Raw genomic sequence first — 135433 nt, forward strand, 5'->3', positions numbered from 1 at the left:
CGCACTTCTTATCCTCTGTCCCTCTCTCTACACTAGGGATGAAAACGGTACAGATGTTTTCCGACCGTATTCGAGACCGAATTTGTTTAGAGGGGTTCAGATCTGTTTGTATCCGAGTCCGAATATTCAACATCCGTATCTGAATACTTAAATCGTATATTTATGATGTCGACATCTAATGGTATCTTATCCGACATAATTGATATTATTTGTATTTGAATCTAAATCTGATCAGAAATATAAAAACAAATATAATATTGGCCATGATATTACCACCCATTGGTAAGGCGAAGCGACGGTGATAGTTATCAACCTGAATATTCTTACGAATTGGCGATGATAGGGATGTTGGTGCTAGGTATGAATGTAGTAGTGGCTAGTCTCGCCCCCCTCCCAATAAATATTGTGTCTCTGCATATTGCATATTCGAGGACATGCCCATTGAGCCTGCTTACCTTCCCTTTTTTTATATATTTTATGCCCACCTAAGCTAGCGATTTCAATCTATGCTGTGGGCCTCGACGGTACTCTGCTCTCTCGCGGTCTCGCCTTCTTTCTTACTCTAGTATTACCATTGTGAACAACTCTTTTATTCCAATTGTTGTTTGTGGTCATTCCATCGTTCCTATCCCTAGTTGCACTTTTTTATGTTCGGTAAAAAAAAGTTGCACTTTTTTATATTATAAACAATGTGCTGGTGGCACCTTCCCTAATACAAAACTTACTTTCTGTTCCTCCAGTTCACACATGTAATTCTTGTTCTATTGATTTTGCAACGTTCATTAGTTTACTATGTCAACATGAATGCAGTCTACACTACATGACAAGCAACCCTATCCATCACCGTCACACAAAACATATCCAAATTGGCATTGGTCAGTTTGTACATGTGTCGTGACAGGATCCATGATGCATGCATGAGAGTTGGAAGGATTCGACATCGAACATCTGGTCCATCTCCCGGCCGATGCCGTGACGTGCAGAGGAAGTTGACGACTTGACTTCTGGACGACGATTCGTGAAAAAAAAATATTAACTTAGTAATTATTGTCCAATTAAGAACTAACTAAGTTTAGAAGATTCTTGTCATAAGTTATAATTAAATTGTGTAATTAGTTTTTCTTCTCTATATTTAATGCTCTATGTATACGTTTAAAGATTTGATGTGATGAAAAAACTTGCAAACAAGACCATAGAGTGCCAACCGCGAGTGATCGAGACCGGCCGGCTGCATCACGGCATCAGGCACCGGCCGGCTGCATCACGGCATCAGGCATCAGGACTTGGTCACGAGTCAGGGCTCAGGCGGCACGAACATGCCCTGAAATTGCCGCTAGTTGTTACTTGCGTGCAAAGGCAGTTTATATTCGTGAACGCGTAGCTGTCCACGTATTATTTTTCTGTTGTTTCTGTAAACGTCACCAGACAAGTGTGTGGCCGTGTAGGTGACTTGCGTGTGCCGTGTGCGTGTCGCTCGATATATATACGAGGCCAGAGAGACCCAGAGCGTGGGCAACGAGCTAGCTAGACGAAGGAGTCCCAAGTTCTCAGCAGTCAGTCAGCATGATGGTCTCCATTACCAGCCACCGCCAGCAGCTCCTGCTGTACCTGCACTTGCTCGTTCACTTGTTCCTTGGGATCCAACAGCTCTCGCACTCCCTCGCCACCTACACCAACCAAACTACCGTGCCACCACCAGCAGCAGCAGCTGTTCCATGCCGGCCGGACCAGTCCGCGACGCTGCTCCGGCTGCGGCGTTCCTTCTCCACCACCACCGACTCCGCATGCACCCTTGCGTCGTGGCGGGCTGGCACGGACTGCTGCCTCTGGGAGGGCGTCTCCTGCACCGCTGCCGATGGCCGCGTCACCACCCTCGACCTCGCCGAATGCTGGCTGCAGAGTGCCGGCCTCCATCCGGCGCTTTTCGACCTCACCTCCCTGAGGTACTTGGATCTCTCCTTCAACAGCTTCAATGAGTCAGAGCTCCCGGCCGTCGGGTTCGAGCGGTTCACCGAGCTCACCTACCTCAACCTCTCCTACACCGACTTTATAGGCAAGATACCGCACGGGATACGACAGCTCAGCAAACTGGTAACCCTGGACTTCACCAATTGGATTTATCTTATCGAAGGTGACAACGACTATTTCCTGCCACTCGGCGAAGGAAGGTGGCCTGTCGTAGAGCCAGACATTGGAGCATTCGTCGCTAACCTTAGCAACCTCAAGGAGCTTTATCTAGGCAATGTCGACTTATTTGACAACGGGGCAGCATGGTGCAGTGCCTTTGCCAATTCCACTCCACAACTTCAGGTTCTCAGCCTACCAAATACCCACATCGATGCTCCAATTTGTGAATCATTGTCCAGCATTCGCTCACTGACCAAGATCAACCTAAACTATAACAAAGTGTATGGCCAAATTCCAGAGTCCTTTGCTGACCTACCTTCCCTCACTTTTCTTAAGCTTGCTTATAATCGCCTCGAAGGACGGTTCCCGATGAGGATCTTCCAGAACAAAAACTTAACATCTATTGATGTTAGTTATAATTCCAAGATATGTGGTTTGCTTCCTAATTTCTCATCACATAGTATTATTAAGGAATTGCTTTTTAGCAACACTAACTTCTCTGGTCCCGTTCCGAGTTCAATAAGTAATCTCATATCCTTGAAGAAATTAGGTATTGCAGCAACTGACTTTCACCAAGAGCAACTTCCCACTTCAATTGGCGAGCTCAAATCATTAACATCATTACAAGTTTCTGGAGCTGGTATAGTAGGAGAAATACCATCTTGGGTTGCAAATTTGACTTATTTGGAAACTTTACAGTTCTCAAACTGTGGGTTATCTGGTCAAGTACCTTCCTTCATAGGTAACCTCAAGAACCTAATTACATTGAAATTGTATGCATGTAATTTTTCAGGTCAAGTTCCACCACATATATTTAATCTTACTCAATTAGGCATCATAAATTTTCATTCCAATAGTTTCATTGGTACCATCCAACTCAGCTCATTCTTCAAAATGCCCAACCTATTCAGATTGAATCTTTCAAACAACAAACTTTCTATAGTAGATGGAGAATACAATTCTTCATGGGCATCCATCCAAAACTTTGATACTCTATGTCTAGCATCCTGTAACATGTCCAAGCTCCCTAATTCCTTGAAGCACATGCATTACGTTGAAGTTCTTGACCTTTCAAACAATCACATCCATGGCCCTGTACCTCAGTGGGCATGGGATAATTGGATCAACTCACTCATCTTGATGAACATATCGCACAACCAATTTAGCAGTGGTATTGGATATGGCCCTACCATTTCTGCTAATATGTTTGTTATCGATATCAGTTATAACCTATTTGAAGGGCCCATACCTATACCAGGACCGCAGAACCAACTATTTGATTGCTCAAACAACCAATTTTCATCCATGCCATTCAATTTTGGTTCTTACTCAAGTAGTATTTCCCTACTCATGGCTCCTAGAAACAAGTTGTCTGGAGAAATTCCACGATCAATCTGTGAAGCAACAAGCCTTATGCTCCTTGATCTCTCCAATAATTATTTGATTGGCTCCATCCCTTCTTGTTTAATGGAGGATATGAGTCGCTTGAATGTATTAAATTTGAAAGGAAATCAACTTCAAGGAAGATTACCAAATAGCCCAAAGCAAGATTGTGCATTTGAGGCATTAGACTTTAGTGATAATCAGATTGAAGGACAATTACCTAGATCTCTAGCTGCTTGCAAAGACTTGGAGGTTTTTGATATCGGGAAGAATCTTATTAATGATACATTTCCATGTTGGATGAGTATGCTTCCTAAACTTCAAGTCCTTGTTCTAAAGTCCAACATGTTCATTGGAGATGTGGGGACATCTATTTTAGAAGATCGAAATAATTGTGAGTTTGGAAAACTTCGAATTATTGACTTGGCTTCAAATAATTTCTCTGGATTATTGCGGAACAAATGGTTTAAATCAATGGGATCCATGATGACTAAAGATGTCAATGAGACATTGGTCATGGAAAATCAATATGATCTACTTGGCCAAACATACCAGTTCACCACTGCCATCACATATAAAGGATCTGATATTAGTTTTTCTAAAATTTTGAGGACCATTGTCATCATTGATGTTTCTAATAATGCATTCTATGGCCCTATTCCTGAGTCAGTTGTGGACCTTCTTCTACTTGGTGGGCTGAATATGTCATGTAATTCCCTCATTGGACCGATACCATCTCAGCTTGGCATGCTACATCAACTTGAGTCACTAGACCTATCTTCAAATGAACTTTCTGGAGAGATCCCATGGGAGTTGGCATCATTAGATTTTCTTTCAATGTTGAATCTATCCTACAACCAGCTGCAGGGAAGAATACCTGAGTCTTCACACTTCTTGACATTCTCCGATCTCTCATTTTTAGGAAACATTGGCCTATGTGGGTTTCAAGTGTCCAAAGCCTGTAACAACATGACACCAGATATGGTTCAACATCAGTCCAAGAAGGTATCAATAGACATTATACTATTCCTTTTTGTTGGATTGGGATTTGGTGTTGGATTCGCAATTGCAATTATCTTGACATGGGGAATCTCAGCGAGCTCATCCTTACCTTTACAATCCACATTGTTGAGGATAATGTTCCATCTCCAATAATATGTCCAACTACTTCACCTAATCAACCATGTCATCTCAAGGAGGATGAAGGTCACCTTCCCATTGTTCAAGAAGAGTCAGCTTCATTGTACAAATTCCTCTTCAGAACATATTTTCTTCAATTAGGGGTATGCACATTTTGGCCCTCATTTTAAATATGAATTATGCTCACCTTGATGTCTCTCTACCTAATTAATATGGAGAATCTGATGTTGTTCCAGGTAATAACCTAGCTTGCCATCCAATGGGGTTTCTAGACTACTGATTGATGTTTGATGATAAGGGTTATGTTCCATCCATTACTATGCTTGAAAAGTGATCAAATCGATAAATCCTCGGCCATATTGGAAGAGGGATTCTAGCGATGACATTTGGATTTAAGGTAAAAAATGTGTTACTTTAAATTCTTGAGTCTGTTCTAGTTCGTACTGATAGTTTTTTTTCATTCTAACAATTATTTGAAATGCTATCCAGAGCATGAACTTTTCCACTTTGGATGCATGGTATGTTTTCAACGGTAATGGTATTGTCTCTGAAGGTGGAATCTCCATGTTTAATGAGTGTGACTAGCTTCCATCATACATTGCTATGTCTGGAGATACTCCATACCATTGTCCATACTTATCATAGCTTTAGTCTTTTTACTTTGTTGTTTATGACAATTTTAGTTGCCAATATGCCCGCCTTTATATAGTGCAAAGGTTGTTCAATAGAGGCTTGTATATGTACCAAACTTTTGTCTAACAAATGTGCCCCCCAATATTGTCTTTGCTGAACATTTAGACACAATTCAAGATTATGATTAGAGGCCATTCATCCCAAGAGTAAATGAGATATATGCATGTGTTTCATTTGGTCTGATGTTGGTTGAGCCCTGCCATATGCTTAAGGAAGGCAAACATTGTGCTACTTATGTGTTTTATTTATGGGCTCAAATGAAACTTATAATAAATTAATTTTTAACTACTTTCTAACATGTGCTCTTATATATGAATGGGACCTAATGAGATGCAAAACGAGTTGAAGGATCATTGGTGAATTTTTCTCTTATGCGCGTGTTAGAGATAGAGTTTGAGTATGACTTGTATTGTATTCTTCTTATGACACAAGTCGTAACTTGGTTATATATAATGAAAGATCGCCCAATCTTAGGGGTGCAAGGTTTTTTTTCCTATTTTCTACATGATAACACGAGCCTAGGCCTCTCTCTGACTCCTCACACTACCCTAACTCTAGTGTCGTTATCTTTCCTTTGCTCATGTGTGCTCCTTCCACACCATATATAGTTCCCATGGTCATGACATCCACTCGCACAAACCCCATTCTCCTATGCGATCCACCTCCACTTTCATCTATTTTTAGATCCAAGAGTAGAAATCCACCAATTATTGTGCTCATCTATGTGCATCCATGCTCCCACACAATGGCGGAGCCAGAAGTTATACATAAGGGAGCCTACCAAAAAGATCAAATATGTAAACAAAATTGGTTAGGTTCCTCGTGATGACCATATAGCTCAATTCATCAACTTGACGTGGATACTCATATTTTATTATATATATTCTAGGATCAAAGACTTTTTTTCCAATGGTAGATGACAACTTAACAAAAAAGTGTCGGGGTGATTTCGTAAACCTCAAGATTTATGTCTCAGTCTTGCTAAGGTGCTTCATAGTGTTATCTAGTTGTATTTTGCATGCCTTTATTATCTAGGGAATATTAATAGGTGTATATAACAAGAACTTTATTATATTCTATCCCTTAGTATAAACAAAAATACTAAATTTATACTTGTAAAAAAAATTCTCGTGATATGTTAGAGGGGGCATGGCCCTTGCCAACCCTCCTTGCCTCCGCCACTGCTCCCACGCACGCTACTATAGATGGCCCAATCCATCCCTATGATATGACACCCCTTCGATACCCTTTGCGCGTGCGTGATTCCTCAGTCTTGGCAGGATGTCTTCCTCATCCTCTACATCCAGTGCTACATCTTAGCTCAATAGCATTTCCATGGCCAGCGAGATTCACCTTGTTCACCAAACCACTTGTGTCCATCACTCTATAATCTAATAAATCACAATGTTGCCAAATGGTTCACTTTTCTTATGTCCATGTGTGCTAATGTTTGACTGTTCAAGCACATCAATGGCACCACAACACCATTGCCAACCAACCCCTTTTGGGAGATGAACAATCACAACGTGCAAAGTTAGCTCTATGGCTTTGTCACCCCCGACATCCATGATCCTACTATGGAGCCGAATGAGAACTACTTATCAGGTTATCATGGATCCTCTATTGTCCTGATCTGTTATGTTAGATGGTATGGCACAGAGCGCTTTGGGTAGGCATAAAGCTCTTACACGATCATGCTTTATGCCGGTAGATTACATGTTTGCTAATTTTAGGGGGTGTTTGGTTGGGAGTGTTAAAATTTATCAGGTATTATTTTTGTTTTATTTGACAATCAGTGTTCAATAATAGACTAATTAGGCTCAAAAGATCCGTCTCCCAAATTATTCTCTAGTTATGTTTTAGTTTCGTAAATAGTCTATATTACTACTTCATACATGTGTCCAAACATTTGATATGATGACTTGATGGGTGAAAAAAAAATCAGCCCCTAACCAAACAGGGCCTTACTCTCTTTCAAGTTTCTGCAGCCTAACCTCACCGTGATAAGCATCTGTGTTCCTGCTAGTTTCACTGCAGTTGATGACATGCCAGAATTTTCTTCCTTTGATGACATTCGGCGACATCGCTGCAATAGGTGCAGTGTAGTCGCGCGCGCGGATGTGAACCATAGTTACTATGGAACTTGTTGCAGAGATTGTAGTGTGTGTTATAATGTGCTTGCTTTGCTAATTGCTCCATATTAGTTGTCAGTTCTGCAAACATGAAAAAAGAAAGAAAGAGAAGAAGTCATTTCTGTTGCCATGAGCCAGCGCCCAGCGGTGCATACGTTTGAGGCCTTGTTTAGTTCCCAAAAAAGTTTGCAAAAATTTTCAGATTTTTCGTCATATCGAATCTTTAGACGTATACATAAAGTATTAAATATAAGCGAAAATAAAAAACTAATTGCACAGTTTGGTCGAATTTGACGAGACGAATCTTTTGAGACTAGTTAGTCATTGGACAATATTTGTCAAATACAAACGAAAGTGCTACAATATCGATTTCCTAAAAATTTTTTGGAACTAAACAAGGCCTGAAACATTGTTCTGCTAATGTATATGACCTTGCTTAGTTCTAAAAAAAATTGCAAATTTTTTCAGAATCCCCATTATATCGAGTCTTGCGGCACATATATGAAGCACTAAATATAGATAAAAGAAACAACTAAAAGAAACAACTTATTACACAGTTTACCTGTAATTTGCGAGACGAATAACTAAACAAGGCCCATGGTTGAATCTAGCTGCAGTTTTGGTCTGTTTCTGTATTGCATCCGATGATAAGGGTCTTTCCATCTTAAAAACTTTTCGTCCCAACACATCAAATGTTTAAACATATATAAGTATTAAATATATTTAAAAAATAACTAATTATATATTCTGTATATATTTTACAGGATCAATATTTTAAATCTAATTAGTCTATAATTAAACACTAATTATTATAGTTATAAATGTGCTATAATAACTAGAAACTTTTCTTTTTTTTGAACTAAACAAGGCTGAAATTGCTTAGGCAGCCAATATGTAGAAATCAGAATTTTGTCCTTGCCTATCCGTTCGAATGGATTTCCCAATAGTGGCCCAGTAGGATCATCATTGTACTAACCTATGAAAACCTGGGACGGGCCGGGGCTTTAGGTTTTAGATGAGTAGATCATGTATAACTATAGATTTATTAAAATTCAACAAGCATAAACGTAAATAAGTCTATAACTAAGTAATACATGATCCAATAAGTATGTACCTTTTACTATAACTCAAGTATAGAATAATTAGCCCACCATATAAATTTTATCATAATTGGACCATAGTAACTGTATTTATAATTAGTCTAATTAATTACAGAAAAGAATAGATCTAAAGCTGCATCAAAAAATTATACTAAAACATACTATATTATACATTCAATGTGTAGATCTACTCATCTTTTAAGTCCAACAAAATTGAGTTTTCTATTTTATGATTTTTATGTGATTTACTGTGTTTTTTTAAAAAAACTCAACGAAAATAAATAAAAATAAAAAGACAAAACTGCTTTTAAAACCAGATCAGAGATGTAATGTGTACAGTTTTAAAAATTGTGAGATATATTTTATCCGATTTTAGATTCTAGGGACGAAAAAATCAGACTTTTTAAAAGTTGAGGGACACTAAAATCAGAACTTTGTCCTTGCCTATCCGTTCGAATGGATCTCCCAATGGTGGCCCAGTAGGATCATCATTACTAAGGAACCTATGAAAACCTGGGCCGGGCCGGGCCGGGGCTTTAGGTGGGCTCTAGGTACGCCTCCTCCCCTGTCACTGCCACAAAGCCCCGAACAATTCCATCGACTCTCTCCCGACCCTGTCACCGCCGCCGCCAGAGTCTCCCGCCGCCGCGCAGGGTTTAGGGTTCAGCAGCGGCGGCACCAGCTTCTCTCCTCAAGAGAGTCGCGGCCACCGCCGAAGAGACGAGCTGTCGGCGATGTCGTCTATCGCATCGCAGCTAAAGGCCATCAAGTCGGCGCTCGGCGCCGCGCCGGAGCCGGCCCGGCGGCCCGTCACTCGGCCGTCTGTGCTCTTCGACGCCAAGGAGGCCGCCGACATCGACCTCCGTGCGATCCTTCCCATCGCGCTCTCTGGTGCGTACCGCTAGCCACCGACCTGATTGGTTCTAGCTTGCTGTTGCTTTGTTTTGTTCTGCTCTTCTAGAGTAGCCAGCATTTCATGAAGGACAGCTTTTGGTGGCATTTTCCGCTAATCCGAGCGTTCTAGAATTTTGTTTGGTTATTATATTTGAGCTCCCATAATACTCCAATCAGCTTTCTCTGAATTCCCTCTGGAGTTTAGCTGCTATTTGCAGGTACACCCCAGCCTATTACAGAGTACACCTAGATGTTTATGCTTTTGCAGTTATTCTTGTGATTTTCTGAGACTTTACTAATAACTCAAATCGAACGAAGTTTTGAAAAGCAAGACCAATTTAGTTTTGCATACGTGGTACTTCAATCAAAAGGCTTCTCTTCCTCTACAGTATCTGAATCAAATTGCTTTTCAGGGTTGGAGCACCTTACCAGCATCGACGAGAGATTTGCAAGATACAGCAACACTCTGTTCAGGGAGACTAGCCTTGAGGTGAACCGCGAACAGCTGACTCCCAAGGAGAACGACAACCTCAACAAGTCCATCTCCACCTACCTTCGCCTTCTAGCTGGCTATTTGCATCTTCCCTCTGCCCTCAAGACCCTTGAATATCTTATCCGCCGATACCTGTATGAACTTAGCTCAGCTACTTTTGACGATGCCTCCTATGAGCTCTACCTTATTGTCTTGTTTCTGGTGGAAACCTTCATGTAGGGTGCATGTATACAATTCAGATGAGTTGCTGCTGAGTGCACTGCCGTACCATGATACACATGCGTTTGTCCGGATCGTGCAGCTGGTCAACTTAGGGTGAGTGTGGCTCTCTGGTCTGGATTGATACTTATTTTCTCCATTTTGTCTTCACTATTAACTTGTGTTAATGACGTGTTTTCAGGAATAGTAAGTGGGCATTTCTTGGTGGCGTCAAGTCCTCAGGTGCGCCACCACCCAGGGGTGTCCTAGTGCAGCAGTGCATCCGTGATAAGGCTGTTCTGGAGACCCTCTGCAGCTATGTAAGGCTGAAACTAATAACCTTTTAACGGTAGGATTCTCATTGTCATGATTTTGGATCTTTTTTGTTGATAATTCATTTTTTACTTCCAGGTTACACCAACAAAGGAATTCAGTCACTCCAGGACGGTCGTCTGCTTTTGCACTGCTGTGATTGTTGAGTGCTTGGGTGCTGTCCCTAAGCTTGACACAGATGTAGTGCAGAGGGTGTTGGGATTTGTGTTTGACTCTCTTAATCCTGCATTGACGCGAGACCAGGAATACAAGGTTACCTCAAATGATTTGTTACTCTTTTTGCCCCTTTTCAATGATTGAATTTTTGACCTTATGTTTTCCTTTTCTTCCTCTTTTAATCTGCAACCCGCAACTGGATAGTGCGTGTACACTATTTCGTATCCCTCTCATGAACCTTTTATTGTGCTATCTGGATTTACTTACAGTTAACGAACTATTGACATCCTGCTTTCTGAGCATAGTTATAACTACAGTTATGTTGGATCTTTATGACCAGGCTGGCGCTCTTATGATTGTTGGAGTACTTGGAACCCGGGCGACTCTAGCGTCTAAACTTGTCCAAAATTTGATTTTCTTTGTTGCAAGGAGTGCACAACATGATGCATCCGAGTCAGTTGACTTGCCATGGCTTCGTGTCTCAGTGATGGCTCTTATAAGTCTTGTTCAGGTTTGGATTCAACTTCTTGTCATACATATCCTTAGGAAGTTCGCTATGTAAATATATTGAACTCAATATAGGTGATGCTGAGCTAGTAGTATTGATAAATGTCTGCTAATTTTACAGTCCCAATCTGTCCATGATTTCCCTAAGAAGCCATTGATGATTTTGAAAGAGATCAGGTTTACCGTTGTTTTCCCAGCATATACATTATATATTTGCTCCTTTTCTTTTTCTCTTTCTGGTGTTGAAGTATTCCTATGGTAAACTTTTTTTCAGGGATTTTTCTGGTATACTTTCTGTGTTATCCAGTGAATACAACATTGAGAGATTCATTAGGCTTTATGTTGAATCATTAATTGACTACAGGTGATTTTTTGCTTATCTGATGCGATTATATTTGCATATTTCTCCCTGGCTTTGTATGAATATTTATAACTCTTAACATGTGAACAGTATTTCCGATGGTTCCTGTCACACACACCTGATTGAGACTATTGAGACTCTGCCGGTGAAGAATTTTATTGAAAGTATCGTGTGCAAGGTTCTTAGAAACTGTATCAAGGTATCTCAGGCCACAGGAAACCCAGATATCAATCACACAGGTAGCTGGAACAGCTGCTTCAATTCCATTTTAAAGTTACCAAATAATTTTCCTTTCTTTTTTGTGCATACATTTTTTTAAGCATATCATGGTTTTCTGTACTGTATGTACTGTGTAGTATTTCATAGATATTGTTTCATCTATTTTCCAGAATTATGGGCCAAGAAAATTTTTAGCGCAATTGAAAGAAAATATCCCCTGGAGCTACGTGATGCTATTCGTAAATTTCTTGAGGTACAAGATGACACACATTCCACTTATGGAACTTGTCTGTTCTTATTGCTGCTGTTTGACCCTTCTTTCTCCCTGTTCTCAGAACTCTGAAATTAATTCATCGGGAGGGGATTCTATGTCTGAGGTTTTTGGCATAGTGTTTGATGAAAGCAAGAACTTGCCAACTGAAATATCCGACTCGAACATTTGGTTCAGTCTGGATCATCCAAAGGTACATATGATATGAAACTTGGTGTAGAATTTTAATCTCCGTGGAAACTCTGGTGAATTTTATCTTAATGCCTCTAGAATGATTTCTTGCCATTCAAATCATATTTTGGATCATGTGTTTTCTAGTCTTTGATGCAGTGCAATTTTATATATGATGCAGGCTGCGGTTCGTCAATCTGCTCTCTCAAAAGTTGCTACATCTGGCATCTTCAATAACAGTACTCTAAATCCACAGGTAACAAAATTTTCTCTCTCGAAATGTTTGCTTTTATATGTTCATTGTTGCATTGAAGCTTTCCTCAGATGATGATCTACTGGCTTATGTTTCTAATTCTGAGTTCGTGCAGAAGTTTATCAATATGCAAGATGCTATATTACGCAGTCTGTATGACGATGATCTAAGTGTTGTCCAAGCTGCTTTATCCATAGAAGGACTAGCTGCTGTGGCCAATCCTGATAGCCTGTTAAAAGCATATGATGGTATGCTCACCAAATGCATTAAAATCATTAACAAAGGTGGGTATTCTTCAATGTCTGCTTGTTTTTTGGCCCAATTGAGTGAGTTTTTTTTTTAATTTATTTCTAGGGAAGAGGTCTGCAGAGTTATTTATATTGCCTTCTACCTTTTTCTATCCATTTACATGAGAGCTAGTGTATAGTGCATTTTAAATATGAAGCACAGGTAAAAACTAATTTATTCATGAAGGCTTTTAAATAATAGAGATCAGCATTGACAGAAAGTGCATCCATTGATGTCTTCTAGCCTGGACCACCAAACCAGATGTTTTATGCCACTTCTTTTGCAGCATATTCGTTGTAGCTAAGGTTCATTAGGTTGTACGTTGGTTTAATATTTCTATGTTTGCCCTTGTTCTGAACCCTTATCTGTGATTTGATCTGAAATATCCTATGGTATGGACGTACGGTGATATACCACATTGGAAAGTATTTTTTTAATCACGGCGATATGAATTTTGTTTATGATTCTCCAGGTGGTTCAAAAGCATCAAAAGCTTCTGATGTTGCTGTTTCTTGCTTGGAAAAGCTGATAATGGAATACCAACCGCATCATTTGGAATATGCCAAGGATATAGCTACATTAGTGTTTCCTCTCCTTATTGTTCACCCAAAGGTTACCTAGTTATGTTCCATTACTCTATCTACCCTTTTGTACTGTCCTGTGGTTATTCTAACTTTCAGTTTGAAATGGAACACAGACCCTTAGAGTGAACTTAAAGGCCTTGGAGCTAGTTAAGAAAATACAGTGGGAGTTCTACACGAGTAGTTCTCTCATATATGATGGGGTCAATTTGGATAAAATGAAGGTGAGGTTTCTTACTGGCCAGACTAATTGTGCCTCTCTCTATGCTGTGTTGATCTTTAGTGTAAGCCTATTACATAATGCCCATATCTTGAACCCTTAGATGACAGGTCCACATATATGGTTAGATATGTGAGGCTGTGTTTTTTGTGATTGAAATGTCTATTTTCTTGATGTTTCGTTCTATATGATCATATCTTGTTCTGTTTATTTGTATGTAATTCTTCTACCCATTATGCTGTTACAGAACATGAGTGCAGACTCCATTGCTTCTATTAACATGAAGAACATCAAAGCTTTTGCTGAAACTTTCCTTGCTGACCCAAATAAGCATGTGAAGTGGTTGGCTAACTCTGGAAGTGGAAGTAGATTTTCTAAAACTTTGTTTCTACTCATAGTATTGCAAGCAATTGTTTCCACAGAAGGTATGCCCATCTTTGCTGTTCACTTTGCTATACCATTCTGGTATAACTTTTGATGGTTGCAATAACAATTCTGTTCTAATTATTATCTATTATTATGTGCTAGTGAGAATGCTGTATTTACTCCTTGAAATCCTTAACAATTGTCAATTCTTTCTCTTGTTATAACACCTGTCATCTAGTAGTTCTTACCTTCCTTGTGCTTGTATTCTAAAAAAACATCTCTTTAATGATATATAAATGCTATAACAGATTCCTGAGATCCTGATATGTTGCCTTCTGTGCTAAGACAACCGTATAGGCTGACTTTACTTGTTCCTTTTCAGTTTTGGACAAGCAGGTGAATCTTTGTCATGCTTGTTTACCATTCCTGAAGGATGAATGGCATAACATACAGCCCAAAGATAGTGGTGTTGGTGATGAGGTATTTATTCTTTACTTTACCATTCAATGTTGAATGATATGCCAAATTGTAAGGCCTTAAACTTTACTTTTTGTTTGCTTTGCAGATCAGCATTGACAACCTTGAGATGTGCAGTTTAGAATTGGTGAAGCATTTTTTCAACAGAGACACAGATGCATTGAATGTTAGAATCCTTGTTTGTATATTTTGGGGTATCCTAAGGGTGCAGTCCTCCTGTTTTAAGCAGAATCCTGTGGTATGTATTTGTCAAACAATAGCAGCTTCACCTATTGTTCTCATTTACCTTCCGAGAATATGTCATGATGTTTGCTATATTTCTGTTATATATATATCCAGGTTGGTGGTGGTGGAAACACAATACTGGATGATTTGTTTCTCTTCTTCATTGTATCACCTTCCAAACATATCTTCCAGAAGCACCTGCAGTATCTTGTTGTTAATTGCATTGGAGCACCTTTTCAATTTATTTCGAAGTACTTTCTGGATGAAGGTTTGCTACATTGTTCTCCCCCTTAAGCAAAGCTAACAACTCTACCAGACTAAGCATGTGGTAGATGAGTATTTTCATTCTTAGTGTTGTGCTTTTGTCTAAACATGATATTTTATACTTTGACTTTGTTTTTAGGGGCATAGTTTTCTATTCTTTTGCAGTCAACCAACCTATAATATGTTCTTAATAATTGTTCTATCAGGATGTGATTTCTCCTTTTTGGGCAATTATTAGTGACACCAATGGTTTCCAGTGTTCCACATCCCAACAGCAAATAGTGTGTGTTTAAGTTTTTCAAAAGATGACAATATTGCAATTATTGTATGGATTGTCAGTATCCTTAATGAACTAGACTCGGTTAACCCATAACCAGTTGAGGGATATCTTTTTCACACTATTCCTGTTTTGATGCTTCTATTTCCTAGATGATCTAGTGTTTCCAAAAATGATCATATGGCACCCAGTGTATAAAGGTAGCCTCACTAATCAATCAATAATATTTAGAAAGGGCTTTGCTCACCAATCCGGCATCAATCAGAACCTCAAGTTACAAGGGAGAACCCTGGCAACCTGAGGCTGATCAGGCCTTATCTTGCCCTCACTATTTCGTCTGCATACCACATGTCCACATTGCATGTACTGGTTCTTTTTGGTTTTATTTACTAGTAAAAATTAAGGATTGAACTTCTGCAAGTGCACACTGTTAGCACCTGCACACAGGCACCAGGTAAGCAGACCCTGCTCACCTTCCCTCTTCCTCTCCCCTGACCCAAGGTAGAAGATGAGCCGAGCTCAGGCACACACACACACACACGGTTTCAGTCTTGGCTGAAAACTGAACCCAGGAAATATGTGGCACTTGAACTGCCTTTGCTTCATTGCATACATGGTGTATATATACAAGCCTTGTACCAACTATAAGGTACACAAGGCATGGCTGGGTACAGCCCCAACTACTCCTAGTACACTGCATACATCATCCTCCTACTAAGCATGGCTGATGTATGGTTCTACCAACTACTGTACTAGAGTGGCCTATTGCCATACTCCTATGTGACCAAGAGCTGACCTATTGCCTGCCTATGATCATTAACAAAAACAGAAAGGTTTAGCTGCAGATTATGTCTTGCAGTTCTTCCCCTAATCCTGCTGCTAAGCCTTGACCTCATCCATGCCAATCATCTTCCTCAGCTCAACAAACCTGAGGCGTCCGAGGGACTTGGTGAGAATGTCAGCGAGTTGCCTGCCGGTGTCGACAAACTCGATGGTGATCTGTCCTCCATCAACGCAATCCCTGAGGAAATGGAACTTCACGTCGATGTGTTTGCTCAGGTCATGGAGCACCGGGTTCTTGGCAAGAGCAATGGCCGGCTGATTGTCCACCATCAAAGCCGGCGGCTGAGACTCCTTCCCAGTGAGCTCCTTCAGCAGCCGCCGCAACCAGACCGCCTGACATGCCGCCGTAGCAGCAGCCACATACTCTGCCTCGCAGGTTGACAGTGCCACTGTCTTCTGCTTCAGTGATTGCCAGGCCACCGGCGCTGCTCCGAGGAAGACGAACACCCCGGAGGTGCTTTTCCGCCCATCCACATCACCCGCCATGTCTGCATCACTGAACACGGTGAGCCCTGGCTCGCCGCCCTTTGCCCTGGGCGGCGCTTCGCTGAACACCTTCAGCCGAAGATCGCCGTGCTTGGGGAAGACGACACCGAGGTCCAAAGACCCCTGGATGTACCGCAGCAGTCGCTTGACCGCCGCCCAGTGGTCCTCCCTTGGATCCTCCATGAATCTGCTCACATACCCGACCGCGAACGCGATGTCCGGACGGGTGTGAGTGAGCCAGCGCAGCCCTCCAACGATGCTTCGGTATCGTGTGGCATCAACCTTCTTCGCCACACTTTGTTTGGAGAGCTTGATCCGCTCCTCCATCGGTGTTGCTGCAGCCCTGCAGTCGCCCATTCCAGCCCGCTCCAGCAGCTTCAGCGCGTAGGCGCGCTGCCCCAGCCTGACCGTGTCCTTCCCCTGCTTCACCTCGATGCCGAGGTAGTACGAGAGCGCGCCCAGATCGCTCATCTTGAATCGGGCCGCCATCTCCGCTTTGAATTTGGCGATGTCTTCCTCCCACGCGCCAGTGACGATCAGATCGTCCACATACACACCGACGATGAGCTCCTCCTTCCCCCGTTGTCGTGTGTACAGGGCATGCTCCGTGGCGCACCGTGCGAAGCCAAGCTCCGCCATGGTGGCATCGAGTTTGGCATTCCATGCCCGCGGGGCCTGCCGCAGGCCATACAGCGCCTTCCGCAGCCGAAGCACCTTGCGCTCTTCCCCCTTCACCTGAAAGCCTGGCGCCTGCTTGACGTAAACCTCTTCCGCCAGCTCGCCGTTCAGGAAGGCCGACTTGACGTCGAGGTGATGGATGCCCCAATCCTTGGCTGCTGCGAGTGCCAGCAGCAATCTCACCGACTCCATGCGCGCCACCGGCGCGAACACCTCCTCGAAGTCGATGCCTTCGCGCTGCACAAAGCCACGGGCCACCAGCCGCGCCTTGTGCTTGACGATCGCGCCGTATTCGTCCTTCTTGACCTTGTACACCCACTTGAGGCCAATCGGCCGGCATCCCGCCGGCGGATCAACCAGCTCCCAGGTGTGGTTGTCTTCGATGGACCGCAGCTCCTCCAGCATGGCACGCCGCCAATTTGCGTCGCGTTCCGCCACGGCAAAGGATGTGGGTTCTTCTGCGCTCATCAGCAGAAGCTCAGGGTCGTCGTCGAGCAGCCGTGCTGCTACCCCAGGCACCTCTGCTTCCCCGATGATGCCCTCGATTCGGCGAAAACGGACCTCCTCGCCGTCGTGGTAAGCATCCACGAACTCGGTGTAGTCACTTGGTGGTGTGGCGAATTCGACGTCTCCGGCCGCTGGCGTTGCCAGCCCCGGCGAGGCAGGGGATCCCACCCCAGCCGCCGGGGAGTGGACTGGCGTTCCAGCTGTCGCTGGACTTGGTGGCTCCTCCACCTCTGGAGCTGCAGTGGCACCGGCTTCCCCGGTTGCTGGCCCTCCTGACCCTTCTTCCCTGCCGTGGATCGTCATTTGTTCCACGACAAAAGTGTCGCCAAGCCCACCACCTCCCTGCTCCTCCGCCTGGTCCCATTTCCACGCCGCCGCCTCGTCGAACACCACATCTCGTGACACCAGCACCTTTCCGCCGACCGGATCGTAGAGCCGATAGGCCTTTGATCCCTCCTTGTAGCCGAGGAACACCGCCTTGGTGCTCCTGTCTTCCAGCTTTGTGAGGCCCGGCTTGGTGGTCTTCACATGGCCGACACAACCAAACGTGCGTAGGAACGCGACGTTCGGCTTGCGTCCGTGCCAAGCCTCGAATGGAGTCTGCCCCTTCAACGCCTTGGTGGGGCAACGGTTCAGGATGAACACTGCTGTGCTCACGGCTTCTCCCCAGAACTCAGCCGGCATGTCCTTCGCCTTCAGCATAGACTGCGCCATGCCGATGATGGTCTGGTTCCGGCGCTCTACCACACCGTTCTGCTGCGGTGAGTAGGGGGCTGTGAGATGACGCCCTACTCCTTCCTCGGCGCAGTACGTGGTGAATTCAGCCGCCGTGAACTCACCGCCGCGGTCAGTCCGAAGCACCTTCAGCTTCTTCCCGGACTCCATCTCCGTGCGCGCCTTGAAGTGCTTGATCGCCTCCGCCGCGTCGCTCTTGCTCGTCAGGAGCTGCAGCCACATGTACCGGCTGCAGTCATCCACGAGCAAGAGGAAGTACCTCCTCCCGCCGTGCGTCGCCGGCGTGATCGGCCCGCAAAGGTCCCCATGGACCAGCTCAAGCGGATCCGCCGCGCGGTACCTGGCGGTCTTCGGGAATGGCCGCCTCCTCTGCTTCCCTGCCAGGCAACTGTCGCACAGCTCGCTGACATGCTGGATCGCCGGCAGCCCTGTCACCATCTTCCCAAGACGGCCCAGCGCGTCGAAACTGAGGTGGCCGAACCGGCCATGCCACAGCCAGGGCTCCTCCTTGCACGACGCCGCCAAACATACGGGCTGCTCTACCTTCAAATCTAGAAGATAGAGTCGGTTACGGGAGCGCGATACCTTGGCGAGAAGACGCCGCTCCCTGTCCCTGATCCGCAACACCCCGTCGCGAATCAGGACCTCGCTGCCGCGTTCGTCCAACTGTCCCAGGCTGACGATGCTGGTGCGCAGCTGAGGGATGAAGTAGACATCCGTCAAGGCACGGTGCTCGCCGTTCCGGCACCGGAAGAGGACGGTGCCGCGGCCGCGAATCTGCACCTTTGAGCCATCCCCGAACTTCACGCTTCCGGTGGCTGACTCGTCGAGGTTAGAGAAGGCGGTGCGGCTCCCTGTCATGTGGTTGCTCGCACCTGAGTCGAGGTACCACCTCTACTCCAGCTCTTCACCGTCCGCTCCAAGGAGGACGCGCGCGCGAGACTCGTCAAGCTCGACGGCCTGCGGCGCAGTCCCCTGCTCCGCCTCCGCCTCCCCTGCTTCGCCTTCCTGCAGCGCGCAATACTCCCCCATCAACAGAGCGCACTCGTCGTCGCTGTCGTCCCGAGCTAGGTGGGCCTCTTCCTTCTTCTCCGGCTTCTTCTCCGGGCATTCTCGTGCCCAGTGCCCCACCTTCCCGCAACGCCTGCAGGCGTTGGGGTCGGTGTTCTTCTTCTTCTTCTTCTTGTCCGCCGGCGGCTTCCCGCGCCCCTTGGCGCCATCACCGCCGCGGCTGGAGGAGCCTTCCCCGGTCTGGCGCTTGTCCTTCATGCGCGCGGTCCACTCCTCTTCCGTCAGGAGTAGCTTGGCCTTCTCCTTCTCCGGTGCCGGCGTGATGCGGCTCTCTGCAACTCGCAGCCGCCCAGCCACGTCCTCCAGAGACAATGTGGAGATGTCCAACATCGTCTCGATGGACATGGCAAGCTGCGAATACTTGGCCGGGACGGTGCACAGCAGCTTGGTGACGAGGTCCTCGTCGTCCACCTTCTTCCCGTAGGTGGCCAGTTGCGTGGCCAGAGATTGAAGACGGAGAGTGTACTCCTCCACCGACTCTCCGGGCTTGAACTTGATGTCGTTGAGCTCCCTGCGGAGCTGCTGGATCCTGGCCCGCTTGGCTCGGTCCGAGCCGACACGCAGCGACTCCAGCATCTCCCAGGCCTGCTTCGCGGTGTCCTTGGCGCCCAGCGCCTCGTGGTACTCCGCCGGCGTCGAGGCCATGAGCGCCTCCATGACTCCCACCTGGGCGTCCTCGGTGCGATCATCTTCCTCAATCGCCCGCCACCACTTCCGCGCGCGCAGCTTCCACTTCATCTGTGTCGCCCACTCACCGTAGTTGGTGCGGGTGAGCATGGGCCAGGAGCTGCTGCCGCCGAACTCCTTCACCACGCGCACCTCCACCTGCGGTGGCGCCGGCTGGAGCTGACGCTCTGAGCCCTCCCCTCCACCGTTCCGAGCCGCACCGTCCGCCATCGCCGGTCGATGGACCTAGCACACGGCTTGTACGGCTCCGATACCAATTGTTAGCACCTGCACACAGGCACCAGGTAAGCAGACCCTGCTCACCTTCCCTCTTCCTCTCCCCTGACCCAAGGTAGAAGATGAGCCGAGCTCAGGCACACACACACACACACGGTTTCAGTCTTGGCTGAAAACTGAACCCAGGAAATATGTGGCACAACATTACTTAACATGTAGTATGGCCACAATTTTTTCCCTCTTTGTTTGTTTTTTTAAAGGTGCTTGCAATGTAGACATGGGCTCAAGGGACACCAGAATCATTCTATTCCTCCTGTTAAATTCCTGTGCTTTTGCAAAGTTTTTTTTTATATTATATATACATAATATCATATTACCCAGCATCCAGCGTGTTAAGCTGTCACTTTCTAAACTTGGTATGCCCTTAGATGCTCCATGACCTGTGGCACTCAGTCATGCTTCATGGGAGCTCACATTGCACATCTTTTACAGCGCTTGACCTACACAGCACCCTTTTCTCTGCCTTGATGACTGGCTAAGTTCCATAGCTGCAAGTGTTACACCTCCATAGCCATGCGTTGCCTTTCATTGTTGTAACCAAGTTCATTGATGGCTGATTGCTCTTCTAATATTTTAATGTAACTCTTTATTCCTTAAGCAACTTGTCCATCCCTTTATATTCATCTTTTGTAAATTATTGATGACAATCCTGAAGTTTATGTAGATTTATCAGAAAGAGTCCAAGTGGAGAGTCTTCTTGTGCTTGCATCCATTTGTTCTAAGTGCGCTTCCTCTGAAAGTAATAGCTTGGATGAAAGCATCTGTATGCAGCTTCTACTAGGCTTTCCTTCCATTATTCTCCCACTTGCTCATGATAACAAGGTATGCATGTTGCCCCCAATACTTTTTGTGTCTGGTAATCTGTGAGCTAGCTCCTTTTGTTGTCCTGCTTACAGCTTTCTATCTAGATATTGAGCATGTTTATTGTATTTTATGTTGTAGGATATAAGGTCATCTGCGATTAAGTGTATTGAGGGGTTATCTTTGGTGTGGCAGCGCTTGAGCACTTCCATACCGAAAAATGGTCTGTTAGCCTTATCTTTATATTTATTTCCAAGTGGACCAATTCGATGTCGATCTTCATTATCTGATCTAATATATACAGGAAACAACATCAAATTACCTCAATGCTTGTCATCTCCAACTTTTGGTAGTTTCCTTGACTTGTTGGTTAACCAAAAGACCATGATCTCCTCGGACGCAAAATTTCTTCCTGCATATATTTCATCTATGCTGAGCCCATGTAATGATATGCTGGTTCCCGAGAACCTCCATGAAAGGTTGTCCTAGTTTAATTCTTCTACAGATACACTTCTCTTGTGTACTCATTATTAATTGGGGTGTAACACTCTTGTTTCTATTATCAGATTTGACGAACATACAAAGGATACTATTCTTACTTTCATCTTGCGCTCTGCTTTGAAGCTCCCTCCTTACGGAAAGGTTGGTTGATCTGCAATCTCGAGTCAAATCACTAAGTCAGTCTAGCCTACCAACACACTCCCACACACTGTAATTCGTTGACTTAACCCCGATCACCACCACAGAAGCAAATGCATATGCGTGGGCACCTATTTTTGATGGTGGTTGATATTTTGAAACATGTTGCAGTTTATGGTTCTGTCAGTCCTGAAAGGAGTAGGAAGCATCTTATTTCATGCAGAAGATGTGAAGTCTCTGTTCTTTGATCTTCTGGACTGTCGTGATCAGTATCAGAATCAACATAATTGCAAGCAGATCCTATCCACCCATGAAATGCATACCTTATGCTTGCTTTTGGAGGTAAACACATCATCATGATTTGTATATATGTCCATGGATGGTATTATATTTGTCAAGTAGAATAGCCATTATGCATATTTACTGCCGGTCTGCCGCTGTGTATTTTGTAGGTTTTGATCACAATGCCAGATCATGCAAATATTGGTTTTAACATGTTCGAACCTCTGATGAAAGCTTTAAAGGTGAACTAAACCTTCTGTTAAGTACGGATATCAAATTATCTTCTGGACTCAACTAACTGTATAGAACTTTAGGTTGATGCTCCGTCTGCAGGTGATCCTGTTGTTGTGATGCCATGTCTTACTGTCCTGCAGAATCTTCAACCAGGGTTCTTTGATAATTTAAAGACCGATACTAAGGTTCTTTTTTTTTTGCCTTATGTCATCCCACATTACATTTTCTTTATTCTAGAACTGCTTGTTTGGTGTCATTTCAATTATCTGCACATCTTAATAGGAAAAAACTTGGAGTCTTTTTTTTACTGTCTAGGAATTTTTCTTGTATATGCAACTAAATTGTTCTGCATACAGCAATTTGCCATTGGATAATTTACTGAATAAAAGCAGCATATAATATATTTTTGGCATTGCTAAAGGTTATGTTTGTAGCAAGTGATATTGCTTGTCTTGCGTATCCATTTATGTTAACCCAATAAAAAAATTGTTGGATGTGCAATTGTGCATCCTGTCTTAGTATATCACAATGTCATTTTTATATGACTGATGTATCATGAGCCTATGGAATTTGAGTGCAATTGTGCTAATTGGTATGGGAAATTGTCACATTTCCTGAATTTCTTTCGAATTTGCCACCATTTCTAGTTTTTTTTAGTTCTATACTGTATAACTAGCTAGGTCTCACTTCTTTGTCACATGTTTGGTTCTGATATTATTTATACTTTTGGACATAATTTGATCTTAAATGTTATAATTTCTTACATGTATGTGATGATAAATGAGTTTACTTTGGCATATGTTTGTACCTGTTGAGATTACCATTTCTGCCTGATATATGATTTTTTTGTTTGGAAATTAGTAGATCAGGTAAACATGAACCTTTTAACTATGCTTATTTAGGTAACATGTTTTTGCAGGAAAAAGTTGTTGGACGCCTTATTTCCTTGGTTCGAACTGAGAGTTTGGAAGTTCGAAATGCTGCACGGGATGCTTTACTGCGTATTAATGTTTGTATCTATACCCTTTTCTTTATTTTTACATTTTCCCAAAGACCAATACATCTGTTCTGTTGCTTAACTGTTTCTTTTGTGTCCTGGAATTTATTATCCCTGTATTTGATGTTAACTGTTAATAGCATTTTTATATTTTTGCTTGTGGCAGGTTCATTCTTCCACTTTGGTCAAGTTTATTGAATTAATTTTAGCACTTGATGGCGCAAGAGGACATTCAAAAAGGATAAAGAGAAATGAAGATCGGAATCTTGACATGTTTTGCAGTTTTGAGGAGATATTTGGAGAAAACTCTGTAGCTTCTATTCTTGTTTCTCTTCTAGATATCTTGTTTCTTAAGAAAGATGTGAAGCAAAGGTCTGGAACTACATAACTATTTTTGTGTAGTACCCTATGTTGCCTATGGCTGACATGTAACCCTCATGCAGGTCGTGTTTATTGCAACCTCTTTTCCAGATTCTATCGAAGCTCCTTTCTGATCAATGGGTCTCAGTAATTGTTAGTCAGTATAACAACCAACAAGATACCTCATCTGAAATCCCTGATTTATCCAGTTTTGTAAAAGATGTTCAACACTTGATACTGCTGGCCCTCAAAGATATTACAGATACACTACAATCGGGTCACAATGTACTTGCTTTTGTTATTTTCATTTGATCACTCCAGTTCTTTTGAGGTTCCTTTATTTGTTTGGATTTATGGATTACATATCTTCCTGCAGGATGCAATGTTCAGCAGCTCCAATGTAGGTCTTCTTATTGATTGTGTACGGTCCATCAGCGATGTAGGAACTCGGAATCATTGCTTTTCCTTGATAGCTTCTTTGGGAAAGGCTTGCCCACAACTGGTCTCAGAAAGTATTGTTGATTTGTTTGTCGCTATTGGGGATGCTATTAAACAGGTCTGTTTAAATTTTCTGGGGGCCGTGATCTTTCTGCAGTCCATTATTGACAGACCTTCATTTCAGAATGGAGTTTCTTTTTTAATTCTTTCTTATTCTAGGAGACTTCTTTCTGTGTTTTGATTTATACTACCACAATCATAATATTTGCCTATGTTTATTTTGATTTTGAAATAGATCCACTTTTAATGTATTTTCTCATTTGTTTGTGAAAGTAATGCTACACAGATCCTTTTGGTTTCCTAGTAACACATTTTTTTCCCCTTCCCTCTGATATTTGCAGGATGACAGCCACTCACAACGTGTTTTGGAGGATTTATTATCTGTCTTAGTCCCATGTTGGTTGTCAAGGACCACAAGTATAGAAAAACTTCTTCAGGTTCTCTATAGTTGTCCTTGAAGTTCCTTCCTGTTCTTCATTTTCTTGAACAGCAATGCATTAAAAGGTTGTGCGCCGTTGCTGTTGCAGATATTCATTAAAGCTTTAGCAGATGTGCCTGAACATAGGCGATTGACGCTCATGGTTTACCTCTTAAGGTCGTTTTATATCCTAAGTTCATTAATATTCTCTTGTTTCTTGCTCACTCTGTCCCAAAAAGAATTGCATTTTAGTTTTATCCTAAGTTAAACTATCTTAGGTTTGACTAAGTTTATAGAAAGAATAACAATATTTGTATACCTAAATAAGTGTCATTAGATTCATCATGAAATGTAGTTTCATGATGTACTTATTTGGTGTCGTAAATGTTAATAATCTTCTATATAGATTTGATCAAACATAAAATAGTTTTGCATAAGACAAACTGACAAAGCTTAAGTGGTTCTTTTTGGGACGGAGGTAGCATATAGCTAACTAGCTAAATTTATTATACTATTTTCAGGACCTTGGGGAAGGAAAATAGTTTGAGTACTGTGATCATGCATCTATTACACTCATTGGTTGAGCGGATTTCACACTCTTTTTCTGAACATTATGGGAGTGATTGTAGATTGGCTATGTCACAGGAGTGGGAGTATGGATTGGCAGTCAATGTGACCGACCAATTTTCCTATAAATTATGGTTTCCTTGTTTGAGTAAGCTACTAAAAGACATCAGGGTTCATGAGAAGCAAGATCTACATCTTATGCTACATTTGGCAATGAGGCTTATTTTATTTAAGTTGCAAGATACAGAATTGATTTTTGAACTTGATTCTGAGGAAGCTGCTAATTTTATCCAGGTAGCTCATTTGGTTGAACTATTGCTCTATTAGTATTTTTCTCTATGCTATGTTCTATTTTGCTCCGAGTCTAATTAGTATTTTTTTACTCATTCATTTACTGGCAAGTTAATAGTGAACTCCAGAAATTGTTTAGTCTTTATTTTATGTTTTCTTTTGACTCTTGTAGGGTTCTCTTGGGGCACTTATGGAGGAAGTTGTCTTGTGTGGTGTGTATGCCAGAGATAAAAAAAGAGACGTTTCTAGTGACATTACTAAAGAAGTCAGAGATTTTGCGAATACAATACTCAAAACTATTACAGGGTGGATGAGTGTTTCAACATATTTGACAGGAATTACTCGGCTGTTGGATCATTCAGATAGTCATGTGAAAAGAAAGGTACTTGTTGGTTAGCAGAATTTTTTTTATTCTATTGGTTATGTTGTAATTTTCACTAATTGATTTCCTTGGAAGCTACCTTTTTCCCCATGTGATCTCAATTGATTTGTACTTCTCTACAGACACTTGGGATGTTGTCTGAAATGGCCAGAGGAAACAGTTTGGTCCAGAAGAATCAAAGGAAAGCACGGAAACTGAAGCATATATCTGGCACTACTGCTATCAAAGTAGACAAGAGCTCTGGTCCTTATTTCAGCAAATTGTGCTTAAAGATTCTGGAGTTGATTGACAAAGATGGTGATTCAGACACTTCAGTGAAAATTGCTGCTATTTCTTCGCTTGAAACACTAGCAAAAGAATATCCCTCTGACAATCCTGTTTATAGCAACTGCCTTGCAACAATCATTGATCAAATTGGCTCTGATGAGGCAGCTGTGTCTTCTGCGTTAATTCATACTGTGGGCTCTCTGATAAATGTGGTTGGATCAAAAGCATTACCACAACTCCCATTAATAATGAAAAATATAATGCTAATATCACATCAAATTTCATGTTGCCCTAGTGGAAATTATGCTCATGGTTCCACTAGAACTGCCGCTGAACTTTCTAACCAAGACATAGCTGTGCTGCTATCTGCACTGACAACAATTGAGGTGATTGTGGAAAAGCTGGGTGAATTTGTTAATCCATATTTGAAGGAAATACTTGATCTGGTAGTACTGCATCCTGAATGTAGCACTCAAATGCTTCCCAAATTAGATGCAAAAGCAGCACATGTTCGAGACCTACTGACTGTAAAAGTTCCAGTATGTTCCATCGAAATTTATTCAGTTCTTTTCTTTTGTCATATGATGAAACATATGTGCCTATTTTTCCTTGGATCTCATCAAGTTATTGGCTGCAGGTCCGGCTTATCCTCTCACCTTTACTGAATCTGTACTCCCTTGCTGCAAATTGTGGAGATGCAAGTCTTTCTTTGGCATTCAATATGCTTGCTAGTCTAGTTGGTACAATGGACCGGCTGGCTGTGGGAACTTACCATTCAAAAATATATGAACATTGTTTAGCAGCTCTTGATCTCCGCCACCAACACCCTGACTCTTTGAAGAATATAAATATGGTGGAACAAAGTATTATTAATGCCATAATCTCTCTCACCATGAAGCTTACAGAGGGCACTTTTAGGCCACTTTTTCTTCACACTTTGGAATGGGCTGAGTCTGAAGTTGAGTCCTCATCAAAGAAAAGTTTGGACCGTGCAATTGTTTTCTACAAATTGGTTAACAACCTTGCTGAAAAACACAGGTACCTTTATAACTGCATCAAATACTGTATCCTAAGTTGATTTCACCTTTCTTTAACTCAGTATCGACGCTATTGGTCTGTTGTATTAAGCTCATCATTATTAACAACCCCAACTAAAGCATGCTTTTGTCAACTACCAGCTTCCATATATTTTCTGTCCCTTGATTATTTAATTTGTCTGTTAAGGTCCCTGTTCACACCTTACTTCAAATATCTTCTTGAGGGATCTATACAGTATCTCTCTGAAGATGATGCTTTGGCTGGTTCAAAGCAAAAGAAGAAGAAGAAGAAGACCAAACTTGAAGATGTTCAAGTTGAACAGAAGGATAAATTATTGGGGTTAAAACTGTGGGATTTAAGAGCTCTAGTTTTGAAATCCTTACACAAATGTTTCCTCTATGATAATGACCAGAAGATCCTTGATTCCTCTAATTTTCAGGTTAGTTGGTTCATAGTACAAGTGTTTCCTATTTTGTTGTTGTCATGCTTTTGTAAGCCACAGAAAAAAAAAGTGCATGACAGTGACCTCTCATGTTCTGCTATCATCATTCTTTTTTCCTATGATATTAACACCATCTGCCTTCAACCCATGCAGTTTTCCCAGTGATATGTCTGCATTTTAATATATTTTTGGTGTTTGCAGGTTCTTCTGAAACCTATTGTCTCCCAGTTTGTTGTGGAACCACCAGAATCTATTGAATCAGTTCCTGATGCTCCATCAATTGAAGAAGTAGATGACACTATTATTTTGTGCTTGGGCCAAATGGCAGTCACTGCACGGTCAGATGTTCTTTGGAAGCCTCTTAACCATGAGGTGGGTATCTCTTTTATGGTTTTCAGTTTTTTAGCCTAATAATTTAGTGATATATACCTGCATTGAAGTAATTTCGTAGCTCACAGGATTTAGGTTACCCAAATATAAAGAAATAGTAAAGACAACTATGAACAAGAGTGTACAAGATTTATCGTTCACTTCCTCAGTCTTACAACTTTCTCATAAAATTGCAGGTTCTGATGCAGACCAGAAGTGATAAAGTTCGCCCCAAAATGCTGGGCCTGAAGGTTATCAGGTACATGGTCCAACATCTGAAGGAGGAGTATGTCGTTCTCTTACCAGAGACCATCCCGTTCCTCGGCGAATTGCTCGAGGATGTGGAGCTTCCTGTCAAGACACTGTCGCAGGAGATCTTGAAAGAGATGGAAACTCTCAGCGGTGAAAGCCTCAGGCAATACCTGTGACTCTGTGAGAGAAGCCTGGTTACTCATCGGGATCAGCATGAGAGAAGCTACTGCGATATGATGTTTTATTGAGAATTTTGATAGAACAAAAGTGTAATATATGGAGGATTAGCTAAAAGTTGTCGGGTAGGTGGACCCCAATAAGATACTGTAGATCCACCCCTGCTTGAGAGGAGGATTTATGGCCTTGTTTGGTTCATGCCGGTAAACTTTAGCACATATCATATCGAATATTTAGACACATGAAATATTAAATATAGACTATTTACGAAACTAAAAACACAACTAGAGAATAATTTACGAAACGAATCTTTTGAACCTAATTAGTCCACAATTAGACAATAATTATCAAAGAAAACAAAAAATGCTATAATACTCCCTCCATCTCAAATTGTAAATCGTTTGATTTTTTTTTACCCCAAGTTTGACCACTCGTTTTATTCAAAAAATTTATACAAATATAGTCAAATTTAAGTCATTCTTGAAGAACTTTTATTAATAAACTAATACACAACAAAAAAAAAGTGATATTTTATACAAAACTTTGAATAGAATGAGTGGTCAAACTTGATATTAAAAAAGTCAAACGACTTATAATTTGGAATGGATTGAGTATATATTAAACTTTAACACCTCCAACTGAGAGAACTAAACATCTCAGTCCCGACCTTGCTATTAAACAAAGCAAGAATCCTGGGGAATGGATGTCCCGACCTTATATTATTAAACATAGATGCCCGGTTTGAATTGGCAACGGCTTGCAGGGGCCTGCAGGATAGCTTTGGCCTCTCATACTGTTAGTTATTTCTTGCATACCGCAGAGATCGTATTCGGGTCTTGGGGACATTTGGAGAATGATCCATAACGTATGCTAGGAGCAACGAGCATTGTATAAAAAAGAATATTCTCAACGTAACTACGTAAGAACTCAGGCCTTGTTTAGTCACGAAATTTTTTTTGGATATCACATTTCATGCATTGGAAGAATGTCACTAATAAAAAATAAATTACATAACTTACCTAAAAACTATGAATTTATTAAGCTTAATTACTCCATCATTAGCACATGTGGATTACTATAGCAATTATAGTTAATCATGAACTAATTAGTCTTAAAAAATTTATCTCGTGATTTATAACTAAATTGTGCAATTAATTTTATTTATTGTTTACATTTAGTGCTTCATGTATGTGTCTAAGGCCTGGTTCAGTTCGCAAAATTCGACGTCCATTGCCTCCTCCGTGGCGGCGGCCCGGGCGGCGTCTAGTCTGAGGACCTTGACGACCATGTCGAGGTCGCCGCCGGGCCCCGCCAGGAGCTCCATCATGTCGACGGTCTCCGTGAGGCGGTCCACCTCGTCGCTGCAGACGAACAGCGCCTTGATGCCCTCGAGGAAGCGGCGGGCGGAGCTGGCGACGGCAGCGTCGCGGCCCGCTGCGTCAAGAACCTCCTGCCCTCGCTGCGCCTCTGTGCGCAGCATGGTCAACCATTCTGAGACCGCTTCGTCCCGCACGGCCGCTCCCGCGCCGCCCTCGGCGGCGCCGACCACCGCACGAATCTTGGACACCAACTGGCGTAGGCGGCGCCGGTGCTGGTCAACTCGGTAGTTCGCCGACCACGTCAATTTGACGTAGCCGATGATCTCCGCTAGCAGAACCTCCATCTCGGCGAGGGTCGGAGCGGCGCGGCGAGGGGTGGTGGGGGTAAGGGGTGTTGCGCGCGGCGCCGGCGGGAAGGAAGGCTCGGCGTGGGTTGCGAGGCTGGGTTCTCTCGGGGGCCACGGGCGGACGAGCTCAGAGGCGACGGCGCCGCTCGTTGGGCAAGCGGGGTGGTGGCTGTTGTGTACGCGCGGAAGTGCGGAACCTTTTCGACGGTTTGCGTCTGCAGCAGGTTCGGGCCGGGCAGGTCACCGCGATAGTCGCATAGCCCCTGCTCGACGTTTTGCGCCTGCAGAAACTGCTGAAGTGTTGTAGTTCCAACGTAGCTATGCTGCTTGCTGGGACTCAGCTTAGGTGCTGAGGGTATGTTTAGATGCCTTCAAAATTTTAAAAATTTACAAGATTTTTTTTATCATATCGAATCTTTAAACGCATACATGAAACATTAAATATAAATAAAAAATAACTAATTACGTAATGTGGTCAGCCATTCTGAGACTGCTTCGTCCCGCGCGGCCAATCCCGCATCGCCCTCGGCGGCGCCGACCACTGCATGGCGAGGGGGGTGGGTGGGTAGGTGGGGCGTGCTGCGTGCGGCGGGGGTGCGAGGCAGGATCTGTTTCTCCCGAAAATTTTAGGTGATTTGCATTTAGACCGATGTATCATTTTTTCCCAGGACCCTGGCTTCAAACAAATTCTCTGGCGGCTAATCCGTTTAGTCAACTTGGGCAAAGATATCAGGTAACTGATGCATCACAAAGGGAATGAAGTACTCCTTTCCACAACTTTGAGCATCCTTGTACACATTGATGTTTCAGATAATGCATTCCATGGCGCAATCCCAAAGTCAGTTAGTGATCTTGGTCTACTAAATGGTATATATAAACATGTCACACAATGCTTTCACTAGCCAATCCCAGAATCAACTCGAGTGATTGGATCTGTCTTCAAATAATGTGTCAGGGGAGATTCCACAGCATAGTCGTGGTCACCGTTAGATATCAGTGAACGGTCAGATATCCACTGACTGCTGAGACAAGTTGTTTTGGCCAACTGCAGACGATCTCGTTCCCTTATAGATAGAGCTGGGAACGAGATCGTCTGCAGTTGGCCAAAACAACTTGTCTCAGCAGTCAGTGGATATCTAACCGTTCACTGATATCTAACGGTGACCACGATTGTGCGCCTCTCCCACGTTTCTCGCTGGGCTTCGGCCCAATACCAGCATGGCATCGCTGAGCGTCACGGTGGCGGGGAGGTAAACACAGGCGTGGTGAGGAACGGTGTCGATGGCGTGACAGCTTCCTCGGTGATGAGGTTCGTGCGTGGTGGCGGAGAGAGGAGCGCCGACACCAACAGCACGCGTCGCGCCCGGGCCCGGCGAGGGTAGCACCGCCAGTCCGGTGCCGCAAATGACGATGGCGGGAGCGCCGCGCCGCGCCGGTGACGCGCCTACCGAGGACGGAACCGCCGCGCCGATCTGGTGCCTACAACAGCGTCGGAGGAAACGACCGTCGGCACCAACGGCGCGCAAGCGCCACGCCTGGCGAGGATGGCAGCGCTGATCCGGTGTCGCACCTGAAAACTACGGGACTACGGGAGCACTGTGGCACTCCGGTGACGCGAGACGCGCCCGGCGATGACGAGGGAGCCGCACGGCTTGGGAACGAGAAACACGGCGGACGCGGAGGTTGGAGTCGCGACGGGTGGTGTCATGCGAATGGGCTCACATGGGCCGGTTGGAGTTTCTGGAGCTCACGCTTGGATAAGATATGAACGGTCTGGATGAATTACTGCAGACATAAGTTGCTCCGGCAACTGCATACGATCTCGTTCCATCTATAAGGGCTCCATGTCAAGCATCTAGTCCAATGTGGCAAATATTAAATGAGGAGAGAGAACATAGCCTGCTACAGTGCTACTACCTCCATCCCAAATTGTAAGTCGTTTGACTTTTTTTACCCTAAGTTTGACCACTCGTCTTATTCAAAAATTTTGTGCAAATATAGTCAAATTTTAAGTCATTTTTGAAGAACTTTTATTAATAAACCAATACACAACAAAAAAAAGTGATATTTTGTACAAAACTTTGAATAAGACGAGTGGTCAAACTTGATATTAAAAAAGTCAAACGACTTACAATTTGGGATGGATTGAGTACTAACCTGGCGAGGGCCGATAGAGAAAAACGAGGTGGGAATCGGCGGCTTAACTACACGCAATCGACGAGTGCTCCGTTGATTTTTTTCATCGTTCTTCATCCCTGGCCCTCGTTGAGTTCGCGCCAAATCTTTCAGGCACTGCTAATAAAATGCTAGCATTGAAGCCTTGAAGGAACTTGCTACATGGCATATTGGTCTTCTCATTTTGTTTGATTAAACAGTCATAGGAGGTGGCTGTTGGACAAAAAACATCTATTTTCTATGGGACTGAACTAGTCTAAGTAGTGATATGGAGACTATAGTCTAAGTAGTGATATGGAGACTATGTTTGCTGGTTCCGTTTATATTTTCAATTTCGTCCTAGTTGCTACCTTTAATCTTTTAAATGTTGTAATGCTGCAATTATCTATTTCCAAACTTGCTTGGAGCGAAGTTTATTTCTTCAAAGTGGCGAGTCTTGTTTTATATACTATGTGTGGCAACATACATGGCCACAAAAGTGATGTTCAGTATGGATCAATGCCATTGCTATGTATATGGCAGCATTAAAAGTAGCTATAGACATCTCTGTAGACATACCATTAAAGTGGTTTGCTATAGGAGTATCTACAGATGACATGGAACTTGCTATAGAAAGCCAACTATCTTTGTTATTGCGGGTGCCCTTAGCATCACTGAACTTCCTCTCGATGTTGAACCTGTCCTACAACGAGCTGGTGGGGAGAATACCAGATTCACCTAACTTCTTGGCATTTACCAACCTCTCGTTCCTGGGCAACATTGGCCTATGTGGGTTTCAGGTGTCCAGAGCATGCAACAGCACAACACTGCCATTTATGAAGCCACATCATTCAGAGAAGAAATCAGTAGACCTTGTATTGTTCCTTTTTACAGGATACTCGGATTTGGCGTCGGATTCGCAATTGCGATTGTCCTGACATGTGGAATCCAAGTTAGGAGGAGATCCCAGAACCGCAGCATATTTCTGCGCTGCAAGAAAGTTCTCTTCTTCATGTAGATGGCCTGCGAATGCAAATAGAAATGCGTCTGCATCAGTGAGTATATTTCTATGCTTGTATCATCAATAATGCTATGAATGTTTGAAGTGTAAAAGGCGAAGAGCACAGGATGACTATATCCTGTTCAATTCACCAATCACCATACACCTGATATTCAATTTGGCTTCATTTATTCAGAGCACGTATATGAGTTAACAAACGCATGTCATGGTTAGATTGTGCCCTCATGCTGTCGGTGAACTTGGCGCCGGGCGAGCTCGGGGTCTCGGGCCGCACGGGGCGCCGGCCCTGGTAGAGACGAGCCGCAGCGAGCGCTGGCGGTGGGGCAGGGTTGGCCATGGCCATGGTCAGAGCTTGAACTTGTGTAGTCGACAGCGAGGAAGAAACATATGTCGAAGACATGCATGGGATAAGCGCAGGAGCTCGACGTCGACCGGAGGTGAGGAGGCGGGCCGGGGTGGGAGCTCGTGCAGGCGAGAGCGAGAAAGCTACGGATGGCCGGATGGGAACCAAGAAAAGGGAAGAGGCAAAAATATCATTTTCATGTCCTGAAAACGCTGAGTTGCAGATTGCGTGGATGAGTAATGTCATTTCAGAATCATAGCTACCATCCTAGGATTTTTTCTGTCGTGACAATTTGTTTAAAAGTAGCATTTCAACGTAATAATACTTCCTTCGTTTTAAATTGGGGCATTTGGCTACCGGACATGCAAAGTGGCGCGCATTAGCTGAAAGACACTTTTTCATGTAACACTCACCACCAAAACAGTTGCCATTTGTAAACCATAAGGCCAATGGCTATGAAATTTTAACAACAACAAGATATAATAGTTATCTACAAATCATCTAATACTCACTTCCATAGAAAATCTTGTTAAGGACATGAAATCATGTCCACCAGCAACCTTAACAGCCATGATTTGCTGGTGGACATGATTTCGTGTCCTTAACGAGATTTTCTATGGAAGTGAGTATTAGATGATTTGTAGATAACTATCGTATCTTGTTGCTGTTAAAATTTCATAGCCGTTGGCCTTATGGTTTACAAATGGCAATTATTTTGGTGGTGAGTGTTACATGAAAAGTGTCTTCCAGCAATGGTCACCACTTTGCATGTCCGGTAGCTATTTTTCCCTTTTAAATTTGGGAGTTTATTTGTCGTGGTCAAATCTTTTGGGTTTTATAAATGTGACCTAAACGTATATTTGACAGATTTAGTACCGAAAGAATCTGTCAACACATAAATAGCAAGTCTTTAAATTATAAGATGTTTTTGACTTTTGTAGAGTTGCTCCAAAAGAACCGGAGAAAAGCTCTCCCAAACATGACCTTAGTCCACTGACCTAGGTAAAGTTTTCTTTGCCCTTGAGGGCATGTGCCCTCACTCTCCTACCCATATTGGATTCGCTTTGAAAAGTGTGCAAACACATATCTCAATGCGAATCTGCTTTGAGATGTGTGTTTGCACACTTCTCAATGCGAATCTAATGGGTGAGAGAGTGAGGGCTTATGTCCTTAAGAAAAAAAAAACCGCGTTCGACTGACCTATGCACTACAGCTCTTTTCTTCACCGTACTACTACCGTGGAGAGAACAAGTTTTATGCCAATGCACATGGGTAATTAAAGCCCTCGAACCATGGGGCGCATCGAGATCTGGAATCCGTTCATCCAAAAAATACATGTTCAGTATTTTACTCGGAAACCCGTGGATACACAATCCCAATGCCAGCAATTTTTCACCCCCGTTTTCATATTCTACATGCTATGACCTTCTGAAGAAGAGATAATGGTAAATTGAAACACTGCATGAGCCACCGAATTCCCCTTCCACACTCTTGTTTGACCCTTGCCAGTTCGCCACGCACGATGACACGATCCATGGCTGGCAACAAAGAGCTGAGTAATTTACAATATGCTCTACAAACCCTTGAATAAATGCCAGAGTTTCTTTGGTTAAAAAAATGATAAGTTCACAAGCACTAAGGGCACTCACAATGCAAGACTCTATCACAGAGTCTAAGACACTTAATTACATATTATTTATGATATTTTGCTGATGTGGCAGCATATTTATTGAAAAAAGAGGTAGAAAAAATAAGACTCCAAGTCTTATTTAGACTCCAAATCCACATTGTTCGAGGTAATAAATAACTTTAAACTCTATGATAGAATCTGCATTGTGAGTGCTCTAAGCAGACACAAGAGCCACGACGAAGAATCATTTTTAACAAGAAGTTGCGAGGTGCAACTCTCATGCATGCCGTCTAGCCACAATGAGGGAGCAGTACAGCTACAGCAGCAAGCCGGCCGGCATCCGGCGGCACTATCGCCGCTGCGCGCCGGCAGCGGCCCACATCGCCGTGGCCTTCCTCCTCGTCGCGCTCGGCGTGCTTTACCTCATCTTCGGCCCGACCAACTCCGACCTCAACCTCGTCCTCGCCATGCCGCGCGTCCACGTCGTGTTCAATAACAAACCCGCCGTCGTCCCAGCGGCGCCTGCTGCGGCCGCGCCTTCCCTGGGCAGCAACGCCACCGACGACGACGTGGACAGCGGCCTCCCGCCGCCGCGGCAGCTGACGGACCCGCCCTACTCGCTGGGCCGGGTCATCCTGGACTACGACGCGCGACGGTCCGCGTGGCTCGCGGCGCACCCGGAGTTCCAGCCGGCGGCGGCGGGGCGGCCGCGGCCGCGGGTGCTGGTGGTGACGGGTTCGGCGCCCGCCCGGTGCCCCGACCCCGACGGCGACCACCTGCTGCTGCGGGCGTTCAAGAACAAGGCGGACTACTGCCGCGTGCACGGCCTCGACGTGTTCTACAACGCGGCGTTCCTGGACGCCGAGATGTCCGGGTTCTGGGCGAAGCTGCCGCTGCTGCGTGCGCTGATGCTGGCGCACCCGGAGGTGGAGCTCCTCTGGTGGGTGGACTCCGACGCCGTCTTCACGGACATGGCGTTCGAGCCGCCGTGGGGGAGGTACGAGCGCCACAACCTGGTGCTCCATGGCTGGTCCGCCAAGGTGTTCGAGGAGAGGAGCTGGGTCGGCGTCAACACCGGCAGCTTCCTCATCCGGAACTGCCAGTGGTCGCTCGACCTCCTCGACGCGTGGGCGCCCATGGGGTCGCGCGGCCCCGTCCGCGACAGCTACGGCGAGCTCTTCGCGCGGGAGCTCACCGGGCGCCCGCCGTTCGAGGCGGACGACCAGTCGGCGCTCGTGTACCTGCTCGTCACGCAGCGGAGCAGGTGGGGGGACAAGACGTTCATCGAGAGCGCCTACGAGCTCAACGGCTTCTGGGAAGGGATAGTGGACAGGTACGAGGAGCTGCGGCGGAAGGGGCGACCCGCCGGGGGCCTCGGCGACGGCGACGACCGGTGGCCGTTCGTCACGCACTTCGTCGGGTGCAAGCCGTGCCGGCGGTACGCGGACAGCTACCCGGCGGACCGGTGCCGGCGGGGGATGGAGCGCGCGTTCAACTTCGCCGACGACCAGATAATGAGGCTGTACGGGTTCCAGCACGAGTCGCTCAACACCACCGCCGTGCAGCGCGTCGGAAACGAGACCGGCGGCCCGCTGGACGCGGACGACGAGGAGCTGGCCCGGCTATTGCACCCCACGTTCAGGGCTGCCAGGCCCGCATAGACGTAGTTGACTCCACCACGTTCAGAGCTGGCCTTATGGTTGACTTGATTTTTCTTTATTTTTTCTTTCTCCGGGCCCTCGACTTGTTACTCTGACACTCAACTTTATAAGTTGGCTGAAAAACCATAACTGAAAGTAATATTCGCTGATTTATTGTGAGAGAAAAACATTGCTAAATGACTGTCAAGACAGATAAGCTCAAACGAATATGCTCTATATTTTTGTGGTCATTTTAGATTTATTATTGTAGAAGTAATAGTAGGCATAAAGGTTAGTATTGGTTGTTTCACTTCAGATTTTTTTTTCGCTCTTGAGTTACTAATTTTTAGCTAAGGTTTCAATTAACAACTACTTCATTACCAAGCTAGGTGTAGCTAACCTATGATAAAAGAAGCCACATTAAGAAATGTCTACAATGGCCTCCCCGCCTATCCTATTTCCCCATATCTCCCCTATCCCTATGTCTCCCTCTCCCAATCACCCACGCCACTGCTCGCACCATGGTTGGTTGTCCCGGACCAGTCGCCATGACCACCGCGTCCTCGTCTACCATGCTCTGGCTATAGGCGTCTAGCTCTGGATTCGGTCTGCCAACCTTAGTCGTTCGTGTCATTGGCCGCTGGTTCACAACATACCCTAGCTAGCATAGCTCCACGCCCAAGCACTGACAAGGGTCGTGCCGAGGAGATGATATGGCAAAGGAGTAAGGAGAGGAGTGGGTGGCTTGGAGAGTGGGAGGAGGCGAGGGCAATTGTCATAGAAAAGAAGATGGGTGTGAGGAGCAAGAAAAAGAAATGGTTCGCTGATGTAATTCCAAAGAGTTGCATTACATCTCTAGCCGTCAAAATTCGAAGGAAAGCAATCATATGAGTTCAAAACTCATGTTTCAACTCCAGTTGGCAGTTGCAATATATATCGACATGGATGAGGCTGTTGTTAGATAAAATGGAAGACTGGCAGACAGATATAACACTTTATTAATATTCAGAAAACGGGAAATACATTACTTACCAGATGAAAAAAAACGGATATAACAATTTAATATTCAGAAAGCGGAGAAAAAATACTTACCAGATGAAAACAAATTGACCGAAGGAACAGGCGAAGAAAATTTGTACTTTAATATTTCAAAAACAATAATAGTATTAGGGATAGAATCATAGAATAGAGAACAATGTCTCTTCTACATGCAAGTTGTAAAGGCAGTCATAAGACCGATACAAGTTGCAAGTTTGGTTGAACCGTTGTGAATAAGATGCAAACTGTTTAGTTAAAATAACTATGAAACATACCCCCCCTGTCTCTCTCTTAAAACAACTACGGAATGTCTTTCTATTTTTCAACCATTTAAAAAGAAAAGGGCAAAAGCCTAAAGTAAGTCCAAGACGCTACGAAAATTGTAAAAGTCAAAGACAACCTAATACGTACTCTATCGAATAAAGGTACCCTAGGAATTCGATCAACCAAATGACACAATGTAACCCTTCTTGATTACCGTATTATGATAGAAAATTAATGGTACGGAGGTGAATCAGGCATCAAGCAAAACTTCAAGACTTGGATACTCTCTATTTCAAGATGGAGGGAGCAACCAAAAAAGATGTCAAAAAATAACATAAAAGGTGTGCCTAGGCACACAGAAAATAGTGCCACTAATTTTCTATATTATGGTTACCACCTAGAATCCCTTATAATTTAAGACAACTTGAAGGCCTGGATGATCTCTATTTCAGGATGGAACGAGCAACCAAAAAAGATGTCAAAAAATAACATAAAAAGCGTGCCTGGGCACACAGAAAAAAGCGCCACTAAGTTTCCATATTATGGTTACCATGTATCATCACAAAATGTAACACAGAAAAAGATGCACATTTCCTTTCTCCTTTTATTTCTGAGGGTGTCTGTACAAAATGAATTATCTGTTAATGCATTTCCTCTACCAGCTTTACACATTAGCATCTTCTCTAACAAAACCCCAATGTTTCATGTCCAATTGGATGAACCATTGTATCTTGACAACTGGAGATCAAATGGTCAGAGGTGTTAGCAACGAGCACTTTGTATCAGCAACTAGTTTAACTGGTTGGAACTACACTGGAAATACTTTCTGCCCTGAGAACTACTTTGGTTAATTTCTCTAAATATGCCTCAGTAGGACAAGTAAAAATCATCCCGATGCCTGATGCAAAAAATTTGCTGAAACAAAACGGGAAATTGTCAATCAGGCATCAAGCAATGTCACCTACAGTGATGAAAAGATCTGGTCGACCCACTCAGAGAGCTTGCGGATCTTTTTGGTCATTTCACTGCTCTTTGAAAAGTAAGATTCTGCATTTGAAAGCATCACAGTGGTATCATGTCTGACAGCCTCCAGAGTTCTGTAATAATTGTTCGCTAATCTTGTCTTGATCACCTCAATAGAAAATTGGACAGGAAACCTAGGGCAAGAATTGTATGCCAGGACTCAGTTAAGATGAACATTACTGTTAGATATAACATTAGTGTAAAACAATACACAACAGATGTTTGTAATCTTTGTACTGAGCGAAAAAAACTCAAAGCAATGCACTCCGTATATGGTATCTCCTAAAATTCCAGATAATCTGACTTAAAAGAATATATTATGAAAGAAAAAGGAATTAGAAAAAAAGGAAGTATGAAGTCAAATTTTTTTGTCAACCTTTTGTGACAAAAACTTCAACAAATACTGCCCTACAATTCATAATTCAGTGAAAGTTGTTGGAAAACAATATATTAGTACCTGTTGACAAAATCTGACTTTTCTGCAACCTTGTCCAGCTTTAAGACACCATAACGATCCTGTAAAACCATAAATTCATATTGTAATTGATCAATACCACAGAAAAAATGGTAGCAAAAGTGTGATGATTAAAAATCAAATGGCTTCACCTGATCCCTATGTGACATTTCCTGTAAATTTTCCATTTCTGATATCAATTGATCTCGAATCGAGAGATCGATATGCGGATGTTTCCATGGATCCCATAAATTGCCTGTATCATGAAGTTCCCAGGGGCTATGAGCGTGAAAAGAACCATCCTCCTTATACTGTATGACATATTTTTCCCATGGACTCTCAGGAAAATCAGGTGATTTAGGTCTTACTGCGGTCACCCGTCCCTCCCACCAAGTTCCTCCTACCTGTCCTTCTACATCCCTCCACCAAACTTTGCACTTGTCTCTGTGGGTCCAGTTCCGCTCAATAGCAGCTTCATACCTTGTTCTCTCCACAAGAAAATCTGGAAAGTTAACCAGCTCACGCAATGTGATCTTAAATGTATTGCCAGATCCACTGGAAGTGCAATCAACAAATTCAATGGTTAATTTACAACAGCTTTCGCCAGATCCTCTGTAGGTGGCATAATCAAGACCCTGTATTTTGCAAAGTTCTACAGCTTTAAGGCCTTTTATCCGGTTCCAAGGGCAAGATTCAGATGATTGCACTTCTTTAAGATATTCCTCATGGCCCTACAAATATAGCAAGCCCAGAAAGAAGTATTACAATAGTGAAATACTAAACAAAGCAACCCAAGAAGTGAGAGTCACATGCTTGTAATTCATTTCACTTTTACAATTTACATGTACTTTTTCCACCAATTAGTAGTCCTACACTTAGGGACAATGAGAAGCAGCAAAATGAGAACAAAAAGTGAGAGCTTTCATCCCCATTATTTTTGTAGACAACGTAAAAATAACATTACCTGCCCCAAGTACATAACCTCATCACCGAGTTGAGGAATATAACGGTAGCTATCTTCATGCTCAAGTAACATTAACCATGAATACTTTAAGGAAACCTGGTGCCTTCTACCCAATGGATGTGTATCAGGAAAGTTGCTACTTTCTCTTTTGTTCCTCGAAGACCTTAAACCAACAGTTTTTGAGTTTTGTCGCCACATTACATCACGCACATCTGTGACAACTCGTCTTCCACTAGTTGATGCTTCATGGGTACTGTAAGAATCTTTCACTTCTGAGATATCATCCTGTCCTGTAGCATCAATATTGTATGCAAATGACTTCCTTGTGCTTCTTCTCAATCTACCACTTGCAGCTGCAACAGGACTGTACTCTGGAGGTTGGTATCCACCATCGTCATTGGAGATAGAAGTGCTATCCTCATTTGCATATTCATCTGAATCCATTTTTTTCTTGTTCTTTGGCTTTAACCTTTTGTACACTGCGGTGTACTTCTTTGAAGAATCCAAGTACAGTTTTTTTGAATCATGCAAACTAGTGCTTTTATCTGGGAATTCCTGAGCACTTCTGGGCACATTAAAAAGGTCAGCATTTCTAGGTTGATTGATGGAAGAATCATCACCATGCTGCACTGAATCTTTACCATGCTTGGAGTTCATGACATTTCCTACTGCATCTGCAGATCCACTTGACTTGAACTTCAATTTTAATTGAGGCTGAGAAGTATTGGGAACTTGTACTGCGTCATTCACTACATCTGCATGGGTCTTATTATTGTTAGGTATTTTTTCTTGATCCCCCGTATTTTCTCTGTTATACTCATCAATACTGTTGTTTTCCTGAATGTCATCTAGAACTATTCCATGTTGTACTTCTTGCGCATTTTGCTCAACAGTTTGCTGGATGCCATCACCATATTCATGAGGCATCTGCTGACTGCCCGATCCCTCAATATCCTGCAGAACAGCATTATTTGAAGAGGTCCACAAACCTCCAGCTGGCTCACTGTACTTGCAACGCTTTGAGGATCGTGCCTTAACCTCACCCCACCTAATTGAGTTATTACTACGAACAGTAGAACTACCATGCAGATCACCATCAGTTGTTAATTCAGCCTTGCAGGCAGAGGAATGTCCCGGTTCAATAGTTAGTTCTTCCTCAGCTGGTTCATCGTTAGCTAGAGAAAGAGATTTCACTGCTTTATCCTGTGTGGAGCATTCTGCTTTTCCACTTCCTGAAGGAAATGGAGTTTTTAAATCACGCCGTCGTATTCGGAGAACTAGTTTCTTACCAGTTCCAGAATTTCCCTTATTATCAGTAAAATGAGAAGGTTCTGTAACATCTTCAGTGTCATATTGGGAGTTAATCCCTCTGCTGGTTCTTAGATGGCCATTCCATTCTAACTGTTCAGCTTCAGTACTATCCGTGTTCAATTCACTATCTGAGAAACTCTCGGAGTCATCTTCATCCTCTTCTGTTGAAGCTCGAGCTCCTATCTTTGAGAAAAAATGTAATGCGTTTCGAGCAGCACGTCTTTGAGGTCGCAAACCCCTGGATTTAGGAGACCTTTTCCTTTTGCTAGAACGTCCATTCCTAGATTTCTTTCCTCTATGTGGCCTTGACACTGTGGCTACACCAGGCTCATCCAAATTTTTTTTCCTAACTCGCCGACCAGACAAAGTAACAAGATCAGCCTGCAGGAGATGAAAATATGCCAAAACTTAGAACACAACACCAAGGAATATAGGATGATCTTGAAAGTTGACACTTTACCTCAGATTTTTTCTTCTTTCTTCTTGATCGGCGGAGAAGAGCACTATTAGGGTCATCCACATCAATTTCTGCACTTGAATATGAAGTACCTGAGGAATCACCACTCATAATCTCCTGTTCTCCTTCACTTGAATACTCATCCATGCCATTGTACTCAGAATCAGTATCGTCAGAGATCACTTCATTTTCAGGTTCAAGCTCAATGAAGTCTGTTATCTCTGGAAGCGGTTCCCACCTATCCGGATCAATAATTGGGATAGTTTGGTATTCACCGGTTGTTGCATTGTAAGTGGGGCCAACAGCAAAATTTACAGAGGGAGGTCGCCACTCAAGACCAAGGGTACCTAACCGGCGTTTCTGGTACATACTCTGGAAGGGCTCTGGATATGGTATCATACCTGCAATTGCCAAGTATGATGAGTGCAACTGACTATTCAAATTACTCGAGAAGGACTAATATGGAAGTTACATACCAGCGTCACACAAAAAGTCTTGCATATTTCTCCTGTATGGTACAAGCTGTGTTTCCTGCATAAAACAAAAGCTGCATCAGGAACAGCTGCATAGCTCACTAGCCTATGGGCTTTTGCAGAGAAAACAACTCTACAAAGTTATATTAGAACAGTGATGAATTCTGATGGTTTCAATTGAGGAGAGCTGTCTCCTTTGTGTTTAATAATGTTTCAGGATTCCACTAAAACCAACAAAACCAGACAGCTACAAATGTAGAATGAATTTTGTGAAGCTCCTGAAATAACTGTACATAACTTCTTGACATTCGCACAATGGGACACTAACATTACAGCTACTCAAAAACATAGTGTACGAAAATCATAATTAATGATACAAATATTTTCAACCAAGGCTATTAAGATGTCAAGCACTGGATGCCTAGGCAATACCATATTAGCTATAAGGACCAGCGTTTAGAGTGGATAACGAACAACATGTGGCTGTATTAGAGAGAAACGATATGCACGCCCAGCCCACCAGACCAATCCAGTTGATAACAGGGCAGTTCAATGTAACAGTGAGCAAGAGTACCAGCAATGCCAAGAGACAATGGCACCAACAGCAATAATGAACAGCAATCTTTTGAAAGCACATTATGAAAGAACATTCTGTTCAGAATTTCACATCTTAATGAATGAAATTATCCATTTTAGAAACAAATCATCAGAAAAAATAACTCTGAACTGTACCACTAAAAACTCAAATTGAAAACATTTCAATATCAGAAATTAATCACATTTTCTTAACAAACCTGATCAATAACACTTCCATTGTTATCACGGATGAGAGGCCGATAGTCTCCAAGGAAGAACTGTTAGAAAGAACAATGGTAGTCAGCATCAAAAGGGATAGTCAACTACACAATAGTTTATTATTGTTGTTATTATTATTATTATTATTGGGTAAATTCCAGCAGTAATCCCTAAACATGTCCAGCATTCTCATATAGGTCTACAAACTCTCAAATTGCATATGAAGCCTTAAAACTTGTCATGGTTTTCCAGGTGGGTCCAAATCAACATCCTCATCCATGGGGGCACTAAGCAAATCTGTGAAGTATTAACCAGGGGGGTAGAAGATATTAGGATGATTCACATTAACTAGGGGACATCATGGTTGCATGCCGCCACATAGGCAGCAGCCAATTTGGACCTGTTTAGACCAAACCTATCAAGGACAACCATTAAGGTCCAGAATATGCAATATGAGAGTTTGTGGACCCGAACGCAGAACAAGTTTAGGGTCCACTGCAAAAATCAATATTTTAAATTTTTGCAGAGTGGGTGGGGGGGCACTAATGAGAGTTTGTGGACCCGAACGCAGAACAAGTTTAGGGTCCACTGCAAAAATCAGTATTTTAAATTTTTGCTGAGTGGGTGGGGGGCACTACGTAGTGTAAACATGTCTGAGTGCATTTTGCAAATTCTATGAAGTAGATTACCAGGGATATAGGCACATGTGTGGCTACTTTTGTGAAATAACACTAACCCAACAGACCTGCCAGATTAGAAATTTATACATGACATAAAACTTGAACTATAGATTCCAATCCGTCCGCTACTCATCAAATGATTCACATTGTCACTGGGATTGTGGTAATATGCATGATTGCACCCAGACATTAGTTTGCACTAGACAATCCCCAAGAATGTGATAGTCCAGAAACAACTTGTGTACCTGATCGTATTTTGCATCTTTCTGGGACTCTCCTTGCCCAGTACCAATAATGAATATTTGACCAATTTCGTCCGATAAAATAAGTGACGTACCATCCCTATATGACCATCCAGCATACAAGAAAACATGACACATAATTAGTTCACTTTCATTAACAACATTAAGCAGCTAATCAATGCGGTAAATCAACTTTGAAAAGGGGGCTACTCATACAATAATACTATATAATCTTATAATGCGCTGGAGAAATGTAGTACAAAGATAATTATAGTATTTGTAAGTATACTCTAAGGAATAGGACCGATACTAAATTCTTAAGTATATGTGGAGCCCATAGACATCCAAGGGTAAGGCACTGCAACTCAAAAATCCAACCTCATCCCAAAGCAAGTACTCCCTCCATTCCAAACTATAAGACGTTTTGGCTTTTCTACATACATAGCTTTTGCTATGCAATTAGATATACACTATGTCTAGATACATAGTAAAGGAAATGTACCTAGAAAAGCCAAATGTCTTATAATTTGGAATGGAGGGAGTAGAAGTAAAGAGAGTAGTGGCAGCAAGTTCTTCTGCACACAATTCTTGTATAGAGAAGTTATATGGTGCCTAAATGTTCAATAAGATTATAAGAATGACAATTCCTTGTACTCTTTGAGGTTGTGCTAAAAGAACTTGAGGACAGCATCCGAGCATCGTAAAAGAATTTGAGGCTGTAGCAGGATAACCCTATTAGGTTCTGAAGTGACAACGGTAAAGTTGTGCATGAAGGCATTCGTACTGTTGACCATCTCAGAATCTTAAACAATTCGAATGCTCGTTAGTCTGGTCACAGAAACAAAATGAGAACAATACCTAAGGTCATCATATTGGAATTCTTGTAGGAAGGATCACTCTCAGCTTAACAAGGCATTTGAATATCTATTTGGAGTGGAGTTCATGAAAATTTTGAGGCAAAAATATCAGAATTGTGTTTCCGCATCAAGCAACAACAGATTTTTACCATGTAGTTAAATCCCTCGATTCCAAAATGCAAACTGTTTTAGTTTTTCCCAACTCAAACTTCTCTAACTTTGACCAAGCTTATAGAAAAATATATTAACATCAATCATCATACCAAATAAACACACTATGAAAACATATTTCATGTTGATTTAATTAAACAAATTTGATGTCGTATATGTTGATGCATTACTTTATGAACTTGGTCAAAGTTTGAGAAGTTTGACTTGCAACAGAGTTAAAACCTCTTACATTTTGGAACAGAGTGAGCACAAAAGAATATTTATGTCAATAAAAATAGCAAAGGTTCTAAAAGGCGCTAGGGACTCAATAGGCGGTAAGCCGGTAACCCTCCGCCTAGAGCCTAGGCGAGCCTAGGAGTTTTCCTAGGTGTTTCATACAAATACATATATAACATCTAAAAGAAACGAATAAAGCAGAACAGTGGGTTTAGATTAGAAAAAAGGCCCATCAAAGTGTCCAGCCCACCTAGCCTTATCCAGCTGCCTCCTCCCAATTCCAGATGCCCGTGAGCACTCGCCTCTCCAGACGCTCATCGTTGTCGCCTCTGATCGCGCTCGTCACGCACCTCCTCAGCTCGTGCTCTTCATCCGTCACGTCTGCCTCCTCCCGGCCATGCTCGCCGCCTGGTGCATCTCTCTCCTCCTAGCCGTGCTCGTTGCCCGGCGCCTCCTCTCCTCCCGGGCACCGACAGCCGCCTGCCCTCCTCCCAGCCACCGCACGCCGCTAGCCTCCTCCTAGCCGCACCCGCAGCCTGCCCCCCTCCCGGCCACGCTCGACAACTCCGCTGCCACCCACCATCACTCAGTGGTACACTTGCTTGCACATTGTCAATACAGCCAAAGAGTTTGGTCTGCGGTAAGGACTTGGATCGAGGGACAGTTCCCTAACCCTTCAGGCTGGGCTTCCTTTGAATATGTGAGCATTTGGTGGAGAGCGATCGGAAAGGCTGAGGGCATGCCTATTAAAGCCATCCGGTCATTGACAATCCTGGTGGCTTGGGAGCTCTGGAAGGAACGCAATAATAGGATTTTTCAAAGACGCCATTCTACTTCGAAAAGCCTAATTTCGAAATTCAAGGAGGAAGCGAGGACCTGATGTCTGGCAGGTGCCAAGAGGCTCAAGGAGATCTTACCTCAAGAGTAGTCCTCTAGGGGAGCTCCTTGACTTTATGTTTTTCCCTTCTTTTTGAACTTTTATTCTTGTTATAAACTTACTCTACTTCTGTATTAATATATGCCGGGCAGAGCTCCTGCCGGCCGTTTCAAAAAAAAAAGGCTCTGGATCTGGTGGGGACGCTGCCTAATCTCTACCTACCCCGCCTAGCATTTAAGCATGCCTAGGCGAGCGCTATGCCTTTTGGAACACTGAAAAATAGTACCTAGCTAAAATTAACTATTGCAGGAAGGAGAAAAACTAAATTACGTTAAATGGGCCCAGTATTATTCACTCCAATCATGAGCAAAATAAAATTATGTATCACTCATATGAAAACATGCTATTTCTAGACTTTTAAAGTATGTTACTAAATTATGACAATGTAAAAGATTAGTTTAGGGTCCAATGTTAGGGGAACTACATTGGACTGAAAAACAAATAACCCCGTGGTCTAATTTTCCATGTTCAGTAGCTGCATGAGAATCGCACATAACCATCAGGGAATCAAACGACTATACTAGAAGGTTAAATCTTGAAGGCAAAGCAAGCACACAAGCTTAGTTGTCAGTATGTGCCAACTCGTTGGCTATTGCCACGATTTTTAATCAAGTAACATAAAAGATTTCTAATTCTAATAATGATGAGAATATCAAAACCTTGGCTGTTATTTAACTGTTAGGCCCTGTTTGGATATTTTCCAGGTAGAAAGGCTGGGTGCAAACCAATTAGAATCACAGGCTATCCAAGCAAACATTTGGGTCTAACAAGGAAAAAAGATGGGCTGGTAAGCTCCAGATTCTCCATGAGAATGCTCCTAGAAAACCAAAAGGGTAAAACACCAACAACATTCTAGTGAGGATCTAACAAGAATAGCTTCTCTATTTACACTGCAGAGCTAAAAAGACCCACTCCATTGAATCCCCACCAGACTCCCCGCTGCCGCCCCAACAGACAGACACGCACACACACTCACACACTATGCAGCATGGATACGGATACGTGGATACAGAATTTTCATAATAAAAAAACTCAATATTGATGGAGGAAACACAGACTTTTGAGTAGCCTTGAGGCAACTAACCCCAGGCGTCTCCTTCATATATATAGAGAAAGACAGATATTGCATTGATTACAAACAGCTCACTAGAGCTTTAACTAGATAGAATAGCTGCCTGGGTACCCGCACAACTCTTGGGCTACCCAAGGTCTTTAATGACAGAAATTAACTAGCACAGTTATCTAAGAAATGCTTAGGAAGCAGGGCTTATTAACTACATTTCTCCCCCTAAGGCCTGCTTCAATTAATCTTGATCTCCTTGATCCCAATCCTGCTCCTCATCTCTTCCAGCTTGGTTTTGCCCAAAGCTTTAGTCAGTATATCAGCGAGCTGATCTGCAGTGGGAATGAACTCTGTCTTGATGCTACCATCTTCCACACAATCTCTGATGAAATGATGCTTGATTCTAATATGCTTGCTCCTGTCATGGAAAACAGGATTCTTTGCCAAAGCCAGAGCAGACTTATTGTCTACTCTGAGTTCCACCACTTCAACTTTTCTTCCCAACAAATCTGCAAACAGTCTTGACAACCACAAAGCTTGGGTTGCAGCTGTTGTCATCGCCACATATTCAGCCTCACAGCTAGACAGAGCAACAACTCTCTGTTTGACAGACTGCCAGCTGACCAGGCTGGTTCCAAGGAAGAACAAACATCCAGTCGTGCTTTTGCTTGAATCAACATCTCCAGCCAAATCTGAATCACTGTAACCCACAAACCTTGCTTTGCCTGTTGATCTAGTGTAGCAGAGCCCATGATCTAGAGTACCAGCCAGGTATCTTAAGATCCTCTTCACAGCCTGAAGATGTTCAGTTGTTGGCTTCTCCAGAAATCTGCTAACATACCCTACTGCAAAGGCCAAATCTGGTCTTGTGTGCACTAGGTATCTCAAGCTGCCAACCAGTCTTCTGTACTGAGTTGGGTTTACTTCTTTTGCTGTGCTTTCCTTGCTTAACTTCAGCCTTTCTTCCATGGGTGTGGTGGCTGGATTACAACCTGCCATACCACCAATCTCAAGTATCTTCTTAGCATAATGGGTTTGCTTCAGAGTGATGCTCCCCTCTGATTGTCTCACCTCAACTCCCAGATAGAAGGACAGAAGACCCAAATCACTCATTTCAAAAGTTTGCTTCATCTTTGCCTTGAAGGCTTCAATCTTCTGCTGATTGACTCCTGTGATGATCAAATCATCAACATAGACTCCAATTACCAGTAGGGACTCACCTGATCCCTTCCTGTACATAGCAGCTTCATACATATTCTGCTCAAAACCCATCTGCTTGAGAGTCAAGTCAAGCTTGGCATTCCATGCCCGAGGAGCCTGTCTCAGGCCATACAGGGCCTTGTGCAGCCTGTACACTTTCTTCTCTTCTCCTGTTACAGCAAAACCTGGAGGTTGTGTAACATAAACCTCCTCCTGGAGTTCTCCATTCAAAAATGCAGACTTCACATCCATGTGATGTACTGCCCATCCCTCTTGTGCTGCTAAGGCAAGCAAAACACGCACTGATTCCATCCTTGCAACCGGTGCAAAAGCATCTTCATAGTCAACTCCTTCCTGCTGCACAAAACCACGGGCCACAAGTCTTGCCTTGTGCCTAATTACAGCTCCATGTTCATCCTTCTTCAGCTTAAACACCCATTTTAGTGAAATGGGACGGTGACCAGGACGGGGAGAAACAAGTTCCCAAGTCCCATTCCGCTCTACTGATCTCAGCTCCTCCTTCATCGCTGCTTGCCAATCTGGATCATCTTTGGCTTCTTCATAGCTTGTAGGCTCACCAGAATGGGTGAGATTCAGTTCTGCAAACAGCCGCTGCTGGCGGAGGGGTTGGCTGATCACCAATAATGTCATGAATCTTCCGATAGCGGAGTTCTTCATCGTCATGGTAGGCATCCACCCTTTCATCATCATCTTCCAGGGGGGTCACATGCTCAACCTGAGGACTTGCTGGAGCTGGTGTAGGTGTTCTGGGTGACGCAGGCACCTCTGCCTCCGCTGCGGGCTCCTCTGCTTCTGCTGCAGGCTCTCCTGCATCCACCGGAGAGAAACCAGGCGATGCAGGATGTGGCGGAGGGGATAGTAAAGGCGACGCTGAACTTCCTGCTTCAGGGAGTTCCTCCGCCCATGGGAATTCAACAGAAAACTCGCTGCCCGCTGCTTCTGGTGTGCCTGCTGCTGGTGATGCCCAGTCCCAGCCGCGGCCTTCGTCAAACACCACATCACGGCTGACACGCACGCGCTGGGACACTGGATCATAGATACGGTATGCCTTGGCCCCTTCCGCATAGCCGATAAACACGCCAGCCTCTCCGCGGTCATCGAGCTTGCGAAGCTGAGTAAGCCGCCGGGTATAAGCCACACAGCCAAAGACCTTGAGGTGGCCGACTGTTGGTGCCCGACCATGCCACGCTTCATAAGGAGTGACATTCTTCAGCGCCTTCGTCGGGGATCGATTCAGGATGTGTACAGCCGTCATCACAGCCTCCCCCCAAAACCGAGAGGGCATCTGGCGTTGCTTGAGCAGAGCTCGTGCCATGGCCACCACTGTTTGGTTCCTGCGCTCAACAACACCGTTCTGTTGCGGTGAATAAGGGGCACTGAAATGCCGTTTAATACCTTCCTCAGCACAGTATGCAGTAAACTCTGCGACGGTGAATTCACCGCCATTGTCGGTGCGCAGGACCTTCAACTTGCGCCCGCTTTCCACCTCTGCTGCCACCTTAACCTTCTTGATTGCTTCTGCTGCTGCGTCCTTGGATGGCAGCAGCACAGCCCACATAAAGCGAGTGGCGTCATCGACAAGCAGCAAGATATAGCGGTTGCCCGCCGGTGTCACTGGCGTAACCGGACCGCACAAGTCACCGTGCACCAGCTCAAGCTGATTCTGGGCACGGTATGCTGCTGCAGCCGGAAAGGAACGCCGTCTTTGCTTGGTGGTAACGCAGGTGTCACACACCTGCTCAACATGGTCGACCACCGGCATCCCGCGCGCCATCTCCTCCTTGCTGAGTCGCCGGAGTGCATCGAAGTGCAGATGGCCGAAACGCTCATGCCACTGCCACGCCTCTTCATCCTTGCGTGCCGCGAGACAGACAGGTTGTGCAGCCTCAAGATGCAGAATATACAACCTATTCTTCCCTCTGCGTACCTTGGCGAGCAGACGGCGACTCTTGTCCCAAATGCGAAGCACGCCATCATCAATCTCAACCTTGGACCCTCCTTCATCAAGCTGTCCCAGACTTATGATAGAGTTCTTCAGCGCCGGAATGAAATAGACGCCATGAAGAACCCTCTGCTCACCGGTCTTGGCTTGGAAAACAATAGACCCGACGCCCTTGATCTCAACCTTCGACGCATCCCCGAACCGGACCGTTCCTCGAACGCCAGTGTTCAGATCAGCAAAGAGCTCTTGGCGCCCGGTCATGTGATGCGTCGCGCCGGAGTCCAGGTACCAGCCGCTGTCCACCTCTTCTTCGTCCACGCCGAGGTAGGCACGAGCGCGTGGCTCAGAGAGCTCGACGTGCTGCGCCGTGTAGCTGTGCACCAGCGTGCTCTGTTCCAGGCTGATGAAGCCATGTGCCAGAAACAGAGCACCATCTTCATCGCACTCAGCGTACTGGGCGCGCGCCTCATGCCTTCCTTGGTTCCCACCACGCTGCCCAGCCTGATTTCCGCCGCCACGACCTCCACCACGGTTGCCACCACCGCGGCCAGCACGGTTTCCCCCTCCACCGCCGCGCTCTGCATCTTCACGGCGCGGCTGGGGACACTCACGTGCCCAGTGGCCTTCCTGGTTGCAGTTGAGGCAGGTGTTGGGGCCAACACGGCCAGCGCCTTTGCCTTCACCACGTCCGCCACCACGGCCAGCACCTCTGCCTCGTCCGCGTCCGCCACCACGGCCGCGTCTGCCGCCACCGCCATGCTAAACCAGAACCACCAGCTTCTTCTGCGCCTTGCTTCTCCTTCTTCAAACGCGCACGCCACTGCTCCTCGGTGTACAGCAGCTTGCCGTTGATGGACACCGGCTCTGTCACAGCTTGCGCTTCACGTTCATCCACCGCCTTGAGCCTTCCTGTCACCTCCTCAAGCGAGAGCGCCTCGAAATCGAGGAACTGCTCGATGGCGACGACAATCTGCGCGTATTTGGCAGGCACCGTGCGTAGAAACTTCTCCACAACACGCTTCTCGTCGATGTCCCTGTCACCATGAAGAACAAGCTGCTGGTGCAGAGTTGACAGCCGCAGGGCAAAATCCTCCACCGGCTCGCCAGGCTTGACATCCATGTTCTCCCACTCCCGACGCAGCCGCTGCAACGTCGCTCGGCGGACCCTGTCCACACCGATTCGAGTCGCAGCGATGGCATCCCATGCCTCCTTTGCTGTCGCCTTGTCAAGGAGCGGGAGCCCCAACTCCTTGGGCACAGACGCGACAATTACCTCCAAGGCTCGCCTGTCGTCGCGATACTGCACTGGGCCTCCTTCGACAGCTTCCCAGAGATCGTGCGCCTGCATCCTGAGCTTCATCGTCAGGCTCCACTCATAGTAATTTGTCTTGTCCAGCATTGGCCATGAGGTGCCGCTGCCGGAGTCGCGGTAAACCACCCTGCCTTGCGGTGATTCATAGCGGCCGCCGCCACGACGCCTTCTGTTACGCAGTGGTGACTGCGAACGGCGCCTGTCCCGCGATGGAGTCCTCTGGCTCCTCAAGTCCTCCTCTTCCTCTTCCTCCTCTTCCTCCTCTTCTTCTCCCTTCTCAGCAGCAATTTCGGCCCGCAGCTCCTGCGCCGTCCTTGCTGCCGCCTCTGCAGCAGCCGCCGCCTGCTGTGCTGCCTGGACTGCCAGCGCTGCTGCTTCCTCTGCAGCCTTCAAGCGCGCGGCCTTGAGCCTGGCAACGCGCTCAGCAGAGGTCGACATGGGTGGAGGAGGTGAGGAGTTGGCCTCGTGGCTCTCTGGTGTCTAACCTAGCTCTGATACCAAATGATGGAGGAAACACAGACTTTTGAGTAGCCTTGAGGCAACTAACCCCAGGCGTCTCCTTCATATATATAGAGAAAGACAGATATTGCATTGATTACAAACAGCTCACTAGAGCTTTAACTAGATAGAATAGCTGCCTGGGTACCCGCACAACTCTTGGGCTACCCAAGGTCTTTAATGACAGAAATTAACTAGCACAGTTATCTAAGAAATGCTTAGGAAGCAGGGCTTATTAACTACAAATATAGCGTTTTAGTATTTTAAATTTTACTAAATATAAATAAACAATAAAGCATATTAAAAAACTAAAAGCAGTAGCAACCAAAGCTTGCATTCTCGTAATTGTGTTGTTTTGCTCATCGTTTCCGTATTTCCATCTAGCCAGCATTCCAACAGGCAAGCTTGCCAAGCATCTCCATCCAATCCTCAAAATCCAATTAAGAATGTATAGGCGTTTTGTGCAGAAGTAGAAATATTCAACTTGAAGGAGGATTAAATTATTCAGTTATATCACTATCACAATGCTGCATCTATATAATATCAAGATCCGGAGAGAAATTACACAAAAAAAATTAGAGAAATGGGAAAGCTAACTGAGGTAGCCTAACTGCTGAGTGCTGGCCATGACTAGCAAGCAATGCACAACATTCTGGTACTTTCTAGGACATAGTCAGCTCTCACGGACCAACACCAGTCTTTTCTACACACTTTGTCCTCATTCATGCGCACCCAGGATGTACTTCCCGGTCGGTCACCCATCCCTAGATTTCTTTAGGCTAAGCACGCTTAACTTTAGAGTTCTTTGGAAATGGGCTTCCGGAAAAGAAGTTGCAACTTGTTGGTATGAGTCTCCTATTAATCTTATTAAGCCCAGGGCCGGGTGTTATACTCCAGAGGACATAAGAGGCCTTCCAGTTGCCGCTCCGAACCAACTATCCCTGTGCCATTGTCGACGCAGCGACGCTTGTGGTAGCAACTGAGCAGGGCCCGCATCATGGTCATCTCATGCGGCCAGACGGTCACCGGCCTCGCAACATGGCTGCCTAGCACAAGCGCAACCATAGCCCCACCATCTGCAGCAGCATGGCATGCTGTCGCTCGTCCACGAGGATCTCATCGCCTCGCCTCAACAGGAACTGCTGTGGAGCGGTGGAGTAGAGGACCTCATCACCACGGTGCGGGCGTGTTATGGGCTTATGGCAGCCGTGAAGGGTTACAGGAGAAGAGAGGCAGCAGGCATAGGGAGTGGGGGAGTCAGCTGTTGATGGGCTGGGCAGTATCAGAACAACATATCAAACAAGCCCAACATATCGATAAAGAGTATCCAATCATTGCTGATTTACTTTTTTACGGATACTTCGTGGATTATCCAACGCGTATCCATACCATATCCATATTGGATGCGTATCTGATACAGGATACGTCCTATCTCGCCATATCAGGGTAGCGTACCACACACCCATCACTCCCATCAGACAATTAGGGAACTGGAGCTAGAATGAGAGCGGAGCTCTACCAAACAGGACCTTACACAGGTTTCACATCTAAACCAGGCTTCCAAAGATGCCCTTATGAAACTTGCTCAAACCAGGTAGCAATCTAAGAGTACTAAATCGCATGGTATTCCTAGAATCGTAGTATATGTTAAGCATACTGTACATGCTAAATAGTTCAATAAACAAAGGGATTCAGAAAGGCTTAAAAATAAGCTTGTCAAGAAAGTATACAAAGATACTTACGGAGAGAACTTCCCATCAACTAGTTTAAATTGCCCTGTTTCATAGATCTGAACAGGTTTTCCTTCCCATATCTGGTGTAGAAAATTTGGATTAGATTATGAGGTTTGTGTATTTATTAGAAAATAAAGGCATGTAACTTTTCTTCTCTTTTTTTTATGACACAAACAAAGGCAATAGTAAAAAAAAAAACAGAAACAAAGGCATCAAGTCAAGAACATACATCCCAGATGATCGTCTTCCCATCATACCCAGCACTCATTGCTATACGAGGATTGAACGGATGCACATCTAGAACAAACGTCTGTTAAGAATGAAGTTGATTGATCAAATTAAAAAGGATAATATTTCTGCAACCACAAGTCTGAGGAAACAGAAGTTGAGTAGCAATATGCAGATGAAATGCAAAATAATAGGAATCATGACATTAGAACCAAATAACACACATATGTGTATATATCATTAAAGAATCAAAAATCAGCAATGATACAGATCATATAACTGCAAGTGAAAATAGTACTCTATTTGAGATAATACCACACAAATCAATTTCTACGAACATAACTCATTGCCAAAGCAAATATTAGTGGCAATGGAAGAGTGTGAAATGCAGTCACTAAACATAAACCAAAATTCCACCAAGGCCAAGGTTGTCACTGACTACATTGAAGCTCTTGTACATGAAAAAGCTAACAATTCATCAGAAAGAGAAAACGGATAAGTTCTCTACAACAAAAATTAGCACCTGAAACTCATACTGCCACAGAGTTTTCGAAAAGAAAAGGAAAATACTCAAGTTTAACACTCCAAAGATCTCATTTGCAAGTTTTTGTTTTCCATTTAAGTTTCATCATCATTAATCAATGCTCTTGGTATAAAATTTTAGGCAAATAATAGATGCTGCTTCAAAGTACATAAGATAAGATGGTAAAAGTAACATGATGAACTTTCCTTCGAAAAGGGAAAGGAAGTAGCATATGAATAGAAAAACACAACATATCATTCACAAAATGAAAACATAAAGCATAGATTGCATGAAATATGCTTACTGATTCCTTATGGCCAATCAGTGAATGCACCAAACTCCCATCAGAAGCATTCCATACACAAATTCTGCAATCTGCGGAATATAGAAATAAGGACGATGATTAGAAATAACAGCACTAATAATTGAGCTATATTGTAAATCAAAGAGATGCAGGTTATCTGTAACCATGATTCCATTCTTCAAAATAGTATAGGTAAAGCAATTACTAAATAATGTCCTTGGCATTCAAAACGAAGCTGGCAGGTGAGGATGGGCAGCATCATTGTCGGTGGGAAAATGGTTGATGATCAGAGTGATCATCCAATCCACTCTTGTTTGGTCATAATGAGAGCAAAATAAAAAAAAATAGATTGGTCCTTCATACTTATACTAAGTTAAGCAACTATGAAATAATTACATCGAATCGAAGAGACAAAAAAAATCTAAATGCAAGAGGACAATTAAACAATACAAATGGGAATATAAACAAATATTAGTGAAAAGCTTAAGTAAAAGAGTAAAATGCACCAGAGATCCATTAATTTTTGAGGAGATGCCGTCTAGGTCCATCATCTCTCAAACTGCATTTTGGGTCCCTAACTAAACTTTTTAAGTGGTTCACCAGAGGTCCATACCCCTTCGTTTGGCCCTTGGATCCGATGTGGAGTCAGCAGCCAGCGTGGCAGAGACACAACGTGCGGGTCATGTGAGGACCGAGCTCCCTTGTGTTTTATCTACTCAAAAAGGGTGCCTACAGCCAAGCTCGGTCGAGCTATCTTCCGTCACCTTTCTTGAGTAGATAAATGGCTAGCGCCAGCCCTAGCCCCTAGCATCATTGGCGCGTGGAAGACACAAAAACACAAGGGAGCTCGGTCCTCACGACCCGCACGTGGTATCTCTGCCACACTGGCTGCTAACTCCACGTCGGATCTAAGGGCCAAACGAAAGTGTACGAACTCTGGTGAATCACTTAAAAAGTTAAGGGAACCACTTAAAAAGACCTAACTTCCTCTCCCTGCTTACTGACCAAGCGTGCAGTTCTCTTAGTTGTAGCCCCCTGGCTCCTCTTGTCCCCCACTTCCTCTCTGTACAGTGGTATTGTTCTTTTTGTTGTTTTTTAATTTAATAAAATCCTTACAGTTGGGGTCTCCCTTGCTGTATTTAAAATTCAAAAAAATGCAGTTTGAGAGATGATGGACCCAGATGACACCACCTAAAAAGTTAATAGACCTCCGGTGCATTTTACTCTAAAGTAAAACTGGATCGATATAGTTGCAGTGAATTAGTGAAACCGTATGAAATAGTAGATCAAAAGTACCCATGATTGCAGCAAGCACAAAGCGGTTGTCCAGACTCCAAACTATCATATTGACACCACGAGGAGTTGGTTGGTATCTTTGACGAGGACCACCTCGAGGTGGTTGAGGCGCCATAGGAGGTGGGGGGACTTTAAGATGGTAAGCACGCGTCCAGCGTCCAATTTTTCCCTGGATCAATGCATGAACAAATTATACAGGAAACTGCTTTGAACACATGTCTAGCATACAATAAAGGCAGGCATTCATGATATACGGTTGCACAAAATGGCAGTAGTGCTAAAGAGCCAGTAAAACTGACTTGTCCATTGCATTGGATACATCATTACTCAATGAAGATGACACACTGAAGAAATTCAATGCATACCTAAATCATAAATTATGATTGGCAGCATTTCAGGAGGCGACCATACCATTAAAGCAGTAGATAGATTGGACAGTTATGCATGTTCATAAAAAAAACTATTCATGCAAACAAAGTTTTCAGAAAACAAAATTGTAAAGTTCTAGCATACAGCAGCTTACATGCGACCTCCGAGATCGTGGAACCCATATAATTGCACTGCCATCACGGGAGCAGGTAACAATATTATGCGTGAACCTAGCAAAAAGAAACAACTCAGCTCACAAAGGATTGTTGAACCCAAAAACAACACCATTTGGACATTGGTGAATTGGTGATTAAGGTGAACAACTAAGAACAGACTGAAGAAAAAAGGACGCCTTTGGATCAACAACTAAGAACTGATGCTGCTAATGCCTAATGGAAATAAATAAGAACATTTAGAAGGAGAAAACAAACCATAAGGGCAAACAAAATACTGACCAAGAATTTCTTAACTTAAGGTTATTTTCTTCCTTAGAGGTATGACTGGAATCAGATGAAAAAGATCTTGATGCCACTGCACATCCACTAAATTGCACATAGTTTACATCATTTTCATGCCCACATAATAGGTCCATCTCATGATTCGGTTGTTCATGTTCATCAGAAGAACTCTTGCAAGCATTCCAGACCTGAAATGAAACATTTCTGATGAAAAGGGGCAATTCTCCACAATTAGATAAGAAATTGACAAGTGAAAGTAAGAAGAAAAACACACCCTTGCAAAAGTGTCCGAGCTGCCAGTGACAAACACTGTTCCATTAGCATTAAATGCACAACATAAGATCTGGTGATTTGTTGGCTGAACTTGAGCAGCACTGGAAGATGCATCACCACTCTTACCTGGCATCAACACCACATGGATTGGCTTATCCAGAATTAGATATTACTAATGCACTATGCATGCTTCAATTAACTAACCAGGGGCAACATCTGGGGGCTTTGGTGTATACACTCGTGGAGGTTGTTGAGAGTATCTGGCATCCCAAATCCTGCACGTCCCATCATCTGATGACCTGCCAACAATATTATTTGACAATTTCAGAAGGAACATAACTAACAATGGCAAGTAAAACCCTATAAACAGTTATGTGCAGCAAAGTACTACAACAAACCAGATGTTGTAGCACAAATCACATAGAAAAAACAAACACATTTCAATGCACCTTAGATGTGTCATAAACAATAACGGTTTAAAATAACAGTGAAAATCAGTGTAAAGCAAAGCTAGACTAAAAACACATAATACATAAGCAGGACACCATTCTTTTATTTCAGAAAACAGAATAATATGATGGATTTTGGGAGAATAAAGACCCTCTTCACTTTCCAAGAATATTATTTTACTCCTTCAGCATTAAATACTGTTACATGAGCCAATAAAAATTTGTCTTTAATGTAATGTTAGAATGGAAGTTAGCTTCGATGAAGGCCACATGCGTCATTTCTCATCTGGATTAAATTGTTCAAAAACTTTTAAAGTCCCTAATATTATGGGAGGTAGGGTGTATGAAGCAGTGCATAATCCACACAGATTAAGTGCCCTAAGATAATATAGAGAATCTAAGATCACATGAACCAAAGCACTCACAGAAAAATGTAGCAATCAACTTATACTATAGATATTTCATTACTGTGTGCCAAACAGTTCTTGGAAAGAAAAAATGACATGTTTCACTGTGGCAATCCAGCTTTCAGATAAGTACCAGCCTCGATCAAACACTCAAACTACAGCAGATAGAATACAGTTGTTATACCATTGGCTGGTATCAAATACATGACTTCATGCAGGTCATTTTCGTTTGTAAAGCAGTTGCATCTAGCATGTATATAGCAACAAGAAAAAAGCAGCGCAAATTATCTTTCTCGAATACACAGGAGAGCTGTGTATAATTAGAGGAAGTCGAAGAAAGGCTGATCTGTACACAGAGCCCTGAGGGCAATAAGAACAACAATGTAGCGCAAATAATATAATCAGGGGCAAACAAGAAAGAGAAAAGAGGCACTCACGACAACAGCTGGAAAGCAGCACCTGGCCTTGGACTAAATGCAATAGCAGTAACTGCCCCTGTATGCCCCTTGAGCACTGAGACTGGCATTCCATCAGGCATACGCCACTTTATTGGTATAAGGAGCCATTCAAGGTAAAGGGAAGAAATAACGTCATGGTTGTGAAAGGCTGTTGTGGCAGTTTACTTACGAAGAATGAATACTACTAAACTTACCACTCTAATAATGAAATCATTAGACGAAGATGCTACCACAGCATTATTGGAACTCACTGCGAGATCAGTAATATCACCCTTGATTTGGAAATGAAACAGGATAAGTGGGATTAAGTTATCAATGAAACATTATGAGTATATATATATGCCACAGCAAGCAAAACTTACTTCATGGCCCCGGCAGCTAGCCAGGCAGAAAGCTGTTTCCGTCGCCCATATTTTAACAAGGCGGTCATCAGAACCAGTAATAACATAACGCCCTGTGCGGTCAAAGGTAGCTGCAGAAACAGGATTAGTATGAAAGCCAAGCAGAAGATAAAAAAGATGTATCGATGATAAGGTAACAAGTTTGGGCTTTGAGGAAGCAAGGAAAACAAGGCAGCAGCTAAGATATATCATGGGGGAGAGGGGGGGGGATAAGGTCTTGTGGAACATAATGAACAGCATATACAAATTGTTAACTGAATGAAATAACACATAATAATCAACCACGAGAACTTCTCTAACAAGTATAATAGGCCTTAACATAGTTGATACATACATCTATAGAGATACATTGTTGCCTGTTTGGATAGGGGGCAGTTTGGCCCGATCCTTAGAACTCCCTATTTGGATTGCACCCTAAGTTTGCCAGGACTAAGACTAGTCAACCACAGTTTCCTTAGGCAGTGTTTATTAGTTGCTGCCAAACCTTAGTCGGCTTAGCTTAGCCTCCTGGACAAGTTCCATGACTAACTTTAGCTAATGTTAGGTGGCCATTTTTCTTGCCACAAAAATGTAGCATGACTAACTTTAGCTAATGTTAGGTGGCCATTTTCCGTAGGCAATATCAGTCACCAATCAAACACACTTAAGATGTTTTATTTAAACATATATATAGCTAAGAGAGCAAGAAAGTTCAACGAACCACAATACACGGCATTTTGATGCCCCCTCAATCTCTTTATGATTTGCATCTTTTCAACAAGGGTAGATGGCTTCGCGATGGCATAACACGATGCTCGTACAGAGGGAGCACGGGCGTGCTTAGTGAAACCACCAATCTCTCTCAAACTTAGACCATGAACTTGATCAGCCTGAATGTGTGGCCAACGAAGATAACTTGGCAGCCTGGGAGTTTCCTTATCTTGCCTGTCAGCTGAAGGATTCAAGAATGTGTAAAGGCATTACAATATTAATAACATGGAAAACCAAAGAGTAGATGGAGCTACCAAATCTGGAAAAAAGTTGAATATACAAGTGCTCTAACAAATAGCTCCAGGAAATAATACTAAAAAAAAGTAACCCATTGAACAGCATTGATACACATACATGCAAGAAGCGAAAAGGAGTTGGAGCCAAGAAGTGTTGGGACATCAGCAGCATTTGGAGAAACTCTTCCAATTAAGCTGTGTGGGTGACAGGAATTAGCCATCAGTTGCTTTAATAGCTTCACCAAGTGGTCTTTACCAATGTGGGGGTACCTACAATAAAACAAGTGAGAAAATGCTCAGCGTTATCTGATCTTTTAGAAATAAAAATCATAATAAATTAACTGTCCTGCCAAGGTAAGAGGCATAATTCATATGACAGGTCACTATTGTGCTAAATTGTATACATTTTCAAGATAACCATTGTTTCAAAATCAAAAGGTTTAATCAGGTAGGACTGGCCAGACAAGCTATGAAAAATATTAGTACCATGTACAAACTGTGGATGAACTGTGGGCAGAAGGCTCCACAAGAGGCACCAAATGAATTTATATCGAATTATGACCTAAATACAGATCCTTTTTTCAACTGTATTCAAATCTAGGAAGCATCTCCAGTCCCCCCTAATTACTTGCAGAATCAACAATAAAGAGTTCCTCACTACCACATGATTAGAAAATAACAGAAGCAAATTGATTAGACACGAGAGTAACATGTATGTACCTCTCAGCTAATTTTACATAACCCAAAGGGAGTGATATGCCATCATCATTTTCTTCACCACTATGGAAACCACCACGTGAATACCAAGCATGGTATCTTCTAGGTAGCAGTTGATGTTCCAGGAGTTCATTGCACAGTTCTCCAAAGGTCCGTTTGAATGGACCATGAGATAAAAAATGCATAATGAGAAAGTAAACTTCTCTCATATCAATATCAACACCATCCATGGATGCAAAATCAGTTGACATCACTGAATTCACAGGATTAACCTTCTCCAGTTCCTGACTTGGAAAATCCAGAGGAACTATACTAATGGAAGCTCCATTACTGGAAGGTTGGTGCTTTCTGAAAGACATGTCCACTAGACCACCTGGACCTGGAAATGATAAAGAATAAGTTTACATTCTAAATTAAATTAAATAACTAAAAAAGTAAAGCAATGAACAAGCAACTACATGGAAAAAATTAACTGCCGCAGAAGTAGTAAATAATAAAGATATATAAAGTAGAAGCCATAGATAAAATACAGAATTAAAAAAATAGGAAACACGGCAGCTAGCTGACGGTCATGAGATATATGCCAGAAAAATGAATACTGAATGAAACCAACTTCTCTACTGAAAGATATGGCGGAATCATGATAAAAAAGAAATGTGGTGCATTGTACAAGAGTACAGGCAAGCAAGAACCTATCTTATCGTATAGTTAAAATTCACAAACTTAGTAAACTTGTCAATGCATTAGTGTAGCTACTGAAAAAAAAACAGGAAAGCAGAACTCACTGAACTGTGGAGCAAAAGCACATCTTATATATAAAAATGGACACATAATCAGCCATGCAAGCATCTCAGTCTATTTATCTAAGAAACATTACACAGCAATAATTTCTCTTCAACCTCTCCACTCACCCACCGCCTAAGCATCAGCGTCAACAGAACAACAAATGCAGGAGTTCCAAACGCTAAGTATGTAATATTCATATACAAAACTGGACCACATAATCAGCCCATGCAAGCATCTCAGTCTATTTATCTGTGAAACATTACAAAGCGATAATTTCTCTTCAACCTCTCTGAGTCGCCCACCATCTAAGCATCAGTGTCAACACAACAACAAGTGAAGGAGATCCAGATGCTTAGTATGTATATATTCATCCTATATTTTCCACTTTCAGCTTAATATAAATAGATAATATCCTGCAAGCTCACCAGTTCCTAACAAGCAAAACAGCAATTTCTTCCTGAGACACCTAATTTCCCATCACTGGAACCCTAGAATTCACAGCATTCATAAAACAAGCAGATCCAATATTCAGGCCACTCAATTATGTGCATGCACCAAAGCCGTCTTATCTTCATGATGGCCTTCTCCAAAATTATCACAGGGGTAACCACCACAAGCAGGCCATGCTAAACCCTAGTAATAAAACCCGTGAAATCGGCTCAATTATCAATAACCGGAGTTCTGAATCATTTCTTAGGTACGGAAAAACCAAAATCGATGCATCCTCCGCACGCCTCTGGACGCATCAACAGGCTCAAATTACCAATCTAACACAAACCACATAGGCGAAAAGCGGCATGGGGTTGCCGTAATTAGAGGCAGAGGGGGAGACAGGGGGATAGAGACAGACCTCCTCGTCGGCAAGCCCTCTGGCGACGCGGCTGCGACGGCTCAGAGGCATGCCAGATATGGAGGGCGCCTCGGCAGCGCCCGTGCGGCACGAAGAGGGCACCTACGGCGGCGGAGGGACGTCGGAGGCCGTGGTCCTGTCGCCTCCGTAGTCCGTACGAGCCCTAGGCACAGACGCACAGTGGTGGGGGAGGACCGGAGGGGGGCTGAGAGAGACGGGGGCGCTGTTGGTTCGCGGGTGTATGATCCGGATAGGCCGATTGGGGTAGATTTACGGGCTATTGGGTTTTTTTGAGTAACGGGTTAACGGGTTAGCGGGTCTGCGTTATAGAACCGCAGCACAGCGGCGAGCGCCCGAGCGGCGCAGCAAAATTCCGACCACGGTGACCCCACCTGGAACCAGTTCGCACGAGCGGAAAAGCCAAATCGGAGAAGGCGGCGGCCGGCGGCCCCTCCACACGAGCACGCAGGTCGCAGCGCCGTGAAGACAGAGAGCGGAGAGGAAGCGAAACACCTACCGCCGATCTACGCCGCCCCGCCGGAGCCGCTCTTGCAAACCCGACCACCAGAGGAGGAGCCGGAGAGCGCGAGAAGCGGCGGATGCGGCGAAGCGAGCCGCTAGGGCGGCGACGTCCAGGTCCAGGGGAGCGACGAGGCGGAGCAAACCAGATCGAGAGCCGCTCCGGTGGAGAACGAGAAGAGGACACGGGAGGGCACGCCAGCACGGGCCAAAGAAACGAATGCTCCCACCGGGCCGAAAGACGATCTGCCGGCCCACGGAGCGGAGACATCCTTTTGAGTCCATTGATTGAACTCTTAAAATGATCATATAGTTTTTCAAGGGGTGAGCTTAAACAAAACACTTGATGAAAAATTAGTGTATCCAGATGATCAGATTGAGTGTTTAGAGACCCAAATAAGAGTGTGAGAAAAGTTTAAGGATAAAAAGAAGAAAGAAAGAAGGGAAACATAGATTGAGCGTCATAGCCAACGCTAGTAGAGGGAATAAGATAGTAGTGAAGGTGGCATATGTGTTGATCGTCAGATGCGTGAATCACAATCTTACACTATGTAAATTTAGTAGTGCAAGTGATGTGTCCATGAAATAAAACGAGATTTGATATGAGGCCGCAGATCCACTCATATGGAATGGAGCGAGCTCTTTGGAAGTCACTACTAGTTCGCGGAAGAGGATAGTATAGGAGAAGACCATGAGGGGGGCAAAGGTGAGACACAATCGGTGCTAGTGGATACATGGAGTTGGAGGTGTCCCTAGACATTCTAATATCCGGTCCCTTACAATGCGAGTCTACATCTGTCGGCAACCACTTCCACGAGTTAGATATTGTATATTTCCACAAGGGTATGCAAGCTCAATCAAATAAGTTCTTGCCATTTTCCATCCAAGGTCATTTGAAAATAAAAGGGAAAAAATTAAATTGTGAAAACTTAAAACAAGATTATTAGGGCTTAATAATTTCAAATGTAAAATTAGTCAACTATAAAGTTGTAGATATCTTCAAGTAGTACTGGTTTGATATAAACTTTGGAAAATATATAAAATTTGCTATGTTGCACACATTTCTAGATGCAGATCAAAAACTCAGACATCTCTAAAAATAGATTTTCAAGGGGGAGTCGGTTCATAAACCATTTTGAAAAGTGATAAACCATTTTGAAAAAGTGGTTTTAATAGTGTCGTCTCTCCTTAAAAATAAAGGAGTTTCGAAAAAATATTTTTGTAATAATAAAAGCACGCTTCAATCCATAGAGTTATTTAGGCCTATTTCAATCCATAGAGTTATTTAGGCCTATTTGAATCCACTAGCAGCTATTAGTTTATAGTTAAAAGTTCATAACTAATGTTAGGTAACTAGCTATTAGTTGGATACATGTTAGCTAAGTATTGTTTGATCCCCGAGCTAAAAGATTGATGTATTGATGGTTTTGTCTATCGTTCATCTTTTGGAGTTTATGGGTAAATCATGAGAATGGAGATAGATAGATGTAAATCTTTGCAATATGTTAGCTGGGGTTGGAGTCATTAGTGACATAGCTATTAGCTAAGTACTTAGCTAACAATTAGTTGGCATACTAGCTAGACTTAATTTGGATCATTCCAACTATTTAGAAGCTAACTATTAGCTGGAGTTTCCAAATAAGACCTTAACCCTCAATCTATCACAAACAAAAATGTAGAAAATGTAGGAGTTCAATCTAGTCTCACTATGACATAATATCATGTTAGATTGTTAGAGCATCTTCAAGAACTTTGTATAATTTGCTTGCTAAACCAATGACTTTAGCAAGTTAACAAAAATAAGTATCAACCTCAATTTATCTCCTAGCCCTCTCCAATAATGTTTTTATATATGAACTTAAAAACAAAAGCCCCCCATGTTGTTTGTTGCGGCAGTCCTAGGTCCTCCACAAAACACCTTTGTCACTCCGTCTAACATGAGCAGTGTGAACAACTAATAAGTAGCCCTAGTTAGTCCAAACAGAGGATTAGTTGTGTTCACATGACTCAAACTTTTCTAGCTCATTTGTCCTATGGGGCAACTATTATAGGTTCTACCTACGCTGGTGGCCGCCTCACTAATAACAACTACTAATTATATAGGGCTAAAAATTAGTTAGAACTAGCTGAGATTAGTTAGCTAGTTAATTAGCAACTAGTTGGATGTTTGGTTAAGCTAGTTTTGGCCAAATTTTTAGTTCACTAACAATCCAAACATGCTCTAAAGTAGTACATTCGTACTCTCTCAAGTCTTAACCCACAAAAGAATGCAATTACAGTATTTACGTTAGTCAAACTAGGTTAAAGTTTGATCAAGTTTGTAATGAACAATATTAACATTTGTGTCTCCAATAAATTTTACTACGAAAATATATTGCATAATTAATTTAATAGTATTTATTTTGTACCATAAATGTTTGCATTTTTTATATAGCTTTCATCCAGATTTAAATTGTTTGACTTCTTCTCGATAAGAGAATTGCATTCTTTTTGTGGATGATGAGAGTACAAGTTACATTATACATTTAGATGGTTTTGATTAGGACCATGTGTTAAGCAGGTGAGGTCTAGATAGATGGAGCTGAGCCACCACACGCGCTACTGGAAACTCCAGTTCTTCTATACGTGTGAAAATACATGAAAAAAATGCAAATACCATAAAAAAATAAAATATACATAGAAATATAATGACAGAAAATTTAAATTTTTCTGCGTGTTCACCAAAAACGAGAGGCCTACACCATGATTTATGAATTCATATACATGCATAAAATAGTTTGTTGTTGGCCTAATTTTGAATTGTCTATAAACGGCTATAAATAGATGTAATTCATTGTAATGAACTGTATATTTTAGTTTTTTCTATGTAGATTTTTTAAACTTTTTTCTATGTGAAGTTAAATAAATTTGCAGATACATACACCATGTTAATATTAATAAGGCGCACCACAATGATTACATTTTTTTCCCATAACGAAGGATCATGCCGAGGCGGCAAGGGCCGTTTCAAGTCACACACGTAATTAGGAGATTTTTATCCGTATGTCATTATGAAAAATTGACCAAATTAGAAGGCCACTAAAAAGTTGTTTCACACCGTTGTGCCCAACTTCATCTTCGGCTATACTCGTGTGCCATTCTTCTGTTTAAAGAGGTCTGACACGTAGGTCCCAGGTAACACAATGTCTTTCTTGCCCTTCCAGTCACGCGTGAATCCCTATCAAATCGAGCCCTGAGAAATTCTCCATTCTCCACTGAACCCTAGCCAGATCAGAGACCTCCGCCACGTCTTCCAGATTCTACACCTCCGCCACGTGCTCCGTGGCCAACACCGCCTCCTCCCGTTCGTCACCTCACCACCACCGCGCCTCCCTCATGGGCCAGTCCCCCAGCGCTCTCTCGGGGCGCGGGTGCAGCCGTAGCCAAAACGGGAGCAGCTCGCTCTGGGCGCACCCGGGGATCGGGCTCGACCTGGGGTTCCTGCTCGGGGGCAAGTCGCGCCCTGGGGACGAGAAGCTGGACCTGGCGAGCTGGATGTGGTGCTTCCTGTTGCAGCGTCTGCCGCAGCCCAATGCCACGGTGGAGGAGACGGCGGACGCCGGTGAGCTGCCAGCTTGTCCTCTTACGATCTGGGATCAAATAAGGTTTTCGTTCCTCGAATTATCACCACCTTCTCAGTGGAATTTCCCTCCATGAAAACCCCATGCTATTATCTTCTTTTCCTTTCGAAAAACACTCTGTTTTCTTAAAACAGTGGAAAATAATTTCTTTCCTTGGACGATCGTGGTAGCATTGGATTTTCTCACCCTTCTCGTTCTTTTGAGTTTCTTACCAGATGAACCGAAGAAGAGTAGAACTTATTAGTAATCCAAGTATTTTTGGGTGAATTTTACTAGCATTATTGTTGCAACAGAAAAAAACTAGCAGTTAGTGGCACTGGAGACAAAAAATATTTGTTGTCAAGACCAAGTGGTCTAGAGGCATTCAAGTCTGATAGGTCACTTAACTGTCGTTAGGCTTCAAAACAAACGGAATGACACACGGATATAGCTGAAGATGAAGTTGAGCATAACGGTGCGAAATAACTTTTTAGTGGCATCATAGTTTGATCAATCTTTCATAATAGCATACAGTTAGAAGGCTCATTGTCTGACTTTGAGTATGATGATGGGAGAAGGATTCATACAGAGGCACGGATACTAGTTAGGCCGGGCAGTGACACGTACTAAGGTGCGTAAGCTTCTAGAGTTCTAGACTTCGAGTGTCAGTACTCTCACAACGGTGATGAGTGATGACCTTATGGACTTGGACGCGCGAGAACCATGCCAGCAAACGTGGACCGGCAGCTGAACCGCACGCTTAAAAATGGAAAATGTCGCCATCGAGACGGCTGCTAGTGCGTGTGCGCAGTGCTGGCTACTAGACCCGCCGCTCCTGCTGTGTTCGGTTGTTTGCCGCCATCTGTAGTTAAGTCGTGCACTAAACATGATCTAATACACAGCGCTAGTAGATTTTACTAATAATCGACCGTGGCCATGCTTACGGTCGACATCTCATTTAGTTAGATTTATTTAAACGATTCGAATAGAAGAGTTGCTGACTATATTATTAATTAGCAATTACAAGGGAAATAACCTAGTATGGGTTAAAATATGGTACTTTATATTATCGCTGGACACGAATTGTTTTAACTCGTATGGACATTAGGTCATAAATACAAGTTATATACAAATGAATTCAGATCATCATATACTAGATGCGGAAAGTGCGAGGACAATTTATTAGGCAATAACAAGCCGAGACAAAATAAGGCAAATTTAGAAAGTAAAAAAAAATGAGTGGGAAGAAACTATCACATTTTAATATTAGATTGATTGATATATAGAGATAAAAAAGACCCGTATATATTAGACAGAGTGATACAAAAAAACCATAAAAAATACAACAAACAACTACTACCGTACTAGGGTGGTAGACACGAGCCAAGGGGCCGAGAAAAAACTGATGCGGTTGTGCCCACAAATGTGCTACTAGCCCAGTACATACAGTATGCTGTCGTGAGAAGCGGAGAAATGCTGGGGAAAAAGGAGCCGGTTCCCATTTCTCAGAACGTGCACGATTTGTTGCGTCCAACGCTGTAAAGTGTTGAGGCATTTCCACGGATTGTCTCCGCCCAGCCCAGCCGCTCTAGTTCTAGAAAGATTCCCCGACTGACCTGACCCATTCCAGAAACAACGGGCGCCAAACCACATTGACACTTTGCACTGCAACCCGTCTCGATTATCCTCGAACCCAACAGCTAATACGGGGGGTACATATGCTAATTTATGTGTTAATATATAATCGCACCCTGTACCATTGCAACTGACACGCGTGTACGAGGTAGAGGTAGTACTACTCTCAGGCCTTGTTTAGTTCCATGCTGAAATTTTTTCGGGACACTGTAGCACTTTCGTTTGTTTGTGGTAATTATTGTCCAATCATAAACTTACTAGGATCAAAAGATTTGTCTCGTAAATTTCGGCCAAACTGTGCAATTAGTTTTTAATTTTATTTATATTTAATATTCTATGCATACGTCTAAAGATTCGATGTGACGGAAAATCTTGAAAAGTTTTTGGATTTTGGGTGGAACTAGACAAGGCCTCATTTCTTATGCTACCCTCCGCTCACAGTTCAGATGCGCCTTGTTTTCCTCTCGACCGTAGTACGTTACTGGTAGTACTACTCTCTCATTTTTTTAAAAAAATAATACTACTTTGTTAAATTATTTTATTTAAGTTTAATTATAGTTTATATAAAAATCTCCATGCTTATTCCACTAAATTTTATCATGTAGTAATATAATTTTTTATAGTATCTATATCTTCAATCTTAAATGTTTATAATTATTTGCTATAAATTCAATTGAAATTTAAATAAGTTTAAGAGCCTCCTCGCTTTAGTTTATTTGTTGAATCTGTCAGCTACTATCAGTGAACAATACTTTCAGTCATGTCTTTTCTACTAAGCGAACAGGCTCTAAGTCTGATGAAACTAAAATTGGTCTGATTCCACTACACTGCTTTAACAATATTTTTCAGTGAACAAACAATATACTCTATTTTAACATAAACCAAATTTAAACCTGTTCGTTTAAACTTTTTTTATCAAATTTGTCAATACAATGTAACCGTTTAGTAATATTTTTCTCTCCTAATAAACCAACAAATCGTACTGGGCCTTGTTTAGTTCCCAAAAATTTTGCAAAATTTTTCAGATTTCCCGTCACATCGAATCTTTAGACGTATGCATAGAGTATTAAATATAGATAAAAATAAAAACTAATTGCACAGTTTGGTCGGAATTGACAAGACGAATCTTTTGAGCCTAGTTAGTTTATAATTGGACAATATTTGTCAAATACAAACGAAAATGCTACTATTTATATTTTTTTAAAAAAAATTGGAAGTAAACAAGGCCCTGCTATACAAGCGAACTCGGCAAAACAAACCGCTCTGCCCCGGATTGCACTTGCGGTCGTAGAGCTGCAGTGCCGTCTAGATCCAGATTCAGTGACTTTACTCAAGGAAGTTACAACGTAACTTTACTCTCTCCATCTACCCTCCAACTAAGATCCAAGGGCTACCATCGCTTGCAGGCCAAAAGGAGCCAGGACTTGGAACTTTGTTCCCCGTGTCTCTGCTAGATTAATGATTTGAGGTGTGGCCGGTGCATCTGGAAGGCGTCCGCCGCGTTCGTACTGGCATTTGGCCGTCTGCGGTGTCCCCTGGCGAGTACCTGTTGGCCGCGCTTGTGCAATTCGAGGCGGCGTCGTGGCGGCTTCATCAGCCTGGACGAGATCGCGGCGCTCGACGCCACCGTCGCGGGCGACGCGGCCGCCGTTGAGGACCTGTGCAACGCCTTCGGCTTCTCTGACGCCGACGGCAACGGCCTATCCACCACCAAGCTCGTGCACGTCCTCTGAGTCGCCGGCGAGTCCGCGTTCGCCGTGCAGTGTCGTCGCATTGTCGAGGGCCCATACAGCTGGTCCTACCGGCCTTGTGCGCCTTCACGCCGGTGTAGACCATGGTCGGAACGACTCCTATGCAGCCCATTCTATCAGTAGCACGAGCGTGGCCTTCGTGAAGCATATCACTACAAAAAATTTGTTAATCCGTGACGGATTCTGGATGATGGATTCAAAGAACGTCACAGATCGTATGCCACCACTAGTGGTACCAAGTCTAGTATAGTGGATATCCAGCCCAAAACCCAATACCTGGTCACATATATAAGCTGTCCATAACCTAATCCACCGACTGCCTCCCCAGTCTCCACCATCTGCCTCTCACCCATGAGCCGCCACCCCTACTGTGCCTTCCACCTGAGCTCAACCGCCCCCTCGAGTGTTGTTGTCTCATGCCATGGCTCCTACCACCATCTAGCGTGCCATGAGTGCAGGTTAGTATCCAGCCCCAACACTTCGATCCGGCCATGGCGGCATCTAGAAGCACAGAATCTGGTGAGGGATTGTGGGGGTATAAACCCCTATACCCTTACGGCTAGACTTCGGCTAGGAGGCTTGGCCCATTACGAGGCGAGTTCAAGGCTTGATCCGACAACCTGGAGTTTCGCGCAAGGAAACAAGATGTGGAGATCAAGCAGGATTCTAGTCGGTTAGAATAGGAATTGATATCGAATTATCCATGGCAGTTGTAACCGACTAGGATTAGTTTCCAGATCTGTAACCCTGCCCTCCAGACTATATAAGGAGGGGCAAGGGACCCCCCTAGGGCACATCATATTCTCTCAACACAAATCAATACAACCAGACGCAGGACGTAGGTATTACGCCAACTCGGCGGCCGAACCTGGATAAAAAGTTTGTCCGTGTCTTGCGTCACCATCGAGTTCGTAGTTTGCGCACCGTCTACCGATAAACTACTACCGTGAGTATACCCCAAGGTAGACTGCCGACTAGCTTTCGTCGACAGGGATGCGTCCAAGAGCATTGACCCAGGCTACGGCAGTGTTCAGGACCCTCAATCCAATGATGGCGGCGTCAGCAGCCATGAGCACAGGATCTGGTCCAATAGTTCAATCTGGCCATAGTTACGTTCGAGAGCACAAGATCCATCCCTAACACCTCAATCCGGCCGTGCAGGATCCGCTGGGGGATGCGTCCGATAGCTTCGACCTGGGCCAGGCGTCGTGCAGGAGCCTCAATCCGACGATGGTGGCAGCAGCAGCCACGAGCGCAGGATCCGGCCCCAATGGCTTGATTTGGATGTAGTGCCATCGTGGAGCGCACGATCTGCTAGGTGGCTACTGGTTGTATTTCTTTGGAATCTCAGATTGCTCTTCATTAAATTCTTTTTGGTGGATTTGTATGTAGTAGCTCAATCTGGCAAGCCAAGGTCGTGCTCATCGTCTTATCCAGGAGGCTTCCTCTACTAGTACGCTAAGAGCAGGTGAATCGTCTTATCCAGCAGTGGCTTCCTCTACTAGTATGCAGATAATAATTCTTATCCTTATAGTTTTCTGCTTGCTAGAATGTGTTATGCATGAATTTCTGTGAATGTTTCGTTTTTAAAGATCAGAATTTCTGTGAATGGTTACTATATTGCAGATTAGTAGGAGTATTTCTGAATTCACAGCAAGAGTATTTCTGAATTGACCAAATTGAGTATCACTGTGTTCTGTGAATGGTTACTACATTGCAGATCAGTATGAGTAGTTCTGAATTGACCAAATTGAGTATCACTGTCTATCAACTATTTGCATTCGCAAGCTATCACTTTTACAGTTCATTGTGTTGAACAAATTCGAGAAAATTTATTTAAGAATTAATGTCTTTTAATGTGCTGATTTTATATCTTGGATAAGAAAAATGAGAGCTCAGACTACTTGTTGATGCTTAACAATAAGGTCTTTTTGATAACTGTTATGGCTGTTCAGAAATATATCAAGTGTTACTGCAGCCAATGGAGCAGCTAGCACTGCTGATATTAACAGTTGTAGCATAGCAGTAGTTCTGCGGCACCTATGGCTACTTGTTTCTTTAATTTTTGTATCTGCTTGTTGTTTCTTTAATTTACAGTCTAACAAGAGTCATGATTAGGACAAAAAAGTATATGAAAAACATCTCCAATAGTTCCTTAATACAACTCACTAATTCATATTTTTCTAACAAATAGGAAAAACCAGCCCTACAATATTTTTTGCATTTGATCTCCCTAAAGAGAAGCACTTGATAAATCTCTACCTCAACTCACGAATATTTAAATGTATTACATGTTTGCTTTCCTTTTGGGCACCCCGTTGCGGTTTTGACGTGGTTTCCCACTTTTCTCTGACATGAGTTTCCAGTTTTCGGGAACTATTAACTATTGAAAACTATCACACAAAAAGCAAAATTAGATCTCCCTAGTCATTTTTCTCGCTTGGCATAATTATTGGTTTACCAAGTAATTTTTTAAGGAGCTTTAAAAGATGCTTGCTGTCGAATTTTGCCAATAAGAAATTCAACGTGAAAATTTGTTTTGGAATTCATGGGCTGTTAGTTAACTTGGCCCGTTCAGTGCACTGCGGCCATTTAGCCCAACAAGTTCTCCGAGCGGAGAGGACATGGAAAAAAGTCTACTTTTTCTCCTTTAATTTTTACGAAAGTCTACTTATTCTCTCTTAACTTCAAAACCAGATAAACTATCTCTCACAACTTTTTAAACCGTGCATTTTAAATCCACATGAGCATATCTACACAGTAAATATATAATATGATATGCTCAAGGAGGTAAAATGCACGGTTTGAAAAGTTGAGGTAGGTGGTTTGTCTGGTTTTGAATTTGAGGAAGAAAAAATAGACTTTCGTGAAAATTGAGAGAGAAAAAATAAACATTTTCCTTAAATATATATGTTTCCAGAAAAAAATTAAATATAGATGGTAACAACATTTAGATCTTTTCCAGTAAAAAAACAATATTTAGATCCGCGTCAGGCTGCAGTCTTTACAGAGGCCCATCAGGTAGGGATGAAAACGGATCGGATACGGACGGATATCACTGATATGATATTTGTTTTCATATTTTTGGTCGGATTCGGATTCGAATACGGATAATATCAACCATGTCGGATAAGATATGATTGGATGTCGACATCACAAATATACAATTTAAGTATTCGGATACGGATACGGTATCGGATGTTGAATATTCGGACTCGAATACGGACAGATCTAAACCCCTTTAAACGAATTCGGTCTCGAATACGGTCGGAAAATATTCGTACCATTTTCATCCCTAGGCATCAGGTCAGGATAACAAAGTATCAAAACCCATGGTGGAATTCTTTTCTTTTTTTCCTGATATATGATATAAAAAAGTATGGTGGAATTCGTACAATAAATTCAACATGGAACTTCGTTTAGATGGACATTATAGGAATACACTTAAGTGCGCTTACAATCTGTTCGTATATTATCAAATTAAAAAAATTTATACACGTGTTTACTGTAAGGATTCTCTGCGGGGCTCATGGGCTGTTAGTGAACATGGCCCACTCATTAGAATCAGAAGTGGCGCGGCCAACTGGGCCAACTCTAGTAGAAGTTGACCGAGGCCTGGTAGGTGCTGCCGAACTGCCAGTTCGCCGGCGCCACGTTATCCGCCACGACGACCTTGCCGTCGTCCGTCTGCACCTTGAACGACAGGGCCTTTCCGGTGAGGTAGGCTCCGCTCTGCCAGTTCTCCCCCCAGTTGCGGCTCATGGCCAGCCAGTCCGTGCCGCCGGTGCCCATGATCCACGCCGCGGCCACCGCGCCGGCGCCGCCGACGTTGGTGATGGTGACAAGGTCGAAGTAGTCGTGCCCGCTGATGGCGAACCTGATCCCGCCGGACCGCTGGCACGAGACCCTCCGGTAGTTGACGGGTATTACGCCGGCCTGGTACACGCCGATGGTCTCCCACGCCGGCTGCGACATGTCGAAGTGCCGCCGCGGCGAGTTGCACCACCCGTTGGCGTCGTCGTAGTTGGGCGGGCAGAAGTTGGTGGCCGTGACGGTGACCGACGGCGACCCCGGCTTGCAGTACTGCGTCCCCGTCGCGTCGCAGGTGACGAGGTAGCACGCGCCGCAGGAGGCGCCGTCGCCGTAGAGCGCTGTGCTCAGCGCCGTCGTCTGCGTCCCGTACCCGGCGCTGTACAGGTCGCCGTACCCGCACGATCCGCCTGCGCACGGCCGGCGCACGACAAGTACACGCGCATCAGTGCGGCGAACGCCGGCGTGGATCAGAGTTGCATGCATTGCCAAGAAAATGGGTCAGGCCTCAGTGAGAGTGTTACCCATGGTGCCGGACGCGTCGCTCCCGCCGTAGAACGTCGCGGTGGCCGGCGTCCAGTACTGGTACTGCTGCGCCACTGCGCCGCCGAGTCGAGAGGCGCACAAGCTCAGCAACAAGAGCAGCATTGCCTTCTCCATCGTCTCTCACTAGGAGGCTGAGTGGCAGGGCCAAGCCAGATCACTTGCAAATTGCAATGTGTTGCCACTGATGATGCACACTGTCTTCTCTGCTTGTGTGGTACTTATAAGCTTGCAACTGCCGGCGAGCCGACGGCGGTTGGCCGGCGACACAGCAGGGGTGATCATGCACGTTGCATGTGGCTTGCGTGATTATTAACGGATCATCAATCATATCATTGCTCATGGGTCACGATCATGAAGTAGTATACATGCAGATGCTTGCTGAATGCTGATTATCCATGAAGACAGCCAATGGCTGAATTAATTCAACCGATGAATCTACGCGATGTGACATGACATGATTCTTCCTCCGCCTGAATTATGGTCTTGTGACTTGTGATTAGTGACTACCCGGTGGTTGTTCCTTGGAAGGGAGAGTTTCATCTCATGTTCTCCACGATCACGAGCTGCCATCCTACACTTGTAGAATTCTGTCCGTGATCCTATTGACCTATATTCCTATCATTTTCGCGTAGCCCAGCTAGTGAGTTCAGGATGCTCTGCATCACAGTTGCAGGTTTAGAGCTCTCTGTCGTTGTTCACAATTTCACAATGTTCTGGGAAGGTTTCTGCTATTAGTCATCCAGTTCCAGCTGTTTGACCTCAATCATTAGCTGGGGATAAGGATTTGCCGTCGCGAATCGTGATCCTTCCTGCTTCAGCTGACACTAGTTAAATCAGGCGCCACTCCACGGTGTTTCAGTTCCCATGTGATTGGGAGAGTTTGACCACAATGATTTCCCATGTAAGTTTAAAAGATTTGCAGGCGAATTGTGGTACACCCTTCATGCTTCAGTACAGAGTTCAGACTAGTTAATTCAGAGGCCACTACTCACTAGCCCACTACCAGCGTATGGGCGCGTGGCAGATATAAGATGATCATAAGATAGTCTCCCTGGCAACAACCAAACCATGCAGGCAGATTATTTGCAACATTGTCGAGTCAAGCACAACGATGACCGGATCCTGGTATAAACCACTTAAAAGGTAGGCGCAGTACGTAGTAATATCATCAGAAAAGCTAGCTTCCCACCAAATATTCTTAACACTATATGTGCTGGTAATGATTTTATTTGGCATTGTATGGCTCCACATGGTAGATCTGGTGGTATGATTCTAGGCATTCATTTGTTAACTTTCGACATTGGGGAAATTGAAGAAGGAGATTTTTTAATCAGATTTAAGCTTAGACACAAAGAACACGATTTTAAATTTAATTTGACATCAGTTTATGGCCCAGCACAGGTAGATCAAAAGGCAAAATTCTTGTCTGAACTAGTACGGATTTGTTCAAAGGACACCTTACCTAGTCTTATAGGTGGTGACTTTAATATTATCCGCGGGCCTGACGAGAAAAATAATGATCATTATAATGATAGATGGCCATTTATGTTTAATGCTGTCATTGACAGTCTGAACCTAAGAGAAATAGAGTTGTCAGGAAGAAAATTCACTTGGGCAAATAATATGCCAAACCAAACTTTTGAAAGGTTAGATAGAGTCTTAGTATGTACAGACTTTGAAGCACAGTTTACTCATACCTCTGTGGAGGCGCTGAATAGAGAAATTTCTGATCATACACCACTCTTAGTCTCTACAAATAATGCTTCGTCAACTTTTCAAACTCAATTCAAATTTGAGTTGGGTTGGTTGTTGAGAGATGGCTTTTGTGAGATGGTGGCGGATATTTGGCAGAATACTACGGTTTCTGGTTCGCCGATAGAAAGGTGGCAAATGAAAATTAGAAGATTAAGACAACATCTTAGAGGTTGGGCAAAACATGTGAGTGGACTGTACAAAAAAGAGAAAATTTCTTTATTAAACAAACTAGATGAGCTGGATAAAAAGGCAGAGCTGGTGGAGTTGAATGAATCTGAAAGAAATTTAAAACATGTTCTAAATGAAAGACTGGCAGAGCTCTTGAGGGAGGAGGAGCTTAAGTGGTACCAAAGGGCTAAAGTGAAGCACTTGTTGGAAGGTGACGCTAATACTAAGTACTATCACTTATTAGCCAATGGTAGGCACAGAAAAACTCATATTTTTCAGCTTGACGATGGGGAAAGTATTATAACTGGTGATGCTCAACTTAAACAGCATATTACCAGTTATTACAAAAACTTGTTCGGTCCGTCTGATGCCTCTCTAATTTCATTAGATGAATCACAGACGGCGGACATACCTCAAGTCTCAGATCTGGAAAATGAGTTGTTAATTGCACCATTTTCGGAGGAGGAAGTTAGAATAGCTATTTTCCAAATGGAACATAATAAAGCACCTGGTCCGGATGGCTTTCCTCCGGAGTTTTATCAAGTTTTTTGGGAGCTAATTAAAAATGATTTGATGGCTTTGTTCTCGGATTTTTATCAGGGAACACTACCTCTAAATCGTTTGAATTTTGGTAATATTATTTTGTTACCTAAAAAAGCTGAAGCAAGGGTAATTCAACAATATAGGCCTATCTGTTTGTTGAACGTCTCTTTTAAAATCTTCACTAAGGTGGCGACAAATAGACTTACCATAGTAGCCCAAAAACTGATAAGATCGACTCAGACAGCCTTTTTGCCAGAAAGAAATATCATGGAGGGTGCTGTGATTCTGCATGAAACTATTCATGAATTACATACAAAAAAACAAGATGGGGTGATTTTTGAAATAGACTTTGAGAAAGCTTATGACAAAGTAAATTGGGATTTCCTACAACGAACTTTAAGAATGAAAGGTTTTTCTCACAAATGGTGTGAGTGGACAAAACACTTTACACAAGGCGGTAACGTTAATATCAAGGTTAATGACCAGTTAGGACCTTATTTCCAGTCTAAAAAAGGCTTAAGGCAAGGTGACCCCATGTCGCTAATACTATTTAATATAGTGGTGGATATGTTGGCCATACTAATTGCTAGAGCAAAAGATGCAGGCCAAGTAGAAGGTGTTATCCCACATCTCATCCAAGATGGTTTATCCATCCTCCAGTATGCGGATGACACAGTGATATTTATGAGCCATGATGTTGAGAAAGCTATCAATATGAAACTATTATTAAGCACGTTTGAACAACTATCTGGCTTAAAGATAAACTTTCATAAAAGTGAAGTCTTTTGTTTCGGTAGAGCAAAAGATCACGAAGAGTTCTATTCGCAACTGTTTGGGTGTGTTTTGGGAAAATACCCGTTTAGATACTTGGGACTTCCTATGCATTACAGGAAGCTGCACAATAAGGACCGGAAATCTATCGAGGAACGCATTGAAAAAAGACTTAGCGGGTGGAAAGGTAAAATGCTAACAACTGGTGGTCGGTTAGTTCTCATAAATTCGGTGCTGTCAAGTCTACCGATGTTTATGATGTCTTTTTTTGAACTACCAAAGGGTGTGTTGGAGAAATTGGATTGTTTTAGGTCTCGTTTCTACTGGCAGAATGATCAACACAAAAGAAAATACCGATTAGTCAAATGGGAAATTATGTGCCAGCCTAGAGATCAAGGAGGGCTAGGAATCCAAAACTTAGAAATTCAAAACAAATGTTTGCTTAGTAAATAGCTGTTCAAGTTATTAAATGAGGATGATTTATGGCAAGAGTTGTTACGGAACAAGTATATTAAGAATAAGAGCATAGGAAGTTGTGAAAAAAAAACCGATGGACTCGCATTTTTGGAAAAGTCTAATGAAAGTGAAAGACACTTTTTTAGAACTTGGACATTTTAATGTAAAAGATGGGTCCCAAACCAGATTTTGGATTGATACTTGGGTGGGTAACAAACCTCTAAAAGATAAATTCCCTGCATTGTTTAATATCGTTAGAAGGAAGCAAGATTCTATTGCAACTATTTTGAGTTCTCCCAACTTAAACATCTCCTTCAGGAGGAATCTAGTGGGCAGAAACTTAGATAGCTGGCGCCGAATTTTGGCTTCTCTACAACACTTAAACTTAATGCAGGAGAGAGATGTTTTTGTTTGGGGTTCAAAGTCCTCGGGAATCTTTACAGTCAAGTCAATGTATGCTGCTTTAATTAACAATGGGGAACGTGTCTCACAAGATATTTGGCAAACAAAGCTACCAATGAAAATTAAAATTTTCATGTGGTACTTAAAACGGGGTGTTACTCTAACAAAGGATAACTTAGCTAGGAGAAATTGGCATGGAGACAAATCTTGTGGTTTCTGCCATCTTTCAGAGTCAATTCAACATCTTTTTTTCGATTGTTATTATGCCAAGTTTTTGTGGCGTTCCATACATTTACTTTTTGGGATTCCACCTCCACTGAGCATCAATGATTTGTTTGAAAATTGGTCAAAGTTGGGTAGTAAAAAAGTTAATTCATTGTTATTAACAACAACATCAGCCTTACTGTGGACAATATGGCTAACAAGAAATGAAATAATTTTTGATAAATGCAAACCTAAGTCTCTTTTGCAGGTGCTCTTCCGAGGAACTCATTGGCTACGACAATGGGCAATATTGCAGCGGCATGAAGATCTTAAAGATCTACTGATTTCGGCAGCAACTCGCCTGGAGACGTCGGCTTTAGCTTTCTTTAGTTGCAATGGTTGGCTTATGCATAGACATGTTGGTTTTGCTTAGTCAAGGACTGTTTTTCTTTTCCAGTAGTCGTGCTTGCAGCTGTAGATTGTACAGCAGATTTTTTTTCTTTGAACGTCCTGTAATTTTTGGTCTGATTCTATCTTTGGATAGATGAAGCCGGATATTTATCCTTTATCTAAAAAAATCAACAGAATGGTTTACAGATGATTGGGCTAATAATAGGGCATTATAACAGATAGAATGTTCTCCAGACCTGCAACTTATTAGTACAAGCGAGACACCTACCGACTAATTCTTCTGCAGGTCACACCACACACGCACTTAACCGACGATCACAACGGAAGCCGCCGGCAATTTGACACGATTGCATCATGCATGGCAGAATCACAAACAGACCAACAACAATAATCGAACCAACCAATCAATCACTGACCAGTTTCAACAAAATTTCTCGTTATATCTGGATCTTCATTATACTCAGTCATCCCTTCTTGGGCGCGAACTTGGCCTTGATCTTGGCCACCTCCTCGTCGGGGATCTGGAAGGCCTTGGCGAGCACTTGGTCAGGCAGGTCCGGCGAGGCCCCGAAGAGCGTCATGGCGATGGACTGCGTGCCGGGGAGCTGGCTGTTGAACGCGGAGATGACGGCGGCGGGCTCGGTGCCGGGGTTCCTCTGGAAGTGCACGAGCCCCCTCGGGAAGGCGAAGACGTCGCCCCGCGCGATGGTCCTGGCGACGAGCTTGTTGGCGGTGGTGACGAAGCCGACGTCGAGCGCGCCGTAGAGCACGAAGACGAGCTCGGTGGCGCGCGGGTGCGTGTGCGGCGGGTTCACCCCGCCGGGCGCGTAGTCGATGCGGGAGAGCGAGACGCCCAGCGTGTTGAGCCCCGGGACCTTCTCCACGTTGGCGCCCGTCACCACGGAGCCCGACGTGGTGTTGGTGCCGCCCGGCGTCGCCAGGATGCTCGTGAAGAAGTCGTCGGCGGTGGCCGCCTCCGCCGCCTTGCACGGGAACCCGTTCACCTTCACCGCTGCACAATGTCGTCGTCGGCCGGCCATGCGTAGTGCATTTGATCAATCATTGTTGTAGCTCTCGTTGGATTTGAATTATTTGTGAAATGCAAAGGGATCGGGATTCGGAGCAGCAGAATACAGAAATATAGTAAGGCCTTGTTTGGATGTTGTCGTATTCACCTCAATCCATGTGTGTTGGTGTGGATTGGAGTGGAATTTAGTTCAAATTCCACTCTAATCCACCTCAACACATGTGGATTGATGTGAATCCGACTACATCCAAACAAGGCCTAATGTGAGCACATGCACATGCATGGACGTCCGTGCCGGCCGGTTCTATGCCGTTGCCGTTTAGCGGTGTAATAAACTGCAGTGCGCGGCGAGGACGCTTTTGCAGATGCCCCACACGAACTCTGCAGCACGATATGGATGACGGCACATGAAGAGATCTGCTAGTTCTGGCCGTATGCTAAAACCAGTATGCTTGCGTAGGCTTCTGTGTGCCATCTAGTAGTGAAAAAAAAATACAGGCTTTACTTAATTTGCAGTTAATCTACCAAATGTGTCGTTTGATGATGTGTGTGTAGGAGAGTGATAAAAATTTCTGATACGAGTGGCGTCCGGAAGCCCACTCGTCTTGGCTTCCACCACTTTTTTCTCTACCTTCGTCGTCTTCTTTCTGCCGTCGGTTGATCTCATCCAAATTTTTGTTGATTTTTTTTATGTTTAACTATCACGTGAGTGCTAGGCCTCAAAGAGTGATGAGTTGTAAAATCTACTCCCTCTATTTTAAGCAGTAGATCATTTGGTTTTTTATTCTTAAGTCAGATTTCTTTAACTTTAACCATTTTTTTTAAAAAAATGTATTAATATGTACACTACCAAATAAATGAAGAATAATGAAGATTATTTTATGATGGGCCTAATAAAACTAATTTGGTGCTATATATGTTGTTGCATTTCACCATGAACAGAGTTAGAAATGTTTTGGCTTCCCTCCTGACATGGATGGATTGTCATCAAGATGTCAAATATGCATATGGATACTGATTAAGACGACCTTAAGTTCATGGTCAAGAGAACATGAGGAGTCCAAATTACATGACGTTCTCGAACTAGTTTAATTAATCAGAAACTACATGCGCATCTTACTAGCGATCGAATCTCATAAAACAAAAGTTGGGATTTCCAAGCAGGTCAGGAAACTATATTGGAACTGAGAATCCATTTCTCTCCCCTCCGTAGCTGGACCATTGTTGCCGATCGAATCTTGTGCACTATAACCACCACCAAACGTGGATTCCATCCTACTCCTACGCCAACAAAGCACGACAAAAAAAAAAGAAAGAAAAGAAAGAAAGCGCACAACAGTGCGAACTGGGGGGTTCGGCTTCATCAATCAATCAAAGATAATGCAATACTACTACACAAATATGCAAATCCTGCCTTCAAATTCAACATTCGGCCTCTGAAATCACCCATGCATTTTAGCAGGAATCTCGTGTTCATGTGACAAGAAATTTTTGCCGCAAAACCGGTAGAGAGTTATTTGAAAGTGACAACGGTGAGATGGAGCTGCATGCTCTCATGTCAGCTACTGGGCGCCTCAATTGAAAGTCAGGAGCTTACCGGAGTTGAGGTCGGCGACGCAGAGGTCCTGGAGGTAGTCGGGGTCGCCGGCGAGCGCCGACGGCGCAGCGGCAAGGACTAGCGCCACCGCGACCGCTCCAAGAAGCAGGGACGAGGGAGCACGGGCGGCCATGGTTGCTGTGCGCGCGCGCGCGCGGCTCACTCGGTCTCGCTCGCCGGATGCTAGCTCCTGCTGCTCGGCGCGCAGTCGGTAGGCAGGCAGACTACTCTTATAGCGGGGTGAAGGCCTGAAGGTACTGGGGAGTGAGCCGAGCGAGTGAGGCTGAGGCTGAGCTGAGACGAGACGAGGGGAAAATGAAACGCAACGAAACGAAAGATTGGGGTGCAAGCGGAGCCGGTGGTGTGGCCGGCGTCAGCTCAGCGAGTGCGAGGCCTTTCAGTTGAGCGCAAGCAAAGCGACGTGGATGGAGGTGATGATCAGGTGATGTGTTGGTGTTGCTGATTTGATTCGTCACTAAAGATGAGGACGATGCTCCAAACGGGTATCCGCGGTTATTCTCTAGTGTAACTAAATGAACTAAATGGGAAAAAATGAGAAAAAAATTTGTATATTTAGATTATTTAGTAGAACCATCTCCATCCTTATTCGTCACCGGGGACTAGGGCTGGTGCGCTACTACGCAGATCGGGTCGATCGCTTTGTTTGTGGATTATATATATAATAAATAAATAGATAAATATATTCACCGTAACTACTAACTTTGAGAAAGTGAAAAAAGGCAACAAGATACTATCGGCACTATCTCTGCTGCGCTTGGCTCTCTCTGGAGTAGAAGCAGCTGCTGCATCAGCCTGCAGATGATGGGTTGTCATCACTCATCACAGGAAAACGGGGTTGCAGTGATCTCGACAAGACAGCGACGGCGGGCCTCTCCTTGCTCCGGCCGGGACACAAAGGGCGTGTTTGGTTCCCCGCATGCGGGCGAACCTGGCCCGTGGGATGCAACCCGCACCTGTTTGGTAGCCTGCCTCCCCCTCCTAGCCAGGCTCCTCTCGTGCAAATCCTCCTCTCGGGCCTGGCTCAGAAACAACGTCCGATTTGGGCGTTCTTCTTCAGCCTGGCTCGCTCGATGCTCTGGCGAGCGCGCGCGCGTGCCCATCCGTGCACGCAGAGATGGCGCGAAATTGTTAGGGTTACCTCCCCCGTTCCCGCCATTCACCGTCTATATATCTTCCTTCCCGCCTCCTCTCTTCCTCTTCTTGTCGCTCCCCATATGCGCCGCCGGTTCGTGCTCCATCTATTCTTCCTCTTGTCCGCTGTCGTTCTTGCTTGATTCGTGCCAAATTAATACTTCTCCTGTGTCTCGATTTGTTGTAGGTGAAGTGGATCTGAAGGTTCTCCATTCAAGTGATTTTTCCCCTAATTTTTCTCGATTTTTCTCTCCGATTTGGAAACCCTAGGTCACCTTTTGTTGTTGCTCTCATTGCAGGGACACCAGATCTGCTTTGTTGGCTGTTTTTGCGGTATGGATCCGAGTGCTTAGGTCTATTTTTTTGTTATTTTGTAAAAATCCAATCTTGTATATGCTAATCCCCTTTGCTTTGCTTTGTTTTTGTGTTTGCAGATTTGTCCTCCCTCACCTGCTGTTGGGCTTTGGCTGGTGGCCCTGCTTGTTGACGTGGGTATTTTGTACATCTATAATCCCCCTCTCGCCTCTCTATCTTGGATTCGGATGCATGTCCTACTTTTTTAGATTCTGAGCAAGTATATTAAGTTGCCCGTTTTGCTGAGCTATTGCCCTAGTCTATGATGATGATAATTTTTTTCTGAGCTATTGCCCAAGTCAGTGATGATTTGTGACCTAATCTGAGCATATGTCAAGTTTTGGTATAGCTTAAGTATTTGTCGTTAAAATGCATTTTTTTCTAGATGGACCTGGAAGAGAAGCGACGCATTCTTTTTGCTCGTGCTGGTGCTCTTATCACGGCTATGTATGCCCTACTGTTTGCTAGGCTTAGAATGATTCAGTGTGAGCGTCCTGAGATTAGTTATGGTCCAATGAGCATTTGGGATGAGGAGCGCCAAAGGAATCTGAACTTAATTTATAACTACAATGACATAGAGTGTGTGAACATGCTTCGTATGAGAAGGGCCCCCTTTTTTAGTTTGTGCAACTTGCTTAGGGACAAAAAACTACTCGCAGACAACATAAATTCTTGTGTTGAAGAGCAACTTGCAATGTTTCTTCATATTGTCGGTCATAACCAACGATTTAGAGTTGTCAAGCAAAACTGGAGAAGGTCTATAATAATACGAGGAAATAAAAAGGAGCAAGTGCTCGGAACCTCGAAAGAAAAGAAAAAGTGAGACGAGAGGTAAAAATGGACAAGTGTCCGACAGTAGAATTAGGGGTGCAAGATACCCACCTGAGAGAAAAGAAAAAAAGATAGAGCATCTCATTCTCATCATAAAGTTTCAAAAGCAAGAAAGGTATGTATCCCCTCAAAGAGCAAAGTAGAATTAGACTTCCACCACCATTGTTTTCACCATTATTATCACCATCATCACCATACACCATTCATTCGCCACACATGCACATCTTGATTTGGCTTATTGATTTGTTTCTTTGGATCCATGGTTTGACTATGCAATAAATGTCTTGTAAGTATGTATACTTTATCTCCCACCTATGAGCTCCAGATATTAAAGCCTTATTAGAGTAGGGTGAGAGAGAAGACAATGTCATTATGCCTCATACCACAAATACCACATATCTTGAGAGAAGGCATATACCATCACTGCCTTGGTAAGGATCCAGAAATACCACAAAAGAGAGATCTGAGAGAATCATACAAGGAATTTCTAAGTTTTATTTGAAAATCTGCAAAAACCCCAGAGCTATAGCTGATCAAGAATAAGAGACATGGCACTTGGCTAGACTGTTCTATCTTTTAACCACTCAAGACAGACGTGACAGTTACAAGTCCCATGGTGAAGGTAAAGTAAGTAAGTTTTAAGTCTTGACAGTTTACTCTAACTCAGAGATGAGATCTTATTTAAAAGCATGTGTACCGTCAAATTTTTAAAATATTGCAACAACTTATGATCCATAGCTGAGTCTATCCTTGCTCAGGGACGAGCAAGAGGTAAGCTTGGGGGAGTTTGTTGACGGTCCTTAAGTATCAAATTTAATTATCAAATAAATAAAGAAAAGGATCCAAATGAAAACAAGATCCAGACTTAGGGTTTTATCTGACAGAATTCCACGAGTTTTGGTGTTTATCTATTTCTGCAGGGAGTTATCAGGAAATATAGAAGAAAGGCCCACATGTCAGGATTACGTAAAGATATTAACGTGCTGCGCAATTATCTTACATCTAGAAGACTCCAAAAGCCACGAGACCGAAGCGGAGGCGAAACGGGGCCAGACCCTGGGCGGCCGCCCAGTTGGTCAGGGCGCCCGCCCACCTCTGGAGTCCAATCAGGACTCTGCTTTGCGGGAGATTTCCACCGACCTAAAGGATGAATCTAAACCATACAATCTATGTCGGTTTGATCCAAGGGCCCATATTCACTTGAAGGGACTATAAAACCAGACCCCCTGGCCCCTGGAGGAGAGAGCCTCTCAACCCTAATTCATTGTTCCATCAAGGGAGAAGAAGCCTCTGATCAAGATTAGAGCCACCACATCAATTAGACATCTAGATTAGCATAGCTACATAGGATTAGAACTAGAAGGAGTCAATCTTCGATTGGTTTCCGGATCTGTCAAGAGGATTCTTGGTAATCTTCTAATTGTGCTTCTAATTGCTTTCTAATTATCTTTGTTCTTCAATATTATGAATATGACTTTGTTCTACTTCAATATATTGCTTATGACTTTGCTCTACTTGCTTATATTCAAGATTATATTGTTCTTAGTTTATCATAGTTATGTACTTGGCTTAGTTAGATTGGATCTATATACATGCTTAGGATCGTATAGCGTTTATCCATCGGATCCATGGGTAAATGATAGATATTGTGTAGGCGTGGTGCTTATACCGTATTTATCTGCGATTGCACCCAATATGCCAGATCGTGGGGTAGTTCGTGATAGTGACAGCTTCATTGATTCTTATATAGTCCCCCTCTCGTGTGTTGGGCTGGCAGAGCAACATTATTACAGGGAAGTGATTGCTATGTTTCTCATATTCCTTGCTAATATCACTATGCATGGGCGTAGTCTTGTCTCACAATGATTGCTAAGTATGCTTGCACTAACTATGATAATGCTAGACTATATAGTTGAGAATAACTTAGGGAATATTCTTCTAGTTCGTTCTAATACCATGCTAATGACTTTCTAGAGTATCTAATTGAGGTGCTTATCATATTTATTATGTGGCTAGATCAGATTAGTTATCCTCGTCACTATTATTATTTCATATATCTTTTATGTGACACTTATCCCTGTATGAAGAGTTAGATATAATGTTCTCAATTATACATGCAATGATAGATGCTCAATCTCATATTCTATTCTGTAATCAATATTGATGATTGATTAATCCCTTCCCAGTGGTAAAAATATAAATAACGATACCTGGAATACTTCCCGGTTAAAATGCTACATCGGTATTAATCTGTGCGCTTGCAGATCCCATTCATTATTTATTTACAAGAGCAATTGTATATTTCAATACCGCGTCTCTTATATCATGCTGGGGATGACAACTTGGCTTAAGTGGTGTAAGGGATAGGTTTGGCATTTTTGGCACCGTTACTAGATTTAGAGAACTTAGTCTACTTTTGGTAATGATGTTAAGAATACCCAACAACGAGCAGGTGGCGTGGACAGAAAAAAGACAATGTACATGGCGTATAGTACATGGAGCAAGAAGTGAAATTTTTTTGTCAGCTTTGGAGGACTTCTTGCGTACTTCGGTTGCTATTGGTGGGTCCATGTTTGCATGTCGACATGCATCTCTTGGACAGAGGATAGGCTTCATGCTGGAGTTGGAAAGTCTCGGTGGATTAACTCTGGTCACGTTGCGGCTCACGGAAAGAAAATAAAAAGAAAAAAAAGGGAACAGACGACTAGAGTTGGGAACTATCGGTGGATTCGAGTAGGACTCTGGTCATGTTGGGGCTCACGGAAAGGAAAGAAAAAGGAAAAAATAAACAGACGACGGCAGGAAGAGTTTGGCTTAGACTCGTTGCCGGGTTTCAAGACGGCAGGAGTCCAGTTTGGATCTGTTGTTGAGTTTTGGTCTCTATAAAATCAAGAAGAGTCTACGGCATATTGTAGATCAAAATCAACTAGCAGTTTAAGAGCTAGAATTTGCGGAGTTGCGGTGATCTGCGGGCGACGCTCAAGCGGGTTGACTTCGTTGTGTGCGAGCGGCGAGGCAGTCGATGGGAGGCTTGCAAGCGGCGTGGTTGTGCACAGGCTGTGTACGGCGGCGGCGACACACGGCGGATTTTAACAGCACGTGCGGAGGGCGTGTGCTGCGTTGACGTGTGTGCTGCAGCAAGAAACAAGCACGTGAGCGACGTGTTTGGGGCGCGTGAAGCGAGCACGCGGGCGTACATAAGGTACGTGATTTTTCGGCGATTTGTGGCAATAGGCAGATGGCGTCGATGGCATCCAAATTTGAGGTGACGAGGTTTGATGGCACCGGGAACTTCGGGCTGTGGCAGACAAGAGTGAAGGATCTGTTGGCTCAACAGAGTATCTCGAAGGTGCTCAGCGGGATTAAACCGGAGAAGGTAGATGATGACAAGTGGGAGGAGTTGCAGGCGCAGGCATGTGCGACCATCAAGTTGTGTCTCTCTGATCAGATCATGTACCATGTCATGGAAGAAACTTCGCGGAAGAAAATTTGGGATAAATTGGCCAGTCAGTTCATGTCCAAGACGGTGACTCAGAAGCTGTATCTGAAGCAGAAGTTATTTGGCTTGAAGATGCAGGAGGGATTCAGATCTTGCAGAGCACATCAATGTCTTTAATCAATTGGTTGCTGATCTTATGAAGGTCGATGTGAAGATTAATGATGAAGACAAGGCTATTATTCTTTTGTGTTCGTTGCCGAGGTCTTATGAGCACTTGGTTACTTCACTGACGTATGGGAAGGAAGACATCAAGGTGGAGGACATTGTTGCTGCGTTGCTTGCTCATGATCAAAGGAGAAAGAATAATGCAACGGAAGAGTCTTTTGGTGATGCTTACCTAGTCAAGGGTGATCGTAGTGTGGAAGATAAGAGGGGCAACAAGAAGAAGGGGCCACGGTGTTATAAGTGCAAGGGTTGGGGACATGTAAAGAGAGACTGTCCAGAACTGAAGAAGGATGGAGGATCCATAAGTGTTGTGATTGCCAACAAGAAGAAATATGACTCGGATAGCGATGGTGACATTCTCACAGTATCAAGTGAAGAGTCTTGTGAAGCGTGGTTGTTAGATTCAGCTAGCTCGTTCCATGCAACATCAAAAAAGGAGTTATTCTCATCATACACTGAGAAAGAAAATGGTTTTGCTTACTTGGGAGATGGTTCAGGCTATCTTGCTGTTGGAGTGGGTGACATCAAGTTTAAGTTGTATGATGGTGAAGAGATACTGCTTAAGGGTGTGAAGCATGTGCCGGGGCTAACAAGAAATCTGATTTCGCTTGGTTTACTGCATGAAGAAGGCTGGTTGTATCAGGCTGTTCTTGATAAGAAGACCTTGAGAGTCATGCATGGAGGCAAAAGACAATCATAATTGGTGAGAAGTCAAGTGCACACCAATACAAGCTTAAAGGAAGTGTTGTTGAAGGTAGAGTCATGGATGGCAAAGCAAACGTGACGGTGTTCTATCCAGGTGGTGATGCTGTTGTGGGATCAGCCTCATCAGTCCGTTCTAGATGAGCGGCGGAAGAAACAGCTCAAGTCCGGGTACACGGAGGTTCGTGCATGGACGACTTTAAGATGGCGTGCATATTCGCCAAGGTGGAGTTTGTTACATATGTGTCGAATATGTGTATAATTTGGTTACATTGGACTTGAGTTGTATTAGGGGCTAGGATAGAGTTGTAGTCGAACTCTGTGTCCTAGGGGGCCATAAATATGAGGTCACCCCTGTTGTAACCATAAGACGACTTGGCGGCTGGTTTGGGTGGCGGCGAGGCCGGGCGATCGCCCGGATGCCGGTGTAGCTGCTGTTTATGGGGAGGAGCGCCCGTAGTCATTGCCCCGAGGATTAAGCATATCGCCGAACCTCGTTAAAAAAACATCGTGCATCGGTGTCGTTCTTGTTTGCGTATTTTCTTCTATGTTGATTATGCTTCCGCATTTATCGGTTAATAGATCCGTTTGGGTCTGGAACTAACCGTGCACTCTAACACACATAAGGTGAACAACGGCTAAACGCACACCACAAGTCCTTTTCCTGATACGTGCGCACATGGGGAGCAGGAATTAATCAATCGTATCTTCAGCTGTTGTCATCAGTCCTCACGGCATGGAGTAGTTCTTTTATGAGATCTCTAACCAAACAGTTGACAGCCTTTTCTAAAAAAAAACAGTTGACTGAGTGGTTGCTACATCCATTTTAGCACGTCCCACCACATGAGTAATAAATCTTACTCCTTTTGTTTGAAATTATAATTTACTTAGCTTTATGTCATACTTCTCCAATTTCGATCAAGTTTATATAAAAATATATAAACATGTGCAAACTCAAATAAACATACCTTCAAGCTAAGTTGAGCAATAATTTGGACCTGATGGAGTAACTTGACAGCTATTCCGAGGGAAGCAGGTAGAGGCTCCAAGTGCATGCATGACAACTTGTCCAAAATGAAACAAAATCACATCTTAGGTCCTGTTTGGATACCCTGTGATTATAATAATCAAATTATATAATTTAGTTCTGATCCAAACATGATTGACTAAATAATGGATTGCTATAGTCAAATTTTGATCTAAACTGGACTAACTATATGACGGGATTATTATAATCTAAACTCCTCATTACCACAATCCTATAATCTAGGTGAGACCAGATTTTACAGGATTATGGGTGTTAAAAGTCTAACTTGCCCTAAATCTATTGTCCAACTTGCCAAACTAAAGGATAAGATAGAAATTTTTCACTTTCACTAACCATAATCGATCACCATAATCTAGGGATCCAAATACTCTAATTATTATAACCTATAATCCTGATTATAATAACACTATACATAATCTAGATTATAATAATCCAATGGTTAATCATAGATTCTATGTTATTATTATCAATGGTAATTAGAGTCTACCGAATTCACAGCGAAATGATTTTTTGAGACTTTCTAGGATTCATGTTTCTTTTCTAACACGTATTGCGATGATTAATTAGAGGCTCCATGGGTAAACTTTTGTTATAATTTTAGGATTTCTCTTTCTTGTGTCTAGCGTGATTTGCAATTAGTTGAAATCTAAGCTTGTTATATAAGCTCTTATTGCATCTATTTCTATGACATCATGAATCTACATTTTAGCTTTGACCCTTTGATCTTATTAATTGTTGCAATTTTTTATCCATGTGTTAAGTTAGAAACTCTAGTGCTCTGTATTTTGTCATTTTAGATTTTTGGTTTTAGGCTACATTTTTATTAGTTATAATACCATAAATAGTTTTTCAGCCTATACCATGGCACTCAAGATGCTGGATTAATTTGTTGTACTGAAGAATGATATGTATATTAGTATTAATTATTTGTCAAAAAATATAAAGTGCTTAAATTAAATTACAAATATTAAAATGGTATATTATTTTAGTCAAAATGTATAAAATTATTTGGAATAGCAACTTATAAAATTTATTGCCATGGAGTATTGATACAATTTAAAATGGAGTATTAGTGTCATTCATACATGGTTTGCTAAGAAAACATTTATCCACACTTGATAAACCATTAAATAAATATTTATTCAATTTTTACTTGATCTACATGCTGTCACATAGTACTATGTTCATTTTAAAATTTGTACACATAGAAGTGGGTAATTAGAAATACATATAGTGCACTTTTGTTGAATTATTTCTATACTAACTTATAATGGTATACATATATTTGAGAAATATTTTAGTTTATTTTTAATATAAGTACTCTCCATTTCATAACTCGTGAATATACTTGGTTTTAAAATTTTACATGCGTGTGTTTCACCACCATTTTGGAAAATTTAAATATTTCAATTATAGTCCTCTTAGGGCGTTTCAGGATTCTACTGAGTAGGGATTTGCAGGGAATATTCTTCCTTTCAAGAAACCAGTATGGATGGAGAAAACTTAAAAAATAAAATAAAATGTATGTGTATTTGCTTTTCGTTTTTGTGCAAAAACAACTGAACATATAGAACTCTTCGACATTCTGTCATTGCTGCATTTCATTGCGTTGACATTTCCTATTACCATTCCTACTTGCAGAAGTTACTAGTGTAACAATCAACTACGCCAAAGAAGTACTTAAGACTGCATCCTTAGAATATTTTTCCATTGCAAAATACTCCCTCCAGTTCTTTTATATGGCGTTCCGACCAACCAGGTATCCCTAATTCTATACTCATCAGGCTGTTGAGAACGTGGTTAATGAGCAAGGAAGGTAGTAATAATAAAGAGTGGGTCAATAATATGACCTATATCTAAATCATCTCGTTACATCAAATACAAGCATTATTGGTCAATCATATGACCAGTTCCTACCCAATGCTACATGCATGGTACTCAAGTTGACATTTGGTTTGGCAGCTGTTTCTCAGAGGTTCCAACAAGGTCCTCCTGCATTCTTCCGCTGTTTCAGACTTTTCTCAGCGCACAATGTCTAAGGTAGTAACATTGTTTATGCCTCTGCAAGAGAAACTTAAAGGCATAATTCTTGGTTAAGTAACTGATCAATCATGTCCGCGACCAATTACTGCTAATATAAAATTATTGCCTTCTCTTGGAGCTATGTAGAATACAGTGAGTAAAGCTGATCTCATAGGCAGGAAATGCTGGACTACAACTATATTTTGAACCGTCACACACCAAGCTATAACGAAAGAGCGAGTTTTCAACTGCCACACTCCAGCGTTCTAATCTCAAGTCATGAGTATGCTTAGTTGCATCGTCATTCACGCTGACAACATCAATCACCAATGTTGCCGAATGCTGAAATCAGAGGAGAAGAGGCCTCAGCCAAGAACCCAGTTTATGAAGTTTTTTTTTCTTTTCTTTTTTCCGCGACCGTGTCTAAGCAGGTTTTTTATTATAAGAAGAAAAAAGTTCTTCGTATGTATGGCTCAACAATTGACAAAGTTTTGTCATTCCTTATCTACGGGAGTGTACATAGCAGGTGGATTTGAACGTTCTGTCACTGTCTCACTTTCAGCGACACAGATGGATTTGAACTTTCGCTTGCCATGCATGCCTCATACATGATTTTATTTGACTTCGATTGAACATTGTTTTCAATTTCATATATGCTTGTCACTTGACTAATTGTGTGTTCTAGTCATTACTTTGTTGTTGAATATTGATTTTCTTCAAGCAAATTCACCGCATGTTGTCATAAGCATATTGTGTGGACGACCGTGGTCCTTTTACGAAATCTTAACTAGAGTTGAACGACAAGAATGCTATACGTCAGTCTTGCCACATTCCACAAGTAAACTAATGAGTAATGCGTTAGTATCCATATGAATACTATATATTCAAATTAACACGGTTGCCAGTGAAGTTTCACCACCATCTACCAATCATTGATGCTGGGCAAAGGTGTGCTTAGGTAAGGGCCTATTTGGAACTATTGTGCTCCATGTTTTTCTACCACAAGCAGGTGTAGTTCCACACAACTCTGTTCTAGGAAAAAAAAAAGATGAAGTTGTGAGAGCAATAAAGGATGCTTTAGAAACTTCAGTTTTTTTTAATTTGTGGAGCTACTTCACAGAGAAGTTTATGGAGTTGTCTCAAACAAGTCCTAAATCACATAAAAGATCTGCCGATATGATAGGGGCAGGGGTGTGCTTTGTTAGATCTTATTTCTTATATGCTCCACTGGATGCAACCATTTTAGTTGCGTAGAGTTCTTACCAAAAAATCATGTCAAGCTCTTTGTCTTTGAGATTTTATTGAGTTATATACATACATATCCTGAAAGAGAAATAATAGAAAATAGCTTAGTTTGGTTTTGGAGTATAGTTACCTCTTCTAGGGAATAATTACTATTTATTAGTCTTTTAGAAACAAGTGTGTGACCGTGACCAAGCGAACAAATTTAGAAATTATTCCTAGTTTTTGCAAGTATGCTTCCACGGAAGGTGCGATCCGGATCACATACATATTAGTTAGTAAACTGTAGGATACGCGTGTCCAATCCCTCAACTTTCTCATAACTAAAAACGTTTGTTGGGGTGCTGTTGGGTGAACTCAAACTAAAACAACCCTTTGCATTGGGCTGACATTTCCACGAACAAGAAACAGCATGTAGACAGTTGCAATCGACCAATCCTTTTGAGCTAAGTCAGTGACATCTCAGAGCAAAGGAATTGACTAACCAGTCAGCAGACAGTGGCAACCTCCTGCATTCAGAAACAGGACTATGATAATTCCTGGCTCTGCAAGTGTGGATCACAAGTGTGTGTATATTCATTCCTACAATCCTACGACCAGGTCCCCAGCCAATGGCGTGTTGACAGTAGCTGCTGTCTCGCCGAGTTGACTTTCTGGATTGCCGCCTATAAACAGCTTAGGATTGGACATAGATTCCAGCATTCCCCAGAGAACATTCAGTACTATCTACGTCCTACCAGCAGAGCCGTACGTCTTCCTCCCTACACACACGCAGTAGATCTTCTATCTCCCTTCCAACGGGTCTGGTGTGGGTGTCATCATCTCGATCACAATGTCTAAGGTTCAGTTCTTGTGATAATAATGTCTTTATTTTCTGCTGCAGATCAACTGAATGTTTTTTTGTTGTTGTTGCTGGTTGCTCGTTATATTGCAGAAGATAGTTCTCAAAGCTGACCTCATTGGCGAAAAATGCCAGAGTGAGATCCTAGCAATTGATTCCAAGAACCAAGGTATCTATCTTTCTATCTAATTAATGAACAATGTATATATACCTATCAACGGATTAATGACAGAAGAGCTAGGCTGATGCCATGTATGACATGATCATCCCCATTCATGCAGGAATCAAGTCCATGGAGATCGACGCCGAGAAGTGCACGCTGACGGTGGTCGGGACGGTCGACCCGGTGCGCATGGTGCAGAGGCTCAAGAAGAAGTGCTTCGAGGCGACCATCGTGAGCGTGGAGGACGACAAGCCCAAGGAGAAGAAGGACCCCTGCAAGGAGGCGTGCGAGAAGCTGTGCAAGGAGAAGTGCGACAAGATCACCTGCTGCAAGGAGTGCAAGGACAAGTGCGAGAAGGAGTGCAAGGACAAGTGCGAGAAGGCCTGCGAGGCGTGGCTCGGCAAGGGGTGCTGCTCCTGCAGCCGCTGCAAGCCCAGCCCGGCCGGCTGCTACTACGACCCCTGCGCCGTGCGTAGCTACCCCTACGGCTACTACTACAACGGGTACCCCTACTACGGCTGCTACGAAGAGAGGTCACATGAAGGAGCGTGTACCATCCAGTAGTGTTTTGTTCAGCATGCAACTACTGCATGCCAAATGTGCGTGGAGTTGTCTTCCTACGGCACGTTTGTATGGTTATAAGGATCTCACCCTGTATCTTTAGTTTGTGTTAATTGTTTTTTTTTCATTGTACTCGTACTATATATATGCAAAGATGCTTGAGATTTTGGATGGTTTTCTCTCACTAAACGAAAGATTTTAGAAAAGAAAATTTTATTCTGGCCTCTGCAAGACTGTTGTACCCAACCGTGTTGTTGTGGCTTTGTTAGTATATCTACCTGTAGTGTGTCCTCTTTTTATCTCTAAGGGTCTATTTGGATCTCATGAATTGAAACCAATATCTAGACTAGAGTCTATTTTATTATTAGATTATTTTCAAATTCCTCATAATTTGGGAACCAAACAAGGCCTAAAGATAATGGATCACCAAATTTGGTTCTGATCCATAACTGGTGTAGGAAGATGAATTGTACCGGTCGCGGAGAATGGCTCAAACATGCATGTTAGCCAACGTTTCTTATTTACTACTGGTTAATTTAAAAAATTGCTGACTTTATTATCACGAAGAGATGTAGCAAAAGACGATAACACCACAAATGCATACAACGAACATATGGTGGATATGTGCCCCTGTGTGAGTGATAAGGCCAGTCTCAGTGGGGGTTTCACCAGGATGTCATGCATATTTATTAGGGCGTCATGTCAGCAAAACTGCACTTTTTGCATGAAACGAAGAGGAGAGAGAAGGAAGTAGTTTCACCATGGTGAAACTCCGCTGGCGTTGTTTCCCACGCGGTGAAATAGGATGAAATCCCCACTGAGGACTAAAATCGTTTCACCATCTTGCATGTGATCCAATCATTTTGCAGTAATTAAATGCTTTGCCCAGCCTAGAAAACATCAAGATGAAACTCATGCATTGTGGAGGTTGTTTCATTGTTCGTTTCATTGATGCTCTGTCAGCAGATTTATTTTGGAAACGGTGCATTGAAATGGGCCATTAAGACTGGCCTAAGTGGTTGTCAAGTGAGATCGAAGCTTTAGTTAAGTGCACATGAGACTAATCATGGTGTGAGCTATATGTGCAATATGTCTTTTTGCTTGTGATGTGCAGGTGTTGAGTGTTGAGATAGTCGACGATAATAGAAAAGGTCAAGCAAGAGTCCATGCGCACTAGGACCGATGAAGGGTGGACGTGAAGGCTTGGCCAGAGAACTAAGGGTCATAGGATGAACCATGGATGACTAGCACTTGGACATGTTGACAAGCAAGCTATTGTGCATGTGAGAATGGTGATGAAGACGGTATCGACCGAAGTCAAGATGGCAGTTGGACCAAGTCGACATGGATGCACGACCACTTGGAGATCCGACGGTCAAGCACAAGCGAGACACGCATCGACATCATGGACAAGGCGTATCGCGATCCAAGGGTTTGGCGGTTTGGGCCTCAAAACCGCTGGCGGTAGGGTTTGCTTTGGAACTCAAAACCTCGGGGGAGGATCTTAGAGTGGCTCATGGTGTCATTGGAAAGTTTGCGTTGAGGCAAAGTGACTTCATGAAGACATGAAGGGCTCGTGGCCGCCGATGCATGGAATCCATGTTTTACCATTTTGCCCCCGCGGCTAAGTGGTTCATGGCAAATACTTAGGGATAGTGTTGGAATATGTAATAGCCTTAAAAATAAGAATAGTGGCTGCCCAAAACAGCCATCTCGCCCACCTAAGTTCATTTCCTTAGGCTAAGCCAAGTATATCTTCCTTAGAGAAGATTAGAAGTAGAGAGTGTGAGATATCTTGCTCTAGATTTCCACTTTCTAGAGGAGGATGAAGAGAGGAGTCTAGACTTAATCTTATAAAGATTTTTTATTGATGAATCAATCAAGTTGTCTTCTAAAATTTTGAGTTCATCTTTTTAATATATTTTTCTCCTATTTCGGTTGATTTTTGTGATCCTTGTCGAAGTTCTTTGATCTAAGGTTTTGGAGACAATTCTGAGTTGATCTTCTGGTGCTTTGACCCCCTGAGAACACATCTAGCCACTGGTTCAATCAGTTTTAGCATGACCACCAAGAAATCAACTTTGTTTGAAACTGAAGAAACCCCATTTTAGAGAGCTTCTTTTCAGATGTGATACCAAAGCTCTTTTGGAGTTGAAACTTTGCAATGATATTTACTTTCTCATAGAGAAGGTGTGTGCAAAATTTCAAATCAATTGGACTTTGTTTGATCGAGTTTTGCATTTTTCTTCCTTGGCTTGGGCCGTAGAAACTGTAGTACCTACTTGACCATGTTGTAGAACCGGTATAGCCAGATTTGACCAATGACAAAAATCATAACATCAACTAAATGGGTGGAACCTGAAACTGCTTTTTCAAAACCTGTTGCTTTCGCATAGAACAATTTTTGAAGCATCTTGGACCTTTCTTTTTGCTTTTGACTTTTTGTTTTTTCAAATGGGTGAAATAGAGAAATGTTTCATAATCATGTCGATACAAATAGAGGTGGTTTCATAGTTGTTTCAACCAAACAATTTGTAACTTTTTCACACCATATAGCTCGTAGCAACTTTTACACAGCTCACATTAGCTTTTTCATAGCTTAGAGCATCTCCAACAGTTAGCTATCCTACCCTGTTTAGACAAAATTAGAGAAAATTAGGCTCCAATAGCCTCGCTAAATATGAGTATGGTTTTCTTCTAGTCTTGGGTATTCAGCACAGGATATATCACAAGACATATCACGTGACTCTTTCTTTCTTTCTTAAGTTTCTATGTGAAACCAATCAAAAATTTATTTGTGTTCTCTGTGACTCTTTATTTTAAAGATAAGATCCAAATAACTCCTAATAGAACACCAACATATAGATAACTTTTTTTTTTGAAGGGACTGTTTGGCTTGTGGCCAAATTTTGCCATGCCAAAGATTTGGCAAGTATAAATTGTGCAAAAAACAATTCATACATTTGGCAAATGTGAGAAGTTGGTAAGTTTTGTAGCAAATGACAGCCAAAATCATGGTTTACCAAATCTTTGGCTTGCCATATTTCAGAAGCCAATCAAGCAGGCCCTTAGTACTAATTTCATATTTTTCCACTGAAATAAATAGTTATGATTTTTTTAAGATTAAACCAGATTTTATTATTTTGAAAATATAAAACCGCCGTTGAAACCACACCAAATTAGCCCAGTTTCAACAATTTGAAGTGCGTCTGGTACCCGATGTTGTAGTTCAAGGGGTTGAAAATCAAACTGCTCTACTAGTTAGAGGTTGAAAATAGACTCACTCAAGTTTCTACGTGGAAACCATTTCATGTACCTCCTGATACTGTGCAATAGGAATAGTTTAAGCATCAAAGACCACCAACTGCAAACAGTCTACAACATCAATGAGTTGCGGGTGACAGTGGTCTTCAATCAATCGAAATAAAATACCAGCCTCCAAAGTAAATAGCAACATAACTGCTCTATACAGGTAAGTTTTTTTCCTTGTACTATACAGTTAAGGAATTCTTATGTCATGCTCTTGCTTTGGCTCACCCAACAACCTAACCTACAAACAAATACTCTCAAACGAAGACGGGAAGAACGAAAAAGGATCGGAAGTTATTGGGCCAAATGTCTCTTCACATTGACCGAACAGCCCAATACGCTCTGGTGTATGCACTGGCGGAGCCACCGCCTAGCCACCCTGGGGTGCCGGCCGGGCTCCTCACCAAAATTTAAAAGAAAAGTTTCTTTATATTCATATAAAATTCTGTAATTTATAGTTAATTATTTTTGCTTAATAAGAATTGTCTGGACTCCTAAAAGCTTTTGGCTTTGCCAATGGGTGCATGTAACTATGTAAGCCTTTGACTATATGTGTGTGAGCGAGCGAGCGAATTGAGAGACGAGAAAGAAAGAAAAGTTTGCACTTCAGATTGGTGCATCATGCGCAAGTGCAACCTACATCAAAGTATGAAACGTGTCAGAGGTGCAAACGGTGTCGGATTGGTGACAAACCTGGTGAAGTGATTATGCACTGATAGCTCTACGAGACTACGATTTGCATGGTTCGTTTGAGAATTTGGTTATTGGAGTATTCAATAGGAGCTTTTATCTGGTAAGGTCCAATTTAGCTGAAAATTGGTCAGGAGTGACAGTCTCATTAGCTGAAGAGAAGCGTGGCATAAATGCCATGGAACACCACTCGGATGTTCGGACTCGGAGAGGGGGATGAGGATTCATGTTGTCTAACGACAATATCAACCTAGACATGCCATATAGATACTCCTATTCTATATTCTAAGTTACAAGTCGTTTTGATTTTTTTCATGAAACATTTATTTTACTATGTATCTAGATATAAGAGATAAATAGCAACATATACTACTTAAAACTACTATCCTCAACATATGTAGAGCATTTTTTACAAATTGATCCTAGATTAGTTGGTTGGGTTTATTGTAGTGGAAACTACCTTGGGTTCTAAGTCCTCAACTTAACATGGATGCTCGTATTTTCCTTTTTTTCAGAATTTAATGGTACTATGTTTTTAACGCTATGCAACGTCCCATCGACAATGAGATGCCTGTGATGACTTTGTGAATGTTGACATATGTCGGCTCAGTCCTTCGAATGTGCTTATGGGAGTAGCGTTTGCGTACATGTGTTTATAGAGATAAGTGTGTACGTATTTGTGGGTGTTTATGTGGTGTATGTTGTAATTTAAAAAAAATAGAGTACTTTCTTTTTTTTTGTTACGACGACAGCTGCGAACACTGAGCGGTGAGCGCGTGCGGCCGTGCGCTCTATTACTCTGGTAGCAAGAATACGCCTACCATGTTCAAAGCAACCGGGCCTGTAAACTTCCGCTTTTTTCGCCTTTGTACCAACAAGTCCTTCGAGTAAACAGTAAAGCGAGACCAAGTGAACAGACAGAGATTTTAATTTGTTCCAAATGTTCCCAAGTATTCTGCTAGGGAAGGACGTGTTGCCATCAACCATCATGACTTCATGAGTGTCACCTACCTCAGACCTAAGAGACAATCATATATACTCACAACCAGATTTTTCAATTTCTCCTAGTGATGTAGGGTTCTCCTAGTGTTTTAGCATTCAAAATTTAGTATAAACTTTCCCTAGTAAATGTCTCCTAGTTAGGATTCCCTAGTGTTTTGACTAGTGGTAATGTTTTATTACTAACTAAAAACACTAGGAGAACTCTACCAAAATGGTAGTGACTAGCTCATGCCGACTTCGCGATGTATTTTATAGTAAACGTTTGCTCGGGTTTTGGACGAACTCAAACTAATAAAACAAACTTGTGGGCACTGGGCAGGTATATCCTCGAGAAAATTAAAAGAAACCAACAGCCCAGTTACGTTGATAAGCCAACCATATATAATTAAGCAGTGCAGGTGAGCTAAGCAATATATATATTCTCCGGACCAGCCAAATGGCCTAAGCAGTGCAGGTGAGATAATCAGTGGTCTTGTCGATCGAGTTGACTTCCAGAGCTGCATGCCACCAATATATGGAGCGCATAGAATTGAGCAGTGATTATGCACAGGGAGTTCAGTTCCAGCAGCAGCATAGCAGCAGAACCTCTTATTATCAGGACAAGCAAATTAAATCTATCCAAGGGTGTCATTGCCATCACTCATCAGCTCACCAATGTCTAATAAGGTTAATTTGTGTGGCCACGTTTGCCTCTCCCGACGATGTTGATTCTGAATTTCTGATCACTGAACCATTTGTGCTGTCCATTACTTGCATCTTGCAGAAGATAGTGGTCAAAGCTGACCTCGTCGGCAAGACATGCATGAGGGATATCCTGTCAGTTGCTGCGACGCTCCAAGGTACTACCACCCATCCATCTATCTGTCTACCAATTAAGCAATGCAATGTACCATCATGCAGATGCATGCCTTTCCAAGTTCCAACAGATTTAAAACTAGCCTTGCACTGAATGTCTGCTGCAGGGATCAAGTCGATGGACGTTGACGCCGAGAAGTGCACGCTGACGGTGGTCGGCACCGTCGACCCGGTGCGCATCGCGCAGAAGCTCAAGAAGAAGTGCTTCTCCGTGAACATCATCAGCGTCGAAGACGACAAGCCCAAGCCCAAGCCCCCGGAACCGGAGAAGAAGAAGCCGCAGGACCCCTGCAAGGACGTGTGCGAGAACAAGTGCGACAAGATCACCTGCTGCAAGGAGTGCAAGGACGAGTGCAAGGAGACGTGCGAGAGGCGGTGCAAGGCGTGGCTCGAGAGCGGCGGCTGCTGCACGCGCTGCGCCGTGCCCAGCTGCTACCCCTACTCCTACTCCTACTGCTACCCCTACAGCGGGTGCAGCGGCGGTGGCAGCTGGCCCTGGCGCCCCTACGGCTGCTAGCGAGGAAGACGGGACTGGATCGGAGGAGCGAGAAAGGCGCCAGTGTGTGCTTTCAGTATCATCAATCATCGTCTATGAATTTCGCCATGTAGTACATTATTATTAGTGCGTTTTTACTGCTTTGGGTTCCTTTTTTCCATATGCAAATGTCGTCTGAAAAACCGGGATGATTAGGTCAGTATTCGTCGTTGCTGTGGTGGCTTCGAATTCCATTGATTGTGCGTGTATATATCCCTGAACAAATGTGTTACTCTCCTTCCTTTTCAAATCAAATAAGTAAAAATCATGGACATATGGACTTCAGCTTACATGGGTAGGCAACGAATCACATTTTTGGTCAAAAGAACGACTCAGATGCAACTATGCACGAGTTCACAGATGTTCTACAACAAAATTTTAAGCCAACTCTGCGCCACCGCGCTCACTGCTACCTCGGTCCGGCAGTTCAGCAGCCTGGGCTCGCTGCAGCCATGGTGGTTGGTTGTTAGCATGGACTGTGTGGCGACAAACTTTGCTAGGCAGCCGGGACATAGTTTGACGGTGCCAGCACCAATGACAAGTTGACAACATGTTATCAACCTACAAGACCAGTGCGACGCCGTATACCTGGTGATGGCATCGACGATGACTAATCATCTCAGCATGACAATGAAAGCTAAGCGTCATCAAACACCCACAAATTAAACATCTCATCATCAAACACCAATGGCAACAGCCAAATAAAGCATCTCATTATTGTTAGGAGTTCAGGACTACTCTATGAAATGATAAAAAGAAACACAAACTCACCGATTCAAGAAAAAATAACGATGTGATCAAATTAGCATGGCAACTATTCACTGAATTCCAAAAGAGGGACTAAACATGTCGGTAATGAAGCAGGTAGCAAGTAAATAACAACCTTTTGCTACCGCATCAGTGATTTATCTCTCTGCTCCATATGTGACATAAATATGATGTCTGCAAAAGTAGCCATACACCAAGATGCCTTCTGATCCATGACCCTGACTACCACTGTGACCCACTAGCTCTCCTGCGACATAGCCGACATGTCACAGCAGGCCAGCACACAGCTACATTGCCATGCTTGAAGGGCCTGAGGCATCAACTTCTGCACTTCAAGCACCATGAAACATACAATCATGTTTATGTCCAGTGCATGATTTACAGTTCTGCACAGAAGATTTAACCCGAACGTCTTATATCCAGTAAATGAAACAAAACATTTCCATCTCGATATCACACCAGAGAAGTGTTCAGCTACCGAATCTCCGGCTTAAAGCTTTTCGCTGCTCTGGGCAGTGCCAATTGATACAACTGTACACCCAGCACTTCTCCATACTTTCACAGAAAAGACAGTTAAGAAATACATTATACCTTTTCTTAAGAGGATGAATAGACTGACAAAAAAGTTTTTGCTCGTTAGCTATTAAGCGGTTATGTGACCACAGTTAGTACAAAGTGAAAAAGGGTATTAGGCGATCCTCTCGATCACGGCGAACGTAGAGACGGTGAGATCCTTTACAACGGAGGGACACTTAATCACTTATGGAAAAAAAATTAAGGGCCGGAACCCACCAAAATGAAAGGAAGGGGAAAAAAACTAGGTTAGCTCTGTCATTGCATTTAGCTCGAAAGAGTCTGTATCTCTCATTCTCTTGAAGTATTTTTTTTTCGAAAGATCCGTTACCGGCTTTCATTTATAAGCTTGAGAAAATTCTGTACAAGTTTGGCGCAAGGAACGCCATCCCCTGATTTGCCAGGAGCTCACCGAAGAGAGGTCCTAGCCACCCCTGGATAATCTAAGACTAATTTACATTTTGGGTAGAGTTAGCTACAACAGGTAACACGAGCTGCAGCCCCTGGAAACAGCTTCCATCTCATGTTAACCTTTCAGTACATCTGTACATTATATGTTAATCTACCGGCATGTCCGTGTAACTACAGATTACACTCTTACATCTCAGAGAAAGTCCTGCAGGAGAATCAAATAATGCAAGTTTATGAAGGATGAATGCAACAAACAATACAATACAGAGAGAGAGAGAGAGAGAGAGAGAGAGAGAGAGAGATACCAGTTTAACATTCGGCTTAGAACCACCCTTTTGAAGGGTTGAAGGGCTCTGTTCCTTGATGACTTCTTCAATTGACGATCCTTTTTCATGTACAAATTTGACAGACTCTGAGAGCCTATTCAGAAGATTGAACAATGCAATGACCTCATTTCGCTGAAGCTGCAACTGATCAATCACCAAGAAGAACGTATTTGTTAAACAAATATCCACTACAAACATACAAAATGAATTCAAAAGGTATACTAACGGTTTTAGGATAAAGTCATATTTTCGTCAATTCAAGAAGAATTCACAATGCTTCAGTTGGCTTAGTAGAAATTTAGCATAGAACTCATAGTGCATTCCTTCTTTTTTTAAGACAATCTATGGTTCTAGCCTTCTCGGGAAATGTAAGTGATCAAGATGAACTAAGTGTTAGAAACTTAACATGAGGATCATACTTCAAAACAAACAGTTATTCAAGCAACCAACAAAATGGACAGCATATATCTCTCCTATCATAATGTGGCAGGAGTGGTAATGAGTATTTGAGAAATGGACTACATACTGGCTGATTCAAATGGCTGTCTCCATTGACAGAGAAAAGAATTTTCAGTGCAGTTCCAAGACCAAGAACTTGGAGCTTTCCCCACAGCCGGCACTTCTCGCACCCAATGCAGTCCATAATTGCGCTAATGAAGAAAATGTTGCAGGGGTAAGAATTCAAGTGGTGCATATGCATGTATGAACTCAAAACACAGGAAATACGTCACAAACCTAATGTTTCTAAATTGCTTCTGAATCTCTTGCTTTAGTTCAGGACCATTTTCACCTTGCCAGAGTTTGGCTTCATCAAAAGGCAATGGACATGCAGATCTTAACTTTGAATTGTAAAGCAATTGCTTCACAAGAGATCGTGTTTTCCAGTCATCTTCAGGATTACCAGTATTGTAATCAGCTTGCTCGAGATAATCTGCTGCCTGAAAGATTCCAAATCAAATCATTATCCACTACAAATTTTCAACAAAAAGAAACCTAACAGTTTGATCTTCAACAGTAATGTGCAAACGAAATGAGTAAGTATCAAGTAAGGAAGAAATGGGAACTTTTGTCACGGCCCGAAGAACAAACAGGTAGGTGAAGTACAGATTCTGGACACGCTCTGGGTACTTCAGGACACGGTCATACAGCAAAGGAAGATTTTGTCCCCACTGTGGCCATTTACATCAGAAGTGGTCAAAACAATTATGAAACTTGGCCCAATAAACAATAAACAAAGGCGTACAATTTGGGCACATACTGAGTTAGTAGATTCATCAAGAAGATAATCGTAAGCAATATGCACTGAAATTGAGGAGTGCAACCCTGAAATAAGCTTGTACAATGCCTTCTTCTCATGGCACAGTTCTTCAGAGGGATCTGAAGAAAAAAAAAGCAACTAAAAAAACTTGTGTGAAAATAACTTTACTGATGCAGGACTGAAGTATGTGATAGGATTTTATCTATAATGTTATGTAGGACATCTAATGGAACGGGCATGCAACTAGAGCACTGCAAGACACTAAAGAAGAACAGATGGACCAATATATGCCACATATTAGATTACTTTAGAAGAAGACAAGATATCAGTCCATCAAAAAAAGGATTCAACATATATCTCAAAAAAAGGATTCACATAATCAGTCCATCACTGATTCATTTACATGCAGTGAACTCATGACATGGCACAGATAAACACATTCAATGAATAAAAAAATATACATGATAGAATTGTCATGAAACGATGCAACTTATTATCACACCAATCAAACCAGTATAACAAAAGCGGAACAAGCATGTTAAAGAGCACGTATGCATACATTTTGGACAGTTCTCTTTGTAAATAGCATCCCATATCCTTCTTGCTGAATCACCAGTATAGCCAGTGTATCGTTCAGGATTCAGTTGAAGATTCACGTAAGCCATCTCTTCTGAAATCAGTAAAACAGTTCGATAATCATCATGAATGATAATAAATAAGAAACAAAGAGTGCGCAATAAACTAGATCAGGGCAAAGATAAATTACTACTATCAGCCTCGTCATCAGATGTCCACGGATTGTCAGTTTCAACCCATATTTTGAAAACCTTGCTGTCAAGGGTTTTATCAATGGTAGCCTGTGGTTTTCCTTCTTGGCATATCATACTATCTGGAGAAAGTCCACTGTAAGGTTTCTTGAATGGTTCAGGGATCTCATTCTCTGGGCACTCACAGACACTACAATCTCTAAGCTTGCACATTCCATCATCAGGCCAAAAAGGGCAATCACACCACAATTTAACCTTACAAAAGACAAGGAACAAAACATGACTTAGAACAGATGGACCATTGCTTCAAAATTTCATTTTTAATGTGCGCATTTTGGTGGCATCACATATAGCTATCATATATAGTAGGCAGACTAACACATACAAACTATAGTTCACTGTACGAAATCTGGAAGAGAACTTAAAGGGTTCACATTTTTTAAACCGTGTCATCAAATAGATTTTCATCTCCACTCCTCAATAAGTAATTTGCGTGAAATGGTGAAAGTAATCTGAGTACATATTATGAGATAGTATAATTTTACAAAATAATCACCACAACAGTCAATTCCATTTTGCATTATACAAAAGCTTACACATCAATAACAACAAAGATCTAATACCATTTTCTGCCACAAACTTCGTAAACTATAGGTAATACGAATAGAAAAGCAAAAAATAAAGAGATATTGGAACAATGCGTCCAATTAGGATAACTAATTAGACAATCCACAACATCAGATTGTGCAATATATTCATAATCAAATTCCCTAAATCTATATCTATCTATCTATATTGTAAAGAGCGAAAGAATAGATAAATACCTATCACCTAAAAGGTCCCTACTCACCTTATATCCTATCCCTTGGATCTGTTTTTTAAAATGAATCCAATGTATGATAATGATCCAGCCAACCTGACGTGTTGGCGCAGATTGATACAGGTTGATATGCCATTTACATGCATGTCTACTACACCTTCACCCAGACGTAGACATACCCGCCCGCCTATACCTACATGCCGTACGTCCTCCAATAATCACGATGCTTTCCTTATGTCTCCTGTCCTCTCCACCGAAACAATTAGTCACAGGAGCTTGATTATTTTCTTACTCCACCGAAACCTTCAATCACAGGAGATACCACTGTGGATACCTGGCCGCCTCTCCACTGTAGCCGCCACTATTCCACCAAGGTTCATGAAGGATCGGATAAACAGCACAGCGTTGGCATGACCTCCGTCGAGCAGGGCCTGCGCTTGGAGATGCCATTAGGCTGGTGTTCAAGCGGTGGTAGGTTCTGCAGATGGTGTTATAGAACCAGTGGGATGGTGCAAGTCCCATGCCAAGGCCGATCAGTTCAGTGAGTATATCCTCTCCTGGTTCTATCGTTCCAAGGGTACGTGTTCAGTGAGTATATCCTCTCTATCGTTCCAAGGGTACGTGCAGATCTTTCAGCACCCTCGGTAACTAAGTTACTCCTACTTGGGTGGGATCCAGCAGTAAAGTTGATATGGTTTAACTAATTTACTCCTATGACTACTTGGGTGGAATTCATAGGAGTTCAGATAAGACCATTATGTTCAAATGCAGTAATTTCACATCCCTATTTAGATGGCCAAAATCGAGGTAGTCACTATGGGGCTCATAGGATTTTTCTTTGCTTCATTTGTTAGAAGTTATAAGCTTTGGCCAAAATGCAGGTAATTAAAATGAAATATAAACATAGACATGTGCGTGTTGTGCATTGCTACTAGTAAGACAACCTTCACATTCTGATCAAGCAAATACCACTTTGATTCTATATATAGCACTGTTGATTATTGTTTATTAGAATCATTACTAAATCAAAAGACAAAAATTACACAATCAGAGTGCACAAAAGTTTGATCCTGAGGTTTGAAACATCACCTTAGAATAGTAGAAAACTGATAAATCACACTCAACTACTTCAATTAAAAGCAACAATAATCTGACAAAGAATCACACAGTTGTCACAACAATCTCCACATATAAAAGGGCAGAAGCACATTCAGAGAAAAAAAAAAGAGAAAATACTCTAAACCATGCATCAAATTCTCCAATCAAGCCATGACTCTAAATTCTTACATCTCTATATCCCATTAGAACACCACGACATATGTCTCCACTAATGTGCCAACATCACAGTCCAGGACATTGATTGAATAAATAAATAAATAAATAAATCCACAAGTGCTCACCTTGAAGTACCTGAAGAACGGCAACTTAACAAGTTCCTGTAGGATCGGATGCAGAACCTCCTCATTGATGGCGTCCACCGTCTCATAGTCGCAGCAGCAGTCCTCCACCATTCCGGTGTACTTCCTTGCAGCCTGAAAAGGACCACACCGACACGGCGACACCTCAGAAGTCAGAACCGCATCAACTAAATCACCCCCGTCCCCAAAAAACAGCCAAGCAATTGGCAATACCAACGGAGAGATTCTTACAGGGCAGCCGCAGCCTCCTGGTGGAGAGGAGGGGATGCCCCGGAAGCTGTAAAAGCTCACGGCCACGGCGAGGAGCGCCACAATGAGGGCACCGGCCGCCGCGTACCACCATCTACCGCCCTGCCGCTTCATGCCTCCTCCGGCTACGGCCGCGGCGCCGTTCGCCGCCGGAGCAGGGTCCATAGTCATCACCGCGCGTCCGCGCCAGCGCGGAAGCTTCCAGTCTTCCGGAAGAGATCTCAGATGACTCGAAGGGACAAGCAATGGCGGTCGTCTAGCGTGGAGACGGGCTGCCGGACAGTGGGCCTTTGGTAAAAGGGACGGCCCGGCCCGGGCCGCGTCAATAAGGCACGGCACATCTGAGGTCGGGCCTGCACGACCCGATTATGAATTTCTTGGCCCTAAAAAAAAGTCCAAATTATTCCCCTCAAGTTTGGCATATGTCCAGATTACCCCCTAAACTTATATTTGGTTCAATTTACTCTCTCCACAAAAAAAAACTATTTCAGTTGGTCTAGTTTATCCCTTAACATGATTTGTTATTTCTGTTTTTCCACGTATTAGTTGAGTTTTAATATCAACTTTTGTGATATGATGGAGAACATCATAAGTTATGTTAGAAAAATATATCTTAAATTTTTACCAAAACTTTGATAGCTTAGGAAATTTAAAAATAGATTCATAGTAGAAATACAATACCATATAAAACATAATGATGAAAAAATTATAGCGTATTTTTCTAACACAAAATACAATGTCCTCTATCACCTCAAAAAAATTGAATTTAAAATATAATTTGTGCATAGAGAAACAAAAAATAAAAATCTTTTAAAGGTGTTAGTTGGACCAACTTAAATAGTTGGAGGGAGTAAATTAAACCATATGTTAGATTAGGGGGTTTTTGGACGTAGGCCAAACTTGGAGGGAGTAATATGAACTTTTTTTCCTTTTTTCCGTTGGCCTCTTCGGTTTTGAAAACTTACAAATCTTTATCTTTACTTGACGAAACTTGTACCATAGTGTCTTGCATCCTATTAGGCCACGTGTCAAGCAGGAAAGACAGTCGGATCCGGTAGCCCATTCCAGTCACGTTTCAGGTCAGTTATTCATTGCACCTCACGAGGAAACACTCTGTCATTGCCATCTTCAGCTGAGCGCACCTCTCCTAGGATAGATCAAGTATATTATGTATAAGATACAGTCAAAAGAAATTTCTGTACTAACTGATCCTGCTACTCTTGAAGGCCAACAACTTGATCCAATATAATCTTGTGTTTAAAAAAACAAAGTTGTGTATTTCGCAATTGCATATTGTACCTTTTGTGCAGCAGCGCAATAATAAATCTTCCACGCTTGACAATGTTATTTTGCTTCAACTTGACCTACAGACTTGTATGTTTTCACACAAATGTTTTCACATAAAGAAAACAGAATTCATAATTTGTTGAACTGTCAAAATTTATTGCACTTCCATTGTTTTTTCGTCAGTCTTGTCGATGCACAGTTGCAGACTACAGATCTATGTATGGTAAAATCTCTTCCCTCCCTCTGCTAGTCTGCTTAACACAAAACCTGGCCGAATACCTGGTACTAGTCTATTGTTTTATACTACATCTATTGTTACATGAACTGTTTTCATCATTAGCTTAATCGATTACTATGAGGGTGAAGAAGCCAGAAATTAAGTTTGAGAGAAGCCAACTGCAAGTGCTCAATATTCAAGCAAGACACATCTACTTGACCTCATTTTTCTACTGCAAGCTGCATGGCAGGCCCAAGATCAATGTTCACTGCAAAAACCACTCTGACCTGGACGATCTAGTAGGGCGCGGCAAAGCCGCGCCTAACTTTCTAGTTTGGCTTGAAATCCAAATTTATTAGTTCCTTATTTGCTCAAAAAAATGGCTCTTCCGTTAGATTTGACACTAATGGTGTTAAGTGGTGCGTGAATTAACGCTATTAACCCTGGGGCCTGGGCAAGGTAAGCAAAGTTAAGTTCGGTTGAAAACCTGAAACACTGGGGTGCATGATTAGCTCAGTATTCATCATTGTTGCTGTGGCTTGATTGTGAGTGTATCTGAAAACGAATGTGTCTCTCCTTCCTTTTCAAAGAGTCAGAGAATGAAAGCAGTAAAGATCATTGACAATCGAACTGTGAACTGGCCTAATGAATCAGATCGGTCATGAGAACAACTCAAATGTGCAAATATGCAAGAGCTCGAACTAATTGCGTCTCATTGCCTTTTCTGAGGGAAAAAATGGTAAGCTGGATGTTCACCAAAAGAGGGAGAGAGGACAGAAGGAACCTTCCAGGTGTATTCCAAGCAAAATAAACCATCAACCACCAAAGCAGATATTAGTAACATCCATGAAGTGTGAACTTAATACAACCAGGTGTACTGATTCAATAGTCAGAGAGTACTTTCTTCCCAATAAATAGAAGAATCATCATCCTTTACTTCATTCTCTTGATGACCTTATCAGGATTACTCAATACAAAATGATAAAAAGAAACACACACACTACCAATTAAAAAAAATGAGGTTAGCGTGGCAACTATGCACTGAATTCTATCAAAAGAGGGACTAAACATGTCTAACAATGAAGCAGGTAGCAAGTAAATAACAACATTCATCGTAAGTCCATCTACAAATCAATCTTTTCAGCCTCTAATCTTATGACAACTACAAGCACCTAACTTAAATCAAGTACAATGAGAATTTTGTAACGAGCAACTCTCCTGAGAAAATAAGGTACTCTACAAGACAGGCTCTAACAAAAAGACTATGGAAGAAGATCGCCAATCAACATTCTGATGACCTGAGGTCTTCTAAAGCAGCGGTAACCTGTTCCCGAACAAGCTCGATCCTCTTTAGATAAACCTCAAGCTCCAGAATTTGCTGCTGCCTCCACTTATGATCACTGGGCATTCCAGGATTTGGGCCAGCAACCCCTAAACCAAGACCAAGAATGTCGAAGCCGCCAATGCCGCCAAATCCTGTGCCAAGACCCAATCCGAACCCAGTCTGCCCAGCGACAGTGACAGAGCTGATGAACTCCTTCAGTAACGGTGACATGATACTCCTGATAGCCTCCTCGGTGGCGCCACCACCCGTGCTCACTGGCATGGGCGAAGGGGTCGCTGCAGCTGGCGATACGGTTGGCACTTGCAAAGGAGGTGGCGGTGCAATTGTTGGCACTAAATTCTCGACAGCAACAACAAGCCGGTCCTCAGCAGCATCAGTTATCATCAGCGCGGACGTAGCTGGCAATGGCAATGCGGGGGCCTCCAGCTCTTGCGCCGTCCTCCTCCGAACGCGCCGGCCTCCCCTGCCCCTCGCAGTGGGCGTGGGCGTGGACGCGCTCCCTCCGCCGCCATCCTCCATCGCAGCGGCGGCCACGGGGTTGATGTCGTCCTCGTCGGAGGCGTCGGCCGCGCTGCCGCCGCCGCCTTCTCCGCGCCTGAACGCGGGGCGCCAGATGTGGCGCGCGACGTCGTAGATGGCGCCCTCGTGCGCGCTCCGGAACGCGAACGCGGCGCCCTGCGCCGCGACGCGCGCGGCGCCGACGCGGTACTTCTTCTTGAGGCGGCGCAGCTTCTCGATGAGCTGGCTCTTGGTGAAGTCGAAGGAGAGGCGGCGGCGGATCTCCTCGTAGAAGGGGCCCGTGTCGTACTGGTGCGACGCGAACGTGGTGCCCCGGCGCGCCGTGAAGTCGAGGAAGCCGCGCAGGATGAGGAGCTCCTCGTCGTCCGTCCACAGCCGCTGGAACAGACGCCGCGAGTCGTCCGCGGACGGACCGTGCGGCTGCGGCTGCGGCGGCGGAACTGCGCCGGCGGGCTCGGGGGCGGGAGCGAGAGGGTGAGGGTGAGGTGGGACCGAAGCTGCGTCGGGGAAGGGTAGAGGATCCTGGCCCTGGGGATTGGCGAGGTCGGAGTTGGACGCATCGGTGTCGGTGCCCTCGTCGTCTTCGTCGCCGCCGGCGGAGGAGGAGGCCGCGGCGTCGTGGGGGTGGTCGTCGGCCATGGCCGGGTTGGGTTTGGGGTCGGGAATGGATGGAGCTCGGGTTTGGTGGAAATCGGTTACCGGATACGGATAGGACTGGGTCCAGCTGCTGCGTGGCACCACGCCACGAGGCGTTTGCTGCCCGCCGCCGCCGGTCTGCGGTTTTGGCTCGTCCTTCTTTCACTGTCAAGTGGGCCCGATCTGTTTGTTAGTCATGGACGAGAGGATGCCCGAGTGCCCAACAGCCAACAGACAAATGACGCGCACGGTCACAGCCATCTCTTCATTCGCGGGTGCCCAATGGTGCCATGGTGGCACCCACCACGCCACCGGGTCAGGGATTAATCTACAGATCAATTTGTTTACTGATACAGTCTAGTTAGTCTATGATTGGACAATATTTGTCAAATACAAACGAAAGTGCTACTATTCTTGTTTTGCAAAAAAATTTGGAAGTAAACAACTCTGTTGATTTGCACACGCAACAGCTCATTGTGTTCATCTCTGAATCTCTGATGAACCAGGGCTTCACCTGTATGCTAAAACTGCATTGATTAGGAAAGATGTTACCTTAAATTTGAATTGCCAAATGAAAAGGCATTAACCTGAAGCTGAACTAGAAACTACTGTTGGCATTTGCGGTGTTGATAGACCGTATGAGTTGGTAGGATAAGTATTTATTTCCAGTAACATGTGTTTGTTCCTAGTAATGAAATTTCTTGGATCAAATTATCCTCCAATGAAAGCATCTATCGAAGGTGAAGGATCATGTTGTGTTGAGAGAGCTGCTCTGCCGAGTAGTTCATCTATCTCTTACCCATCCAAAATAAAAACAAGCATCAGTGACAGGTCGTCCTCTTCTATGCAGCGCAAGGAGTAGCAGCAGGAAGATAGCCATTGTTGGTTGCCAGGTAATGCTCAGATACACAAACAAGTATCATTGGAGATTGGTAATATTCAGCAACTAGGATGGTAATTTAGAAGGTAAAGTTTAGCTCCATAACTGAAGAACTATGGAAACATTGTGGGCGGTGAGAAATTGTCAACAGAGCGTACTACTTGCAACCTTAACATTACAGAAACTAATATATTACACCTTGGCAAAGGCAGTGAAAATAATCTTTCTCCTCAAAAGGTAGATAACTTATAACATGTCACGGCATCAGCTATGTTTTTCCATGTTGCCCAAAATTGAGGCGGTGGCAAAGGGAAGGTTCTAACTCTTTGCCCGACTAGCTAAGGCTAGTAGCCTAAGAGCATCTTCAAGAGTTCTCTATTTTTTTCTTCTAAAACTTATAGTTTTATAACTCCTAAAATAGTATTAGTAGTATTAGGAGAACAAGAACAATAAGTTCATCTCCAACAGTTTATTTCTTAAAAAAAATAAATTTAGGCTTTTTGCGGCTTTTTATACCAGTGAACGACGTCGCCGATGACTAGTACTAGGGGTCCTCAGCGTTGCGGCGGCACGCGTGACGCGTCCCTACACATGGACATGCCCGTGCACTACACACGAAGGTGGCTAGGTCGGATCGCACCGCGATCTCCGCGAGGACGTGCACGTCCCTCTAGACCATCCTCATCGACTCGCACCGCCACCAGGTTTGTGTCCTCAAAGCTCAAGCTCTAAAGCTTAGTAGCAATGACGTGTACGTATTTTATGTGGGATACAGTGTGAGAGAGCAGCATTGCTAGCTCCCTTGCGTACGTACGTAGGTCTCACATCCTTAAGTATTACTCCTATATGGTTTGTCTTTGATGAGGGTACTCACTCATGGGCCATTGTCGCTGCCTTCGCCCATCTAACACCCGCTCATCACTTGATCAGGACGTCGTTGCATGACGGCAACTTGGACACCACTGGCCCCACGTACGCTTCCTCGACGTTGTGCGCCTATGCATGTCCTGCACCAGGGCCTCCGCCTACCTAGGGAGCACGCGACTGCTCCGCTTCCTTGCCGTCGTGCCGAAGCTTGTAGATGACCGATGTGTGGCGGGAGGAGCGCATGCAGATGAAGCTCTCCGACACGGACACCTGCAGGCGAAGATGGAAGCGTTTACATGGACACGGATCGCGCGTATCTTTAGCGTGAGGGCGCCGGTTTTTCCGAGTGCTAAAAAATTGAGTTGATATTAGAAGTTGTTGGAGATGCTTTTTTGCAATCTTCCTAAAAAGATTCTAGATCAGTAGTGTATTTTAGAAACTCTTGTAGATGCTCTAACAGGGAATCTAAGTATACCCTTAATCATCATTCGGATGCAAATAAGAAAAAAAAAAGAAAGAAAGGGGTCATCAGTTGCACATAGATAGACATGGGTCATCTAGGCGCACACTGGGTGGGTGCACAAAGTCTTTGTCGGGCGATGATTTTCTAATGTTTTCTTTTCTCTTTACATAATAACCAAATAGCTAGTTAGAAAACTCTTCTTAAAGACGCCCTTATAGATAGTCAAACAGGGTGTCTCGACCTAGCATCGCCCGAGCGCATGCAATAAAGCATGGTTTATCTTAAGGTCGCAGCCCAGGCTCGACACTAGGCTAGGTTAGCCATGCTGGTGTTGGCTCGGCTAGACATGGCATCCACGTGCTGGTCAGGGCAGCGTCACCCCCTCAAGTCAGCCAAGATACTACTTCTATCTCGTAATATAGCGCATATAGCGAGCCGCATGATGTCCTACATGTACCCCTAATCTAGGGTTTCCTTCTCCTCCGATGGCGACGTCAGAGTCCACCCAAAACATGCTGAGATCGTGTGATTTCTCCACCCAACAACAACGCTCGTATTGTCCACGATCCTACGGGTAGATTGGGCGCAACTGTCGAGCCTTTATGGTGGATCAATCTAAGGAGAAAGCAAAAGGGACGGTGATGGAGGAAGATAATATGCCGAGTTTGGAGAAACATCTGGAGGGCATGATGCTTCAACGGGAGAAGGAGGAAGATTTGGATCTTTCTGGTGAATTTGAGGAGCTCGTGAAGGAAGTCCGATGGTTAGCCCTTTTTAGGGTTCATACCACCAAAACCTTTAGTCATGCGGCTTTGTTTGGTGCATTGAGGAATGCATGGGCAGCAGCAAAGGAGGTTCAAATTTATTGGGTGCAAAGGGCACGAGCAAATTGGTTTAAACATGGGGATAGAAATACTAATTTCTTTCACCATTTTGCTTAGCCGTAAGAAAAAAAATATGGTGAAGGGATTGGTGGATGAACAGGGAGTGTGACATGAAGATATGGAGACGATGTGTGGAATGGTGAAAGAATATTTTGGCAATTTATTCACAAGGGAGGTGCAAGAAGCAGACGATGCAGTTCTAAATGATGTGGACCAAAAGGTATCGGCCAACATGAACCAACTTCTGCTGGCACCCTTTAGTAGAGAGGAGGTGAAAAAAGCACTATTCAATATAGGGGATTTAAAGGCCCCTGGGCCGGACGGTCTCCACGCGGTATTTTTCAAGCGGTTTTGGGGGATGTTGGAGGATGATCTAGTTGATGAGGTGTTGGGAGCTAGCTGGGTGCTAGCTGGGTGGAATGACACCACAGATTTCAAAGACTGGTAATCCTGACAAGGTAACTCAATTTCGGCCTATATCACTTTGCAACGTGGTGTATAAGATTATGTCTAAGATGCTCTCACATAGGTTCAAAGTAATTCTACTAGAGATTATTAGTGATCATCAGAGTCCCTTTATGCCGGGAAGATTGATCACAAAAAATATCTTGTTGGCCTATGAATGTATTCATACAATGAAAAACAAGAAGGAGAAGAAGGGCCTTTGTGCAATCAAGCTGGATATGCATAAGGCCTATGATAGAGTGGAGTGGTGCTTCTTAGAAAAGATCATGGATAAGTTGGGTTTTGACCAACGATGGGTTAAGCTAGTAATGGCTTGTGTTAGCTCAGTCTGCTACAGGGTTCGATTCAATAATACTAAGACTAAAACTTTTGTTCCAACTAGAGGATTGAGACAAGGAGATCCATTATCTCCATATTTATTCTTGATGGTAGCTGAAGGGTTGCCATGCATGATCAGGAAAGCTGGGGAAAGGGGAGATTTGGAGGGGGTAAAAGTGTGCAAACAAGCTCCTACAATTTCTCACCTTCTTTTTTGCAGATGACTCACTAATATTGATGAAAGCGGATAAGAAAAATGTTGAATGTCTAGCAGATATTTTGAGTATATATTGTGCAAATTCAGGGCAAAAGATAAGCGAAGCAAAGTCTAGTAATTATTTTTCAAGGAACATAGAAGTTGAAGTAAAAGCAGAAGTCTGCCAAGTGCTAAATATTATGATAGAATCTCTAACTGGTAAATATCTGGGGCTCCCAGCATTGGTAGGAACATATCAGACTGATTGCTTTTGCCATTTGATTGATAGGGTGGTAAACCAAATTAGTGGATGGAAGGAGAAGACACTAAGTTTGGGAGGGAAGGGAACTCTTATAAAGTCTATTGCTCAGGTCGTCCCAGTATATGCGATGATGGTGTTTCGTATTCCAAAAACCATTTGTAAAGGACTCACAAGTGTATTGGTGGGGGGATGATGAAGACCATAAGAGGATGCACTGGCAAGAGTGGTGGAAGATGTGTCTACCCAAAGTTATGGGCGAGATAGGGTTTAGATATTTACAATCTTTCAATCTAGCTTGCTAAGCAGGTTTGGAGGCTGCTTAGTGACTCAGACTCCCTTTATGCTAGAGTTCTGTGAGCTCGGTATTATCCCGATGGAAATTTATTGAAGGCAAAAGTGAAAAGTGGGAGCTCATATACTTGGCAAAGCATCCTAGCTGGAAGGGATTGATTTAAACAAGGATATATTTGGAGGGTTGGTTATGGTAAGCAGATAAAAATTTGGGAAGATCATTGGATACCGACAAGTCACAATTCAAAAATCCAAACAACCAGAGGAAACATTATTGTGTCTCTGGTTGATGAACTGATCAATCCTGTAAATTTAACATGGGGTGTGGACTTGCTAAAAGCTATCTTTTAGCCAACAGACATTTATCGGATACTGCGAATACCGATCACACCTGGTAGGGAGGATGTAGTAGCTTGGCACTATAATAGAAACAGTTTGTTCTTAGTTTGATCGGCCTATCATTGCCAATAGAAAAGCAAATTTGGGCCAAGATGTAATCAGGAGCAAGTCGATACTGCATCAAGAACAAATCTTTGGAGAATCTGTGGAAGCTGAACTTACCAGGGAAGATAAAGATATTTGTATGGCAGGCACTCAAGGGGCTATTGCCATGCAGAGCTATTCTTGCTAATAGGCATGTTGGAGAAGGAGGATGTCGAGTTTGCCACAAGCCCACAATGAAGTAGAAGACATCAAGCACATGATATTCACGTGTGTTGACACTTGTTAACTTATAAAATTTATTAGCATTTATTTCTCCACCAGAAATGAATATCCGCTAGAATAGGGTTATCACTGACAATTTCCACGAGTTTTGTATATTCTGTGTTCTCCAGGGATTATTCCAGAAAGTGCTAAAAAGAGGTATTTAAGTGCTAATCGGCCACGAAACTTAGCCACGACAAAAGGATGACACCGGAGGATTCAGGAACACTCTAGAAGACACTCGACGCGAGGGAGGAGCCAGTCGCCACCAGGTGGGGCCACCGGCCCCACCCTAGCGCCGGCCGGCCCCCTAGGGTTAGGGTTTGCTCCCCCCTTCTGGAAGCTTCCCCCACCGCCTCTGAGGAGCCATCTCGACCGCTTGTTAAGTCGGTTTGATCCAACGGCGCGCGTTCACCCCACCAGGCTATAAATAGAAAGCAAGACCCCCCTAGAGGAGGCCAGATCAAGAGATGAAGAGTCAGAGCAGTAGATAGAAATCCACTAGATCTAGGCTAGCAATCAAGATAGAGATTAGAGAGAGATAGAGTAGAGGAGTAGAGATTTGGAGGAGTCCCGGCCTGTCGAAGCTTCCTCAGGAGCTGTATTCTTTGGGATTTGGCTCCCTCGCCTGGAACCGTGTTCTGAGGTACTTTTGTATTTACCCTTCTGATTTAAGTAAGCAAGTTGTTTGTATTCGTTCTTTGGTTTGCAACTCATATTATATTGAGTACTAAGATTTGGGTAGCTCCTAGGTCGGAGCAGTGATTCGTAGTGTAGACGTGGTGTCTCGGCTATGGTTGCTTGTGAATGTCCCCTGATCAGCCGGACAGTGGTAGTTCGCGTAGGTGACTTTATAGCTGCGTTGATTCCTCTGTAGTCCACTTCCCGTTGATAGGATTGTTAGGCTTATAGGTGCATGATAGGGGATTACTCTGATTCTTCTCCTATTCGGGTTACTTGCCCGATAAGACGATACTATACAAAGTTTACCGATTATTGAAACCAGAGTACATTAGTATTTCCTCATCATCAATAGTTTCTAGATTGTTTGTGCCCCCTTAGATTAAGAAATTATAGGCTAAGTCATAAATCACCTACTGTTCCTTTGGGTTCGATATTAAAACCAGGTTGATCTTGGTGAAGTGCTGATCAGTATATATTTGTGTGCTTGCGGATAATCTGATTATAATCATTATTAGGGTGTGGTTAATTTATACCAACAACGTGTAACCGAGCCAAACAAGTATGGTGTTCGCTGGGCTTGTGGGAGAAGATTCAGAGCCTTTTGGAGACAGACCGATCAGGCTCGGTGATCCTGGACGAAATTATCAGAAGAAATGAGTAGATACAGGGGCTTTAGGTGGGTTTTGCGGAATTAACCCTTACTGCTGGTTGGTACATTTGGTGAGAAAGATGGCAAATTACCCATGGAGAGACTGTCCAAAGGCCTTCAAGGTCAGCCATGGCAATTGTGGCATTAACCAAGAATTATAAAGCCACAAGTAAAAAAGGCTGAAAACTAAAACAAGGATGGAAAAAACCTCTGGAAGGAAAGGTTATGGTCAATTTTGATGCTGCATTCAATGAAGGAAATGGTTGTAGCAGCGTGGGTGCTATCATTAGAGACTTCTCAGGAGGGGCATTAGCAGCAGCTCACAACTTTGTGCCTCATCTGATAAATGCACCTATGGCAGAGGCATATGCTTTAAAGAAAGGTTTGATGCTGGCACAATATATTGGGTGTAATCGTTTGATCATGCAATCAAATTGTATGGAGGTGGTACAAACGATGGAGAATGGAGGTTTTTTAAGCGACTTCGGTAGCTCCACTATATGACGAATGTAATATTATATGGAGTGGGTTTCAAGATATAACTATTGAGCATTGCAGTAGGGAGGTAAATCAGGAATTTAGCGAAGAGAGCTATGTAGCTAAAGCAAACTTGTACCTGGTCAATGAACCCCCTAGCTTTATTTTGGAATTCTTGACAAACGATGTAACAATTTTGAATGAATAAAGTCTGCCAGTTGATTTCAAAAAATATAGCGCATATAAAAAATTATACACCCAAATATATAATATTTTAGGAGAGAAAAGGCATATTTGTATTAAGTACTTGCCATTTTCAACCAACTATTATTAAATATATTGATAATAGTGTTTGTGTATGAACTAAAGTGAGGACACATGTACCTTTTATGTTTTTCTAATCCATCTTAAAAGCTATAGAATGCACCATTTTACATGGAGAGAGTACTTTTATATCATAATAAAGGCCAAATACTCTCTCGTCTCTCTGTCACATAATACTTAGACTTTATAAGCTTCAAATTTTATGTCACATTTTTTGACATTCTCATCTCATCACTTACTAATGCACATATTTTTTTCCTCCGTACATCTCTATTTCTCTCTTTATTATTTTCTATGTAACATATTTTTTTTCACTCCTCCTTAATTTTTATGTCGAAACCTAAAATGTTGATGATTCTGGGACTGAGGGAGTACATCGTTCATCGACTCATCAGACGTAAAATGGACCTTTTATTACCTTTCCGCGTGCACGGCTCCAAAGTATCAATTCAGCTAACATATAGCAATTCAGCTTTCTCAAAAAAAAAAAAGAAAAAGAAAAAGAAAAAAAGAAACTATCAATTCAGCCCATGAAACCGCTACCACTGGCCCAGCCCACGGAATGCTCTAGGTATTTGATTGCAGAAGCAGCGGCATCTCCATCCACACCCCGGTCGGCTTAACCCCAACGCCGCCGCCGCCGCCCGCCGCTCGGGGATCGCCTGCTTTTCTCTCCGGACCACATCTACACAGCACCACCGGTCCTTCCAAGTGAGCTCCAATCCCCTGCGTGTAGATGGAGAGGGTGCTCAAGGATGACGCCGTCCAGGAGAAGGGCGAGCGCGCCAGGATGGTAAGAGTGCCGTCTCTCTGATCCGTGCGGTTTCTTTGTTAGGTTAGGTTTATAGTTGTTTCGTTCTGCGGCGCTTCCCCAGCTTGTGTGATGGCGTGATCTGTGGGAATTATCAAACACAAGAAACCTTAGTGGCGCTGGCGCCTAGTCTTCCTAGGGTATTTTGGTTGCTGTTCTCTTCGGTAGCTTTGCTGGCGCAAGTGCTTCAGTACTCTTGTGCGGTTAGTTTCAGCTGGTGTTCTGTAAATGGGTGTAGTTCCGTGCTTGCCTGCCACTCATTTGGGAACTTTTGACTAGTTTTTTTTTTGAATTATTGGAAGATCTCTCTCTCTCTCTCTTCTTTTTTTTACTGAAAAGAAATTTAAGTGAGCGGCAAAGGAATACACTGATGTAGTTTACACTTTAGCTCGTAAAATGAATAGAAGGTGTGTGGGGGAGCGTCCACAGCGAATGACACTTTGATCTGTGGACCTTCTGATTCATCTGAACGGAGAGGCTGTATTTGCTAACACCATGTCCTTGCAGGCATCGTTTATTGGGGCCATGGCAATCGCAGATTTGATTAAGACCACATTGGGACCAAAAGGAATGGTATGCTTTTGAAACATATTGTTTATTTCTTACAGAGGAACCCTGCACTTTACATGAATGATAGCAGTTTTTCACTCTATAGTTTTTCTTGTTGAAAATTTGCAAGTGTCATTTTTTTTTGCTTATGTAGGACAAGATCCTGCAATCAACTGGCAGAGGGCGTAATGTTACTGTTACAAATGATGGGGCTACCATTCTGAAGTCACTTCACATTGACAATCCTGCTGCAAAGGTCCTTGTTGGTATCCTTTGCCAATTTGATTACTGCTTGACGATAGTCTTGCTAAGGTGGTAATAGGAACCCCCCACCTATAAATTAATTATATGGCATGCCATTTTAGCAAGTTTTGGGTCCACCCAATGACCCAAACAAGTAGAACTTGCATCCTAGTTGGGGTTGAGGTTTTATGATTTCTCTTGATCTTTCATGGTATTGATCTTAAACTTCATATTCTACTTGTGACCTCATTGGCCCCTCTTTTGTACAATTAATTTTTTTCCTAATGAAAGAAAGGCCAGTTACTCCTTAATGATTGTTAGACATCTCGAAAGTTCAAGATGATGAAGTTGGTGATGGGACAACTTCTGTCGTTGTTCTAGCTGGAGAACTTTTGAAGGAGGCTGAGAAGTTAGTTAACATGAAAATTCATCCAATGACTATTATTGCAGGTATTACTTGCTGAATGTGTTCTAATTATTGTAGCAGGTCATGTTACTTGGTCTTGCTTGCATCAATCCCATAGTAACAAAATCAAATAGATCAGGCATACAATACAAGCTCTAAGGATGGATTCTGCTGTTAAGCCATTCAAAATTTGAGATGCGGCTTCCTTTTTTTTTTACAATTCATGTTTTCAGAATAATCTATCATTTTTTTAGTAATAATAATGCATAGGCAGTGCACTGATATTCTGATTCTATTCTGTCTTGGGGTGCCTGTTTTATACCGAGCTAACCAGTATGTATTCTGGAGCACTATTAGTATGCATTCTAGAGCACTGCTGCAAAACTGCAACCGTTGTTGTTTATGATGAGATTCAACGTCTCCAATGGTTAATTCATCTTGTAAATTTTAGGTTACAGAATGGCTCTCGAGTGTGCCAGAGATACTTTGCTACAAAAGACCATGGACAACAAAGAAAATACAGGTGAATTATTTTCCCAATCTCATGGTTAGAAAGCATATTTTTTCAGTATTCATAAGGCACTGGCTTATTTGAGCCATTATTTTCCTTAACAATATATATATTTTGTATAAAGATTTGACGTCATTGAGATTTTGTTATGTTGGAGTAATATTCAATCTCATATAAATTCAAATTCACTTCCTTTTGCATCTCATGGATTCTCACAGGAATATGCCATGATGCTCATCAATCTCATGACAATATCCTTTTCCTTCTTCTGCAGATAAGTTCAGAACTGATCTCATGAATATTGCTATGACTACTCTTAGTTCAAAAATTCTTTCCCAAGACAAGGAGTACTTTGCTGAACTTGCGGTTGATGCTGTCTTGAGGCTTAAGGTATACAAATAGTTTAATGAAAATTTGTTATCATTTACGTTAAACTCTGATATCTTTACCTGTAGAGTTTTAACTCTTGAAAAAGTATGGTTCATACTTCATATCTACTCAATCATGTTGTTATTCGATGATGTTATAGTATTGACTGGTTTCTATCTGAATGGTGGCAGGGTAGCACCAACTTGGAATCTATTCAAATTCTGAAGAAACCTGGAGGATCTCTTAAGGATTCCTTTTTGGACGAAGGGTATGTATTTATGAAAAAATTGTCAATTGATTCTTTTGACCACACAGCACTGGGCTGCATGCAAATTCTCTCACCTAGCACCAAATTCTCCTTTCTTTCTGACTCAGTCCAACCTAAGAGCCCAATTCAATTAATTTCTGTTTTTATCAATAATGTGACCAATTAGAATTAGCACTACATTTTCTAAAAGGCAATTGCTCATTTACCAGCCAAATAAAGTAGGAATATCGATTTGACATTTTTTGCTACTTAACTAGTCCTTAATGCCATTTTTCCTATCATGGGCATGTTCTTTCATTAATTATATTTTGGAAAAGTGTTTGATGACTTGTGATAATCTCATCATTGATCTAATAGTTTCTAATCAGGTAGTAGTTTCAAAGTACTTCTTGCAGGCATCTATGTAATGGTTCCCAACAGAAAATGATCCTAATATCTTTTTTATTTGCTTGTTTCTATATATAGGTTCATTCTTGACAAGAAAATTGGCATTGGGCAGCCAAAGCGCATTGAGAATGCCAAAATTTTGGTTGCAAACACTGCTATGGACACAGATAAAGTTTAAGATATATGGAGCACGGGTTCGGGTGGATTCGATGTCAAAGGTTGCAGATATTGAAGCTGCTGAGAAGCAGAAAATGAGAGAGAAAGTCCAAAAGATCATAGGTCACGGAATCAACTGTTTCGTCAACAGGCAGTTAATCTATAACTTCCCTGAGGAACTCTTTGCTGACGCTGGCATACTTGCAATTGAGCATGCTGACTTTGAGGGAATTGAACGGCTAGCTCTTGTTACTGGTGGTGAGATTGCATCAACTTTTGATAACCCAGAGTCTGTTAAGCTTGGTCACTGCAAGGTTATTGAAGAGATTATGATTGGTGAGGACAGGCTAATTCATTTCTCTGGGGTTGCGATGGGGCAGGCTTGCACCATTGTTCTAAGAGGGGCTAGGTATTTCTTGTTTTTAACTAACTTTGTTCCATTTATGCATTTTGACTTTCCATAAATTGAGTCTTTTTGCTTTTTCATCCCTGCAGCGAGCATGTACTTGATGAGGCTGAGAGGTCATTGCATGATGCCTTGTGTGTGCTGTCCCAGACAGTAAATGATACTCGTGTCTTGTTTGGAGGCGGATGGCCTGAGATGGTGATGGCCAAAGAAGTAGATGAACTTGCAAGGAAGACCCCTGGGAAGAAATCTCATGCTATTGATGCTTTCTCGCGTGCTCTGCAAGCCATCCCAACAATCATAGCTGATAATGCTGGTTTGGATAGCGCTGAGTTGATCTCTCAGCTCCGAGCTGAGCACCACAAAGAGAACTGCACTGCTGGAATTGATGTCATCACAGGCTCTGTAAGTTCACAAAGTCAAGAGTTTTCCATTCATAACCTCTTTTTTTTAATAAAACCATTCATAACAAATTATCTATTACAGAATCTGATACTAGTCAAATTGTGTGGTCTGCAGGTTGGGGATATGCAAAAGCTGGGGATTCAAGAGTCGTTCAAGGTGAAGCAGGCCATCCTTCTGTCTGCGACAGAGGCTGCAGAGATGATCCTCAGGGTCGATGAGATCATAACATGTGCCCCGCGCAGAAGAGAGGATAGGATGTGATTAGACACGCTGTTTCTCAATGTAGCGGGGGTGCTTGTTACCCTAGTTTTGAGGGGTGTTATGGTTCAAGGGCATTCAGGTTGGTCAGATTTCGATTGTTTTTTGCCCCTAAACAACTGGGACTTGTTATTTGGTTGTAACAATCAACCTTAGGCTTGTGTTCTAGATTCTCATGCTGTACCGTTTGGTAGCTAAGTACGTCGCACGATATGCTTGTGTTATCTGCCTCTACATGTTTTTGCTATTCCTTTTTTTTGGACGTAAGAATGAGCTCGTCTTTGTTTCTGGGACGTGATTGCTACTTCTGGTGTTGGTTTTGAGTGTCAGGCCAGGGTGCCAATTGACCCGATGGTCACGTGTTAGTATTACCAGAAGACACTTTTCATATATACGTATACAGTAGACATGGCCATAATTCACTGTCGAAACTTGGAAGTGGCGTGTAGATGTCTTAAGATTTACAGGCAGTTTTTTTTTTTAAAAAAAAGATTTGAAGGCAGTTTTCTTTAATACTTTGACATCAAAGCCTCTTTACATTATTATTGTTAATTAATTGCTACAAAATAATTGTCATACTTACTAAAGGGTTTTCGATATACCTAGAGATTATAGTTTGGATAGGAGTACTTGAAAAGTAGCTATTGCTGTGTCGTTCGGTTTATAATTCTAGCCTACCCGGCGCTGTTTAGCTGGCCGGAAAAAAAACTGATTAATTTATTATAAGAGAAAAATACTGTTTTATGTATGAAAAGTAGTGTTGATAAGTTCAAGCAAATAAAGAGTATTTGAAATATGTAACTTTGAGACATTATTCTTTTTTTTGAGAGAAAACTTTGAGACATTATTCATGTATATATTTTAAGTTTGACTAATTTTAAATAATAATAATAGGACCTGAAAGTTTCTAACTATACTAGTTCTATGTTACAAATATTAATTGTTTTCTATAAAATTTGGTTAAATTTAAAAAGTTTGTCTTAGGATAATTTCAGAAGTTAGATTTATTTAGGGATGGATGGAGTATAATATATACTGACTGTAAACCACTTGGTATTAACTGGACATTTCTGGCGTCGCCATCGGTGACTCGGTGGCCGATCTTCCATTCAGCTTCTGCCAACCCACACCACAGGCACAAGCTAAAACTGGGCTACTCAGGCATCAGGCTGCGTGTGCCGTGTGGTCGGTGGAGCCACCAACAAGGCAACAACCTGCACTGCACGCGGGCGGCGAGAGAGTCATCGGGTCGGCGTCTCCAGCCTGTCCGGTGGTCTTTCAAGCGACGATCACGGAGCCACGGAGGTGAAGCGAAGTGCGGCGGAGGCGCGGCCAGTTACCGGATCATTCAACAGGTAGAGCTTCTGTTCACCTGTTGCTCCGTCTAAGGCCGTTTGCCCGTGCATAGATTGTTCTTTGCAATCACAGTTCGCTGTTTGGTCTAGTAATCCATTTTGCTGCTAAAACTGCTGCACCAATATTGTCCATAAGGTGTTTGAAACAATGCCTGAATGAGTACCACTGAACATTGGCGCTGCTTTTGCCCACTGACAAAATGCCGAGGCAGCAAGAACCCGTGTATAGAATAGAAGCCAAACTGGCAGCATAGAGGGCTAACATGCAACATTCACATTCAAAGAGTTTGAAACAGTTCGAACTGAAAGGTGCAAAGAAAATGGGAATTCCCTTGATCAGCACTCAAATTGCTAGTTTTGTAACCATCCAGATTGGGATGCTCAAAATTGCTAGTCCAGTCTGGTAATTTGTGGCTTTAATTGCAATATATTCAGCATTTAGATCAGCATGGAATTTACATACTGCTTTTGTTTCATGTGATTTGGACGTTAGCCTGTGTTGCTGCATAATGTCTCAGATATTACTTTTTGAACGCAACTCGATGTTACTCACTGATATCTATTGAAATTAGGAGGTAGCATATTGCCCACATATTTGTTTTCTGCTTGGAGAACTGGTACAATCAGTGCTTGTCAATTGCCACTTATATTTTCTTAATCAAGCATCACCACATGAGATTGAAAGCTATCATTTTAGACTTGCCGATGTGATCCATTCTCCTTAATAAAACCTGTAGAACAAATGATGGATAGAGTTTTCACTGTCTTTGAAAACCAAGGTTCCCTCAATTCCTCTCTTTTCTTTCCCTTGGAATGCAATGTATTTTGATGTTATTTTGTGAATTTGTTTTTGCAAATCAATTGATTGCTTTTAGAATTTTCTCTAGGTGTATACCAAAATATGTTCAGTAAATGACAGAATACATGAATTAGTGTATTGTGATCGTTTCGTGATCCTTTCAGACTTCTGTTGTTAAAGACAAATTCTGTTTTTTTCAGTAATTTTCCCAGGGAAGAAAGTGTAGAAAGGTGCTCCAGAATCGGAAAAATTGTCAGATTCAGCAGAGAAGCCGAATCTGTGCACCAAAGAAGCTCAGGATAGGGATGGCACTCCGGGAGGCATTGGGATGGTCAGAAGGGGAGGTGATGCGGCCTGAGTCAAAACCTTGCTCGCGCTTGATGAGTCAGACTGCTGGCATCTTCTCCACTGGTGGCGCCCTTGCTTTCTGGGTTCTCTGCCGCCTTCATTACGGTCATGACCCCGATCCATCTAATCACCTGCTTTTAAGTATTTTTGTTCTGCCATTCAGTGCATCGTAGCAGTCGATAAAGCTTGTTTGTTGCCTCCTCACTTCCTTAGTGTCTTCCGAGTGAATCAGACGTGAAACCTTTGTGCTGCCTGTGTCTGACCCATGCGTATATGGTACAGGTCCGAAAATTACAGTCCCCAGGAGCCTCAGGTGGGCGTCATGCGGAGCGATCTCAATGAGCTTAACATCAGCCCTGCTTGTGCGGTCTTTCAGCCCAGAGTGCGAACCTCAGAATATTATAGCTGCTTACGACAAACCTCAACGCAAGACTGAATAACATCAACAGGGTTTCAGGCCACTGCTACTCTCCCTATCAAATTATTTTGGTTGTTTGATTCAGTTCAGTCGAGGATATACTTGTATGTCCCTTTGTATGATGCTACGTATTTATGCATCATAATATCGCCCTGTTGAGTGAAGAACTATTTGCCTTTATGTTTGCCACTATATGCAAACCACCATGGATCTGTGTCAAAGGTGTACTTCGTTTGGGCTTATCAGCCGAATCTGCCAGCCATTCGGCAGTATTTTCTCTCACAATAAATCAACCAACAATATTTTCTATCATGGCTTATCAGCCAAACGAGTGACTAATATATATATATATATATATATATATATATACACACCCTAGGTGTAGAATACTATTCTACACCAAACTGTTATACTGAGCAAAATTCAGTATCACTCAGTATTCGTGTTTCAGTATTGTTCAGTATTTTGTGGTCCTGAGTGTTGGGCAAGTTGATACTGAACACTCTCCAGTACTGCTCAGTATTTTTTCTACTCAGTTTTGACTTGCGGTGTAGAATAATATTCTACACCTAGGGTGTAGAATAGCGCTACCGTGTATATATATATATATATATATATATATATATATATATATATATATATATAGAAAACTTAATGTGATATATTTAATGGAGAATTTAATAAAACTTCTTTGATGTGTACACGGTGGTATATCTTTCTATAAATTTTGTTGAAGTTAGATAATTTCAATACAGGATGAATTGTAATTCGAAACAAAACTAGTAGGTTCTTCTCATTTTGACGTCACATGTGCAGATTGATCTCGCGACTGCTAAACCGAATCCGAGTACAAGACAAAAGAGACCCCACTATCCTGCATCTGTATGTATTAGTCGAATTAGATGGCTTGAGTCCGTTTCCAACTGTGCTTCGCACACGATATATAGTCCCATGTGCACGCTTTAATTTCTCTCGTCCCTTTCACGTAGCCACAGGCTTTCATCGTATCTGCAGCGTTTTCCGATCGCCCGAACGAATCTGCAAGGCGAGCAGCAATGTGCTGGCGAACGGTGTGGTGCCTGCCCTGCACGGCGCCGCCGCTGCGCGCGGACTGCGCCGACGACGGCTACGAGGAGCTGCCGGTGTCACTGCCGCCGCACGTCCCGCGGGGGCTGTCCAGGGACGACGACGCGCCGAGCGCAGGCGGGGAGGCCACGACGACGTTCGCGGTGGAGCAGGTGGTGGCGCCGGCGTCCAACAACGCCGGCTTCGGCATCGGAGGAGGGGCGTGGCTCGCGTTGGTCTGCGCGTCGTCCGTCTGCGCGAAGGTGGCCGGTCCTTCCCAGTCGTAGGATACTGATGATGATGATGATCTAGCCGGGTTATAGGCGTAACGAGGGTCTGTCTCAAGCAAATAAGTTCACTTTGTAAGTCGCGTCAGGTGTTAGAAAATACTCAATTCACCGTCAAAAGTTGGCCGGGCCGGTTTGCTAGATAAACCAGGCCAGTTTCCATGGCCAGTTTTACTTTGTTGAATTCCAGAATGAACTCCATATTATGTTTTCTTGGTTGGGACGATCAAAATGCATATATATAGTACCTTATAGTTTAGAGTTTAGATGAGTACGTTATGGTTTGAGAAAGATCCACAACTGTGCAAACCAGCCATATTGGTTTTGACCGTGTAATCTAAATTAGAGGTTATATTTTGTCATGGATTTTGTAAGAGTTTTGATTTGTAACGGTCTAAGTACACTCACCGTATCTAAATCATCATTTGAAGAGTCATTTGTATAAAAAAAATCGCTTTCTTTGCACACTTTAGAGAGCCATTTTTGCTATCTACCTTTGACCAGCGAGAAATCCGGAATAAAGGATGTATCTTTATAATCAATTAAAGAAGCTGTTGGAGGGTTTTTTTTTACTATAATATCTATATCTATTAATTTGGAAGGATGTGCCCTGAAGGATCCCTGCTAATTGAGGCCATCATCCAATCGTAAGAAAAATCAATATACAATCCTATTACCCTTATTCTCCTTCCAAACTCTAACTTGTTGTTCTTTCTTTGTCTCCATGGCAACTAAAGGCGTTCTAGTGGCCCACTAATGCAAGGAAAACCTAAGGCAGGCTTGTCTCGACGAGCATTTTGTTGTTCTATCAGTGAGTGTAACAAAACTAGACTAACCGATTTCTCAAATGAACCACAATTTTCTGGAAGGAAAATCCACAATATAAAAGCAAGTTGTGATAGTCCCCAATATTCCTCACATGTACCTAGGTGGCTTAGGTCTCAAGTGAGTAGACCCTTCCAAAGTTTCAAGATTTCATACTAGTATAATAATTTACATCGTGTGCTCAGCCGAGAGCATAAAATGGACAGACTAAATTGTGTCCAATTGAAAGGATGAGTAAGTTGGTCATTTTGATATATCTATTAGCAGCCATGACTATCGAAATATGGTCAACCGGGTAGTGGCCGGGCATTTCCAGTCGTAGTATACTAGTCTTCTTTTTATAAGAACTTTCATTAGTTATATGAGCATCTTACATGAGTTAGGCCCAAGGGGACCCACGATACATCCTATAGTGTCGGATGAACTAGGCATCTAGTAGAATGCAGAGAGTGGGTAGATATGTCTTGGCTTCTATGGATCTTGAGTACTTTTGTAAATTGTATGTAAAATGTGATGTTTAAACTCCTGAATAGTTGGCTTGGGTATCCGAGAAGCTTGAGCTCAGTTCTTCTTGTAACTAAGGGGTATTTGGGACTGCTCCACGAACTCTGCTCCACAAACTCCACCGTGGAGTAGCTCCACAAAAAAATGGAGTTTGTAGAGTATCTCTTTAGGTGCTCTCACAACTACACTCCTTTTTCTAACTAAGTGCGTGGAGCTGAAATCGTTTGGCTAAAAAATGTGAAGCGAAGCTAAAAAAAACGTGAAGCAGAGCAGTCCTAAACACCCCTAAGAAGTGAGACCATTGTCCGGCTGTCAGAGATGAAGTTAAACCAAGGAAGCTAGAGAGTCTAGGTTGTAAGTGCATGTAGCCTTTTGTTTGATTGAATGATAACATAATTAAAGGTCTAACAAATTTGCTAAGTGTTGAATAAAAATTTGTTTGTATGACGTGCACTTGAGATATGTATTGTTTTATGACTCAAAGTTGTTCAAGAAGAAGGCAAACTCGAGGTTATTCCATATTATGTTGTAATAAAAGCCAAAATGATATACTATTGTGGGAAGCAATCTATTTCAAGCAGAAGCCAACAATGCAAATGGATTTGATGAAATGGCTTATATGCTATGGATATCATCATATCATTTGAAGCAAGTGTACTTTGAGAATGTCGAGCGAGACATAAGGTTATGCATATCAAATGATCTCATTTGAAGAGCTTGCTAGGAAATCAAGGAAGATGAAGGTGGATTTCATAAAATAGATGTGGATGTATACTTACCATCGGTTCAGATCATTGTGTGTCTTGGGATGGCTTGAGAGGGTGAAGATAGCAAGGAAAGGGCTTCAAAGGAACAAGCAAAGATGAATGACAAGCGACACCTTGGGCACTGATGAACCATGACTGTGGTGAAGAAGAGAGTACACACATTGAGTCTTGGCACTAATCAATTGACATGACTTGAACTCATGTGTGAGATGGTTCAAATTCAAGTGCTCAAGATGGCTACACTTAAATGGATGAAAAAAGTTGGTTGCTACCCTCAAGCTCTAAAAATGGCAAGAAATGGCATTTGGAGAGGGGAGTTCAAGTGATTTGAATTCAATTTGTATTTAATCTTGAGTTCATAGGTATGCCATACTATCAAGAGTAATGCAATATGATGATAATTGATTAGTCTACGGTGCTCAAGCTGGCCATGTGAGATATGAGTGAGAGCCTCATAGGAACTAACCCTTAGTGTGTTGTGACAAGTCATATTGGACTAGTCCAATGTGCACACCGGTCATATCAATCCAGTATGAGCAGGGGTCACAAGTTTTTAGCTTGGTCTCTCAATTTTGCACACCATCAGAAGTTTTGACGTTGTGCACAAAGTTCTTGAGCTAACTTTGTATATTGACTTTGTCTGTTATGTTAAAACCCTACATAATCGATCAAAAAATTGATCTACGACCCTCTTCTCCTACCTTTAGCTCTTTCAACCCTTGTTGTCCAACACCTTCCTTGACAATATTTGTTGGCATTATAGGTGGCCTTATCGATCCTAGGGCAACCCTGCTATGCTTCTCCCTAATGGGTCTTCCCAAAAGGTGTTCATGACTTTTCCTTGGACAAAAATGAGTGTTGAATCTGTATAGGCAACCCATTGGCTGGCCTTACTTTTTTTGACCTACCTCACTGCATGTCTAGGCTATGTCCAGCCTTGAGTGATCTAGGCTCTACTGGTGTGTGTTCAGAATTTGCTTCGACAAATATGTTTTGGACTTTTGGACAACAAACATCAAGCCAAAGTTCACAAAAGTTACTACTTGTTTGAACTTTGGAATTTTAAGCTTGTTTGAACTTTGTAATTTTAAGCTCAAAATCGTATCTTTGCCTAACTTTGGAGTTTGAAATCTCATTAACTAATGATCAAATCGCCTAAGAGTTTAAGTAAACAATAAATTTAATCTTATATACCCTTTATAACTTAGGACTTGTTTGAAGAGCTTCGTCTTTGAAAAAAATAGATATGGAACACCAACTCATATTGAAATGTGAAGCATAGTAGCAACCTTGTTCCATCGAAGTGCAAGAACAAGGACCTTTGATAGTCCTATCGTGGCCATTCCTCGTGGGCTCTGCGGCCCTGAAAGCATCACCGATGTCTATAGAAGCAGATCGGCTGCAGATCAACAGTGGTTTTTACTTGTATGTGCTTTGTAATTTGATATTTCTTTTTCTACGCTAGTGTATTGTGCTTTAATGTTATATATTAAAAGTTGCTGCTATCAAAAAAAATCCTCATATTGTCTCGCCTTTTCTATTTTGAATATTCTTTGTCCTTAAGCCCTGTTTAGTTTTCCACCTAAAATTTTTTCATCCATCCCATCGAATCTTTAGACACATGCATGGAATATTAAATGTACATAAAAAATAAACTAATTACACAGTTTGGTTGAAAATTGCGAGACGAATCTTTTAAGCCTAGTTATTCTATGATTAGCCTTAAGTGCTACAGTAACCCACATATGCTAATGATAGATTAATTATGTTTAATAGATTTGTCTTGCAGTTTCCTGACGAGCTATGTAATTTGTTTTTTTATTAGTTTCTAAAAACCTCTCCCGACATCCTTTCGACACATCCGACGTGACATAAAAAAAATTTTTCATCCCAAATCTGAACAGAGCGACCACCGGAAAAACCTCGCTAAGCCCAGCCCCGCGACGGCTCGCCGCTTCGCCCACCCTAGCGGTGGACACGACACGCCGACCGCGGCCCGGTCCCTGTGCCGAGGCCGAGCTCCAGGCCAGCCGACCGTGACCGCCAAGGCGCCAACTCCCCCTCACGGCGCCCAAGCCCTCACCAAGACTCTTCTTGGCTATATAAGCTGTTGAGACTAGCCGAAAGAACGAAGGCACGTTAAAGAATCTAGACAGGCACAACGAATCAAGAAACGAGAGGGAGAGGCCAGAGGCCGTTTCTTGGGAACCGCCACATCAGGAACCTCCTCCTCCCCTCCGCCCTTGCCCCACCTCATCAAGAACATGGGAGCGGCGAGCAGTTCGCTGCTCCAGCGCAGAGCAGGGGCGGCGGTCCGAGCTCCGCCGACCCCTCTCGCTTCACGGCCAGAGGCCGCAGCCCCGCCGGCGCCAGTCCTCTCCGGGGCCGCGCATCTGGTCTTTGAGGCCTCGCTCGCGCATCCATGGGACCCCGAAGCGCCGGGTCTCCTCGCTCGATGGAACTTTGTATGGAACACGGAGGGCCCCGCCGTGGTGCGGAGGCGGCTTCCGCCCGGCCTCCTTGGCCTCTTGGATCGCCGGCATCAGGAGGGGGCGGTGGTCCGCCGGTACCAGTTCTCCAAGAGGGTGGAGCTGCGCGACCGGATGGTGGTGGTTGAGAAGATTGGCGAGATCCTGTTCCTGGAGGACGGCATGCCGGACTTCTGGCGGAGGTGCTCCTTCTGCGACCGTACCTTTCTGGGGCAACGCCTTCGAGTTTTGCCCTGCGGTCACAAGTTCCATTCTCCTTGTGTCGACTCTTACTTCATTCTGGGCAACGACGCTTGGAACATTCTTGGTCCCTGGTGCCCTGTATGCGGTTCTCTCGTCCTAGGGTGGTAGGTGTTTTTTCGCTGTTTCTTGCTGATTCCGTTTCTTGTTCTTGAAATTGTGTTTCCGATATTCACATATTGTGAGCAATGGAATCTAAATGCTTAGTTCGCGTCAAAATCGCCCCGACCAATCTCTCTCCTAGCGTGGGTTTTGCCTGTTTATTTGTTCAATTCCCGCCGTGCGAGCCGCCGCTCTCGAGTCACCGGCGAGTCGGCGACCCAATCGGGGGATGTTTTGCACCTGATCGCTTATCTAAAGCTATGGCTCTGTTCGATGATTTAATTGTTTGAGTGCTGATTGACAGAAAAAGAAAAAAATACGACACAAGCGAATGGATTGACCGAAGCTGGCTGCCTGGTGAACACAAACGACCAGGCAGCGAGCGTCATGCGACTTTCTGTAAAATGTCCTAGCTTCTTTTGTTTCACAGCGAAATACTCTGTCTACTGGCATGATTCTTACAAAGCAAAAACCCTGAAAACTAGTTTTTCCTCGCAAAAAAATCCCATAACGTATCCTTTTAATCTTGTGAAAAACTTGCACTCACAAGTTCATACCAAAATATAAAATAATTTTCTATGTTTTAATTTTACTGTTCATGGTATTCAGCGTACTATTTGATTTACGGAATGTTTGTTTAGTTGTATGTGCCATTTGTGTGATTTGTGTATACTCTCTCTATACATGTAAAGAAAGTCATTTTGGATAAAGTTTGGATCAAATATTAGAAATAGAAATCATAAATAATTTTTAAGTTGATGAGTTTGAAAATGTGAAAACCATATGAATAAAAATATACACGTACCACTTTTAGTAAATATTTTTATAAAAATAAGGAGCTAAAGTTAGGCTCTAGAAACGATGTCGTTGTCCTAAACGTTTTTTATAGCTATGAAGGAAGTACTATTTTACCGTTCATGGTACACAAAAAAAATATTGCTAGCTACAAATTAAGATGTTATATGTTGTTCGATTTCTACCTCTGGTACATAATACTTTCGTACAACAACAACAACAACACCGCCCCACCCCCCAATAATTATTAGAAGATAATTTGACTTTTTTAGATTGATTTACTATGTATCTAGATATAGCAGGCCCTGTTTGGGAGTAACGTATTTTCTAGATGTAAATCACTTCTGCCTGTAATTTTTTGTGCTCAAGAATACCACTGCATTTTATTACAGTTGGAAAATGTTGTTTGGGTAACAACTAGCTTTCGGCTTTGCATTATTACACAGTCGCTTGCTTCTCTGATGTGCTTTGCATATCAAAGGCACATATAGCAATTTCTCAACAAATTACATTGCAAATCTCACCAAGTTTAAAAATTTAACAAATATGGAAATACACAATCACATAAACCACAAGGAAAATCCTATCATCAGTAACTAGGCATGTCATTCTCATGATCAAATTCAGAAAAAAGATTACAAGCCATCAGTAACTAGGCATGTCATTCTCATGATCAAATTCATAAACAAGATTAGTAGACTGTCTCCAACAACCCTTACCTAAATACAAGACCCATTTGAAGTTTGGGTAGCGTTATAGACAAAAGGTTCTATATCTATTTTTAGTCTTCTCCAACAACAAGACCCAAAGAGAATCCTTTGTAAATGGGTCTCGAGGACAGAAGATACTCATATTTAGGTTATGTCACTCCTGATACTCAAAATGAGTTTTTCATATAGGTATTTTGTTGGAGGCTATAGGTATATTATTCTGAAGACCTATTTTAGGTTTGGGTCTCGTGATGGATCAGTTGTTTATAGCCTTACAAGCCATCACCCATCAGTGACTACGCATGTCATATCACTTCACTGTTCACAGCTGCTGCAAGACTGAATCTCAAAGTTCATATACAAGTACATAGCCAACAAACACATCTTGGGAAACATGTCTTTGCATTCATACTGGTCATTGTGTTTTTGTTGCTGAGTGGTTTGTCTCAATTTTAAAACTGATTTAAACTTTCATTTGAAAATGGCTTTGAAAATAGTAAAGAAAAAGAATAAGGAGAAGGACCACTCCCTCTGTATTGGCCCAGCAGAACAACCCACCCGGCCTTCTCTTTTCCCCAGCCCAGCCTGCTCCCGCACCCACTCGCGCGCAGTTGGCCTGTTCGTGGCCCAGCAAGGTGGCCCACTCACCCGCCCTCCTCCCACCTTCTCTGCCGCTGACCGCCTGACCCCACTGGTCAGT

At 43.0% G+C, this 135433-nt stretch overlaps 11 protein-coding genes and 1 pseudogene across 17 annotated transcripts; 6 read left to right on the top strand and 6 right to left on the bottom strand.

Moving 5' to 3' along the window:
* Positions 1510-5574, top strand: LOC8056580 (receptor-like protein 12). 4 transcript variants are annotated; one of them, XM_021456783.1, is made up of 5 exons: positions 1510-2869; positions 4433-4515; positions 4607-4793; positions 4887-5047; positions 5140-5574. In XM_021456783.1, the coding sequence occupies exons 1-3, from the start codon at positions 1564-1566 to the stop codon at positions 4640-4642; spliced, it is 1425 nt and encodes a 474-aa protein (XP_021312458.1). In that variant the 5' UTR covers positions 1510-1563; the 3' UTR covers positions 4643-4793; positions 4887-5047; positions 5140-5574. The 4 variants fall into 4 exon arrangements, with proteins under 4 accessions (XP_021312458.1, XP_021312456.1, XP_021312457.1 ...); XM_021456781.1 differs by having other exon boundaries at positions 1510-4515; XM_021456782.1 differs by having other exon boundaries at positions 4433-4793.
* Positions 9128-28698, top strand: LOC8075108 (uncharacterized protein At3g06530). Of its 2 annotated transcripts, none has more exons than XM_021456779.1 (39): positions 9128-9466; positions 9883-10096; positions 10182-10277; positions 10363-10480; positions 10572-10745; positions 10990-11160; positions 11278-11333; positions 11431-11520; positions 11608-11756; positions 11907-11989; positions 12072-12200; positions 12360-12434; positions 12547-12715; positions 13192-13331; positions 13417-13524; positions 13768-13945; positions 14269-14366; positions 14452-14601; positions 14703-14856; positions 21068-21234; positions 21355-21436; positions 21518-21692; positions 21780-21855; positions 22024-22194; positions 22305-22376; positions 22449-22553; positions 23288-23377; positions 23532-23737; positions 23809-24010; positions 24102-24281; positions 24565-24660; positions 24751-24818; positions 25163-25502; positions 25672-25881; positions 26004-26687; positions 26786-27186; positions 27373-27625; positions 27830-28000; positions 28195-28698. In XM_021456779.1, the coding sequence occupies exons 1-39, from the start codon at positions 9310-9312 to the stop codon at positions 28423-28425; spliced, it is 6489 nt and encodes a 2162-aa protein (XP_021312454.1). In that variant the 5' UTR covers positions 9128-9309; the 3' UTR covers positions 28426-28698. The 2 variants fall into 2 exon arrangements, with proteins under 2 accessions (XP_021312454.1, XP_021312453.1); XM_021456778.1 differs by having other exon boundaries at positions 9310-9466; positions 21077-21234.
* LOC110433266 lies at positions 29610-30501 on the bottom strand (the record flags this gene model as incomplete). The annotated part of the gene is made up of 1 exon (XM_021455014.1): positions 29610-30501. A coding segment is annotated over exon 1 (480 nt), but the record flags the coding sequence as incomplete, so codon positions are not given.
* LOC8075109 lies at positions 30833-33264 on the top strand (annotated as a pseudogene).
* Positions 35454-37307, top strand: LOC8075110 (probable glycosyltransferase 5). The gene has a single exon (XM_002455105.2). It carries the CDS (start codon positions 35540-35542, stop codon positions 36899-36901), a length of 1362 nt encoding a protein of 453 aa, XP_002455150.1. The 5' UTR covers positions 35454-35539; the 3' UTR covers positions 36902-37307.
* LOC8056581 (bromodomain and WD repeat-containing protein 1) lies at positions 38712-63781 on the bottom strand. 2 transcript variants are annotated; one of them, XM_021457360.1, is made up of 23 exons: positions 63554-63781; positions 61404-61779; positions 60802-60953; positions 60398-60628; positions 59659-59768; positions 59491-59568; positions 59276-59382; positions 58187-58281; positions 57984-58108; positions 57707-57897; positions 57406-57481; positions 56883-57051; positions 55587-55657; positions 54761-54841; positions 54541-54611; positions 44585-44681; positions 43659-43718; positions 42868-42922; positions 42395-42792; positions 40624-42315; positions 39812-40390; positions 39663-39721; positions 38712-39339 (listed from the first exon to the last, which is right to left on the bottom strand). In XM_021457360.1, the coding sequence occupies exons 2-23, from the start codon at positions 61757-61759 to the stop codon at positions 39144-39146; spliced, it is 5049 nt and encodes a 1682-aa protein (XP_021313035.1). In that variant the 5' UTR covers positions 61760-61779; positions 63554-63781; the 3' UTR covers positions 38712-39143. The 2 variants fall into 2 exon arrangements, with proteins under 2 accessions (XP_021313035.1, XP_021313034.1); XM_021457359.1 differs by lacking the exon at positions 63554-63781 and adding an exon at positions 63037-63494.
* LOC8056582 (expansin-A9) lies at positions 73938-75107 on the bottom strand. The gene is made up of 2 exons (XM_002457254.2): positions 74875-75107; positions 73938-74760 (listed from the first exon to the last, which is right to left on the bottom strand). Exons 1-2 carry the CDS (start codon positions 75008-75010, stop codon positions 74135-74137), a joined length of 762 nt encoding a protein of 253 aa, XP_002457299.1. The 5' UTR covers positions 75011-75107; the 3' UTR covers positions 73938-74134.
* Positions 79741-82628, bottom strand: LOC8056583 (germin-like protein 5-1). The gene is made up of 2 exons (XM_002457255.2): positions 82231-82628; positions 79741-80618 (listed from the first exon to the last, which is right to left on the bottom strand). The coding sequence occupies exons 1-2, from the start codon at positions 82361-82363 to the stop codon at positions 80071-80073; spliced, it is 681 nt and encodes a 226-aa protein (XP_002457300.1). The 5' UTR covers positions 82364-82628; the 3' UTR covers positions 79741-80070.
* On the top strand, positions 100368-101412 carry LOC8075112 (heavy metal-associated isoprenylated plant protein 2). Its single transcript, XM_002455107.2, has 3 exons — positions 100368-100477; positions 100575-100650; positions 100774-101412. The coding sequence occupies exons 1-3, from the start codon at positions 100466-100468 to the stop codon at positions 101181-101183; spliced, it is 498 nt and encodes a 165-aa protein (XP_002455152.2). The 5' UTR covers positions 100368-100465; the 3' UTR covers positions 101184-101412.
* LOC8075113 (endoplasmic reticulum oxidoreductin-1) lies at positions 102779-108046 on the bottom strand. Of its 2 annotated transcripts, none has more exons than XM_021455072.1 (10): positions 107756-108046; positions 107525-107656; positions 105304-105559; positions 105097-105207; positions 104538-104656; positions 104344-104448; positions 104015-104217; positions 103806-103929; positions 103259-103423; positions 102779-103158 (listed from the first exon to the last, which is right to left on the bottom strand). In XM_021455072.1, the coding sequence occupies exons 1-10, from the start codon at positions 107960-107962 to the stop codon at positions 103147-103149; spliced, it is 1434 nt and encodes a 477-aa protein (XP_021310747.1). In that variant the 5' UTR covers positions 107963-108046; the 3' UTR covers positions 102779-103146. The 2 variants fall into 2 exon arrangements, with proteins under 2 accessions (XP_021310747.1, XP_002457301.1); XM_002457256.2 differs by having other exon boundaries at positions 107774-108044.
* On the bottom strand, positions 110211-111903 carry LOC8057259 (probable transcription factor At3g04930). Its single transcript, XM_002457258.2, has one exon. It carries the CDS (start codon positions 111796-111798, stop codon positions 110578-110580), a length of 1221 nt encoding a protein of 406 aa, XP_002457303.1. The 5' UTR covers positions 111799-111903; the 3' UTR covers positions 110211-110577.
* LOC8059111 (T-complex protein 1 subunit beta) lies at positions 119843-124318 on the top strand. Its single transcript, XM_021457382.1, is given in 11 exon segments — positions 119843-120053; positions 120579-120644; positions 120775-120886; positions 121185-121313; positions 121721-121792; positions 122055-122170; positions 122341-122417; positions 122883-122979; positions 122981-123369; positions 123456-123771; positions 123886-124318. Coding segments are annotated over 11 exon segments (1578 nt in total). The 5' UTR covers positions 119843-119996; the 3' UTR covers positions 124033-124318.

Source organism: Sorghum bicolor, chromosome 3 (genome assembly GCF_000003195.3).
Source record: "Sorghum bicolor cultivar BTx623 chromosome 3, Sorghum_bicolor_NCBIv3, whole genome shotgun sequence".
Taxonomy (NCBI): domain Eukaryota; kingdom Viridiplantae; phylum Streptophyta; class Magnoliopsida; order Poales; family Poaceae; genus Sorghum; species Sorghum bicolor.

What these genes read in the sequence shown, in the direction of transcription:
- LOC8056580 (XM_021456780.1), top strand. Translation starts at nt 1,564, where the DNA reads ATGATGGTCTCCATTACCAGCCACCGCCAGCAGCTCCTGCTGTACCTG.
- LOC8075108 (XM_021456779.1), top strand. Translation starts at nt 9,310, where the DNA reads ATGTCGTCTATCGCATCGCAGCTAAAGGCCATCAAGTCGGCGCTCGGC. An exon ending in AGCTCCCTCCTTACGGAAAG is followed by an intron (nt 21,856 to 22,023) that starts GTTGGTTGATCT and finishes AACATGTTGCAG; the next exon opens with TTTATGGTTCTGTCAGTCCT. An exon ending in ATGCTTTACTGCGTATTAAT is followed by an intron (nt 23,378 to 23,531) that starts GTTTGTATCTAT and finishes TGCTTGTGGCAG; the next exon opens with GTTCATTCTTCCACTTTGGT.
- LOC8075110 (XM_002455105.2), top strand. Translation starts at nt 35,540, where the DNA reads ATGAGGGAGCAGTACAGCTACAGCAGCAAGCCGGCCGGCATCCGGCGG.
- LOC8056581 (XM_021457360.1), bottom strand. Translation starts at nt 61,759, where the DNA reads ATGTCTTTCAGAAAGCACCAACCTTCCAGTAATGGAGCTTCCATTAGT. An exon ending in CTAGCTGCCGGGGCCATGAA is followed by an intron (nt 59,569 to 59,658) that starts GTAAGTTTTGCT and finishes TTCCAAATCAAG; the next exon opens with GGTGATATTACTGATCTCGC. An exon ending in AAATGTCACATAGGGATCAG is followed by an intron (nt 39,722 to 39,811) that starts GTGAAGCCATTT and finishes ATGGTTTTACAG; the next exon opens with GATCGTTATGGTGTCTTAAA.
- LOC8056582 (XM_002457254.2), bottom strand. Translation starts at nt 75,010, where the DNA reads ATGGAGAAGGCAATGCTGCTCTTGTTGCTGAGCTTGTGCGCCTCTCGA. An exon ending in CGACGCGTCCGGCACCATGG is followed by an intron (nt 74,761 to 74,874) that starts GTAACACTCTCA and finishes GGCCGTGCGCAG; the next exon opens with GCGGATCGTGCGGGTACGGC.
- LOC8056583 (XM_002457255.2), bottom strand. Translation starts at nt 82,363, where the DNA reads ATGGCCGCCCGTGCTCCCTCGTCCCTGCTTCTTGGAGCGGTCGCGGTG. An exon ending in CGTCGCCGACCTCAACTCCG is followed by an intron (nt 80,619 to 82,230) that starts GTAAGCTCCTGA and finishes GACATTGTGCAG; the next exon opens with CGGTGAAGGTGAACGGGTTC.
- LOC8075112 (XM_002455107.2), top strand. An exon ending in AGTTGCTGCGACGCTCCAAG is followed by an intron (nt 100,651 to 100,773) that starts GTACTACCACCC and finishes TGTCTGCTGCAG; the next exon opens with GGATCAAGTCGATGGACGTT.
- LOC8075113 (XM_021455072.1), bottom strand. Translation starts at nt 107,962, where the DNA reads ATGACTATGGACCCTGCTCCGGCGGCGAACGGCGCCGCGGCCGTAGCC. An exon ending in CTGTAAGAATCTCTCCGTTG is followed by an intron (nt 107,657 to 107,755) that starts GTATTGCCAATT and finishes GGTCCTTTTCAG; the next exon opens with GCTGCAAGGAAGTACACCGG. An exon ending in TTGATGAATCTACTAACTCA is followed by an intron (nt 104,449 to 104,537) that starts GTATGTGCCCAA and finishes AAATGGCCACAG; the next exon opens with TGGGGACAAAATCTTCCTTT.
- LOC8057259 (XM_002457258.2), bottom strand. Translation starts at nt 111,798, where the DNA reads ATGGCCGACGACCACCCCCACGACGCCGCGGCCTCCTCCTCCGCCGGC.